This window comes from Caretta caretta, chromosome 11 (genome assembly GCF_965140235.1).
Source record: "Caretta caretta isolate rCarCar2 chromosome 11, rCarCar1.hap1, whole genome shotgun sequence".
Lineage (NCBI taxonomy): Eukaryota > Metazoa > Chordata > Testudines > Cheloniidae > Caretta > Caretta caretta.
This window is the reverse complement of record NC_134216.1, coordinates 69978867-70091613: the sequence shown is the minus strand read 5'-3', so window position 1 is coordinate 70091613 and position 112747 is coordinate 69978867. Positions and strand designations below refer to the sequence as shown.

Here is a 112747-nt window from a genome sequence, read left to right as displayed (position 1 = left end):
CTTTGGATTCTAAAGGGCTAGATCCTTGGTTCCGGTCTCAGGAAGGAGTGTGCAAAGGCATCTCTGCCCAAAGGAGTGATAGCAGCCCTGGGCATGCTCTTTTCGTAGCCATGCCCCCTTCACTGGGCGTGGCTCTGGGACTCCTCCAAAGGTTCTCTAAGATGGCTTGAAGGCTGCTTTGTGCTGCTGGAGCAGAAGAGCTGGGGGGGGGCAGGATTGGGCCCTGAGTCATGACAGTAGAGGTCTAAATCAGGTCTGTAATAGAAAGGCTGCCTTCGGGAATAAAGGGCAAAATCTGCTCCAAACTCCATAGCATTGTTTCGGTGTAAGTGAGAGAGCATTTGGCATATGCTACTAGTAACATTTCTTGGCTAATCCCCCTATGAAGACCTAAAATAGCCCCTAGTGCTGCTTTTTAAAGATGTGATTCACTTTTCATTCCAATTCTAATGGAGGAATCCAACCTGTGGGACATACGCCAGAACTAACCTCCTTCATGCTAGTACCCTGGGCAAAATCTTCAATTTGGACCTCTCTAGGTCCTTGCATCCAGGCTATGTCTAAATCTTGCTGATTCTGTCTGAGTAAGATCTGTAAGATACGGCCTTTCCAACCCACCCACACAGCCACACGCTCTCGCCTGAGCTCCCACCTCCTGGCTCAGTCCCTGCAATGTCCCTTTGCTCTGGGCTTGACACGTGCCTGGTCTTGCCCTGCTCCTGTCCATTCAGACTGCTGCTAAGTTCATTCTCCTAGACCTTCGCTTGGACCATGTCACCATCTTTTTATCCCTCCACCGGCTCCTCCTTCTGTATCACAACAAACATAAGCTGCCTTTTATCTCTTTCAAGGCCCTTCGCTGCCCGGCCCCACCCTACCCCTTCTCTGTCATTCAATAGCAAGGGGCCGACTCCTCCTCCGGTTGCTCCATGGTGCCAGCCTCCATCCCCCACTTGTTAAATTTTCAAACAAGCACCTTCATCCTCTCTCCCATGCTTATGTGTGGGGATGAGCCCCCCATTAACAGCTGCAACAAAGCTCCTTCCCTCAAAACTCCCTTTTCCTGAGGTTAGGCAGCTGGTGTGGTGTGACCCTTGCCGATCAGCTATATTGTCTCATTGTTTCCTTGCTCTCCTCCGCCTGTGTCCATCTGTTATCTCTTATGCTTTGGGGCAGGGACCGTCCTCTTGTTCTGTGTTTGTACAGCACCTAGCACAATGCGGGCCTGGTCCATGACTCGGGCTCCTAGGCACTACTGCATATTCTGCTGCTTATAAAATGGCTTAATTCTCCTGCTGGGGAGAGGATGAGAGAACGAACCCATGGCAGATGTTAGGCTTTTTGATTAAGCATGATTGGAAGATGCTCGGATACTACAGAGAGGAGCCTAGCATAAAAACCTATACTGAACAAATATCTTTAATACAGTTATCCTCAGAACACCCCCACTAAACTCCTATGCTCTAGGTGGGGGGAACAGGATGCCTGGGCCATAGAAGGGGATTAAACGCAGTTCTTCTGAGTACCTGCCTAGCACCCTAACCACTGAGCCATCCTTCCTCTACCTCTCCGAGTAGTTACATTCCTATTGCTCTTCGGGGCTGAGAGGGACCGACACAGTGTTCCACAAAATGAAATGGAAAAGGGCCCTTCCTTGCCTCATGCTCACCCTGCAGGTGGCAAGCAGCTCTCCCTCGTCTGACCCCTGCCCCAGCATCCAAGGCAGCGAGATAACTCAGGTGGCACCTAAAGGCACTGTCCATCCTGAGGCAGACCCTGAAAGTGTGGGTCTCCTAGTCTAGCCACCGTCACCAGCGCATACAGCCCCTGGGCCCTGACCTAGTTTATTCACACAAGAAGCCACAGTGGCAGCCTCTCAGATAAGAGGTTTGAGAACTGAGCACAAGCCTTTGTCCCGTGTCCAATGGCAGCCTCATAAAGTGAATTGTTAACCAGAGCAGGAGCTGAAGGGGACCGGCGCGTCCCTCCCTCTCTATGAAACAAACGGAGGGCCTGATTCAGCTGCCCCACTAAGCGGTCCCTTCCCTTCCCTTGCCTTGCCCTGGTTTCTGTAGCTAGTGGAGTAAGGAACCACTCACTGTAAGAGAGGCAGAGCTGAGCCCAATGGGCTGGATCCCTGCCCCCTGGCTCTCTCACTGCTCTTCTCTTTGAGCCAGGGGCCAGGGAACAGGAAGAGCCCTGGCTTCAACCCCCTTTCTTGCTGGCCTGCTGTATAGGGGGATAGAGCTGCTTTCCCCCGCCCCCAGAGCAAGGAGGTAAGCAGGTGAGCGCTGTGACCCTGCGAAGTCCGCTCACTCCGTTACAATCTAGCCCTCTCTGAACAGCTGTGTGTATCCCCTGTGAGACGCTGATGGGAGGCCTGCATGGTAAATGACAGGCTAGGTACCTGTCTTTGTACTGTGTGTAGCCTTCCAGGATTATACTGGTGTCACAAGGTACTCCTCAGTATGGGCATCTGAATCTGGCTGTGGGCCGGCCACCTACCGTTGGAGCTCCCCGAGTGTGATCTGGTGACATGCCCCAACTGAGATGGGCCTAAGCTGCCCAGTTTGCATCTAGATCTGGACTTTGTCAGAATTCAGAGGTGTTTTCAACCAGGCCGAATCCCAGTCCCTCCAGTGGCTACCTGGAGTGCAGGGACACCAGGAAAGGAGCGTTAACATGCACAATGCTTGCAACGCTCCCTCCACCTTTCAGACACTAACGGGCAGGTGATGCAAACTTCACCTAGCTAATAGTGCTTATTCTGAAGTTTCCCTGCAGATCTTCCATGTGCACAATTCCACTGAACTCATTACACCCCTGGGGCATTTTGTGTGCAGAGGGCCATTAAACAGAACCTTTTCAAGCAAGAAAATGTAAGGCAAGGCAGTTCGCTCTGAGTTCAGTTCAGTCCAGTCCATCCACTGTTCCTTTGGGCAGGAAGGAGATCAGGGTAAGCTGATAGTGTAACTAACACACCCAGATCCAAATGATATATACATCCAATGATCCAAGCCTAGTGAAGCCAATAGAAAGATTGCTGTTAATGCAATGGACTTTGAATGAGACCCAAGTCTTCCCCATTAGCCCCATTCTTAAAAAGGAATAGTCATGTGAACAGGGGCAAGATATCCCTCACCATGCTGCTGGAAAGCAAAGGTTTGTTCATTTTTTTCAGCACACAGATTTTTGTTTACTATCAAGGTGAGGGCTTAACCTAGTGATTAAGTCACTGGGATGGAGCTCCCTTCTCTGCCACTGACTTCCTGTGTGACCTTGGGCAAGTCACTTGAGTTCTCTGTGCCTCTGTTCCTCCATTGTAAAATGGAAATACTTGTCTGCCTAGCCCGCAATCCTGCAGTCAGGTCTGGGTAGGCACACCCCTGCTGCCAGACCACCCCTCTGGGGAAACTGAGGCAGTGAGACTAACTGACTTGCCTGTGGCCACACACAAGTCACCAGACTGGAATTTGGGATTGCCTGACTCCAAATTGTGCTTGCTCCACCAGACTATGTTGCCTCTCAGAGTTCTTGGGAGTGGAATTTGCTCCAAGCCACGTTCCCTTTTCTTGAAAAGCCATTGATCATGTGTATCGTCATCTACAGATGTTGTTTATATTTTCCTAAATCTAATGGCATTATGACCTATGCTAGAAGGGAAGGATCTATGCTCGGGAGAACAAATGGCTTGCTGTACTGTCTGGTAGCAGGCAATGTGAAAACTTCCTCGCCCAGCTTGCTCCGTAGAACCAGTATGATTTGTGATGGTCACTGCCAGTTGTGTGCGGAAGCTGTCTTGCGGAGAGGTGTCCTGAGCATCTCTAGTTGAGACCACCAAACTCATACTGCCTGGTCTGATCACCACTGGATGTCAACCCAGTCTCAAGAAACAAAACCCTGAGTGTGTTAACCTACTTGCATCGTCATGGCCCCAGTTTTAATGATGATTTAGTATGAACTCATGCCACAAAAATAAAATCAATAAGCAAATGGAAATACATAGGATCACCCCCTATGTCACCACATCTAATCCAATATTGATTTCAGCATCTGAAAGTCTCCATTAATTATCATGCACCAGTAGGCAAAATATCACATGCTGCAGACATGACTCTATTCAACGGTTCCCAAACTTTGATCAAATTTAGTTTTAAAAAATGCATCCTTTCTGGAGACAGAACTAACCCATGCTTATTTCTCCTGCAATAAGCCCCAGCATGATGCAGATAACACAACACAGTCACTTTAACTTGATTTTTTTCCTCCAAAGCCTAATGAACTTGGATTTTCTGTGTGTGAGTGATGCTGGGTTTTTGGTTTGGTTTCTCTGATTTGCTTTTTGGCCTGGTTGTTGTTGTTGTTTTGTATGTTCCTTTATATTTTTGTTCTGTTATGCAATCACCTGCTTTCAAGTCACAAGATTTCCAAGACTGAAAACCCTGGGTCTTTTCTCAGCTCGTTAAAAATTGGCAAATATTTCCCATTTCCTTGGGGGGGGTATTTTATTTTCTGCAAAGGCATTCCAAGTTTGCCAATAGGAAGAGTGTCTGTTAGTTGAAGTGCCTGGGCCAAATTCCTCTCTGGTGTAACCCCACCGGCTTCGACAGAGTTACACTGGGGTTGCATTTGGCCCCCTATTTCCTGTCTATTCCCCTGACGCTTTACTGCAATCTCCGAAGAGCAGCTCCTCTGGTTTGCTCGGAGGAAGTTGACTCTGAACCTCTAATCGCCCCCATGTGATCGCTGTGCGCCGATTAGGTGGTTTGTTCTGCCCAGCCCCAGGGCAGAGGATGGGAGCCCAGCACTGGGAGCATGTGACAAAAACATATTTTTACTCCACCCCCTGGACTGGATTGCAGCCGAGCCAGACAGGGAGAGAGGGAGACAGATCAAAGCAACATCGGCTGCCGCCCTTCACAAGGTAAAGTGCAACTTCACCTTCTAATGATCAGTTCTGGGGGCTTTAAACAAGGGATCTGATCGGAAAGGGACTGGGGGTGCCTATTTGCTAATCAGTACGTTTCTTAAACTGAGAGTTTCCCTGCCCTGTTGCAATCACCAGCCCTGCCCTGAGGCTGCACTTGATATGGAAAATGAAGGATGTTGCCAGCAGCCCAGGTAAGAATGATGACTGGACAGAGGAGGGAGAGAAATACCCGTTTTATTTTGAGGGGTGGTGCTCAAAGTAGGTCAGCTTCCAGAAAGAAGGAGAGCTACATTCTGGATTAACCTGTAAAGCAGAGTCTAAACTGTGTCCAGAAGTACAGCCCAGCTATTGCAGCTCTGCCTTGAAAGAATGTCCCTCGAAGTCCTATGCTAGTTTAATCAGCAGGAAAGAACAGTGGAAACTGGTGTATGCTCCCCTGACATTGAACGCCCTTCGAGCCGGCCTCGGAAATTATGTCACTCTTCAATGTTATGGCAGATACCTAGCCTGAGGCTGCAAAATGCCAATGTAAAGTGCGTTCATTAAATTTCACATGCGCTCCATGTCATTTGCATGGTTGGAGGCGCCCTTCTTTAGCTGAACTTTCAGAAGAGCGTGCCTTGGGGAACAGGGCAGTTTTCTCTGACTCTGAATTTCCAGGCTCCCCTGGGTTTAAGACATAGCCTTCCTTACCTATAAATTGAAGAATTGTCCACATACTGGATCGCCTGTTGATTTCAGCTGCAGCTGTGTGGGTAAATCTAGTGCAGCCCCTGAAAATGTAAGGACCATTTGTGTGTGTGTGGTAATTTCATTTGCAATGCAGTATTAGTAATAGATCTTCATGGAAGCCTATAAACCACTCCGAGAATCTAGAATATATCTAGAATCCATGCAAGATGTAATCCTGCCTACTTTTTGCCTCCACACTCCTGTTGACTTTAATAGAGCCACAAGGTGTAAATGGGGTAGAGGATCATGCCCCCCAAGGGGTTAATTTTCAGCATCATGTAAGCAGAATAAATGGGGGCAACTCCCATTATTGTTAACAGAGAGGCTATCTAATCTGCCCCGTGTAGGGCTGACTCCTATACAACCACGGTGGCAGTAGGAAGTAACTTTGTTTTAAGACTCTCAATATCTTAGAAAGAACAGGAGTACTTGTGGCACCGTAGAGACTAACAAATTTATCTGAGCGTAAGCTTTCGTGGGCAACAGCTCACTTCATCGGATGCATGCAGTGGAAAATACAATAGGACGATTTTATATACACAGAGAACATGAAACAATGGGTGTTACCATACAGACTATAACGAGAGTGATCAGTTAAGGTGAGCTAACTGAGGAACAGTAGGGGGGGGAATAAACATGGGAAATAGTTTTACTTTGTGAAATGACACATCCACTCTCAGTCTTTATTCAAGCCTAAGCCCCTCTGCAATGTACATTGGCCAAACCAGACAGTCTCTACGTAAAAGAATAAATGGACACAAATCAGACGCCAAGAATTATAACATTCAAAAACCAGTCGGAGAACACTTCAATCTCTCTGGTCACTCTATTACAGACCTAAAAGTCGCAATATTACAACAAAAAAACTTCAAAAACAGACTTCAGCCAGAGACTGCTGAATTGGAATTAATTTGCAAACTTAGACTTGAATAGAGACTGGGAGTGGATGGGTCATTACACAAAGTAAAACTATTTCCCCATGTTTATTCTCCCCCTCCCCACACTGTTCCTCAGACGTTCTTGTCAACTGCTGGAAATGGCCCACCTTGATTATCACTACAAAAGGTTTTTTTTCTCTCCTGCTGGTAATAGCTCACCTTACCTGATCACTCTCCTTACAGTGTGTATGGTAACACCCATTGTTTCATGTTCTCTGTGTCCTACTGCATTTTTCACTGCATGCATCTAATGAAGTGGGGGGAGGGATAGCTCATTGGTTTGAGCATTGGTCTGCTAAACTGAAGGTTGGGAGCTCAATCCTTGAGGGGGCCTTTTAGAGATATGGGGCAAAAATTGGGGATTGGTCCTGCTTTGAGCAGGAGGTTGGACTAGATGACTTCCTGAGGTCCCTTCCAACCCTGATATTCTAAGTGGGCTGTAGCCCACAAAAGCTTATGCTCAAATAAATTTGTTAGTCTTGAAGGTGCCACAAGCATGCCTGTTCTTTTTGCGGATACAGACTAACACGGCTGCTACTCTGAAACCTGTCAATATCTTAGGTTTTATCATTTCAAACAAAACCTACTCCTGGCCCTCGTGTAGGGGGAGGTTAGTTTCATTTTTGGAGATCAAAAATTGTTGAATTTAATGGATCCTGGCAGGTGCGGGGTGCCCACAATCCTCCTGTCTTCCATGGCAATTGAGGGCACTTACAAGGCACCTCGCACCATGCCAGACTGGGCCCTTCCTTTACTTTCTATCTGTCTTTTGCTACTGAGTCTTTAAATGGAGAACCATTCCCAACATCCAGCTAGGGAACAATGATGTTGCTTCCAAGCACTGATATTTTTATTGACCCTGTGGCTCTTAAATACAGTATGCCACCGAGTGCTAATGCTTTGCAAATATTAACACATTCCTAAAGGGGAGGGCGTGGATGTGGGGGAAGAGGGTGTGTGAGAGAGTAGATGTCATTAAAAATAGTTCTGAGTACGTATTTATGATGTCCACTTGACACCCTGCCAGTGTCCTGTGATTTCCAGAGAACAATTCTTCTACCTCAAAAGTCTTTAAAAGAACAACGAAGGTCTGAAGCCACTTTGCCTGTGCCGTGTCTTCCTCCTTCACTTTCTATCACCCCCTCAGTTATTCCCCCCCCCACCCCCGTTTATAATTTTATAAATTCATGTACGGTTAAGAAGAACTATTACCTGGAAATTATGTTCCGTGAACCTTGTTCATTATATACTTTTTAAAACAACTCTTTACATTATTCTCCCCAAATTATAAAAGGCCCCTCTCCTCGGCAAGGCTTATGAAAACAAAACAATTGTGGCGTTTTCAGGCCTTCCTATTTTAAAGCTGTGCTGAGCCAAAAAGGTACACTTACAGCTCAGATTTCAGACCACCAGCTTCTGGAATAAAATGTCAAAACATGGAGTTATTCCAGAAGAGCTAGTTCACTTTAAATGTATACCCGACCTTAGTCTGGAATAACTTTCATGTATGAACAAGCCCGTGTGTTTGAGTTTTAAACCCTGTATAGCTGATTTTATCATGGAAATGCTAACAGATACTACAGTATATGTTCAGCTATTACCATAGAACAACACTACGATATTCTAGAGTTTTAATGATTCAAAACACTGCACTTTTACAGTAATGCTGCTTACTCTTCTTTCTTTCTTTCTTTTTTTTAAATTAATCATTAGGTACAATAAACATTCGTTTCTTCTCTTAGGGGAGACATGTTGGAAAAGCTTTTGTTTCACTCAAACCAACTTTAATTCACTGATATTAGGCTTTCCTTGATTACACCTGCTTCTTCCAGAAACCGTTGGACTGTCTCCCAAAGAGGTTTCATTTCCAGAATTGCTGACCTCCAACATTGAAGTTAATGGGAGCTCGGCACTTCCGAGAACCAGGCACCTATTATCATTGTGCGAGTCTAATCTTAATGCACGTATTCCAGAAGACTTGAGTACATAACTGTACGTTAGATCAAAGACGAGCATGTGAGTAGCACACAGACAGCTGATGAGTTGAAGTATTTATCTTAACACCTGTGTATTGATTTCCTTAACATAATCGGAGGTTAGAAATTAAGCATTCTTTAGACGCTATATCGCTGCATCTTCCAAAGCCCAAATGTAGGATGTAATGTGTGTCAAAGACAAAAATGAAGGCTATAAAAAAATTGCCATGTGGGATGTTTAACAAGTCTGAGGGATTCCTCCCTTTAGTGTAGACAACTCTTTCTGCAGGCTCAGCTTCATAGGTCTTTATTTCTGATACAAATAATTTTCAGTAATTTAAGCAAGAGGACACCAAAATTGTGTGAAACAGAAGTAAGTTGGGGCCTAACATGAGTGATGCCTCCTGAAAGGAAATACATTTGAGAGATGCACTAACCATGAGAATTTCTGGCCAAAATATCTCATGCATCTAAGATCCAATGCTCATTTCCTTAAAGGGACATTGTCAGGTTAAAAAAAAAATTTAAATTATACCCGTGCTGCTAATAATATTTTAGGATGCAAATTGAGGATAGAATTTAAGAACATGCTTAACTTTAAGCACATGCTTATGTGCTGTTCTGGATAGGAATGCTTTCCTGAATCAGGACCTAAGTTATTAAAGGGAGTGATTTTTTTAAATCAAAATCACTGTCCACTACTTTAAAATATTAGAATTTACTTCTTTCATTTCTCTCAACTGATACAACAGGGGGAAAGTGGTGAGGCAATTTCACACATCCTAGCCCCTATTGTCCATTCCCTTTTGTTGTGGAGCTTAGGGTTGCCAATGCTGCAGGGAAGCGATTGAACACAAACACAAACTGGTTTAATGGAAATGATTTAAAAACCGATACATTAAAAATCACAGGGTTGAAAGGGACCTCAGGAGGTTATCTAGTCCAACCCCCTGCTCAAAGCAGGACCGATCCCCAATTTTTGCCCCAGATCTGGGTTTAGCAGGCCAATGCTCAAACCATGGAGCTATCCCTCTCCCCTGGTATGAAAATCAGTATGAATGGAAATATTTTCTTTTTAAAAAGAAGCTTAATTCATTTGTACCCTTTTGATCAGGGCTATGGTTTTCTATAGCTGAAGATTTTCTTTTCTAGCCGTAAATAGCTTTTCAGTAAACACAGTCACTGTTGGCCTCAACTTGGGCAAACCTCCGTCTATCCAAGATATGTGTATGGGCCCCCGTTATTGTAGCATCTGAGTGCCTTGCTGTCTTTAACATATTCACCCTCACAACACCCCTGTGAGGTCGGAAAGGGTTGTCCCTCCTTTACCGATGGGGAATTAGAGCACAGAGGGTATGTTTACCCAGCCCGCGGTAGTGGCGGGGCTCCCAGCTGGGTCAGCAGACTCAGGCTCACAGGGCTGGCGCTAAACTAGCCGTGTAGACAGCACTTTGAAGCTGTGCTTTGGGCTCTGAAGGCCACTTCCCTCCCCAAGCTTCAGAGACCCCCGAGCTCCAGTCCGAGCTGCAGCATCTGTTTTTAGTGCCTCAGCACGAGCCTGAGTCTGTTGGCCCGGCTGCCTCTGAGAAGGGGGGGCTGACACAACCTGCGCACCCCCGTACTGTCGGTGCTTGAAAGTAAATCCACATATTAAAGCAGGTTAGCCTATTGTTATTTCACATGCCGCCTTCGGGGCCGATCCGAGGCTAGTGTAAATCCCTCACAGTGCCGGGTAGCAAAGACATTGCTCTAGTGAAAATCAAATCCACAAGCTATGATGCACCAGTGGGAGCAGAGACTCCTTGAGCCCCCACTGAGAGTTTTCGTCTCACTCCACCCTGCAGATTCCCCCAGGACACAGTTATGTCGTGGTGGGGGCAGAACTCGTCCCCAGAAGGATTACACGGTCTTGCTTGCAGAGCTAGAAGGCAGCACAACCCGCGGACCAACATTCTGTGACAAGGAATGTGTCCTTTCCTCGAGCTGGTTGAAGTAGCAAGAGGAAAGTAGCAACCAAAATGTATCTTATTAAACTCTGGTGGCTTAATTACAGCTGCCCAGGTCTTCCTCTTAGAATCACAGACTATCAGGGTTGGAAGGGACCTCAGGAGGTCATCTAGTACAACCCCCTGCTCAGAGCAGGACCAATCCCCAATTTTTGCCCCAGATCCCTAAATGGACCCCTCAAGGATTGAACTCACAACCCTGGGTTTAAGTAGGCCAATGCTCAAACCACTGTGCTATCCCCCCCTCCCATGTTTGCTCCACTCTTCAGGGTCTTTGCCCCAAGAATAGATGTTTTCTTGTCTGTGTGCAGGGTACAAGGCTCAGCTATGAGTGGTAAGGCTGCATGCACATGGTCTGGCAACAAACTTCCTCTAATTTCACTAAGTGCCCTCTGATCTTGTGTCATGGGGCATACATCCTGGAGGTGGCTTAATCCCTTCTAACTCCTTCGCTCTGGTCACAGTCTGTATCATAAATGTCTGAAAAGGGGAAAAGCCAACTGAATTCTTGCTTTGTTTCCTTATAGGGATCATGAAGTGTAAAACTGATCCTTCATGACACCCAGACCCAGGTTCTTCACTCTAGTGTCTTCCACAGATGGAATCAGTCTGTTCTCTCCTCTCCCAGCTAGTATGTGAGGCTTCCAAATACAGCATGATCAGCTTTGAGGCCTGAATCTCCTCTCACTTACACCTGATTTACACCAGTTTAACTCCATTGAGTTCAGTGGATTTTCCTGATTTTCACCTGTGCACACTGGAGGAGAATCTGGCCCTTTCCCCTGTTGCATTAGGGGATTTTGGAACATTGTTAGTGTTAAGAGTCAGCTCCTTGGGGAACCATAGCTTCACTCCTAATTCATCAGTTCTGTTTTTATGGTGGTGAACATAAACCTTCTGAATTTGAACCCAGTGTAAACCAATGCAGTGATAACTGCCTGAGTCTGCAGACAACCTGAAACGATTGCTCCAATGTGTGAGCTGCCTCATATATCTCAGCAGAGCATTAAATCTGAGAACTAAACCTGACCATTTAAATGTTAATATAGTTAACTATGACCCTGCTGGGTCACTTCAGCAGAAATATCCAGCTAATGTCCTTCCCCTACAATCCCAAGCTACCTCGCACATCTGCAAGTGCTGGAGGAACCAACTAGGGGCCGTGCTCCTCTTGACCTGATGCTCACAAATAGGGAAGAATTGGTAGGGGAAGTATAAATGGGTGGCAACCTGGGCAGCAGTGACCATGAGATGGTTGAGTTCAGGATCCTGACAAAAGGAAGAAAGGAGAGCAGCAGAATACGGACCCCGGACTACAGAAAAGCAGACTTTGACTCCCTCGGGGAACTGATGGGCAGGATCCCCTGGGAGGCTAATATGAGGGGGAAAGGAGTCCAGGAGAGCTATATTTTAAAGAAGCCTTATTGAGGGCACAGGAACAAACCATCCCGATGTGCAGAAAGAATTACAAATATGGCAGGCGACCAGCTTGGCTTAACAGAGAAATCTTTGGTGAGCTTAAACACAAAAAGGAAGCTTGCAAGAAGTGGAAACTTGGACAGATGACTAGGGAGGAGTATAAAAATATTGCTTAAGCATGCAGGGCTGTAATTAGGAAGGCCAAAGCACAACTGGAGTTGCAGTTAGCAAGGGATGTGAAGGGTAACAAGAAGGTTTTCTACAGGTATGTTAGCAACAAGAAGAAGGTCAGGGAAAGTGTGGGACCCTTACTGAATGGGGGAGGCAACCTAGTGACAGAGGATGTGGAAAAAGCTGATGTACTCAATGCCTTTTTTGCCTCAGTCTTCACAGACAAGGTCAGTTCCCAGACTGCTGCACTGGGCTGCACAGTATGGGGAGGCGGTGAGCAGCCCTCAGAGGTGAAAGAACAGGTTAAGGACTGTTTAGAAAAGCTGGACATGTGCAAGTCCATGGGGCTGGACGCAATGCATCCAAGGGTGCTGAGGGAGTTGGGTGATGTGATTGCAGAGCCATTGGCCGTTATCTTTGAAAACTTGTGGATTGAGGGAGGTCCTGGACAATTGGAAAAAGGAAAATATAGTGCCCATCTTTAAAAAAGGGAAGAAGAATCCAGGGAACTACAGACTGGTCAACCTCACCTCAGTCCCTGGAAAAAATCATGGAGCACTTCCTCAAGGAATCCATTTTGAAGCACTTGGAGGAGAAGAAGGTGATCAGGAACAGTCAACATGGATTCAACAAGGGCAAGTCATGCCTTACCAACCTGCTTGCCTTCTATGATGAGATAACTGGCTCTGTGGATATGGGGAAAGTGATGGACATGATACATCTTGATGTTAGCAAAGCTTTTGATACGGGCTTCCACAGTATTCTTGCCATCAAGTTAAAAAAGTATGGATTGGATGAATGGACTATAAGGTGGATAGAAAGCTGGCTAGATCGTTGGGCTCAATGGGTCGTGATCAACGGCTTGATGTCTAGTTGGCAACCAGTATCAAGCGGAGTGCCCCATGGGTCGGTCCTGGGACCGGTTTTGTTCAACTTCTTCGTTAGTGATCTGGATGATGGGATAGATTGCACCCTCAGCAAGTTCGCAGATGACACTAAGCTGTGGGGAGAGGATAGGGATAGGGTCCAGAGTGACCTATACAAATTGGAGGATTGGGCCAAATGAAATCTGATGAGGTTCAACAAGGACAAGTGCAGAGTCCTGCACTTAGGAAGGAAGAATCCCATGCACCGCTATAGCCTGGGGACCGACAGGCTAAGCAGCAGTTCTGCAGAAAAGGACCTGTGGATTACAGTGGATGAAAAGCTGGATATGAGTCAGCAATGTGCCTTTGTTGCCAAGAAGGCTAATGGCATTTTGGGCTGGATAAGTAGGAGCACTGCCAGCATATCAAGAGACATGATCATTCCCCTCTATTCGGCATTGGTGAGGCCACATCTGGAGTACTGCGTCCAGTTTTGGGCCTCCCACTGCAGAAAGGATGTGGACAAATTGGAGAGAGTCCAGCAGAAGGCAATGAAAATGATTAGGGGGCACATGACTTATGAGGAGAGGCTGAGGGAGCTGGGCTTATTTAGTCTTCAGAAGAGAAGAGTGAGGGGGGGATTTGATAGCAGCCTTCAAGTACCTGAAGGGCGGTTCCAAAGAGGATGGAGCTAGGCTGTTCTCAGTGATGGCAGATGACAGAACAAGGAGTAATGGTCTCAAGTTGTAGTGAGGGAGGTCTAGGTTGGATATTAGGGGAAACTATTTCAGTAGGAGGGTGGTGAAGCATTGGAATGGGTTATCTAGGGAGGTGGTGGAATCTCCATCCTTAGAGGTTTTTAAGGCCCAGCTTGACAGAGGCCTGGCTGGGATGATTTAGTTGGGGTTGGTCTTGCTTTAAGCAGGGGTTTGGACTAGATGACTTCCTGAGGTCTCTTCCAACCTTAATCTTCTATGATTCTTAGTTATTAAAAATCCCAAGGGCTTCCTCCTTAGCTCCTGAAACATCTAGATTCCCCCATGACAATTTCTACAGTGCAGTTATCCTTAGAAAAACCTGCAGCATGTTGAAATCCTGAAAATGTGGGCCCAGCACAAATGGAATTAATAGCAAATGAAATAACACTGGGACTACCATAATGAACATGTTATCAATTGTCACAGCTCATTTAAATGCAAACGAGTTGAATTAAGCTGCCACAAAGTTTCCAGTTTATGATATCACAGAGCCACTGTGGTTGTACCGTAGACTATTTGAGTAGAAGTAGGATTGATGGGATGAAACTAAGACGTTATGGCTGAATATCTGGGAATGCTTCTGCCAGTGAGATGTCTGAGGCTGTGGAATAGTCTCTGAAGGCCAAATGACTCCTTGGCCTAATGGCTGCTTGGCTCTCTGGTGCAATCGATTTGTAAAGCATTGGGAATGTGCAGTAGGAATCACTCCTGCACTGGCAGTAGGGAAAAGGCCTGGGTAATTTACTAATAGGTCCCATCTCTGGCTTCTGTGATTCTATGAAATGCTTTTACTCTAGACTCCACACAATAGCATTTCATGCCCAAGGCTTGTTGGACTAAATTCATCCCTGGTGTAACTCCACTAAGTCAGTATCGTTAAAATCTGTGATGAATTTCCTGTTGATTCTCAGCCATGTCTCCTGGAATGTGGCTGGCATTCATGCATTGTTCCCACAGGCCAATTTAAGCCAAGCCATTCAATTCATTGTGTTCCTATCCATTACTGCTTAGCTGTAATAGGAATATTTAAGTCATTAAACACCTGTGCATGCTGTATGCTTGAACTCATGTCCGATAGGAAAGGAATTGACTTATGTTTGTTTAGCTACTGTTTACTTTGCACGTTTCCATTAATTTTTATTGGTTTACAGTGCAGCTGGCTTCGCTAGGTATAAAACATCTGCACAGAGGCAGGTACAATAGCGTCTTGTTTCTGTATATTTTCATGCATTCGATTTAACCCATTCAAACAGTACCAGAAAACAAAAGCAAGTGTACCTCTTTTCTAAAAAAAAACGAGGAGTCCTTGTGGCACCTTAGAGACTAACAAATTTATTTGGGCATAAGCTTTCGTGGGCTAGAACCCACTTCATTCTAGCCCACGAAAACTTATGCCCAAATAAATTTGTTAGTCTCTGAGGTGCCACAAGGACTCCTCGGGTTTTTTTGCTGATACAGACTAACACGGCTACCACTGAAACCTTTTTACTAATGTAATTCCTGAGACACTACATCAGATTTACACTGTTTATAACAGAGATCAAAATTTAACTCCCCTGAGGCATGGTCAAGCTCGGTTTCTCAAGGAAAAAGTCCTGTCCTCCTGACATAGGGCCAGATTCTACTATCCTTTCTCACACCTTTACTCCAGGGTTGCTCCCACGGATTTCAGTGGGACAGCTACCTCTGGAGTAAGCCACTACTCAACATGAGGAAAGGGATGGGACTCTGCCCCTTGATTCTCAAACTGAAAAACATTGTAAGTGTATTGCTAAGGGTCAGATTGTTCTCCCATTGAGTAGCATCTGACTCCTGTTGAAGCCAGTGGAACTTCATGTGAGTAGAATCTGGTCCTAGTTAAAGACACACCAAAAGCAGAGTAAGAATGTCTGAATCTTGCTCATACTCGTTTAAAAAATGGTATGTGAATAATAAATACATGGCATAGCATCACTGCATCAATCAGCAGCAATGCTCCTGTGATTTTAGCATTATTGTCATATAAGTATTCCTAAAACCGGCGGGCTTGTATTTTGGCATCAGTCAGTTGCTCTGATATCGAGCCGATTAGAACATCACTGAGAGCTCACACGTAGAAGTACAGGGCTGCAAGCTGATCTACCCTCGCTGCGTGTCGTAGTACGGAAGGGAGACAGCAGCCAGGCACAGCTTTGAGTCAGTGCACCAGCCAGCACAGCCATGCCTACACGGAGAGGAAGCTGCACCAGGTAGAGGCCTGTCATGCATAGTTTAGGGGGGAGGGGTAGCTCAGTGGTTTGAGCATTGGCCTGCTAAACCCAGGGTTGTGAGTTCAATCCTTGAGGGGGCCATTTAGGGATCTGAGGCAAAAATTGGGGATTGGCCCTGGTTTGAGCAGGGGGTTGGACTAGATGATCTCCTGAGGTCCCTTCCAACCCTGATATTCTATGTACTTCTCCTATGAAGCAAGGGAGAATCATGACTGAGTCAGGGTTTGGGTCCTAGTCCCCCCTTGGGGCAGTGCCACAATGCACAACTTTTCCTTCAAAGCTAGCGGTAAAGCTACAATGTAGCCCCTTAAAGAGAGTAGCAGGATTTTATAACGGTTGGGATTTAAAGGAGGAGGAGGGAGACTAAGAATAATCTCACTAGTTTCCAATCTAGGCTGTGTCTATCTAGTATGGGATAACATGATTTTGGCAATTAATTGAACTTTAAATATTCACGGTAAATAGGCCCAATGGCCTGTGATGGGATGTTAGATGGGGTGGGATCTGAGTTACTACAGAGAATTCTTTCCTGGGTGTCTGGCTGGTGAATCTTGCCCACATGCTCAGGGTTCAGCTGATCGCCATATTTGGGGTCAGGAAGGAATTTTCCTCAAGGGCAGATTGGAAGAGGTCCTGGAGGTTTTTCGCCTTCTTCTGTAGCATGGGGCACGGCACACTTGCTAGAGGATTCTCTGCTCCTTGAAGTCTTTAAACCACGATTTGAGGACTTCAATAGCTCAGACATAGGTGAGAGGTTTTTCTCAGGAGTGGGTGGGTGAGATTCTGTGGCCTGCGTTGTGCAGGAGGTCAGACTAGATGATCATAATGGTCCCTTCTGACCTAAATATCTATGAATCTATACCCATGATCCATCTTAATGTCCACTGTCAATCATACACACTGCTGTCAAATCTGGAACACACGCCTTTACAAATTACAGCCTACACTGTGAGTGTTAGCGGATTGTCAGTTCCCAGTAGGAACTGCTAAACAAAGCTTCCTTTTCTAATTTCCAGGGGCTGTCAATTTCTAACCCTCATTAATGTCCTGGTGATGTTTGCTCCAGCAATTGATCAAAGACTAATGAGAGCCCTTTTTCCTTAGCCTAAAGTTATAACTGTGATAAGGTTTGCCTTAAACTCTATCCAAAATGAGATTGGACCATTAAATAAAAGTTGCAAATAGCAATATATAAAACCATAGGATGCCTGGTGTATATCCAGTTTGCAGGTAGAGCTGTTTGAACTTGTTTTCTCCCAGTGCCCTGTGTACTGAATGTCATTGCAATGTTCTGAAGGGATGCAAAGTGCAAACGATAGGAGCGCTGTAGAAAACTACAAACGGGTGAAGGGGAAAAATGGGATTATAGACCCGAGAAATCTTGTGACCGTTCCAAAGAGCGAACAAGAGCCAGTGAACTTGCCTTTGACGTGAGTGGAGGCTTCCTCGGGGTTGGCAGGCAGGGCTTTCTGCCTGCCGTGTTTGGATACAGTGTAATCTCTTCACCCTGCAGTGAATTGGATCCTTTGTGTTCGTTTTGCTTGCCTTCTTTCAGCTCAGAGAAGGGCATGAGCTGCAAAACTCAGATCTCAATTTCAGCACCACCAGGACCTCTTGCTTCTCCCTGGCCACTTGCAGGGATTTGCCACGGTTCTGAGTGCATAGGCCATTAGGGAGTCTTGCACTCTGATGGCCTGGTGAGGAAACACAGATTTACAGCACCAGGTTCACAGGCTGGTATAAATCAGCAGAGCTCTGTCCAAATCCATGGAATTGCACTGATTTACACCAGCTGAAGATCTGGCCCATAATATCAAAAAGAGTAGCTGAGGATACACTGAGAGACACCAGATTTTTGAATTAACCTTGGCGACTTGATTTTCAGAAAGTCAAGTCTGGGAAAACGTGCACGATACAGTTGAGCAAATAATTGATTTTTTCAGTTCAAGGACCAAATCAAACCATCTTTTAAAAAAAAATTTGTTCAGTTCGAACCAAAAGTGAATTATTTTGGTTTTTCTCACCAGAACGGAAAAACTGGGGGGGGGGAATTGTTTGTGGTTGAACAAAATGTTTTGTTTGACCCTGTGACAGGGTGTACCAGGGCCTTTGAGGCGCCCTGCTGGAGGCCCTGTGGTCCTACCACACCCCGCCCCAGAAAAGGAGCAGTGAAAGTGAGTCCTCCAGGCCTGCCTAGAAAGGCTGCAGGGAAGCAGCCAATCAGAGCCCATCAGGCTCTATTAAAAGATGCTGCAGGGGCTGAGCAGGTCAGTTGCTGGCTGGGACCAGAAGGGGGAAGAAGGACTGGAAGGCCGTGAAACTCCACAGGTAACGAGATCTGGAAGAGACCCTGCTCGAGCATGGACCAGAGAACCCTGAGGTAAGGGTGAAGAGCAAGGGGGTCTGTGGGAAGTTGCTCAGGGAATAGCAGCAGCAACTATTAAAGGGAGCAGCACGTGGCGGCTATTTGTAGGTTCTGTGGGTTGGGACCCAGAGTAGTGGGTGGGTCCCAGTCCCAACACTGGAAAAGTGGCCAAAGCCCCAAGAAGGGGACAAGTTTAATTTAGAAGCCCAAGCACAGGGCTAGAATTTAAAGGCAAAGAAAGCCCTGGGTCACTGCTCTGTACCCTGGCAGGGACAGACTTAAAGCTAGCCCAGAAAGGACTGAGAACTGAGCCTGGAGACAGGGTTGCAGACATTACCAAGGGCATAGGGAGAGGCCCTGTTGGACCTCTTATCCCGGAAGGGGTTTGTGAGGTCATACACATTGACTGGGTGTGACTTGGCCAGAGGGCTGAGCCACTCAAGACCCACCTGACGAGGGCACCAGCTGACAGGGGACACCCCAAGAAAGAGCAGGTTTGAACCCACCCAAAAGGGGGTGCTCATGAGAGGGAGTGGTCCCTATCACACACCCACAACTATTTTTTCCCTGATTTTTTCATTTTGGGTTATTTTCAAGTATTTCTCTCTTATTTATTGAGAGTTCCGCTAAATTCACTGTTTCAAAATGGAAAAGTTGAAACATTCCATTTGGAACTGGCCAAACCGAATCCTTGCAACTTCTTGAATTTTTTCAGGGTTGTTTTTTTTTAGCCAAAACTATTCACCAAATTTGACCTGAATTTGCCACTTGTGTTCTGAAAAACTTCACCCAGCTGTAGTGCAAAATGCATGTATACTTATTACTAAGCAGGGGTTCAAGGGCGGATGTGGGGGTGGTGGAATACAGCTAAAAGCAAAGAGGGGCTCCCCCTTTTCTGCCTGGCTTGAGTTAGCAGCACTCTCACATACCACCTCATCCTTCATTGCTGTCACGATGAGCGCTCTCATTCCTATTTCATTCCTGTTGAACTATCTCTAAGGCTGCTTAAGTGACTACGCTGAGGATGTGGAGAACTGAAATCTCCACTGCAATGCATGAGCTTTGCTGGGAGTATGAAGGCGAAGGCAGCTTCATTTAAGCAGCCGCAGTGGTATGTGCTACTTTTTCCACTTGCAAGTCAGGTAATTGCCTCGATAGCCAGCCAGTGATGGCCTGACTTGTGTGCACAAGTGTCTGATTTCTGTGCACCGCTGTGGGAATCTTGTGTGTAAAATAAGCATGCAGTTGCACACCTTGCTTTGTGTGCAGCCTTGGGCTCCCATTCTTCTGAAAATCAAGCTGTCAGTTTAGTTCGAGAAGCCTGTTGGTTCCTGGGCTTGATCTACACGGAAAACTTACACCGCCATACCTATGTCTGTCCAGCGTGAAAAAATCCACACCCCTGCCCGACATAGCTATTAGCTGAGATGGCAAAAAAAAAAGCCTTTTTTAAACTGATCTTACAGTAATGCTGTCATTCTGAAGCCTTTGGGGCCAGATCCTCAGCTGGTGTAAACCAGCTTATCCTTCCAGCTTATCCTACATCGATTTACATGAGATGGAGATTAATTCCCTTTGGCTCATCCATGGTCACCAGATAAGTAAAACATCTGCTGACTCAAGTTAATAAGTTTTGTGCATTTTATTCGGACATATGTAAGAGAGGGAATGGGGAAATCAGCTGATGGTCATATTGATTTCATTTTCTTAAAATAGAAGGTTTGTTTGTGGCTTTCATGCTGATGAATGCTCTTGTGTAAAGCTTCAAAATTCCATGAACAAACATTAAAAATATCAACTTCAGCTCGTACGTGCTATTCACTGTCAGGCAATAGCTTTCCCATTGGATTTCCGAGAAAGGTTCATATTTAAAAGTTGCGGCAGCTAACTTACCAGAACTGTATCAAGGAAGATTTTATTTTTTGGCTCCAGAATTCTAGTTCAAATGTCATTTTCATGTGATGCTGCCCTGTCTGACCTCTCTACAGGCACATTGCTGACAAAAATGACATTGCTTATGAAAACCGCAATATTGAGGCCCCGCTAATAAGAAGTGTAGGACCAGTGCAGACTGTTAGACCAACTCTGCTGTTGTCTCAGTTCAGCAGACCACCTGAGCGTGTAGGTTTTTTCCATTGAGCATCGATTTTTCCAATCAACATCGATTCTAGTGAGTCTACTCCAGTTCTTAAAGTTAAGCCTTGTGCTTACGTTCTTGGCTGAACTGGGGTCCCTTTGAAGTCAATGAGAGTTTTACTGATTTCAGTGGAATGAAAATTGGGCAAATGCTGAATGCTTAGTGTTTGGCTCTTGGGCTTAGTGGTAGCTTCCTTCATAAGCAATCCCATTGATTTCCATGGTAGAAGGCGCCACTCGGTAAGAGGAGGTGGCAGAATCTGACCCTATGATATTGAGACATGTTCACAGTCATTTTCAGACGAGGCTCCACGTTGTAAAATAAGGAGTGATCCTCTTCCTGCTGAAGTTAGAAGGGAGCATTGCCATTTACTTGAATAGCAACAAAAGTAAGACCAGGATGTCAAACTTTTCATCACTGTTGGGCAAGCAGTTGGTCATAGATGCCAATTTCAAGCAAAAACATTGCATTCTACTTGATCTCTTGCCCAGTGGGACCAAAAGTTGTGACTGTCTTGTCAACAAAATATTTCCTTCCTTGTTTGAGCAGCGTATGTGCTGTTGTGTTTGTGAAGGGCCTGGAAACTTCAAACAGGCATGTAGATACTCAGTACAGTATGAATAGTTAGAATGTTTTTGGTTTTTTGTCTTCTCATTAATGAATTCAGAACAGAACAGGAGCAAACCAATGTTTGAGAGGTCCTGGGATAATTGCAACAAAAGCCCTTAGACAGGATCTTGATGTGATGCTAATTGTCATCTGTTGACCTGCCGTTTGGATTTATTGGTGCAAAGCCACTCTCAAATCTGCTTACATAATTTGCTGATAAACTCATTGCTCACTTCTGCCAGTTAACTAATTGTTCTTATTGGGCTCCCAATGCAGCTGGACAAGCTAGAAATAGATTCATGGCTTCAAAGGAAAGGCATGTGCTCACCTCAGATATTGACTTCTCCTGAAAACACCGTTTCCACACAAAATTCATTTGAATTTGGATTCAGCTCACCTAAAGTCCTTTTCAGGCCCAAATCCAGTGATGGTTGTTCTATCTGTTGCTCAAAGTGAATTGCTAGACTGAATTACTCTTCCTCTTGCCTGCCAGCTAACTAGCTGTGACAAGGAATTTCCAGCCTGGACTGTAGGAGACTATCTGAAATGGAGGTGGCATGGGTAGAACTCATTTTGGGTGGATGGTCTATGTTGAGAGCATGGTCTCAACAGATAATTCTGCCAGGATTAGAAGTTCTTCGTACCTCTTTAGTGTGTCTTCCTCTTGCCTTAAATACCCAGGGGGAGGGAAGCATATTAAGTAATGTTTTCTCCTACAAAGGAAGAAAATAGATTCCTTTGAATACCCAGAGTATTCAAGGACAGTGCCCCCCACTTGGTAACAGAGAAATGTTTTATTAAGTGAATGAGAAGCAAGGGTGATAATTAGGCCTGTTGTGGCAATCAGATTATTTTAGGTGTTATCCTGCACCCGGTGGCTTGTACTGTGTATTAGGGCTCTTGTTAATAACAAGAGATTTAAACCTTCTGCCTTCAGGAATCACATGCATGCTCTGAAACCAGACTTGTCTTTTAAGTTATGGTGGTGACATTAGTGAATTCATGGTGACAACATTAATGTTACGATGACACTGTTCAATAAGTTGCAACCAAAATATGCTTGGTTTATGTACAAAGCTGGGACCAAATCAGATGAGAAAGAAACAAGCCAATGAACCAGAAGAGGGGAAAAGGTGTTCTGTGACAATTGGCTGCTTACATAAGGCCAAAGCTGGCACCCTCTGTCAAAGGGGCAGCAACACCCTTGTCCACAGATGTTCAGGTCAGGCTAAAGACCGGGGAGCTGCAGTTGACATCAGTTTGACAGGGAAAACCTCTCCCAGTAGGGAGACATCAGCAGGCAGGGACCACATCCAGGACCACATGGCCTGAGGACTGGTTGGCTTGATACCCATTAGCCCTGCAGCTTAGTGTAGAAAATAAGGAAAAGGAGAGACAAGAAGTTGACAAAAGCCACCCTGCTCCCTTTGGAGTCCATGGGGATGACATTTTTTTTCATCCTATAGCTGCCATGGCAAGCAGAGAAGATTCTAGAAGTCCTGTCACCCAAACCCTAAACATCAGGCCTTGACTTGTTTGGGAAATGTTTAAGATGTGTATAGTTCAGGTACACTTTGTAAACAGCCTGTATAAGAAGCATTATTAATGTTAATAAGCATTTTACTCTCCAAATGAAGGCCTCAATTGTATCAGGCTCTCTCAGTATGACTCTGGGCAAAGGGATAGAGCCTTCCCCTAATTCCAAGGAAGCTGTCCATAGGCTTTAGACCACTACAGTGTTACTCTTTGAAGGCAGGCTATGTCAGCAAGTGATTTGCATTGCCACAACCGCCCACCCATTGTACACAATGTCACCGCACATTCCAACCATTGGAATGAACCAACTCATACAGATATTGACAGAGGTGGAGTAAGTTCCTTCCCTCTGTCAATATGAAATACCTCCCAGGAGATGCATGAGCATGTGCCTTGTCTGACAAAGAACATGACAATGTCTCTTTGAATCTAGACTGGCTCTTATATAACCTTACTGATCTATTTCCTCCTGTTCCCATTGTTTAGATCCCCTGACACAACTGCTTGCTAGGATGGGAAGGAAACTGGATCTTTCCAAGCTAACAGATGAAGAGGCCAAGCACGTCTGGGAGGTGGTTCAACGGGACTTTGATCTGCGGAAGAAAGAGGAAGAGAGATTGGAGTGAGTACATTCTTTATGCACACTTCAAGGCTTTGATGACTTACAAAAGGAAATAGCAGGCTCAGATCCCTGAGGTCTCTTTTAACATGAGAACAGACAAAGCCAACAGTTTGAAAGTCTGGGCAAGAAAAAACAGTTTGGGCTTGACCCTGCTGCCAGCAAAGCCAACAGGAGAAAGGAGCAGCCCATTGTATTAACCTAGTGGTCCACTGCATTTGGTTACCGTCTGAAGGGGAGGCTCCAGATACTCAGCGGTGCAAATCAATATAGCTCCATCAGGATCAATCACTGATTTTAAATTAGCGGAGCTACACCAATTTTTGCCAGTAAGTATCGGACCAGAAGTTCAGTACCCTCCCCCCAGGAATGTCATGGGCCAAAGTCTGATTTCAAAGATTCCCAGCTTTCAGTGTATGGACCAAAGTCCGGAATTTGGCTCCATTGCTTTTACTTTTATTGGCAAAAAGAAAAGGAGGACTTGTGGCACCTTAGAGACTAACAAATTTATTAGAGCAGGCTTTTATAAACTAACAGCAGAGTAAATTCAAATACCTGCGTGGTTCTCATGAGTGGGCAGTTTGCAAAAGAGCTGGCTAAAAATAGGTCCACATTTATAACGTTTTCATCTCTTCTTCATTTAAAATTGGATGAAATTTCTAATCCGAGAGGTTTTGCCCAGCTGTGTTCTATAGTATGTATTGTACATCTCAATGCTGCAAAATATATGGTGGGAAAGTTCACTGTACTTGCTGTGACCAGCAGAAATGTCCAGTTCTGTTTTGAAAGAGGAGTGACTAAAAACTTAGTTTTATGTGAACTCGTTATTTCATCTTCTGTGTGACGCTGCACTTCTGCTGACCTTGTTGGCACTGAACTGGTGAGCCTGCAGAGGAGATTGAAATTGACAAATCACTATCCTCTGACCTGCTCTGGGGGTAGGAAACTGATTGATTTCAGGCCTTTGGCTCAAAAGAATGGAATAACGGTGACCGTCTCCTGCCTATGCGCATACTGCATGCGTGAGCCACCCTGGTTTGTTTGTGGTAGGTGTCCCCAGCGAAAAAACCTGGGGCCAAATTCAGTTTGCATAATTAGATACAACTGTGATGGCTTTGAAAAGGGGTTGCATTGACTTATACCAGGGCTGAATTTGGTCGTTTGTGGCAACCTGCTGGGGTTTGTAGTTTCCCTTTGACAAAGGGGACATTTTAAAATGGAAAAAATAATAATCATTAACAGTAATGGGAATCTTCAGAACCAGCATCAGAGCATCTTACCCATGGCCACTGAAGGGTCCCCGCTACCAGCAGCCTCCTCTGGACAGTGTCTAGAAAAATGGGTGCTAAGGAATTTCTCAGAATGGACTTCAGAGCACCTGAGCTCTTGCAGATCAGGAAGTAAAGTCCAGTGTTTAAGGCACTAGCCTAGGACTTTAGAGACCTGGGTTCAGTTCCCTGTGCTGGCACGGACCTCTTGTGTGACCACGGGCAAGTCTCTGTCTCAACATGCCTTTCTTTCCCATCTGAACAGTGGGGATAATTGCACTGCCCTGTGTCTCAGGAGTGTTGTGAGGGTAAATACATTAAAGATTGTGATGCACCAAGAGCAGACCCCCTTCTAACCCAATGCACCAACGGGAGTAAATGGTGAATGGGCAGCACCAATGCGCCCCACACACATCTGGAATGAGCTCAGATTCACAAAACACGTGGCGTTTGAATAGGGAAATGCCGTGTGTGTGGGAGGCAGAGTTTGTTACTCTGATTTTTTTCCTACAAGATCCTCTATGCGTTACGTGGTCCCAAAGGCTGTGCTATGTTAATCATGCAGCTTGGCGAGCAACGACAAGGGCGTTAAAGTAACACAGTTACCTGGAAAGAGACAGGAAAGACTAATTCTGTCCTGGAGAGGGAATTGTTTATACTGTACGCTGAGGTAAGAGAGCAAAGCAGCTCCACCGTGAATCATAAATGTGGGTGACTTCCTGGAGATTCTGTTTGCATTGACTCCTTTATAGTGTCTATAACCATAAAACATGTTCCCGTGCCCATGGTGAGCTGACTTCCCAGCAGTTCAGGAGGGCCAAGGAGGAGTGAATTTATAGTGCTCATGGCAACCAGAAACAACTAACGCCTGCTAGACTCTGACATACCTTAAAGTTTCCCTGCGGCTCTGCCAACAGGCCTCCCTCCGGACTGACAAACTCCCTGTTGTGTCTCCTGAGCAGAAATGGCCAATTACACTGTTGGACAAACTTTTTATCCTGCTATGCCAGGCCCTTTAAATAGGCCCTTTAAATGTTTAGAGTCGGTGAGTTTGATTCAGTGTGGCAGGGAGCAGTGTTTTTTCTTTCTGGTCACTGGTCCTGAAAACCATTTTTGTACCAATTCATCAGCTAAACAAAAGTCTCTCCCATGTGATTTCAAAAGAAGCTACCTTGCCAAATGCTAAGGCTAGAAAGGAATGTTTTAGATCATTTGATGGCTGGGAGCACAAGCTTGCAGAGCCTAGAAACCAGTTGGTTTCTATCGCTAACATTTTTTTATCAGTGCCCCCTTTTTTACCCTGTTCCACAATGTAAGACATAAAAGAGTCCGCCAATGCAATGAACCCTTCATGCTGCCTGGTCACCAGGGGGATGAGATCAGGAGGTTGAGTGTGTTTTGAGGGCTGGCGGACAGGGACAAGGCACCTGCCAGGGCTACAAATTAATACTTTATACTCTAGCACACAGCTTGTTTCTGGTTTAAGGTTGGGCCTTAAAATGAAGTTCTTGCCATTACCATCTTTCTTTTCTTCATGTTGATTCCATCATGACCTTGGGAAGTGCTCACACAAACAAGCTTATTTGTCCTCCATAGTCAGCATTGAGTGGCTGGAGATTTGTCTGTGTGGTCCCTACAAAAACGTCCAGCCTGCCTGTGGTTGTTCATAGTCATGGACCAGGACTCCACTGATGTGGAAGGTACCAGGCAAACCTGCAGAATGGGCATTTGATGGGTGTATAAACACTATCCTGCCACAGCCACTAAGGGGTTAAAAGACGCAGTAGCGATCTCCTCCATGGTGGCTGATTGGCACTAGCTGAGGACCAGGAGGGGGTGGCCAGGGAGTCTGAGGGGGACTTTGCATCAGACACAAGGGGGCAGGAAGCAGCTGGAACCCCCAGAGACAAAGCTCTGAAATGAGTCACTCTGCGAAAGCAGCTGGAGGCCCCTGAAGGTAGGAGGTGGCCCAGGGAAGCGGCAGTGAGTCTGAGGGAGCAGACCTTAGCTGCTCTGTATGGGGTCCCTGGGCTGGAACCCAGAGCAGAGGGAGGCTCTGGGTTCCCTGCCTGCCACCAGCAGAAGGGCAGGAAAAGCCCTGTGGATGCAAGGGGAGAAGGACCACTGAGTGGATCCAGGGTGGGCTGCAGACCTGCCAGAAGGTCTTAGACTGTTTTGTTTGTTGAACTCTTCTACCCCCGAAGAGGTGGGGACTGTAAGTGACCTAGTTGGAGGGCTGAGTCGTGAGAAGGGGCGAGTCACTCCCACTTGGAGGGCCTGTCAGTGGAGGAGACCCCAGAATCAAGAGGCTGCTGCACCTTGCCTGGCCATGAGGGGATGTACCAGCCACTGCATGACCCTTCCACAGGGAGAAAGCCCTCCAGATCTGCTTAGCTGGCCCTGGAGCCTGGCTGGCTTGCATAGGTCCTTGGCACTCCAAGCTGAACTGTGGGGATCACAAGGGCTAGATTGTGCCTTGAGGCATAGCCCTGATTGGAGTGGGGCATATAAGATGCATCACCCTAGGTCTAGCACCACAAGGCACTGCACCTCCGAGACACCCCTCTGAGGCCCAATCCCTACTTCTCCCTTGCTGGGGCTGCAGGGTTGTAATCTGCTGTTGGCCTGTACCAGCGGCAGATAAGGACAGCAGTGCACTAGCCTGGCTGTGCTGGCTGGTGCATGGGAGCCAGGGCTTTGTTCATCCCTGCCCATCCACCTGCTTTGGTGGCTGAGCTATTCTGGCTGGAGCATGGGCTGGGGAACATCCAAAGATCCTCCCATATCCCACCCCCCTGCTTAGGTGGGTAAGTGAACAAATGTGCAGGGGCCCGCTTTACCTCTGAGCACCCAGACCCAAGGTCCATGCACCCCGTTCTGGTGTACAATGGTAATTCTCATTCCTCTGTGCAGACATGTAGCCCATGTGACGGTCTAGCCCCTGGCAATTTACAATTCTTCACCACTGAGGTAGAACATCTGTCTGAATGGCAGAGGCATTCGTGTGTATGGACAAGGAGCAGGGAGACTGCTCGCTCCGGCCACACGCAGAGGGGCAGCTAGAATGGTGCGGTGTCTAAAATGTTCGGTCAGGCTCCATTGAACAAGCTGCCTGCCACAAAGGTTTCACAAACCAGTGGGAGAACACTTCAATCTCTCTGGTCACGCGATTGCAGACATGAAAGTTGCGATATTACAACAGAAAAATTTCAAAACCAGGCTCCAGCAAGAGACTGCTGAATTGGAATTCATTTGCAAATTGGATACAATTAACTTAGGCTTGAATAGAGACTGGGAGTGGCTAAGTCATTATGCAAGGTAACCTATTTCCCCTTGTTTTTTCCTACCACCCCCCACCCCACTGTTCCTCAGAGGTTCTTGTTAAACCCTGAATTTGTGCTGGAAATGGCCCACCTTGATTATCATACACATTGTAAGGAGAGTGATCACTTTAGATAAGCTATTACCAGCAGGAGAGTGGGGTGGGGGGAGAGAAAACCTTTTGAAGTGATAAACACCCATTTTTTCATGGTCTGTGTGTATAAAAACATCCTCACTGCATTTTCCACTGTATGCATCCGATGAAGTGAGCTGTGTAGCTCACGAAAGCTCATGCTCAAATAAATTGGTTAGTCTATAAGGTGCCACAAGTACTCCTTTTCTTTTTACATGAATTCTGTATCCATTTTTACTAGGGTTCATAACGGGGGCTGGTCTAAGCCACAGATCTGACAGGCTGTAGAAATGGGCAGAGCCAAGAGGGGGTTGACTTTCTGATATTTTTCAGAACCTCCTCGCTCAGGTTTGGGTTTTGCAAAGTGAAATCCCAACCTGAGGCGTGTTTTGGATCCAAATTAGAGCATAAGAAAAGGAGTCTGTTTTGTCCGACATGCAGGTGCCTTGGATAAACAGTCCTGGGGCGTTTTGCCCCTTTCCAATACAGAGCTCTAGTTAAGTCAACACAGCCACACGGGCATCAGTGTGATCGGAATCCGTTCCTAGGAGTGCAGTCAAGTGTAAGGTGAATTACGTGAAGAGCTGCACAGAAGAAGCCATTGGCAGCGCACAGCAAGCCCATCAACTGTGCTACGTACTCCTGAGCGCAAACATCTGTTAGCTATTTACATATACACACAGCACGGTCAGAACAAGCCGAGCTCAAATAACTACCCCTCGCCCATGTTGGAAGCACTTGGCTGCCTTACGGTGGACTTGATGCATGCCCATCTCATGGCACGTTGCTCACCCTGGTCTGTAGGAGTGCGCCCATGCAACTTGATGCAGCACCACGTACAGAAATCGGGGAAGTGGTGTGACGGGCATTATTGCCTGAGCAAGTTCACTGTTTTCTCTCGCCATCCGTGCTGCCTTCACCACGGACCTGTCTGTGATAGCTCACTGCTCAAGTTGCAGTGGGGGAGGTTTAGGTTGGCTATTAGGAAAAACTTTTTCACTTGGAGGGTGGTGAATACATTACCTAGGGAGGTGGTGGAATCTCCTTCCTTAGATATTTTTAAGGTCAGGCTTGACAAAGCCCTGGCTGGGATGATTTAGTTGGGGATGGATCCTGCTTTGAGCAGGGGGTTGGACTAGATGACCTCCTGAGGTCCCTTCCAACCCTGATATTCTATGATAGCTTTACCCCTAACTCGAGAGACAGTAGCGTCTTCTCCATGAACCTCCCACCCCTCTCTCTGCTAGCCTGCCCCCAATGGGATGGCTACGGATATCCTTGCAGGATGGACAGCCTCCTCCGTCAGTGACCATAGTGCTCCTCTGCCGATCTGTCAGGATCACCATGGGGTCCAAGACTGGGAAACAGCACGATGTGCCCGACCACCACAGGGAGCGTGCACAAAGGATTCAAGGAACCGCCCCAGAACCGCTGCACCATCCCCTGTGTCTCACTATTCTTTTTATGCCCTACAGAGAGGAATCCTTGGCAGAGTGCAAGGTGGTCCCTTTTAATAGTCCATATTCTTCTTCATAAAAGTGTTCATTTTTAGCACCATATCTTGGCTGTAGAGCAGCAGCAGAGTATTAGAGTAGCACCTAATTGGCTCCAAGCAAGATCAGGGCTCTGTTGTGGTAGGTGCTGTACAAAACACATGGCAAGTGACTGTCCCTGCCCTGAAGAGCTTACAATCTAAATAGATGGCCAAAGGGTGGGAAAAAGGGAGTGTCGTCGTTCCCATTTTACAGAAGGGGAGAGTGAGGCATGGAGAAATCAAATGACTTTTCCAAGGTCACTAAAGGTATATCTAAACCTGCAATTAAAAAACCTGCAACACCGAGTCTCAGAGCTGGAGGTCAGCTGACTTAGGTTCACAGGGCTAAAACTTGCAGTGGAGATGTTTGGGTTTAGGCCAGAACCCGGGCCTACCCCTCTTTGTGGGATCTCAGAGCCCAGGCTCCAGCTTGAGCCAGAACCCCGACAGTGCAATTTTTATCCCCACAGCCCAAGCCCCACATACCCGAGTCAGCTGACCCGAGCCAGCCAGGGCTGTGCTATGGGTCTTTAATCACAATGTAGACATACCCACAGACTGCCTGTGGGTGAGTTAGGAATTGAACCCAGGTCTTCTGAGTGTTCGTTCAAGGCCTTAACTTTTAGAGCTGGGTGAATTTTTTCAATCAAAACTTGAGGCAAAAAATGCAGATTTGGTAATCCCAAACCACTTTGCCAATGTGAGTCCATTTGCCAAATAGTTTCAGTCAAAAAAAAATTCCAAAATATTTTGTTTGAACACTTTCAAAATGAAACGTTTTGATTTTTTTTATTGAAAATGAGTTTGTGTGATGAAATTTCCTTTTATTTTTAGAAAATTAAAGAATGTTAAATTTCAGAGTAGCAGTCGGGTTAGTCTGTATCTGCAAAAAGAAAAGGAGGACTTGTGGCACCTTAGAGACTAACACATTTATTTGAGCATCGGCTTTCGTGAGCCACAGCTCACTTCATCGGATGCATGCAGCTCACGAAAGCTGATGCTCAAATAAATGTGTTGGTCTCAAAGGTGCCCCAAGTCCACCTGTTCTTTTTGAAGAATGTTAAGAGCTCAAAATCTAAAGGTTTAATTGAACCCGACATTTTTTCAATTTGCTAAAATTTTTTTAAAACAAATGTTGTTTTCCCCTGATTTTTTTTTGTAATTCACCATGCACCAAACTCCATTACTCACAGTGCACAGCAAAATCCAATCTCCCTCACTACCGTTCTCCTGAATGAGCAGTTTTTCTCAGCTAAAGTCTTCTGTGTGCGCTTGTTACTGGATCAGAATCTCGCCTCACCATTGCTGCCAATCCAGGTAACTCTCAAGATTGCAAAGGAAATGCTTCAGACCTACAAGGCAGAGCAGAATCCAGACCCTTGATTGTGTTTAGATTTTCAAACTGAATATGAATGTTGTCCTCTCAGTCTTATGTTACCTTGAGTTGGTTGCTCAGTTCATTCATACCAGTTACAGTTTAATTCAACATCGGGTCATTGTACAAGGAGAAAGCCATATGACTTCAGACCTCGATCATTAGCGACAGCAAGGGACAGATTCTGATCTCCGTAACCACCCAGGTAAATTCAGAGCACCTCCATTGAAGTGAATGGAATTGTCCTGGATTTGTGCCAGGGTTAATGGGGTTGCAATCAGGCCCATAGAATCTATCCTGCATTGTCATCTGAGCCCCTCCGGACGCACAGCCTGGGAAGATGGGGGCAAAGGTGTTTTTAGGAACATCTGGTGACAGCAGGGAATGGTTTGCTCTTTGGCTACTGTTCTCCTTTATGCCCAGGCTGGAACAGACTCAAGGCAACCATTTGCAATCCAGAAAAGCTCGATCTCACCCCGCTCTCCCTGAAGCCATCCCCTCAGTATTCTTCTATACCGGGGAGTGGTATGCCAGCCCTATGCCACCCAGCAAACCCTCCCTCTGCAACAGGTATTCCACCACAGGCCTATCCGGCTGTTTTCTGGAATGCCACTGAGGACTTGGGCCTCAATCTGCTCGAGGCTTTTCCCGGTAATTCCATAACAGCCCATGCCAGCCACACCTTCACTTACTCATTCTGCAGAGAATTTAGTAACAAAACAGCTGGCTGCGATCCTGACTATTGAAAAGAATAAACAAAGGCCACGTGGTTCTTATGGGTTTTAAATTGGTTCAGCTGAGACCTGTTATCTCCTTGGCAGGGGAAGGGAGGAGCTGGCAGGCTTTGAAAACAGGAAAAACTGGTCTAGTGAAAGTTTCAGGTCCCTCTGATCCTCGAGTACTGTACACAGTGGGAAAGTTCATTGGGCACAACACAGAGCAATTATTAGTTAACATTTCTATTGGAGTATTACTCAAAGGCCACACTCTGGTTGGACTCCCCTTGTGCAAGGTGCTGGACAAACATAAAAAAGGACAATCCCTACTCCGAAGAGCAACTCTCAGAATGCAGGAGGTGGGCTGCCCGGGTGGCACGGTGTGTTGCCTCGTAGCCAGAGACTTCTGTTCTGCTTCACCTGATGAGTTCTTTCATTCCCTAACCCAAACTGCCAACCGGAGCGCACACATACCTGCAGCTCTTCAGCTCGGATGAAGAATGAGGGTCTGTCTTGGGCACCGATTTCCCTGCCAAAAACCGCCTTTGGAAAGGGCTAAAAACCAGCCCCCTTTCCGAAAGCAGTTTTTAGAAAGTTGTTTGTAAAGCCAGAGCCCTTGATCTGTGTCATAACCACAGGTAAATTTGCTGCTTAACAGAGACACCGATGAGAGAGATTTGGTTTACTAAATATAAAGGGTTTGGGCCTGAGTCGACTCTCACGTTGATTTTTACTCCTGTATGTGCCAGCTAGCGTCAAACAGCATAGCTCCACCAAAGTCGGTGTGTAACTGAGAGCAGGATTTGGTCCACTGACAGCAACTTCTGTATGAAAGTGCTTTGCTCCTGGAAGCAGCGAATGCCAGGGCTTTCCCGAATGAGCAAGCGACGCTGGGGATTCAATTACGTAGACAAAAGGTGGCTGCTGGGGTACTTTTGTAAGTCATCCTCAGTGATGAACAACTTATTGCTACTGTGAACATCACAGGGCCAGAAGCACCAGTGGAATTGCATGGAGCAGGCTCACATTGGGCTAGATTCACAGCTGATCTAAACCGGCACAGCTCCATTCAAGTAAATGGAGCTGTGCTGATTTACACTAAGTCAGAATCTGGCCCCAGGTGACACTTATTACCCCATCCTCCTGGAAAATCTTATGCACAGGCTACCGATGGGCTCTAAGGAGAATTCCCACAGATCCTGCCCTGCGTGCTTCCTCAGGCGCAACCCTGGGCTCTTCCCATCCGTTCCACTACCACCCAATATTGAAAAATGTTCATGAAGTCGAATGGTTTCTTCTTTTCTTCCGAACTGGCTTTGTTGACCTGGCATTTTAATCTTTCTGTTAGTGGGTCGTACTGACATCCATTTATTAACCCCTTGATAAAAGCATTACAATGGTGTACAGCTAGGGTGGCTACCCTGGACGCAACTAAATCTTGTGAGAACAGCTGAGCTACTGAGGTTTCTAGTCCATGTGGAACGGCCGTGTTAACTGTGTTCAGGAAGTGGCAGCTTTCCAGCCCTGCCTAGATGGAAAACAAGCCTTCAAGGACCCTTCCTACAAGTCAAACATGACACTTCTTAATCATAACCCAAAAGGCAAACAAGCTGTGGTATGTACTAGCTAACGCACTGCACTGCAAACAAATAGAAATCCTTCAGGTATTGCCACAGATTTGCCATTAGGACACTGTTCTTGCTCAGCTGATTTGGAATGTGCCTTTACCAACCCTGGCTGCTGCTTGAAACGCAGGCTACGTGGAGCGCTTCCTGCATTGAGGATTGCCAGTTGTCCAGACTGGGTAGCATATCCTAAAAGCAAATGAAATGCTTGCCTCACAATAGACACTTAACAAAGTTCCAGCCCAGATTGCTTTCAAAGCGCACACTGAATTAGACAGCCGTTCATGGGATTGTCATGAGCGTCTCACATGGTTGCTTTCTTCGTAACTGACACGTGGTGTTCTGAGACCTTTCTACAGTTTTTAAACTGTAGATGTTTCATGGACTTTAGTACTGCAGGACTGTGGAATGGGTCCAAAAACTGTAAGAACTGATAGTGAAATCTCGGTTCCCTACCATGTTAATTGTAAATAGAGCACTTTTCAGTGAAGACATATGTATTCAAACAGCTCCTCTTCTTCTAGGTAACAACAGGTATATACTGAAGATAGCCAAAACCCCAATTCACAGCCAAACTCCTATGAATATAACCTACCCGTGAAGCTCCTAAGGGGAGTGGGGAGAATTGAAAAGCAGAAATAAATTATGATTATTTTATTATTTATTATTGTGTGTATTATCTGTATAATCATCATGCCTAGATTCCCTGTTCATGAACTAGGACCCCATTGTGCTAAATGCTCTATAGATAGTCAGCAAAAAGTCCCCAGAGACTTACAATCTAAGTATAAGACAAGAGACAACAGATAGTACAGACAGATCTGGAAGTAACAAGTAAACAATGTGGCAATAGTGATCAGCATGTTTAGGCCGTGGTTTAGAGTTATTGGGCCAGACCCTCTGCTAGTGTAAGCGTCATTGAAGTTCTAAGCATCTGGTCCTACGGCTTTTAATTCCACAGTGGAACCTAAGCCCAATGGGTCTGTTTTGTGGTTTTGGATTCAGCCAAAATCTTGTGAGAACAGCTGATCTACTGAGGTTTCTACTGTTTACAACCAAAATCTTCCAGGGCTACCTGGCAGGATTTCATAGAATCAGAGAATATCAGGGTTGGAAGGGACCTCAGGAGGTCATCTAGTCCAACCCCCTGCTCAAAGCAGGACGAATCCCCAACTAAATCATCCCAGCCAGGGCTTTGTCAAGCCTGATCTTTAAAAACTCTAAGGAAGGAGATTCCACCACCTCCCTAGGTAACGCATTCCAGTGTTTCACCACCCTCCGAGTGAAAAAGTTTTCCTAACATCCAACCTAAACCTCCCCCACTGCAACTTGAGACCATTATTCCTTGTTCTGTCATCTGCTACCACTGAGAACAGTCTAGACCAGTGCTTCTCAAGCTATCTGATCTGAGGGACCGGCAATTTTTTTTCCAATGTGCGCGCACATGGGCAGCCGATGGCTCGCGGACCGGCACTGGTCTGCGGACCACCACTTTCAGTAGCACTGGTCTAGATCCATGCTTTTTGGAACCCCCTTTCAGGTAGTGGAAAGCAGCTATCAAATCCCCTCTCATTCTTCTCTTCTGCAGACTAAACAATCCCAGTTCCCTCAGCCTCTCCTCATAAGTTGTGTTCCACTCCCCTAATCATTTTTGTTGCCCTCTGCCAGATGCTTTCCAATTTGTCCACATCCTTCTTGTAGTGTGGGGCCCAAAACTGGACACAGTACTCCAGATGAGGCCTCACCAATGTCGAATAGAGGGGAACGATCACGTCCCTTGATCTGCTGGCAAAGAGTGTAATGCATTCTGTCACTGTGCTAAAAGTGGCCCATTTATACTCTCAGTTAAATACCAAACATGCCCAACAACCCTTGTCAGCAATGGATTTCAGCAAACCTGACCCATATAGCCCATTTGGCCTTGCACCCAGGCCCGAGCCTAAATCTAATCTGGATCCAGAGCCAAACACTGTCTCTTTGGCCCAGCTCTGCTGGTTTCTAATACTTGTTTCATTAGTGATAACAGAGCAGAGTTCCAACAAGCCATGGGGCTTGGAAAACACTAGAGTGATTTCTAAATGTCATGGAGCTTGTCATGTGGAAGGATGCAGAGCTAAATGAAATTATACTTGGACAAAGTCACACAGGATAAACAAATCCATTAATGGGCCAAATTCCATGCTCAGATACACTGATGGAAATCCAGAGGGTCGCCATTGCTTTCAGTGGTGTACAGTAGAGAGGTATAGCCTAGTGGTTAGAGGACTCCACTGGGATTCTGGAGACCTGGGTTCTTTCTATTGCTGGCTCTTCCACTGGCCTGCTGGCTGACTTGGGGTAAGTCACCTCTCTCCCTGTGCCTCAGTTTCCCCATCTGTAAAATGAGGATAACAATTCTGACCCCTTTGTAAAGCACGTTGAGTTGTAGAGACGAAAAGAGCTGTGTGATAGCAGGGGACGATCACTCCAGATTTACAGCAACGTAATTCAGAGCCGAACTGGGGTTGGTGTGCTTAATGATTACTGTTGAGTCAGCTGGTCTCCCAGCTGAGAGTCCTCAGGGCTGCTTCCAGATTCAACCCATGTAGTGTAGCCATGTCTGTTCCTCGTTTCCTGATGTCAGTGTCTGGCTTTTATAGGGAACTGAAATGCAAGATTGAAAAAGAGAGCACCAAAAGGGAGCTCTTGTCCAATCAATCCCACCTCAACGAGACCCACTGTGTCCACTGCCTACGGCCCTTCAAGTTCCTGGTGAACAGCAAGCGCCGGTGCTTGGACTGCCATTTCTACACCTGCAAGAACTGCAGCCGCTACAACAAAAAGGAGCAAGCCTGGATCTGTGACCCTTGCCGCTTATCCAGGTAGAAGGGCAGGGATCAGCAGCCCCGCAGACGAAGGGGTTTCACAGTGCAATGGAGCTGGAGATGAGAGGCAGTGTGGCCTAGTGGGCGGGCCCTAAGCAAGACACGCGGGAGAGCTAGGTTCTGTTTTCAACTTTGCCACAAGCCTATTGCTGGCCTGGGGCAAGTTGCTTCATCTCTCTGTGCCTCAGTTTCCCCATCTGTACAATGGGGATCATAATACTGCCCTCCTTTGTGAAGTGTTTTGAAATCTACATGTGAATGATGCTCCATAAGAGCTAGGCACTATTATTATGAGTAACCCCAAAGATTAGGCAAAGTAAAGCCATGGTCAAGGATCACAAAGGGTCTCACATGCAAGTTCCCTCTCCAAAGAGTTTTGATGTTGTAGTTGCTGGGCAGTTCCTGTTATTTTCAGGTCATTTTCCTGAACTTTCCAGGGCCCCCTCTACACCTTCTGGGTGCCTAGTAGCAGAGAGCACAGCCTCTCTCCTTGGGTGTGATCAGTGACCCGCTGCAGCTCTCAGCACCTTTCCTCCTGTGGGGGAGAGAACAGAGCAGCCCTGGGCCGTGTTCTCATCTAAATACGGGCACGGGAACTGTCACTGCTGTATTGGCAAAGAAAAGAGGAGTGAGGATTCATTGGAGAGCTCGGTTAGGCCCTAAAGGAGCTGGCTGGAGTTGGACTGTAAATAGGGCCTTTCTGCCCCCAGGAGGAGATGGTGCTATGTCCCTGTCTTTTCCCCTCCCCGTCTTCTGGAGCAATAGGCCCCTCTTCTCCCAGGGTGCAGGGAGGGAATGAACCTTGCACTCCCCAGGCGTAGGGACTCGGATGGTGACGTCCTTGCCTGAGATGCACTATACAAGGAGGCTCCTGGTAGTCTCAGCACTCAATCTGAAACCGAAGGCGCTGGTGTCTCAGAGCAGCTGAGTGGAAGGGATTATCACCCCGGGCGTGGACCCTCTGAAGCAGTCTGTGCTCTGGGATTTGTGTGGGTGTGTGACCGAGCATAGAGTGGGCCCCTTCATGATCTTGTCTTCTGGAACAGGCTGTCAGATCCTTCCGCTGCACACAACCGGAGTTTCCATTGATAACGAGTCATAGAGAGGTTAGACCATTAGTGTTGGGGGAGCAAATAGTGACCAAAAGCCAAAACAACTCCGGACACCCGCCATATTTGTACTGCAGGCAGGGAGCATTTTTATTAAGGTTGAAACTCCAGGCAACATACCACCGCCCTGAAAACACGGCAACTTAACCAATGTGAATATCCCTTTTTGCAGTTACACTTCTATGTTGTGGATGCCCCAGAGAGATGGGGAGTAAAGAGACATCGGAGGCTCCAGGTCCACTATTGTTTACTGGCTCTAAGTGGAAAGGAGGATACATATGTGTGTGCAGGGTAGTACAGTAGGGAAATAAACCCAACATCTTGCCTTTCTCTGTGTCTTCCACTGGGGCCCAATCCAACACTCAGTAAACTAAGGTCAGCGAGAGTCCTTGCATTGACTAGGATGGATCGGATCAGACATTGGCCAATGAAAGCACGACCGCTCTGGCTCATGTCTGTTAGTTACCGCCTCTCTCTCTCTTTCTCTTTGGGCAGGATTGTGAAGATTGGCTCCCTGGATTGGTATTATGAACACGTGAGATCCCGTTTCAAGCGGTTTGGAAGTGCTAAAGTGATGCGGTCTCTCTACGGCAGGCTACAGCATGGGCAGCAAATGAACCCAACGTTGCTAGGTATGGCGAAGGGCTGCACTCCTTTTGATCTGTCTCACATGCGTATTTAACTAATGGTTGTGCAAGTGTAACCCACATGCCTCCTGGGTGCGGTGTTATGTCCCATCTAGTGACACTGAGACCACTTAGAGAGAGAGATTAATGAGTCTGCTCTACAGCCTCGGTTGAGAGCTACGTAGAGCTTAGCGCATGCAGTAGAGGCTCATGCATTTAGCTCTAGAGGTCCCAGGTTCAATCCCCCACGCTGATGAGCGGCGTCTGTTGGTGTTACGTGACTCTTTGAAGATATACAACACAGATACATAAAAACGGCCATACGGGTCAGACCAATGATCCATCTAGCCCAATATCCTGTCTTCCAACACTGGCCAGTGCCAGATGCTTTAGAGGAAATGCACAGAACAGGGCAATTACTGAACATCATCTAGTCCCAGCATCTGGCAGTCAGAGGCTTACATACTAGTACTTATAATAATATAATACCAATTAATGCTAAGTTATTGGTATTTTTTGCTGTTAGTAAATGAGACAAAGATTCAGTTAATTAGGATTCACTTAATTAGCTGCTCTGCCACAGATTTCCTGAGTAACCTCTGGCAAGTCTTTTAATCTTTCTGGGCTTCAGTTCACCAGCTACAAAATTTGGATTGTCTCAAACAGAGACTCAAACTGACTAGGTAAAATGTATCCCTGGTGTAACTCCATTGATACCAGGGATGAATCTGGATGTGTGTGTGTGTATATATATGTGTGTGTCTGCTGTGCATCTATATATAAAAAATATACAAATATGGTGCTTTTATATCAGTATTCTCACTGTTGTTTAAAATATCTCTAAGCCTATAAGTGAGGGCCAGATTCCAGCCCAGGCTAAGGCCTCTTTGCGCTGCACACAGGGACACTAAAGCTGCCCTAAAAGGGTAGGTGAGGATTTTCCTAGGTAGGAACAGCTGCCAGAGCTGTCTCCTCCATAGGCAACGAGTTATATGGGCCCATGGTGCCCGTGCTCCACCAATATTCAGGAACATGGACCCAGCTCCACCAATGTTTGGGCTTATATTTTCAGAGCCGTCCCGTCCATAAGACGGACCGGGGCAACCATTCTCGGCCCATGCTTTGGGGGCCCCTGCACTTCAGAGGGACGCGGGGTCCAGGGAGCCCTGGGGGATTAGCAGGGGGCCTGGCACCGGCAGCAGCGAGAGACCCGGCCCCAGCCTGCCCCACTGTGCTATGCCCCCCCTCTTCCTGCCCCTTCTCTGCCCCGCCCCCCCTCCATTCTTTCCCCCAAGCTCCCACCCAGCCTCTTCCTGCCCCTGCTCCACCCCCATTCCACCCCTTCCCGCAAGCCACCGCCACAACACGCCTCTTTCTGGCTTCCTCCCCCGAGCGACACCTGGCACTGGTGGGATGGAGTGGAGAGAAGCGGGGTGGGCTGGGTCACTTGCTGCTAAGCCCCCAGGCTGCCCTGGACCCTGTATCCCCCTGAAGCATGGAACCCCTCAAAGCGTGGGGCCCGGGGCGGTTGCCCCAGGCCGTCCTATGGATGGATGGCTCTGCTTGGACCCATTCTGGGCACCACCAAAAATTATACAAACCTGGTGCCCATGGTCTCCTCTGAACCCGAGACAGAGATGTGTTGGGTGCAGGGCTGGAGTGCACTGTGATCTGTTGAGCCCGGTCAGCGTAATGACCCTGAGGGTCTTATTTCAAGCCAATGGAAGCTAAAACAGCCCTCAGTTAATTCAGACGCGCTCTAGTTTGGCCCGCAACCGGCTGAAGGGACGGGGTTTGAATTCACCTTCCCCGTCCCCCCAGTCTCCTCTGTGCCATGCTCTGCTCCAGAGCAGCAGAAAAGTTAGTCCTAAGCCAACATTTATGCTTCCTAACATAAAGAAACCCAAGGAGCGCGGCTGCTTTTAAATAATTGACTTCATCCGAGCCAGGGCAGTTTACACAAGGCGGGTTTCTCGTCTGATCGTTTTCTGCACGCTGATAAATGTTTGTATACTGACGTGCCAGTAGGTGGCAGCGTGGGACAGTTTTAAAGATTGACAACACTGTTGCTAAAGCCTTTGGAACAGGTCTTCGGTATTCTAGAGAGTGGCCTGATGGCATATAAACGTTTTCAGTGTGGCAGTCCAGGGATTGGATTTATCAACAAGGCTACCATCAGCATCATATACTTAACTATAGAACTCTGTAACAATTAGCTGCTGCCAACATGATACAGTTTTACTGCTATTTCTGAATGCACACCTTTGAGAACTGGTTCTGTTGTCTATGGTGAGATCGGGGTGGGGGGATTCTTTTCCCACTGTGAGGTCCCAGCAAATAGGATGCACTGATGCCATGGGTGTACATTGATTAAGCCTGAATATCCTTATTCTTTTCCGAAGTCCACTAGTTCATGGAAATACAATTAGAAGCCCAGGGTGTAGATAGTATTTAGTATGAAATTAAAATGATTGCTGGATCTAATGAGCACCGTTCTCAGCAGTACACCGAAAGAGTAAAGAGTATTGAGGTGTTTAGCTTAAAACAAAACAAAGGGAATACTGAAATGAGAATGAAGGATCGTAATTTGCTTAGTCTTTTTTCATCACAGAAGGGCTAGTAATTTTTTATCAATTAAAGTACTGGTAAAATTGGCAGGCTCCTTTCACGGAGTTAATCTTCTTATAATAACTAGCATTTACTATGGGCAACATGATAGAGTAATGCTAGGCCTTTATGATTTGTGCAGCACCCTGTCATCTACCAGACACACTGCTGAGTCCTAGATTCTGCAGGGAATTTACGTTAAGTACGTGTGTTTAGCCCATTGAAACTTAACGTTTGGCATTTGCTTAATTACATTGGGGAATCAGGGTCTTAACGGGTTGTTAATGTCGTCCTAACAGTGCCCATGCCGTGCTTGGCCATGCAGTCCGATACAACCCACCCCAATATATTTATCCGCCCTCCTTTCCATCCCTGCATGATCCCTTGAAAAACATGGGGAAACGGATGAGCCTTGCAGCATGTCATGAGCTTCAGAAGCCCTCCAACCCTTCAGTGGGGAAGTGAATTGGACAGCTGAGTACTGTGCCCTAAGAGCTCTGCTGCCCCCAGCTAGCTGTGGATGGCCTGGTTAGCTCTCACGCCTTGGCTCCTGGCAGGTGCACACACATCACTCAGGCTTTCAGGCAAGGCCCAAACCATTCAGAGCCTTGCTGGCCCCCAGCGCCTGCAGCCTCACCGTGAAATCACGTTGCAGGCAGCACTGATCAGGGCACAGGTGTCGTAGGCTCGCTGCGTGGAGTGTCGCTTCACAAACAAGCCGCCACTTTCTGCCCCAGCTGCGGTTTCTCAGTGGTGTTAAGGCAGAGCCTCGGGTAGAGCATGTTACTGCAACCCGGCCTGGAGATGTCAAGGGCAGCGATAACTGGGGCATGGGCAGCGGCCGAAAGAAAAGGACACAATGGTATGTAGCACTGTTAGCAACCACTGCTAATGGGCCAGCTGGCCAGCAGCACCCCCTAGCTGTGAGCCTAGTAATAAGTGGCAGGCATACCCCGCAGTCAAGCAATATAGCCTTGGTCACTTCCATCTTTTACTTCCCATTGTTTTAAGCATTCTTGTTCTTTTCCTGGCTGAGTCTCTGCTACCTGTCCCTCATGCGTGCCCCACTGTGTGTTAGGTGCTGGCTAAGTCACCCTGAACCAGCTGGCTTAGGTGGGTATCATGCATATTATATTCCATGCCTACTTGCTATGGCTGCTCCATAGACATGCTGGACAGGAAGGGGTGATGGAACGGAGCCTGGTGCAAACTTGGCATGAGCAGAAGAGAAGTGATCCAACTATGCCCTCTCTGAGCTCTTGGAAGGAAGTGGCAGAGCCACTCAAGTGATCCCAGATGTGCCCCAGGAGTATCTGCATATATAGTGCCCATTCATGCCTGCTGTCCTGGGTCCTGACCCAAATCCCACTGACGTCAGTGACAGTCTCCATGGATTCCACTGGGAGGTGACTCAGTCCTGTGGTGATGCTGAATGAATCCCAGTGGAACAGGACCTTTGCCATACGTTATCCTAAGGCCTGACACTGGGAAGTGCCCATCACCCACAACTCCCTAGTCAGGCTATTAAATAAGGTAACAAAACCAACTGTGTGTTTGTTGCAGGAAAGCACTGTGCAGATGTTGGTGCCAAATACATAAAGTGTGAAGTAGCTGCATTAAGCCTTTTAATGACTCTGGAGCATGGGGCAAAATTTCACTGATGTTGAGTCTGGTTCTGACTCCAAACTCATGGTCCAGTTTTTTAAATTTGCTTTTCTGGTTATGCCTTGAGAATGCTGGAGAACAGACTCGAGCTCCTGCTAAGCTTGGCTCTGGAAGTTGCTTTGTGTAACATACCTGTAGAAAGTGTTTATTTTTCTTCGTACTTAGGTCTTCATGACCGAGTTTACAGCTTGCCAGACATCAACAGTAAGTCAGCTTTTTTAATGCCGTTTAAAAGGAAATCGTAGCAGTGGGCTGCTCTGACCACTCAGTGTGGTACTAGTGGAGGTTCCCAAATCTTCTGCTTTCTTGGTTCGTGTGAGCCCAGCCTGTTGTTGTACACTTCAGAATAGTGTGTATCAGGAGGGGCGATGGTAAATTGGAACCTCCATAATGTTGATCCTTTTTCACTCTAACAATTGATGCTTGTTCTGAGACTTCTGTTTTTCCGATTTAAGCTCTGATTCAGCAGTGCTCTTAATCACATGCCTATCTTTAAGCACATGAGTACCTTGCTGGGCCTTGATAATGTCATAACTGGGGGTTCTTGCCAGTGATAATCAAAATTTCCCCAATTCCTATAAATGGGCGTTTTGTCCATCTCGGGTTTGGCTAAAGGGCTCTCTGGGAATAAGAACAGGAGGACTTGTGGCACCTTAGAGACTAACAAATTTATTTGAGCATAAGTTTTCATGAGCTACAGCTCACTTCATCGGATGCATGTAGTGGAAAATACAGTGGGAGATTTATATACACAGAGAACATGAAACAATGGGTGTTACCATACACACTGTAACAAGAGTGATCAGGTATGGTAACACCCATTGTTTTATGTTCTCTGTGTATATAAAATCTCCCCACTGTATTTTCCACTGCTTGCATCCGATGAAGTGAGCTGTAGCTCACGAAAACTTATGCTCAAGTAAATTTGTTAGTCTCTAAGGTGCCACAAGTCCTCCTTTTTCTTTTTGCGGATACAGACTAACACAGCTGCTTCTCTGGGAATGTTACTGTTTGGGGTTGTGGATTATCTGTGCTTTTCAAAGCAGTATTGACTCCCATTGAGAGCAATGGAGCTACTCCTTACAGTAGTATCAGGTCTGGAAATCAAGGGTTGTGATCCATTAATATAGACGGGTTAGCACAGAAGGGTGAAGAGATCTGGATTTTCTCTTGATTGTCCCTGCTTTATATAAGGGGGCAGGTGAGGATCAGGAGCAAAATTATATTGGGCTGGAGTTAGAGGTAAGAATAAGCAAATCTAAACTGAACTTTAGAATCACTGGCTTAGACTCACTGAGGTTCTCCGAGACTCAGACTCACACCAATCTCCTGTCATGTAATTTAACCATCACCTCTTAATTAGGCCTAGTGAGTCCATGTTGGTGAATCTTTTACATCAAAGAGCTGGAAGATGGGTCTGCAGCAGGAAGAGCAACTAGTGAGAGGATATAAGATGATACAAGTTTTATAAGAAGATACAGGTTGTGAACCATGGCCACATACACCACTGTCATCAAGACACATCGCATCTGGAACCGTCAGCTCCAGGAATGCTGACCTATATCTCTTGAGCTAAAGGAGACTTCCCTGTGCTGTAGTAGGGTGACATAGCGTATATTCCTTGGATCAGCCACTAGGGTGAGACATGATCACACACTAAGGCAGTGTGTTAAGAAAGCATGGGCCCATGAGCACCTCTTGACGCCAATGACTCCAATAGGAGCAGGAGCTGCCCCCGAGAGGCGTTATAAGAGGAACACCAGTATAGGCCCGTCGGGTTGCCATCTCTGAAACACATTGGCTTCCCCACCCAACACCACCACCAACAAAAAGGGTCCCAATGCCAACCCTGGCTAACGGTTACTGAAATGTGCTAGAGAACCATTGTACACGCCCGCACACCAGAACACTAAGTTTATTTTTATGTTTAACTGTCCCAAGTAGAAAAAAAAAAAAATCTTTTCATCAGCAGCTGCAGCAGTAAGAAAACCAGCAAGGCTGGTTAAAAACCAGCCACATGGCAACCCAAGGGTAGCCAACAGACAATGTTCCTTCAGCCGCGCGATGGCTGGAATGCTTCAGCCTGCTGCTCTGAAATCTCGTCCCTGAGTGGTGCTGGGGCTACCAAGCCCTTGATGCACAATGTTTGCTTGTGCTCCTTCCCAGGTGAGTGCCAGCTGCATGCCGGCAGTGGGGTGGGCAACGACAGCGATGATGAAGATGACCTCATGGATGGCGCCGAAGCTGAGCACTATACGAGGGTGAGCATTTACCTCTGTGGACATGCCAGGCCTTGTTCTACGTGCTTCGGTGTGCACTGTGCTCTTCCCCGCTCTGGGCTTTCTTAGCTGCGGGGGGCTTTCTCTGCAGGGGTTTCTGTTGCTTTGGTTTTCTGACACAAACCTATCTTCCCATGTCGCCAATGTAAATGCTGTAAAGAAAGTGCTGGACACCCGCCCTCAGGAAATTAGGCCCCTTTGTGGTGTCAAACTCCCAGAAATTGATGCTCCCAAAATCACTAGCCCATTTTGACCAGGTTTCCTTTCTCCTGATTAATATGAGCATCCTGGTTCTCTCAGAGTGACACACTGTGACAGGTTGGGGGTCCCGTCCAGTGCAGGGTGAGTGCACCCTATATCTCAAGCCGCCATTTGCTTCTAGGCAGTGAGGCCTAACTGTTTAAGTCTACCAACTGGCTCTTTGCTATAAGGCTGTAAGGCCTAGCAGCCAGAGTCAATGACAATACCCTGACTCCCAGGGCAGTTAGATTTAGTGGCCGGAGTCAACAGGGTTGGGCCGCCTCCCAGAGGGGCGGCAGCCAGGGTAGGGAGACCCAGGCCCTCCCTGCTCCACCGGGTCTCAACCCAGGGCCCTGGTAATGTGCAAGTGAGCTCGCCACGTAGAGGGGATTCACCAGAACCACGCTGACTGCTGCAGGGACAATGGCTAGTCTCTCCCGGGGCTACTTCCTATCGTGACTTCTGTAGTCCTGATGTAGACATCTTCAGGGTCTCTGGGCTCCTCTGGATGCACCAATCCCAGGGGCTCTGACCTCCAAGTGGCGTCGTCAGGTACCTGGCTGTCTGCCTGAGTCTCGGTGTCTCTGGCTCCCTTAGTCTGGGGCTTCCACCGCTCCCGGGCTGGAGGCTGCAGCATATGTCCATCTTCTCTGGTGACTAGACCAGACTGACGGCGGCTGCTCCCTCTTATACGGTTGCTACACTGTGAGCATGCCCAGTTTGGACATGGGGGCATGGCTTCCTCAGCCCACACTGAGGAGTTAACCCTTCCCCGTCCAGTGCGGGGTGAGTGCACCCGTCACACACACCAACCACCTTTTTCTAAATAGGAAGGAACAGTGTGGCCTAGAGGGCAGAGCACTAGACTGAGACCTGGGTTCTAGTCCTGGGCCTGCTGGGTGACCTGTTGCAGTCACTTTGGCCCTCTGTGCCTCATTTTCTCTCTTTGTAAAATGGGGATAATAATATTGACCCTCCTTTATACAGCACTTTTAAGATGAAAAGCCGTAAGTGCGAGCTAGGTATTGTTAAATAGATTCTAAACGTCACATTTCATTTTCTATAGGTCAGCCCCTTAGCCAGCTTTATTACCACATCCATTTGTTAAATCATTGGCATTATCTGGGGAGGTAATTGTTTCTTTCAGTTGGCCTCCTGGAAATGCAGTCACTTCATTTCAATCTAACCGGTTAAAGATACAAACTATCCTTCCCCAGAACTATGCCTGCACTACGGCCCTTACAGTGGCATGGCCGTACCCGCTGCAGCTGGGCCACTGTAAGGTCTCCTATGTAGCCGTTCTATGCCTGTGGGAGAGAGCTCTTTCATCAGCATAATTAACACCCCCCCTCCACGAGCGGAGGTAGCTGTGTCAGCAGCAGAGCATTTCCCTCCAACACAGCGCTGTTCATACCGGCGCTTCTGTCGGTGAAACTTCTGTCAGTCGGGGGGGAGGTTTCACACCCCGATGGACAGAAGTTTTACTGACAAAAACACTAGTGTAGACATAGTCTTAGTTTGGTGAAGGATCTCCTTTGGGGGCATAAGCATCACACAATGAAGTGTAAAATTCCACACAGGCCAAATAAATTAGATCTAATTGCAAGGGGCATTTTAAGGAGCGGAGAGGGCAGTGCCTCCTTGCTGTGGCTATCTCTGAAGGATCCCCTGGCTGAAAAGGGGGACGCATGTTTGAGGATTCCATAGCAGCTGTTGGAATTCTCTGTGAAATCTGAGCCAATCTCACTTCCCCATAAGTCCTCAATGAACCTCCAGTTGAGTTTCTTCTCAACAGCCCAGAATACTATGGTCTTGACCGAAAGATCATAGAATCATAGAATATCAGGGTTGGAAGGGACCTCAGGAGGTCATCTAGTCCAACCCCCTGCTCAAAGCAGGACCAATCCCCAATTAAATCATCCCAGCCAGGGCTTTGTCAAGCCTGACCTTAAAAACTTCTAAGGAAGGAGATTCTATCACCTCCCTAGGTAACGCATTCCAGCGTTTCACCACCCTCCTAAATCATTGAATTCTTAGGGAGTCTTTCCATTCACTTCAAAGCACACTGGAACAGACCTTGCTCATCGGATCCACACCAATATTGGATATCATTCCCATTCTCATTTACACATCTACTCTTTAAATAGGAAGAAATGTGATCCACATTCTGCCCTCAACCACCCAGACAGCTCCACTGACATGTCAGCAGGGTTGCATGGCAGAAAGAGAGAGCAACATTCGATCCATAAATACAATTAGGCAAACCAGTAATGTCAGATCTGTAGCCAGTAGAGAAGAAAAGACACAACCAGTAACATAGGCAGAGATAGATCGTTATGGGCTGAAAGTCATCAGACCCCTTTTTAAAGACTAGTTGTGTTTACACTGAATTTTTCTTTCTTCCACTTTCTATGCTTTCTAAGATGCGCAAGACAAAGCGTCTGCTGTCTGTTCATCCCTTTGATTTTGAACTGGACTCAGAATATTCTGCTCAATCACGTCGTCAATCTTTGCAGCTTTCTCAGACTCCGGTCAACCAGGATGGCCACCAGGTATGGGGAGGTGGTTGAGGACTGCTGTTCTCTCGTTCCTTGCTCCCTTCCTTTCTTGTCTTCCACTGTCCAGCTGCTTGGAGTTTCCAAAGGTATGATGTTGATTAGCTTTTCCCCCTTGCTTTTTTTTCTGCCACATAGACCTTACTCCTGATGGCCATGAATCAGAATGCGGATAGTGAATTGGAGTGAGGACTGGTGAGCTAGGATGGCAGGAGATTTGGAAAAGATTGTGTCCTCGGGTCTCATTTTCTTCTGGGTTTAATTACTTGTTTTTAAATTGGCCCCTGCAGGAATCGGATAAGTCTCTGTTTCTTTGCAATCCCACATGAACATAGGCTCCGTTCATTTCTAGCCTCAATGGAAAGGGATAAAGTTGGCTTCTTGTGGTTCCAGCTAGCTGCTCTTGCTAGAGATGGCGAGCAAGGCAGGCTGGGAATTGTAGTCCTTGTATCCACAATTGTAGTACTGGGTTCTGTCAAAGTCTGCTGAGGAAAGGAGTAGGAAATATGAAGACTCTTTTCTCCCTGTTCTGTGGGAAACCTGAAGGGAGCGGAGGTGCTTCTCTAAGTAGGACGGGCATATAACCAACACACATCTGTTTTCTCTGTAATTTTGTTCCTGTGTTTACACTGAGGCAGGCCCCTCTGGGGAGGAGCTGAGGCCATCTAAAAAGACTGATCCATAAAGTCTTGACAAGCAAAGCTGTTCTTATTGTTTGCAAAACTCCTGGGGCCTGGCTCTCCTAATTGGCTTGGCCTGTCACAGCAAGCCACATGGAGATTGACCTTCTGAAAAAGAGAGGGAATTGTATGGGTAGCGGAAGATTTCCCAAAGCTGAAAAACAACAATTTTGCATAATTATTGCATAACAGTTGTGCAGAAGAGTACAAAACCAGCTTCATAATACATCGATACTTCTTCCGGTCATCAGTGGCTGTTACCAGCCATTGCAAACTGAGAGATGTTAGTACAGTAGAACCTCAGAGTTAGGAACACCAGAGTTACAAACAGACCGGGCAACCACACCCCTCATTTGGAACGGGAAGTATGCATTCAGGCAGCGGCAGAGACTAAAACAAACAAAAAACAAATACAGTGCAATACTGCCTTAAACATAAACTACTACAAAAATAAAGGGTAAGCAGAATTTTTTTTCTGTATAGAAAAGTTTCAAAGCTGTACTAAGTCGATGTTCAGTTGTAAACTTTTGAAAGAACAACCTTAACGTTTTGCTCCGAGTTACGAACAACCTCTGTTCGTGAGGCGTCCCTAATTCTGAGGTCCTACTGTACCTAGATTGAACAACACACCCAATGACTGTGAAAGTCACACCTCGACGTAGCATGTACAACATAAGAGATTCTTCTTCCTTCCCCAGACCTGAAGAAGAGCTCTGCATAGCTCTAAAGGTTTATCTCCACCAACAGAAGTTGGTCCAATAAAAGACATTATCTCACCCACCTTGTCCTGTCATAAAAGATCCATGTATTCTACTTGATGCACAAAAAAGCAGCGTCTCTTGCTTGATGTCCAAAAGGCAGACAGAGTTTTTCTGAAATGTTCCGAACTGACTTGCACACAGGCTAGTGGTGTGCAAACCTCAAAAGTAAAGAGTAGTGGTTCAATTTGTACAAGAGCCCAGATGTTTGGGTGCTGATCTCAGCCTTAATTCACACCGTGCAGACTTCATGGAGTTGCAGGACTGGATAATCCATTCTTGCTTCTGGTTAAGTCAGAAATACTGAGTTGCCTTTTTTTTCTTTTTCCTGCTACCTCATCGCTTAAAACCCGTCTCCTGGGTAGAACCAGAAAGTGCTGAGAAATGTAACAATAACTTTTTAGTTGAAAAGTCAACCAAACCTGGGAGTTTTCAAACTCCAAAATAAGTTTGATACAGCTTTTGGGGCAAACCGTGTAGGTTGGTTCTAGCCTGTCTTTGTGAAGGAGTGTGCTTGTAGCCTATGAGAAAATGACTCTCTTTAAGAACCATCTGAATATAACCAGGGTTTTGGGAGCCACATTATTGTTTATTCAGTAAAAGGACTTGACATTTTAAAAACATAGACACATGGGCTGAGATTTTCAAGGCTGCTTAGGGGATTGTGATGCCCAATTCCAATTAAAACTAATGGCAGTGGGGTGTACTAATTCCTTAGGCAAGCATTTCAAATCCCATCCACTTTTAGGTCTTGGTTCAGGAATTGGAACTAGAAAGTTGATCCACTAATTCACTGGTGGGGAAAAATAACCTGAAAATATTTTGCTTGAAAGTGGGTTATGGGGAAAGGGACACACTGCTTATTTATAGGTACTGACCCATGTCCTCTCTTCTCAGTCATTCCCGGATTTCCCTGATGCTGGCGAGGACACCTCCCAGAAGGAGACAATGGTTGCTGAAGCAGACCTGGCTGCAGTGTTCCACCAGATCCTTCAGGAGCAGGGACAACATATGACCCCTCCAGAGCAGGAGTTTAGCACCGAGGTCCGGCTGACAGTGAACTCACGAAGGAAGAGCCTGGAAAGGAATCCCAAACCTGGTAGGCTACACTGACCAGTGTCCTGTCCCATTTGAGGAAAAGCAGCTGGGCCAGCAGTTCTAACAGAATGGAAATGTTAATGGTTCCAGACTCTTAAAAAATAACTAAACTACTAAAACACACAGGGCCTGACTTTCAGGTGCATAACCGTCCATCTGATTTGCACATGCAAATCCGCTTATGTAGCTAGCTGGTCATTTGGGCATAAGCAACCGATCATCCTGGCTCCAAAGCAAGGAATGCCACCTTCCGAATCACCAGCCTCACTCCCTGCGGCGCTCTGGGCTGTGCGAGGAGGTCTCTCAGGTCTACCTTGCTTAGCGTGTCAGATGAAATTGAAAGCCAAAGTAGCCTTGCTTCAGGCCTGAGTGCAGCCACATTTTAACTTGCTCAGCCAGATTCCCATCTGGTGTAAATCATCCTACTTCTAATGAAGTCAGTGGAGCACTGCTGATCTACACCAGATGAGGATTTGGCCACCGTGGCAGAGCAGTGGCTCAGTTGCGTATGGCATGATGACAGCTTATATCCTCATTTTCAAGTTGTGCATCAAATGTACTCATTTAAAGTGTACTGTCATGCTTAAATCTGTTTGGGGAGATTTCTCTAGCTCCGGAGCCTGGTGCAATCAAACCCTCTCCTGAGAGGATCAGGAGTTTATGGATACTATAAGTACTCTAGCGAATGAGATTAAAGAAAACAAATTCTTCTTTCACTAATGTGCTTTCTCCTACCAGGGTAACAAAGCAAAATGTGCATGGTGCATAGCTTAAACATGGGCTGTCCTAAAATATAATCTCCCGTGTATTTTTAATGTATTGGCTGGATTTATTTACACCCAGGTGACTGTGACCACTGAGATTAGCCGAACTAGAGGTAAATAAAATGGAGGTACTATATAGAATAAAAATAACACTCTGGAACTGACTTAAAAAGCATTTAGACTCTTTACTGTCTGGTAGGTGAAGTCCTTGATCCACCCACAGCTGTGGTTATTCACACTTCCCTGCACTGCCCCGACATCTTGTTCTGGAGAGTTCGCCTGTGGGGAATCATTCCAGTCCTTGGTCTTGGTACTGAGCCTGCCAGCAACGGTGTCAGTTGGGCAAGTGGGTCTTGGGATGTGGACCTGTCTCCACCAGGAACCAGGCTGAGACCACCAATGAATGTCACATACATGAGGGAATTAGCTGCTAGATCGAGCTCAGTCAGCAGCTACCTGGGCTGGATTTGAACCCGTGAATATAGCAGTGAAAAGTTCCCTAGACCATTGTCAATCCGCTAAGTAGTCCAGCTGCCTCACTGAAGTCCTGTAAGATGCTTTTCACTGTGAGATAATACTTTCCCCCATAAAGCACCTTTTGGGTGAGGGTCTCTTAATTAAGTCTTGCAAAAACCCTAAGTGGGACGATTCCTAGTTTAACTGACTGGAAAGCAGAGGCACAGAGCGGTACTGTACATACACATAGCAAGAGACGGTTCCTGTGTGCTCTGATCGTTAGACCACGCTCCATCCAATGTAGCATAGAAACTGTAATGTCAATCCTGTTTGTTCTGAGCACTCGAATTATTTTAAACTGGGTTTCGAGCCCCACTGATATATCTGCTCTCTTAAATGTTACCTCTGGATAACAACCCCCCCTGTAGCCCCGATGAAACAGTTGTTTTTCAATGCCTACATGATGCAGTTCACTGAAAGTAAGGGATTTCTGACACACGCCTTGAATGAGCTCAGAGGCTTTATATCGAAGCGTTTCGTAGCTTTCTCTTTGCTGGCGTGAAAAGCCCTCTACTTTGTTACCTGAAAGCTTGGCGTGGTGAGTATAGGACACTATGGGTATTCTCGCAGAGGATGCATTCGCTTTTGCTTTGAATAAGCTATTGCTGTTAGAGTATCCACTGCTACAGTTTGGAAAGGGAAGAACTTGTCAGCTCTTCTAACGAGGCATCACAGTGTGATTTATTTAGCAGGCTTGTGAGCGTCTGGTCTGAGGAACTGATACAAAGTCCACTGAAGTCACTGGGTGTTCTGTAAAGCTATTTAGTGCTTTTTCCTAATATTGTTGCTGTTTCCTTTTTCACCTCGCCTCACCCATCCTTCCGCGGGCTTTTCCTGAAACCTAAGATGATAATCCCTGCCCTGGGCCTCCAGTGAGTCGAACCCGTTCTGTCCCCAAAGGCAGCCCATGGAACAAGCAGCACCGACCCCAGTACTCGGCGGATAGGGACACCTCCGATGAGGACGTAAAGGGAGCCCAGAAGATACCTGTCTGCCAGCCCCATCACATGAAACGCCGAAACAGAGCCTCCTCCCAGGAGAATATAAACCACTCCGGAAATCAGGTAACAAAGGGATTTTAAACCATTCCCAGTAACTTGTATGATCTGTTCCGTGGCTGAGACTCTGCTTAACCTAAGTCACCTTTGAAAGAGAATGGTTCAGGCAGATGGGTCTCATAAATGGTGGCTCTGGTACAGTGAAATAATAATCTTCTCCAGAGCTGGACTAGCTGCTCTGATGGATGGTGAGAGGGCAGAGAGAGCACACTGTATGCAATCAAGAAAGCAACTGCAACTGCCTGTAAAACCAAGGGATCAGTCCAGCAGCACAGGGGCACTCCAGCCACACCCACTGATCCCACTCACAAGCCCTATGCTAGGGGCCAAGAACGGTGTGGCCTGGAGTAGATATACCAGAGAGTCCACCACTGCAGAGAGAATCCCCAGGAGACTGGCTAAGTTAGTTTTGCAGCCCCTTTGCATTGCCAGAGTAGTGAAAGGAGCTGTAACTTTGGCTATGACTACACTACCACGGTAAATCGACCTATGCTACACAACTCCAGCTACGTGAATAACGTAGCTGGAGTCAACGTACCTAAGGTCTAGTTATCATGGGTCTACACTGCGGCGGGGGGGGTCGATGGGAAAAAATCTCCCCGTCGACTTACCTTACTCTTCTCATCAGGGGTCGACTGGAGAGTAATCTGCAGTTGATTTGACGGGTCTTTACTAGACCCGCTATATCAACTGCCAGTGGATCGATCTCAGAGCGTCAATCTCGGCTCTAGTATAGACCTGCCCAGAGTCTAGGATCTGTCTCTTAAGATATTTTCCCGGTACCATTTTATGGCTGGCTGGCACCTAACTATTCATATCCCATGCCACATTGTGGGCCACGTTCTGCTCTCAGATCCAGAAGGGAAGCGGGTTGATTCCATTGCGGGTTGCACCAGTGTAACCAGGTGTGGTTCCGGAAGTGCCCATTTAAAGCCTATCAATGCTCCCGAGTTATGTGCCTGGGCGGAGAGAGACCAGGCCCTTCTATCTCTGTCCCCTTCTTTACACGGAACATTGCTGGGCCTATCGTCGTTTCCCCACTCCATCCTATTCGCCGCAACGTTTTTTTAGTTCAGCAAGAAGAGGAAATGGAGTTCTACTTCACGCTCCATTTAGCTGTAATAAAAAGCCCAGCCTGTTCCATTTAGTCTATGAGCTGCCTGTAGTTTCCTATGCACCTGAAAAAGGCTTTACTCACACGAATGGATCAGTGCTTTCGGAGCCAATGAAGCCTTGGAGTGGAATAGCTGCTCACCTTCGTGATCCTCTTCTTCTTTTGTCTCTCTTGGAGTGTTCCAAAGGCAGTTGGAAACAGTCACTCTGACTCATCTCATACCTTTGATCAGTGATCCCAAGGGGAAAAGCTGCAAATGTTGCTTATTTTAGGGTGGGGGGAAGGGAGTTAGATTTCTTCCCCCTGTATTGAAGGTTTTAAACAGATTACAAAACAGCAGGTTGAGTCAGCAGAAAACCTTGCTCATCCAATAAACAAAAGCATACGGTGGTATTTGAACAAGCAAACATGCAGTTAACATACAGGCCAATTTCCAAGCTACATTTACAAGAAGTGGATGTGTCTGGGTTCTTTGCACATCCTAAATATCAGTTGCATTCAGTGGGTGTCTAGGGGTGGGCAACAAATGTGCACTCTGACCCGAGGAGCATGAAAGCTGAGGCTTACATGTTGAAAGCTAGTTTTAAACAAGACTGTGCTTTCCCTGCTCTTCCTAAATTCCTTCAATGCATATTGTAAGTAGTGACTGTCCTTCATTTTACATTAAATGATAAAACATGAACTGGATATATGTATGCACATGCAATGAACACAGTACGTTACCGTGGGCAAATAGGGCCAAATTCCGCTTTCGTATACAGCCACGCTGGCTTATTGACTTCAAAACAATACTCGGATCAGTGTGACAGTTTATTGAAAAAGGACAGATTTAAACCTAAAAGAGAAAAACCACACACTTACTGCAAAATAGCTTTTCTGGAAATGACTAGAAAATGTAAATTATAATAATCCCTAGCTCTTCTCTAGCACTTTTCATCAGCAGAGCTCAAAACAACTTTGGAAAAAGAGGGCAGGATCCTGATCCTCATTTTATATATGGGAAGCTGAGGCACAAAGGGACTTGCCCAAAGGGTCACTCAGCAGGCCAGTGGCAAAACTGGGAATAGCACCCAGGTGTCCTGAGTTCCAGCCACGTGATTTATTTACTAGGCCACACTGCTTCCCCGTAACAAAGCAGATCCTGGGGTCCAACACACAGCATCAGTTTTTAGGTACAGCTGGCCAAGAATCTTTGACAAAACTTGCAATTTTGGCACATGTCTTCATAAAAATGACTACAAATTTCAATGGGAAAAAAGATCTAATAATTTCAGCAACCATTTTCAAATTACATCCTGTTTTTCAACCAGCTCTACTCTTAGGGAAAAAATTACCTGCTTGAATACACCTTTCTGTTTTTTAGAGGAAGAATTGTTCAACCAAATATTATTTCAGGCCAAAAAGCCTCTGAGGGAAAAAGGGGAACAACTACTTTTCATACTGGAGAACAAATGGGCTGGCCTGAAAAAGTGGTAAGATGGTATCACAAAGCTCACCTGGGATCACCACTGATAAAGCTCTCTAGAGCAGCCTTTAAGCCAGAGGAGTCAAACTCGTCTGCCTATAGCAGTCAGGAGATCTAGCAATGTCATGCCCATCAATAAGAGGTGCACAGCTAAGTCTTGCAACATTGTCCTAGCGTTTATCCATAATGCCCTAGTCTAACTGCTCTGATGATAACATAGAGTGGCCAACTTTCTAATGTCCGAAAACTGGATGCCCCTGCCTCACCTCTTGCCTCTGAGGCCCTGCCTCCGGCCCCACCTCTTCCCCCAAGGCCCCGCCTCTCCCGCTCACTCCTCTCCCCCTGTCGCTTGCTGCTCTCCCCCTCAACTCCAGCGTGAGCAGCCCCAAGGGACTTGCAAACCCCAGCTCCCGGGCGGGCTGGGAGTGCAGGTCAGAAGAGCACTGTGGCCACGCAGGTGCAGCCAGGCAGCCCTGCTGGGGAGCTAGGATGTAGCCCCCCACCTGCCCCCCTTTGCACTGCCTGCCCTCAGGGCCGTCCTTACCCATACACAAAGTACGCAGCTGCGTAAGGCACCAGGAAATTTGGGGCATGCTGCTCCAGCCCCTGCCCCGCCTCTTCCCCATGAGCCCCACCCCTGCTCTGCCCCAGCCCCGCCTCCACTCCCCTGAGAAGTGCAGCAGGGCCGGCCCCAGCCTCGCCAACGGTGAGTGCAGGGGGGTGGTTCCCTCCTGCCCCCCAAGCCAGCCCTGCCCCCCAAGCCAGCCCCGCCCCCCACGGAGGCTGGAGCCCCAGACACGCACCCCATGGGGGGGCTGCATAGGGCCCCAGAATAGCTAGGGACAGCCCTGCCTGCCCTGCCCAGCAGCCCCCTTCCTCGCCCGCTCGCACCCTCCCTGCCCTGGAGCTGCCTGAGAGCTCGGCCAGGGGAAGCGCCGGCTGCCAGGGCAGCTCGAGTTCCTTCCCTCCCAGGGAACGTTCTATGCCTGCTGAGAGCCCTTACCCCACTCGCTGTGGGTCCCCCACTGTCTTCTGCCCCAGCCCCGCAAGCCAGGCTCTGCAAAGGGGCCACCTGCGGCCCGAGCTGATGCGCGCATGCTGCCGAGGGAGCCGCCACTTCAGGGCCGGGCAACAGGCTGCCACTTCCCCCCCTGCCTGCCGTAACCAGCCTTTTAGTGTCCGGTCAGTACTGACCGGACTCTGCCAGGTTCCCTTTTCGACCGGGCTTTCCGGTCAAAAACCGGACACCTGGCAACCCTGAGCCCACAGTAGTGATGACTCCTTTTGCAGATAATTAGGTTGATCCTACTTAGTCCTACCACAAGTGCAGGGGACTGGACTAGATGACCTCTCGAGGTCCCTTCCGGTCCTATGATTCTATGAAACACCATCATAAAGTATTGCCAACCCCAAGTGTTCAAAAAATCATAGATTCATTGAGTGTAAGGCCAGAAGGAACCATCTCACTTCCTTTATAGCACAGGCCCAATAATTTAATCCGTTAGTTACCCCTGTATTGAGCCTAATAACTTGTGTCTGACTAAAGCATTGCTTCTAGAACAGCATCCAGTCTTAATCTGAGATCTTCAAGAGATAGAGAGTCCACAATTTTCTTTGGGTAGTTCGTTCCAGGGGTCAATCATCCTCACTGGTAAAATTAACCAAAACAAAACTGTGCCTTATTGTAATCATGAGTCAGGACCCCAAAATCATGACAATGGCTTAAAAATCATGAGATTCTTAATAAAAGTTGGGGTGGAGGATTCCTGCTATTCCTCTGGTTTTTCGAGTCTTTGAGGGCAGGAACTCTTTTCTTCAGGCTTTTTCTGCATCCCTGAGGACTAGAAACTTTTTTTTTTAATTAAAATAGAGATTCTCACATAATCACCTGAATCCAGGAGCTGGGGCTTTAAGGAAAAACATTAGCAATCATGAGACCTGTGAAAAGATTATGAGAGTTGGCAACACTGGAATCATGGATAAGCATAGTTGGTCTCTGTTTAGGGCCCAGTCCTTGCCGCATTGAAAATGGTGCTAAAACTCCCACTGGCTTCAGGAAGAATAGAAACCACTATTGTAATTTATTTTTATAACAGAATATTTACCACTTCCCCACTGTTTCCCTCCAAAAATTCTCCTAGTCCCATGTGTTTCAATGGAGTTAAGTGCTCCTGGTTTTCTCCTCAGATGTCTTTCTTCATATCTTTCGAATGTTCACACAACTTAGGGATGGTCCAAACCCCCAGGAAGTCAGTGGGTATTGAATCAGGCCCAAAGTGAACAGAATGCATAATGGATGAACCAGTCTTCTGGGATACTTGTATGTAGAATACCCTTGTCGCCTGTTCCCAATACAGGGAAGAGAGGTGATACCATGTGCAAATGCCAACCAAAAGCAAAGCAAACAAGAAACATAGGGGTCCCTGAATTAACCAAACCCCCAAATTCTGGAAGGTTTCAGATGTCTCCTGACTCTTCATAGGATAATTGAGGTTTTGGCAGCAGATCCTCAGCTGGTGTAAATTGTCCTTGCTCCGTTGAAGTCACCAACTGAGGAGCTGTCCTCTACTGTTTGTTTGTGGTTTTAAAAAAAACTTTAGTGCTGAGAGGTTGTCTGCCAGCCCTCATCATGCAGCCAATACAGCAACATTATAGCTCCTAATGGAGATTTATGGAGGACGCGCCAGCCTGAGTCTAACTGGTGTTGCATATACTAGGTTCTAATAAATTGGGCAAAGCCTAAGGACTAATCTGATTGTACCTTGAACTTGCCTGACTGAGTCTTTGCAGTTTTACAGCATGGCTCTGGGTAACCATATTACTGCTGAAATAGCTCAGTAGACCCCCGATAGCGCTTGGGGCTGAATTGTGCTCTCAGTTATACTCCTGTAACCTCAGTGTCCTACGTGGGGCGGGGTGGCTGTAACTGAGGGCACAGTCTGGGCCCTTGGGAGGGTTTGGTTCTCAGGGGGAGAGTGCATCAGCGCAGACCTAGAGGCTGACCCAGTCTCACTTCACGTTGTGGCTAGCTTGTATTAAAACTTTTAGAGCTTGGACAAACAGCCTCTGGTATCCCCAAGGAGCCCTTTCAATAGCATTATCGATTTATATAGGGGTTCTTTGTGATCTGACCTTTCTAACCCAATGTATTGCCTCATCAAGGCAACACTCCCACTTGGACTGTTAAAACAAGGGCGTGTGGCTTTGCCCTCTCTTCTGGATTCCCTTCTCGAAGCAGATGGTCAAGCTGTAGCCTTATGTAGAGTAATGAGTTACTTTAATTACCCACCCCAAGGTGAGGACTTACACCTACTTTAACCTGTGAGAGTTCAGCCCCCAGATCAACTACAGTACAGAGGTTATCAATGGATGGGGAACCAATGACGCGTAACGGAGATTAACCGGTACTCTTTCTTTAATAATTGCCTTTCTTAACCAAGAAAACAACATACACATGCTGGAGTCTGGTAAAGGAGAGCGAGTACAATACAGAACGTCTAGCATTTTCCCGACACACACCATCCTTTGCGGAAAAAACGAGATTTAGTCATCATCCTCAGCATCATCCTCACCACCACCATCATCTGCATCACCAGTGGTCACCATCCTGGTATCTCCCAAGGCAGGCAGGCAAGCCAGGATACAGTTTTTACAATGTGTTACACCGATGCCCATTGACGGTAGCATGTATTTATGAGGGTTTTAACCACGTTTCCTTATTTGAACTTCCCCACCCCAGTACTTTTGGGGTGCCCCTTTTCCAAAAGGCTAGCTTGTTCGTTCCCCTTGATGTCACTTTATCACAATAGTCACAGGCAAGTTACCTTAAGGAGGTTTTTAACATTTCATCCCAACTACTAAGGGTCGTCTTGTGGTGTCTACTGAGCTCTCATAGACATTATTATCCAAACTCAGCAGTTATTTTCAAAACATCAGCATATCACAAACATTGATACAAGCTTAGCAGGTTTACTATTAATTTACTTATGCTAACTTATCTTTATAATATAGCAAATTTCTCCTAAGGCCTAATTTGGCTAAGTTAAATATTTTAGCCTGTAGGTTTCTTGCATTTCAGCTTTAAACCTTAAGCTATCTTTTACCTATCAAGTACGTCTCTTATATCCATCTCTTTTAATGGATTAATTTATTAGTGACACAGCTGCAAGTCTCAGCCTGCTTATTGGCCGTGGTGTGATGTAAGCGCTGGTCACATCAGATCCAACAGGGTTTACTGAGACTTCACTTTAGAAATTATTGGATTACTGCCTCTATGTGGATTTAGTGCTACTAAAGGTGCTTTCTGTTAAGGATGGTAATTACAGTAGTCTGCTCTGAAGTACCCATTTTTTTACATTCATCTACTGAGCTTACGTTATTCTTTTAAACAAACACAGCCACTCCAAGTTCTTGTGAGGATCTAATTAATCATCTATTAACAAATACAAAAGTGGCATGAAAAGAAAGAAGGAAGTGTTAAAAACACACACACATTTCTCTTGTTTCATGTACTGGCCATTCATCTTTTAATGGGATGCATCTGATGAGAACAGGCTATGACGTGGAGAAGATTGTCATTTCCATTTAGAACAAGTTTTCATCTTTTTTTTTCTACCTAAAAAAAGGCTTTTAGAAGGAAATTATTTACCGAAAGCATTGGTTTCCTTTGAAATGTTCCAATTTTTATTTATTTATTTATTTTTATTAAATGAACATTTTCATTTTGGCCTTTGAACATCAAAAAAGTATTTGTCTTTGATTTTCAGTTTTTGAGTTTTCTGTCTTCTTTTCTCCACTCCCCCCCCCCCCCTTTTCTTCACCGGACAGAGCAGCCAAAAATAAATAAATAAAACTGAAAAACGTTCGGGTTTTGAAAACCAAAAATGAACATTTTCATTTAATTGAAAAATCAGAAAATTTCAAAGGGAACACTTCTGTGTGTGGTTTTCCATTCAAAAAGTGTCATGGTGAATACTTACCTTCTTTCCTTGGTGTATTAGAGAGAGGCTGATGGGGTGCTAGCTGGCTGAAAGATTTATCAATGGGACATGGAACCTGGCCCAGACTTGAATCAGACCCAGTCTGTTAATGAACATAAAATGATTTTCTTTCTGAGACCATTCACTTCCCAAGGGGCAATAATAATGGTTTGATGCTCTCAGTCAATGGCAGGCTGGTGTCCACATCATAAAAACAGAAGGTCAGCTAAAAAAATGCACCGTGCAGCAGGAAATCCAGTTGGTGGGGTAACACCTCTACTGCAACAGGGCTCAGGGAAAAGGGTTCAGGAAACACCAGCAACACAATGGAGCATCCAATGTCCTGACTGACCAACAGGCAAACCCTGCATCAGGCAAGCTGCCCTCCCTCCCTATCCTCTCTCTCTCTGATATTGGCATTTCCAGTCTAAGTTTGCCATGAAAATTCAGGTGAAACAAATCCAAGGGCATCTGAAAGGCATATAATTTTTCCTACCTCATTCTACACCAAGCCCCTTGACTTGTATTCTTGAGTAGATAGAGCTATGCAAATAACTGGTGTTTTGGTTCACTGGCAATTTTCTGGAAACTGAGGGGGAGACAATGGTTTTAGGCCAACCCAAAAACAACTTTTTTTAAAAAAGTTGATCAAAATGAGAAGTTGAAAGAAAAATTAATTTCAGATTGAACAAAATGTTGAGTTCAACCTACAATGAAAAGTTGGGGTTTGATTTGAAGTGGGGTGTTGTTTTTTTAACAGTTTAAATCATTTAGATAAAATGGAAATTTGAAAAAGGAAGTCATTTCAAACTAAAAAATCAAACCAAGCATGTCAAAACAAAACATTTCAGGGTTTGCTAAAAAAAATTTTCTATTTGACTGAAAGGATATGATGAAATTGACATGAATTTGTGAAATGTTTCAGTCAACCCGAATCTGCATTTTTCTTCCCAAAAAAAAGTTTTGGCTGAAAAATTTGGCCATCTCTACTCGGGATTCCCTTAGGCCCTTTTGAAAACCACACCCATTGTCTTTCTATTAGTGATCTGTTCTGTATTTCATGCTTAGCCAGGGGCACTGGTGGTGGGCTCTGTTCTATACCACATTCTCCATTCTGTTGATTAGATCTGCCCTGGACTGTATTCTCGCCCTGGTGGTGGGGTCTGTTCTATACTGTATCCCTTTGTCTCCTCTCCCATAGATATTTGAACTCAACAAACGCATGTCAGCTATTGAACGCATGCTGAACCGTCTGGAGGAAAGAATCCTGGTGCACTCAGAAGAGGTAACAGTGCCAAGTTGGGGGGCTATGCACAACAGGCGAAAGTATTTCCTTTCGCAGTCCCCCCAAACTCCTTTGAAGCAGCTTGCGTTGCATCGTCAGGAGACGTGGCTCCCACTTACACAGGCAGTAGACAAGAAATCTGCTGTACAACACAGCACCTGGGGAGGAGAGGTGCTTCTGGAGACAGAAGGTATATGTAGGAGGTGGATAGTGCCGCTGGCTGCATCAGTGAGTATGTCTGCACTGCAGTCAGGAGGCCTTACACTGTTTACCGCCCGGGTACGTACGCAGGGTTCCAGGCAGGCTTGTAGGGAGGCAGCTGCTCCACCACGCCATGCTCCCATTCTAGCTTGATTAAAGCTAACTGCTGTACTGCTATCACATCTCCCGATTGCAGTGTGGACACACCCAGTAAGTCAGGGTGCCCTGCATGCCACAGAAGTGGTGGCCAAAAGGACAGGGATGAAGTCGTTTGTTTAAATACTGGGATGTTGATTGCACCAATAGACAGACTAACATATAACCCAACTCCCCAAGGTGCTTAGTTCTGTCCCTCCCCAAACGTACACCAGCACCTACCACAAGCTTTAGTCTCTCTGGAGCTTCCTGAAAGAGGAACAGAACTTTCTGCCCAGGAGGATACAGCATTGGTTGGTGAGTGTGCATCTTTCCATTGATAGAAAGGTCCTCGAGCTCCATGAAGGCTAATATGATTTTCAAATGGCAGATGATTCTTCTTTTTAACCATTTATTTTAACCTTTTAGACCCTTGTCATTTTTCAGGTTGTAAGTCTCATCAGAAAACTGAATGTAATGATAACCATTCATTTTCCAAACATGCCACTGGTATTCCGACAGGTCCTCAAATTAGCTCCACTTCGGTCCTTTCTCTGCACAAACAAGTCTGTTTGTTTTATTTATACTGGTCTAAGCAATGTTCCTGTATGTGTGTAAATGCTTCCAGAATGGATGAGAATGCTGGGGTTACGACACAGGAATCCATGGCTACGTTAAATGTAATAATCGGTGTGTTGTGAGTAGCAGATTCTAACTGAGAAGGACATTTGTCTTTTCCATGTGATTGCCCTTGTTTCAATGGCCATCAAGGAAGAAGATCAATTTAATTTTAAATTCTGTTGTGACATTGAATCAGCTGGTGCATCGGTAGGTCACTTAGTGCCAATTTGAGTTTCCAATTTTAGGATATTTAGGCACTTTGCTTCCTTTACGTGCGATCATGCAGTTAATTTATATGACATTTGATAGCTCAGTAGAAGGGACAAAAGCAATTATGAAGATTCATGCAGGTCTGGCTTGAATGGGGGGGTAATTTCTCCCTGGTTAAAATGAAAGATGGGTTCAAAGTGAAAAGTTTGGCGCTTGCTCCAGATCCAAACGTCATCAAAATTTGGGGGTGTTAGAATCCAAGATTTAAATGCGGTGCCTCTCTAGATCAAAGAAATTTACTTACCATTTTTCAGCTAGCTCTGCTGTGTTGGCCTTTTGATTTTTGTTTTTCCTTGGTGGAAAATTTTGATTTTTTTCAGCACAAATTTGAATACCAACATATTTTGGTCAAAAACTAAAATATTTTGATTTGGTTGGGAATGCTGCCAGAGTGCCTCACAGGAGTTGTAGTTTGTATTCCTCATGCTCCTATTCTCCTCAATAGGCCAGGCTCCCCGGCCAGACTACATCTCCCATGATGCACCACACTCTTCCCTCTTGTAGATGGGAAGCTGTGCATCATGGGAGCCTATAGCCATGCTGCATCTAGTGACAGCATTGTATTTCAGCATTTGTGTTTCAGCCAAAATATTGGTTTGGCTTTTTTTACAAAAAAAATCAAAATCTTCTGCAGGAAGCAGAGACTTTTTTGCAAAGAAAATGTTGTTTAGTCAAAAACTCAATTTTCTGTCAAAAGTTTTGATGGAAAATTTTCAACCAGCCCTATTTATTCGGAGGTCCGTTCTTTAGGACAGGCTGCTCTAAGTTACTAGTCTGGTGCCTATCTAGCTCAGGATCTGATAGCACTGTGTGCTTCTTAGCCTGGATTCACAGATGGAGCTAACTTATTGTGGGATACAACCTGCCACTTGTGTGCTCCAGCTTGTATTTGTTATGTGAGGGATGGCCCTAAACTGCCTGAAGATAGTTGGCCCCTAAGTCATCCATATTGCACGTAAAATCTGACATGGAGTCATACCACACATAGAATCTCATGGAGGTCTGTGAGCTGGAAGACTCCAGGGTCTGGTTGTTTGAGAAGATGAGTAATAGATGCTAAGTGGTGATTACGTAACCCACCATCACGCAGTGTGGCTCTCTCTCCCATGCTAGTGGTTGGATCTCATCGATATTTATGACTCTGCACAGCAATCTCAGGTAGAGGCTTATTGCTTTTGATCCAGAGGTCCTGGGTTTGAATTCTGCTGCCAACAATCCACCCAAGAGCATTGCATTACATTTGACCAAATAAATGACCGAATAAACCCTCTCTTTTATCCTTTTGCTAGCAGAGGCATGTCACAGGAAGCCTTAAAATACCAACAAATTTCAAATTGCATGAACACCAACAGAATGAGAATTGCTTGCTTTTCTACCTCTAGTCTCCGGCCCCTGAGTCCCACACCGATCCTGATGTGGAAGAGGAGGAATTGAAGAGGAAGCTGGAAGAGTTAGCCAGCAACATCAGTGACAAAGGAGTTTCTTCTGAGGAAGAGGAGGAAAAGAAGAAGGATGAACCAAAACCAGAAATGAGCTCCTCCAGCAGTGACCCGCCCAGTGATGCTCAGAAGGTAGCATGCATCCTACCCTCTAAAACTCAGTACCATTCTCATGCCATTCTCCATGTTTCCATTTATGTTCCTAAGCTTCCCTCTGCTCTTAACGTCTTATAACTGCACCACAGTCAAGTACCTATTGACTTTTCCTATACCCCATCTTGGACACTCAGTGCTGGCACCTAAGATCTTTGCCTTTTCCCCCTGGCTGGATGCTTACATTGGAGACTAGAGCTGTTGTTCTCAATCTGTACCATGCTGGGACACACACACATCCAGCTTCCCTCCCATTTAGCAATAAGGGAAGTGCAAGGTGGCCCCAGCCCGTCCATGAGCCCCAAGTTGAGAACCCATGACTTAGGGTGGTTCATAAACCAATCCACATCATAACTGAAGCCGGGAAACTACCTGCGTTTTTCCCATCCCTAAATCTAATCGGCCACCAATGAGGGTGCATACTTTCTACTCAACAGAGACATGCATCTGGGCTTCTGAGAACAGCAAACGCTTTGCTAAAGTGCTAGTGGAGAGGGTACAAAGCCCTCCCCACTTCTTTGGAAGGTGGGGCATGGGGGGGAATGTGGTGAAGTATAATGGTGAAATCCTGCCCCCTGCCTTTGATGCAGAAGATGGGTGAAAATATGGAAGATTTGGAATATATGGAAAACATGGAAGATTTGCTCACTGTTTTGTATGTGTGTGCAGTGGGGAACCTCAGTTCATTGGATGCCTCTCCCCATGATGTTCTGCAGCATCAGGGATAGTGAATTGGGAAGCAGGGAGCTGCTCTCCGCAGCAGCAGCCACTCATGCAAACCCAGAGGGGCTTCCCTGTGTAAGATAATCCCAGCAGTATGAGCTCCTGCTCTGCCCTGTCAAGCGGGGCTGGGCATCAGTGAGGTGATGTTGCTGTAAGGGCTGGAGAGCGGGGTCTGTTATGAGGTCTGGCTCAATAATAGCTGTCAGGCGCTCTGTAAGGGCACAGTGCTAAATCAGGGAAGTGGCGGAGATGGGACTTGAACTCAGGAGTGCCTGTCAGCTGGGCCTGTGCTAACCCACTGGGCTCAGAGTAAGACTGCACAGCCCCCCCAAAAAAAACCCATGGCAGCGAGTCTCAGAGCCTGGGTCAACTGACTCGGTCTTGTGCTGTGGGGCTAAAAAGAGCAGTGTAGGCATCCCGCTCGGGCTGGAGCCCGGGCGCTGAAAACTGGCGATGGGAGAGGGTCTCGGAGCCCAGACTCCAGCTTGCACAGGAATGTGTTCGCTGCTCTGGTTAGCCCCATAGTGCGTGTCCAAATCAGTTGACCCAGGCTCTGAGACTCACTGCTGTGGGACGTTTTTTTGAAGTGTAGATGTCTCCTGAGCAGCCTCCAGGACATAGACCCACTTCTCCCATCCCCTCCTCCTGTAGCAGCCCTTCCCTGAGTCCCAAGCAGATTTTGCCATCAGACTGCAAATGCGGGCAGGGCGACCCAGACGTTTGGCATCTCTTGCTGTGTTGTGTCCTGTGCTGCCAGTGAAAGAACAGGAGCCCCAGGCATGGATAGTGCTGTCTCAGTGGGGACACTCAGTGTTACTCGGAGCAAATCCAGGCCCCTCCATGGTGGCGCGGACCCTCCTAAAGCAGAGGTTCCTCTTGGCAATCGGGCTGGATGCGGGGATCCTGTGTGTGACAGCCCTGCTCCATATCTGCTTCCTGAAGAGCAGGTGAAGGGCTGGTGGCTGGGCAGGGCCTGAGGACCTGCTGCTGAGTAGATCCTCCAGTCCCCAGGGAGGCCTGCCTAGACTAGTCTAGCTATTAGCCCCCATAGGGAAGTATCAGCGTCCAGCCCACCCTACGCTGGGCTCAGACCCCCGTGTTGGACCGGCAGAGTATATGGTCCAGGGGTACATCAGTGATGAAAAGCCTCCGACTGGTTTTGCAATAAACCCTTCCTTGTCCTTTGCGGTGTATTGAACTTTCATGGACTGGAATCACTTTTTCACACCTAGAAAGTAGCTGTTCCATTCAGCACCGGAGCCAGGGCAGTGCAGAGACGCTCACTGACTTAACCCACCAGAGACAGAGGTCTCCAGGCCTGCTCTGCAGGAGGAGGGTCATTCACTTGGTGTTCTTATTAAGCTGAAAAGCCCTGGCAGACAGAGCCGTTCTGCGCTGTTAACACACTAGAAGCTCTCCTCTCCGTCCCTTCACAGGTCTTTTTTTATCCCTAAATTGTATGACTCAGTCCGTCTGTATTGACAGCTTTGGTGATGAGGCGTTGATGAAAACCCATAAAGGATGGGAAGTGAGTCAAATATTAATTAAAGGAAGAAAGAGCTTGTGCCTTGTGTATTCTGCAGGCCTCGCACAAGTTGTTCTTTCCTTCGGAGGTGTTCCATTAGAACAAAGCAGAGAGGTCAGCATTCCTTTGGGTTTTAATGGCTCCTTTGTCCGGGTCTCTGTGTTGTTGTTGTTGTGCACTTTGACACGTCTCCTTTTAATGAGCAGCTTCACTATCAAAGGAGTGAGGCTGGGCCATGTTGCACGTAACTGCTTGTGCAAAGCAGCTTTCATCTGCATGATTAGAGAGTCTTTTATTTGTCCAGGAGGCCTTTTTCTCTTTGTTCATCTGAATCCGGAAAGAAGATGCTTGGCTGCAGAGATGTAAATGACTCAGAGCAGTGGCGAGCGGCCGTACAGGGCACCTGGGTTGCGTTTGTGTGTGTGCGTGCTGGGAGAAGATCTCTCTCCCAGCCCAGGGCTGAAGTTAAATTCTAGGGACAGTCGGCATTCCACATACACTCCTTGGGGTGCAGCTTGCTGTTCTCTTCACAATTCCCCAGCAATATGCTGTACCCTCGCAGAACGGCTCTTTGCCAGAAAACTACTTAACAGAGTCCCAGATTCTCTCTTCAGGGATCAGGTTGCTCCTCCCAGATTCTCATGGTGCATCTGCACTGGCCTGGGTCCATTTGCATAAATAAGAGCAACTTTGGGTCTGCTCTAACTTTATGTCAACTGGCTACGATCTCATAAAACCAAACACCAGTCATGAATTGGCAAACACAGGCGCATCCCAAACACCCCAAAATCTAGATGGGTCTAAGTCACGGTTTTGATTCAATCCATGCTAAAGACAATGTGGCCACTTGCAAAATTCTGATCAAGGTTTGCATTTCAAATACCCCCAAAGATTGGATTTGGGTTTTTTATTCAACTCCACGTCTGCTCAGGAAAAGCCTTATAAACGGAAGGAAATGTCATAAAAACAGTCTCCTTTTTCTGTGAACAGCAACTTGGAAAAGACAGATTTCTGTTTCCACCCATGGGTACACCACAAAATACCAAATGGACAGAGTTAGCCACCTCCTTGCTAAATGCTATGCCAGGAAACATGCTTGTCTATGGTGTGACCCTGTAAACACACTTGTTTGTCTCTGCCCATGGTGTTCATATTGTGTCTGTCACCATGGTATCTAGGAAGTTATCAGTAGGGAGTAGGATGGCATCTTTCTTTTTACTGTTTTTAAGTGTATCAAAATACAGGGCTGACAAGCTTAATGCAGAAACAGGTAGACACGGTACAAACTTTATCATACAGCTCTGACAATACTCCTCAGATGGGTTGCTCCTAGGTTTTGAGGAAATAATATGCCTTTTCCTATCCCTACAGAATCTGGGCAGTATTGATATCCAGGATCAGACCCATTGTATCATGAAGCCATGTGTTGCAATTAGACACTAAGCATTCTCTCTGTGCAGCGTTAGAACTGACCAGTTAGTAAGATCAGCACTACCCTAGGACACAGCCAGGACCACGCAGGGAAAGAGGCAGAAAAAGGAACATTTTCTGCAGCTTGTCAGGGCTGCCCACCAAGAGCAGCTGTGGCCTGATAAATCAGTGGTGTGTAGCATCAAGGAACGCAGCTGGGCTAGAGGAGGGGAAGGGAGCATTCAGCCCCGGGAATCCATCCCGGAAATAACAGCCACCCGCTTCCCTGGGCTGCCTGTTGAGAAGCAGATGTCTCAAATGGAAAGTAGAGGCAAGATAAGTAAACAGCCTGATGCAAGTGTCAGCTCCCTGGGGTGGCTGGGAAGGGACTGCAGCCGCTGCACGTTTGCACAAATTTCATGGGTTATGCAAGTAATGAAGACTTTTCTTCTTAGGCCACACAAGGAAGAGACTCAAAGCATTGGGACTTGCCTCTAGAGCTGCTCCACAGCCATCTCTGTTACGAATTATTTGTATTCCAGTAGCGCCCAGAGGCCCTGCCTGAGATCGGGGCCCCATTGTGCTAGGTGCTGGACTTGTACATAGTGAGAGAAAATCCCAGCCCCAAAGAATGTACAGTCTGAATAGATCAGCCAGCAGGGCAGGATTACCCCCATTTTACAGATGAGAAAACTGAAGCAGAGAGAGTGATGAGCAGGATTTTCAAAAGCACTTCAGATTGGCCTAACTCTGCTCCCTTCAAATCCCACCCTAAACACTTCACCCAGGGAGTCTCTGGCAGAGTTCGCCATTGAACCCAGATCTCCTGGGTCCCAGCCCACTGCCTTATCCAAATGCCCATCCTTCCTCTTTGCTGTTGTCTGGTTTAGTTACAGGCCTGCCCGCAAATACACAAGGCCCAGCGGTTAATCCAACCCTGTGCCTTCCAAACCAGTGCCGGACAGCTGGCAGTGCCAATTAAGCTATTTGGAATGAAGTGCCTCCCACGACCCACACCTGTGTTTGCCAGCCTTCGAGGCACTGCACCTGCTGTTTCCTGTTTCCCTTGCTCCCAGAGCTATGTTAGCACCAGGGCCCCACTGGCACCTGAGTGGATGAGGACTTCCCCGTTTAATGCCCCTAACTCAGCTGCTGCTTTTACCACCGTTGACCTCTCGGGAAAGTGTTTGTAGACTCGGTGGCTGGGCTAGGCCGGCACCAGGGGCATGAGCAGCTCCCAGCGGCTGTGTCTGCATTTCCAACATGAGGCAGTGGCGTGAGGAAGGGAAAACAGAAGGGGAAGGGCTGTGGCTGTGATTGAAAAGCTGGTTCAACAGCTTCCCTTTGGTTCAACAGCCACCAAAGCCCTGAACCGAATTCTGCTTGGTTGCATGTGTATAACTGAGCTGAATGGCAACTGCAATGGTCGGGGGGATTGCGGTCATATTGTGTACCACAGCCAGCAAACAAATAGCATTACTATTGGCTGTATGCGGCGCCTAGAAATCCCAGCTCAGGTTGAAGTCCCTTTGTGCTAGGTGCTGTACAAATACCCTGCAAGGGCACGAGCCGCCCTCTTGCAGCGTTCTCCTGCAGCCTGTAGTTATGTGCAGGCTGCCGGCTAATGGGAGCGCGTCACCGGCGTTCTGAGACGGTTCCTTTGTCACAGCTGTACTCCACGAAGTCTGATCCGAGATCAAAGCGCTCCTTAAGAGCCACTTCCATCTCCAGCTGAGAGCCCTCAAAGAACAACGGGAGCCCTTTAATTACAGCTCCTCATCCTCTGCCCCCCCTCATTTAGGCTGTTGTGTGTGCGCGTACGTTACTTTTTTCTCTGGCTGTGTGGGGCGTTCACAGAGGTCGTCGGGTCCGGTTTTGTGTGACATCACGGCCACAGTGCTGAGAGCCAGGCAAGAGTCCTTGAATGAGAGGGCCAGGGTGAGGATGCTTCTCCCCTCCCTGGAGGGTGGAAAGACAGGAAGGAGGTGGACGAAGCCTGTCAAAAACCTGAAGAAATCGTAAGGCTCCCTGCTGTTCATAGGCAAGGCTCACGCTGAGTGTGCGGGGCACAGCAAAATGCCCAGGGAGGCTACAGCCCCTTGCTCTGGAGGCGTAAGAATTAAAACAAAGATTTTAAACTGAGAGTCGTGACCTTGAGAATCAGATGTCAGGGGAATCGCTCCCCTGCCCACCTCCTGGCTGTACCCAGGCATTGCACAATATGAGAGGGGGGGGTGCACCCCTCTAGCCTGGTATGAGAAAGGCAGAGGACCACTACTATAGGCTACAGGGAGTGTTGACTGAGTTCAGTGTGATGAGCTCTCAACTCTTAGTCGTCTCCAAGCAAGGTGTTTCTGATACTCCCTCCCCCTGACACTTTCCATTCCTCCCTGGTACAACTAGATCTTTCTGTGACATCCCCAGGATACAATCCAGGCTAATGAGTAGCTTTGTCATGCCTGCCCTCTAACCTGGGGTGCCCTTTACACCGCTTCGCTGCTGTAGCCTCTATCTGGACTGCTCACAAACAGCCTCCAGCATGCAAGTCACTCCCAGCAATAAGAAGAAAGAACAGGAGTACTTGTGGCATCTTAGAGACTAACAAATTTATTAAAGCACAAGCTTTTGCAGGCTACAGCCCACTTCATCGGATGCATAGAATGGAACATGTAGTAAGATAGATAGATAGATATAGATATACATACAGATAAGTTGGAAGTTGCCATACAAACTGTGAGAGGCTAATTAGTTAAGATGAGCTATTATCAGCAGGAGAAAACAACTTTTGTAGTGATAATCAAGATGGCCCATTTAGACAGTTGACAAGAAGGTGTGAGGATACTTAACTTAGGGAAATAGATTCAATAAGTTTAATGACCCAGCCACTCGCAGTCTCTATTCAACCCAAGTTAACATAGTTTCCCAGCTATGTCTGTGTGTGCACTACGGCCAGTCAGTCACACTCTGGCTCTGGGTTATTCTGCAGGGTGACCCCAGCACACTCCAAGTCTTAGATTTCCCCCCAGAACAGTATGTCCTGTACTGCCCAGCCCTCTCCTGGGCAATACAAATTCATATAAAGTCCATTATTGCTTTAATAGAAATAATACTTCCCCAATGGAGTTTTCCAGACAGTTCCGTTCAAACACACTGGATTTGATAAAACAATAAGAAAAAGTTTATTAACTACAAAGACAGAGCTGTTAAGTGAGTACAAGTCATGAGACATAACAGTCAGAAATGGTTACACAAAAAATAAAGGTTAAACACAACTGGTGCCTAACTTAACAAACTATGTTAAATTCAAAGCAAGGTTTTCTCACAACATGCCTTCAGCTTTACTGACCAAACTTCTTAGGTCAGGACCTCTTCTCCAATTCCATGCTGATTCCTTTTCCCTTCTGGTGCAGTGAATCGACGGAGAGAGATGAGAGGGTGCCTCAGGGGTGTTTTTCCTTCCTTTTCAAAGTGTCAGTCCCCCTCTTGGAAAACATTTCCCGATGAGATTCAGGAGACAGGGTCTGTAGGGAAGGATGTTCCCTGCTGCTTTTTCCTCACCTGTTGGAGCGTCTTTTGTTTCCCTTCCTGCTTGCTGACTCTGTTTACTGCTTAAATGCAAATGAAGCAGAGAACATATTCCTTTGATTGAGACAGATCTGATTGCCAGCCTCAGTTTGGAAGATGTGTTAAGAATACCATACAGTGGAATCTTCTAACGTCACATACAGTGTTGTTGCATGTATTTTATTAGGACAATATTGACTAGCAAATTATGAGTTTTCAAATGGTATCTCACAAGGCGTACTTTGTACAAAGATTGATACACTGGTGTGTAGGGTGTGGACACGGGTACATTTTGTCATACTGGCCCACTGTCTCCAACCAATATTGTAGCCCCTTGTGAATGTTTTACTAAGTTGCCCATTCTCACGCTGAGAGGAGGGGAGCTCTGGGAGAGGTGGGAGGAGGGTTTCCTTCAGGAGAATGGCAGGTTGATGAGGAGTGAGTGGTGATTGCACAGGAGACGGGGGCCATTGAGAAAGGGCAGAGAGGTAAGGGAAAGGCAGAGTATGTTCTCCACTTTAATATGTTATAACTAGACAGTGACATGTTTAAAAGGTCTTAAAGCATGTGCAGCGTTAGCTCCTCTGGGCGTCAGCCGTGCTGTGTGGCTTCCTGAGCTAACCTCAGGAGGATGACCCAGTGTAGCAGGTTCCTGGGCTGCTCCTACACTCCCCCTCCATCCAGTGCCGGGGGAAAGAGCACATTGACCCTGGCAATCCCCAGCTGTCAGAACAGCCCGTAAGCCATCTTTGCTCCACCACCCCAAAGCTGCCCCAAGCACTTCTCAGCTGCAGCTGAGGATCTGGCCCACAGTTTTAGATGGGGAGAAGTCTCCCTGTCATGGCCCTCAACCATCTACTACTTCATATCCCACCCAGGTGTAACTCTCTCTCTCTCACACACACACACTCTCTCTCTCTCTCTCTCTCTCTCCCTCTGGGTGTGCTCAAGTCCTCAGGAGGGGAGCCCAGCTTTGATCTGTTGGCAAAGTCTCCTATCCTGTGGCCGTTTTACACCATATCAGTTGAAATATTAGTCACTCGATCAATCCTGTGGTAGTGGGAAAGTTTGGATTAAAATGTCATTCATTCACCCCTTACCAACCACCCAAACTTTACTTTGCCCCCTGCCCCGTTCTGGGATGGAAGTGTGCTGTTGGGTGGATATTGCTGACATTATACTTGTAAGGGCCTGATCCAAAGCCCTTTGGAGTCAACTTGAGTCTTTCCATTAACTACACTGGGGTTTGGATCAATGAGTCATAAAGCTTGAAGAGGGCTCATGGAGTATGTTATGTTCAAGTGCTATACAATTTCTCCTAGTGCGGTGTGTCCGTGGAGTGGGAGAATGTCTCTATGAATAGGAATGGAGTGATCGGTCTGTTGCTAATATGGTAGTGTAGGTTTATGCAAGCGTGGGTAGAGCTGGTAAGTTTGTATTTTCACTATTGCGTAGCATCTCCCACGCAGTGTTTTGTAGTAAGTAATGCTGTATAGTATTGTTATCGTGTATTGGAAAGGGAGTAGAACTTTTAAACTTCCAAGTCATTTCTTTTGACCTTGGTAGATAGTTTTGTAAGTTTTAGTGGGCAAAATGAGGTCTGGGTTGGTGGATTTTGCTTTTGAGCTTGGGAATAGTTTTTATACTGTGTATCCATCATTCTTCAGAGGGTTTAGTCATAAAAATACAGCTACAAAAGGCAAAACTTTCTCAGAAATACCGCGGTGCTGCTGGTTTCCGAATGAAATGCTACATCCCAGTGACAGTGGGACCCTTCACATCAGCTTCCGTCTTTGAATTCCTCCCCACAAAGAGAGAATCCAGTCATGAACTTTAGGTGCTTTCTAAAACCACTGGGGGGCTCGTACTCAGCTCAGCGAGGTTGTTCACGAGCAACAGGAATGGGGTGGGAGTTAGATCACACAGGTGGGAGTTGCCCATTCGAGAGTAATATTGCCACTCTGGGCAAGTCATTTCCCCTCTCCTATCTCCATCACCTGGATATTACGAGCATTAATTAGCGTTTGTAAAGTAACTTCTCTGAGTGTTTTTTAATTGTCCATCAACAGATTGTGATTGTCAGTGACACACGGAAATGATTGAACAAATAGCTGGAGTGGATAATTGCAGTTAGTTAGAAATATACAACACTCTGATTTTTCAGGTTTCATTGGACACATCAGGCATATGGCATCTTTCTATTCCCTGGTTGGATTCTTAGTACTTGAATTTATTTTACCACGCCCCACAATTGTACCAGGTGCCTCCCAGTGCAAGGCCTCCTGCCTTGGAGAGTTATTCTCTAACTTCACACATTACACAGTACAGGGACAGCAAGCCAGGGATCTGTGGGTGGGGGAGGAGAGGCTATTTGCAGTAATAAGATAATGGGATCATTCAGCAAAGCATGTAAGCAGTATGCTGGCACTCTTACTATAATAGGGCTATTTTGCATATTAGTTATTAATGTCTTGTACAATCAGACGTCTAGGTTGACTCGGTCCTTGTGGGTATCAAGATAGTAGTGGTACTTCTGTTTAACATAACACTTAGAATCAAGTGTTCGATGCGTGTATTCATCCGTACGAAAGTACCATGTTCTTATGTTTTTACGTTCTCATGATGTTAGGCCCTGTATATTATTTATTAGGTGGTTTACAATGGTGCCTAGGAACCCCAGGCATGAACCAGACCTGGTTACAGTTTTGTCATGGAAATCGTGAATTTGAATGAAATCATTGACATCTTGGAAACAGCTACAAAAACACATTTGATTAGGCTCCCAAACCAAGTGGCATTGCAACCCAGCGCATGGGGTCACAGCACCACTCAGGTTTGGCCCAGCAGCACCTCCATAAATGGAGACCGAGGAGCAGCTGCGCCAAACCTAAGTGGCGTTGGGACCCTGTGTGCTAGGTTGGAACACCCAGAGCAGGAAGCAGGGTCCAGCCCTGCAGGACGGGAACCGCCCTCTGGGGTAAGTGTCGAGTAGGCTTGCTCTCCAACCCCTCCCCCCCCATGGGCCTTATCTTCCAAAAAAACCACTATACTCTTGTGTATGTTGACCTAGAGAAAAACACATTATTCTGTAACTTTCCGTGATTGTTTCCAGCACCTCTGCTGTGAAATTTACCAACAGTTTTCCATGCCAAAATCATAGCCTTAAGCAGGACCCCACTGTGCTGGGCACTGTCCTGTATTTATTAGGTGTATTACAGTAGTGCCGACCAGCCCTAATCAGGATACCATTGTGCCAGGCACTGTACAAACACAGACCAAAAGGACAGTGTCTGCCCCAAGGAGCTTAGACAAAAGAAAAAAGAAAAAAAAGGCTCTGAATACAACTATTTTGTAAGCTGGTTGTACTGGATCTATAACAATATCAAAAGCTACAACAATGAAATGATGTACATTTTAATGAAAATCTCTCTCAAAATCAAGTAAACCAATTTTCTTTTTAGAATTTGATGGGAGTCATCAAGAATAAGCGTTATTCGTGGTAATAAACGAAAATGTAGTCGTAATCAAATGGTGTATTAGGATGAGTAATAATGTTTCTTTAACCCTTTTATCTAGAAAGAAATGTTTACACATATCTTCAAATAGACCCCAGTCAGCACATGAATGCAACACCTTGTTGGCAGGCACATGGAGGAATCCCTACCCAGAAATGTATTTTCATTTCATTCATAAGGATGCTATAGATAGGGACTGGTGAGTTAATTACACCTCTAGCTCCCAAAGTGTAGCATCTCTATACCGCACATTGCTCTTCGGCAGACCCAGACACAGCTACAGAAGACAGGAGGCGTTCACAGCCTGGCAGTGTTGTTCCCTCTCTCCTCTCCTTGCAAGCATGCTACGGCAGGACACAGCAGCCTGCGGTTGTTTGAAAGTGCCTACCTCCTAGTCTCAATGCACGACGTGAAGATCCTTGTTCGGGCGCTGACAGCTCGTGGCGTTTTGTCCTGGTATTTCAGAAGGAGCTTTTACCGCTTCGCCATAGCGATAATTGCTTTTGAAAAATAGCAAAGGGGAGGAAATGGCCCAGTCACTGAGAGGAAGGAAGCCCCGCAGGAGTCCGAAGGTACAGACTGTTCAGCAAAAGAGAAGTTTGTAGTTATACAGCGCTGACCTCGCCAGTCATGGAGACCATCTGGGGCTGAGTCCATGGTAACCTGAGGACTGTCTAACTAGCAAAAGAGAGCAGCCAGTGTCGCCGCAGCGGGGGTTAGAATGGGAAGACAGCAGAACAGACGATGCCTGACTGCGAGGTGAGTCACACGATGGCTTTTTTTCAGGTCTGCACGACTGCTGGAAAGACATCTGGGCTGGACCAAACCCCGAGGGACCTAGAGGAACGTGCACGGCACAGCGGGACCACAGACTCCGAGCTGTCAGAGCTGGAGGACAAAGTGGCATCAGCGGCCATGCAGATGCAGCGTGCCGAGAGCGAGGTAATAGCTCAGTTATGCAAAGTGGGTGATCCAGCACGGTCAGGCTAGCTCTTGCATTGTCATTTATTTGTATGATTGTAGTGCCTCGGGGCTGGAGTCATAGACCAGACCCCCAGCCGTGCTAGGCACTGTACAAACACAGCGCTGGGCCAACCACTGAATGCTTCATCATTTACTCAGTAAGAAAATAAACTCTGAATGAGCATTTCCTTTACACTGCCGTATTTACAGTGGTGTTCACAGCCGTACGCACGGTGTGTAACACTGGCAACAGGGAAGTTGCGGGCAATTTGCTGAGGGCCCCCAAACCAAGTGGAATCGCAACCTGCAGGTGGGGGATACAGTGCCATTCAGGTTTGGCCTGTCTGGAGGGGCAGGCGGGCCAAAGCTGACTGGCGCCACGACCCCCATTCTCTAGGTCACCACTCCAATCAAATTTGGCCCATCCACCCTTCTGTCTCTGTCAAGGTTCCTTCCCCACTCTGAACTCTAGGGTACAGCTTTGAAAGTATCTTGTCTCCTCATTGGTCATTTTGGTCAGGTGCCAGGGAGGTTATCTTTAGCTTCTTAACCCTTTACAGGTGAAAGGGTTTTTTCCTCTGGCCAGGAGGGATTTAAAGGTGATTAGCCTTCCCTTTATATTTATGACAGTCTCCATCTATAGAGGAGTGGTCGGGCCAAACCTGAATAGCGCTGCAATGCCATGCACTAGGTTGCAACACCCAGAGCGGAGAGCTGCACTCAGTCCCCGGGGGACAGGAGCCACTGCTCCGGGAGGAGTGCAGGGCGGGCTCACTCTCCAACCCAGCGGGGGCTGAGCGTGGCATGGACCTGGCGGGCAGGGCACTGGAGCCAGTGGCTGCAGCAGAGGTAGCTCCAGAGGGATTGGTGGTGATTGGGATCTGCCCAGCTCCCGCGGTCATTTCTGGGGGCACACCTGTGGGAAGTTATGTGCATTTTGTCTCTTAGGTTTCCGATATAGAGTCTCGAATTGCAGCTCTGAGTGCTGCTGGGCTGACAGTGAAACCAGTGGAAAAGCCAAAGAAGAAATACAGCACACAGGTGAGTGTGTCTGCCTGCAGAGGACGTACCCAGCATTCAGACGTTAACGCCAGAAGGGACGGTTATGACCATCTGGTCTGACCGCCTACATAACCCAGCACTAAAAGCCTCCCCTGCCAGTTCCTGCATCAGGTCCTTAACCCATGTGCTGTTCTACATACAGTATAAACAAAACAGCTCTGTGATAACAGTCCCTAGCTCTTTTACAGCACTTGCCATCAGTATCTCTCAAAGTGCTTTGCAAAGGAGGGCAGTAGCATTATTCCCCCCCTTACACATGGGGAAACTGAGGCACAGAGAGGGGAAGTGACTTGCCCAAGGTCACCCAGCAGGCCAGTGGCAGGGCAGGGAATAGAAGCCAGGTTTCCTGATTCCCACTCCAGTGGTCTAGACACTGCACATATATTTACATAATTCTGGGCTTCTGTGCTATCCCCTATGCCCCTTGCCCTATGTTCATAAGGAACTCGTTTACTGCACGCTGTCTCCTTCTTTATAAGAAAGAAATCCCAACTATCTGTCACAGGAAATCTTAAGTTTTCCCCAGTCATTTTAGAAAGAAAAGGAGTACTTGTGGCACCTTAGAGACTAACCAATTTATTTGAGCATAAGCTTTCGTGAGCTACAGCTCACTTCTTCGGATGCATACTGTGGAAACTGCAGAAGACATTATATACACAGAGACCATGAAACAATACCTCCTCCCACCCCACTCTCCTGCTGGTAATAGCTTATCTAAAGTGATCACTCTCCTTACAATGTGTATGATAATCAAGGTGGGCCATTTCCAGCACAAATCCAGGTTTTCTCACCCTCCGCCCCCCCACACACAAACTCACTCTCCTGCTGGTAATAGCCCATCCAAAGTTACCACTCTCTTTACAATGTGTATGATAATCAAGGTGGGCCATTTCCAGCACAAATCCAGGTTTTCTCACCCTCCCCCCTTTTTTCCAAAAACCACACACACAAACTCACTCTCCTGCTGGTAATAGCTTATCCAAAGTGACCACTCTCCTTACAACGTGTATGAAAATCAAGGTGGGCCATTTCCAGCACAAATCCATGCACATTGTAGGGAGAGTGGTCACTTTGGATGAACTATTAACAGCAGGTTTCAGAGGAACAGCCGTGTTAGTCTGTATTCGCAAAAAGAAAAGGAGTACTTGTGGCACCTTAGAGACTAACCAATTTATTTGAGCATGAGCTTTTTGAGCTACAGCTCACTTCATCAGATGTATACCGTGGAAACTGCAGCAGACTTTATATACACACAGAGAATATGAAACAATACCTCCTCCCACCCCACTGTCCTGCTGGTAATAGCTTATCTAAAGTGATCAACAGGTGGGCCATTTCCAGCACAAATCCAGGTTTTCTCACCCTCCACCCCCCCACACAAATTCACTCTCCTGCTGGTGCTAGCCCATCCAAAGTGACAACTCTTTACATAATCAAGTCGGGCTATTTCCTGCATAGATCCAGGTTTTCTCACATCCCCCCCACCCCCATACACACACAAACTCACTCTCCTGCTGGTAATAGCTCATCCAAACTGACCACTCTCCAAGTTTAAATCCAAGTTAAACCAGAACATCTGGGGGGGGGGGGGGGGGGGGGTAGGAAAAAACAAGAGGAAACAGGCTACCTTGCATAATGACTTAGCCACTCCCAGTCTCTATTTAAGCCTAAATTAATAGTATCCAATTTGCAAATGAATTCCAATTCAGCAGTTTCTCGCTGGAGTCTGGATTTGAAGTTTTTTTGTTGTAAGATAGCGACCTTCATGTCTGTGATTGCGTGACCAGAGAGATTGAAGTGTTCTCCGACTGGTTTATGAATGTTATAATTCTTGACATCTGATTTGTGTCCATTTATTCTTTTACGTAGAGACTGTCCAGTTTGACCAATGTACATGGCAGAGGGGCATTGCTGGCACATGATGGCATATATCACATTGGTGGATGTGCAGGTGAACGAGTCTCTGATAGTGTGGCTGATGTTATTAGGCCCTGTGATGGTGTCCCCTAAATAGATATGTGGGCACAATTGGCAACGGGCTTTGTTGCAAGGATAAGTTCCTGGGTTAGTGGTTCTGAGAATTATAACATTCATAAACCAGTCGGAGAACACTTCAATCTCTCTGTGTGGGAGGGTGGAGGGTGAGAAAACCTGGATTTGTGCTGGAAATGGCCCACCTGTTGATCACTTTAGATAAGCTATTACCAGCAGGACAGTGGGGTGGGAGGAGGTATTGTTTCATATTCTCTGTGTGTATATAAAGTCTGCTGCAGTTTCCACGGTATACATCTGATGAAGTGAGCTGTAGCTCACGAAAGCTCATGCTCAAATAAATTGGTTAGTCTCTAAGGTGCCACAAGTACTCCTTTTCTTTTTATTAACAGCAGGAGAGTGAGTTTGTGTGTGTGTGTTTTTTGGGGGGGGAGGGGTGAGAAAACCTGGATTTGTGCTGGAAATGGCCCACCTTGATTTTCATACACATTGTAAGGAGAGCGGTCACTTTGGATAAGCTATTACCAGCAGGAGAGTGAGTTTGTGTGTGTGGTTTTTGGAAAAAAGGGGGTGGGGTGAGAAAACCTGGATCTGTGCTGGAAATGGCCCACCTTGATTATCATACACATTGTAAAGAGAGTGGTCACTTTGGATGGGCTATTACCAGCAGGAGAGTGAGTTTGTGTGTGGGGGGGGCAGAGGGTGAGAAAACCTGGATTTGTGCTGGAAATGGCCCAACTTGATTATCATACACATTGTAAGGAGAGTGATCACTTTAGATAAGCTATTACCAGCAGGAGAGTGGGGTGGGAGGAGGTATTGTTTCATGGTCTCTGTGTATATAATGTCTTCTGCAGTTTCCACAGTATGCATCCGATGAAGTGAGCTGTAGGTCACGAAAACTCATGCTCAAATAAATCGGTTAGTCGCTAAGGTGCCACAAGTCCTCCTTTTCTTTTTGCGAATACAGACTAACACAGCTGTTAGTCTGAAACCAGTCATTTTAGAGATCCTCATCTGCAGCAACCGCTGGCACGTCAGCATACCACCCCTTAAAATTGGGACACGAGAACTTTCCCACCTTCTTAGGATCAGTCGGCCAAGGGCAGCTGAGATCCATATTGTAAAAGGAGATTTTATCTCCTGGCTGTTATTGGAATTGTGGTGGTGCTTAGAGGTCCCAGGACACCACTGGGCTAGGCACTGTACACATACACACAGTACGAGACCAGCTCTGCCCCTAAAACCACACTGTGACACTCCCCCAGAGTAGCCAGGGTTGGGAGGTACCACGTGCCCTTAGTGGGAAGCAGTCTTGTCTACCCCTTCTGTAGATCAGCTCCCTGAAACCACCAACCTCTAGCAACACAAGCGCTGCCTGCCAGGCCTCTGCAGGCCTCGCTGTCTCTGTGCAGGTGAGCAATGGGCACACACCCCTCTGCAGTGCCCCACCTCTGCTCCACTGAATTCTCACAACACTCCCAAAGGAACAGCACATACCCGTGCAGGATGGAACTCAGCATCACCACAGCTGTTAACCCTCTCCTTCTCTCTCTCTCAATAGTGAAAGCAAGGATATGTTTATTATCAAAGAACAGAGATTCAAGCGAGAGTGGGAAAGGATATTGGAAACAAGTGGTTACATATAAAACAAAATCATAACGTGCTTTCTGGAGCCAAAAAGTAACTGACGAGGTATTCCCCTACCTCCTCCAAGAAAGCATACTTACCCCAAGTACTTTCCCTAGTGTTTTCAGCTGGTTTGGTTGAGATCCCTTCTCATAGGATCAATCCTGCTGATAGGTTGTCCTCACAAACTGAAGGAATGCACAGTATTTCATATGTCCCTCAGATGTGGTTTCAGAAGTTAAGTGTATTGCCCCTCAACAGACAAACTTTTGCTGTTTTCCTCTTCCTGCAAATTTCCTCTCTATGAAGATTCCACAATCCTTCATTAGCATTCAGCTCAGGCTTGTAAATGGAGGCCCAGTGTGAACCAAGCAAGACTTAATTTACATGTAAACAGACCAATACATGATTCTTGTCTGAGAGAAAACCTGCTTTTCACCTTTGCTGGTGGCCAGTCCCTAGACCTTAAGAACATAATTTTCAGTGTAAGTACGTAACTCCTTCCTCAACACACGCACACACATTTCACAATGACATTGATGACCAGTGTGACACCGGCTTTCTGTAGACACCTCACGTGACACTCTTTGATGAACCAGAATGTAAATGTCAGACCCCAGAGCTTCCTGTAACCCTTATGCACTCTGCCAGTTGGCATCAAGAGCTCGTGGGACACACTTATTACAATCTAAATAGACAAGACAGTCAGACATTGGGAGGGGAAACAAAGAGGTGACGTGATTTGCCCAAAGTTACCTCACAGGTTAGTAGCAGGGCTGGGACAAGAACCCAGGACTCCTGAGCTCTAACCCAGTGCCCTACCCACAGGATCAGCTATTTGCTCAATGTCACTCTTTAAGCAGTCAGTTAATGTAACTCCTAGGTCCCTCGATATCACCATGGAGGATGAGCTGCCATGGAGAACCAGTGCTGCAAATGTCCCAGCTGCTATGGTCAGCCCAATGGACAGCTGTGCCTCTCCTTGTCTTTTGGCACTGAAGAAATCATAGAAATCTTTTACATTTCTTCTGTTCCAAGCTGTTTATGCTCCAGCCTCCCAGGAATGCAGGTAGCAGTCAAGGGGATCAAAGTACGGACTCTTCAGAGATGGCATCACCAAATGACTTCAAAGTGAGTACACAGATGTCTCCTGGCTGTCAAGGAGGTGATTAAAACAAACCAGAGAAAGCTTGGGTAGTCTGCTCAGGAATGGTCTGGAAAGCCTTTCTCCTCTAGGCCACCTGTCTGAACATAAGCTGAGTCTGGAGTGATTGTGGCCACTACCCTTTGAAGACACATCAAGTAGCCTGTGTGAAATGGGCTTGGGGGACTCAGCCAATTCCTAACGGACATGTGTCCGCGTCACAGATTCATCACCATCAATAATTGGCAGCTGCTGTTGGCAGACCCGGCAGAAAGGCCAGTAATCGGCATGGAAACTACACTGTCCTCTCATACATAAAGGGCCCTACAGGAGGGTGGCTTGCCTTGGGCTGGAGAGCCTGGGGCCAAGCCAACCCCGATACCAGGATTAGCCTTGCCTGAAGGGAACCAGGGAATTTCCTGCAGAAGATGGCTGCAGTGAAGAGGGTGGTGAAGCACTGGAATGCGTTACCTAGGGAGGTGGTGGAATCTCCTTCCTTTGAGGTTTTTAAGGTCAGGCTTGACAAAGCCCTGGCTGGGATGATTTAGTTGGGGATGGGTCCTGCTTCGAGCAGGGGGTTGGACTAGATGACCTCCTGAGGTCCCTTCCACCCCTGATATTCTATGATTCTATGAGGCAGAAGCTCTGGGGGCTGTAGTAAGACTGCAGACCCTGAGACCAGGGGAATGGCTGCAGCTAGGAAGGGCTGGGCGTAGCTTGCTAAGGCAGGAAGGGCTCTGACCAGACCAGGGCATTTGGGCTATACCCCGCTGAAGGGTGTTTAGTTCTAAGCTTTGAGTTAATAAATCAGACCCCAAGAAGGGCTGGGAAAACCCTGCATGGAGTTTATTTGGGGAGCCAAGAAGGGAAACAGAGAGGAGGGACTGCATGCAGGACCGTTCTGGGGCTACCGGGGGGGGTTGTGAGGTAGCCACTGGGCCACAGACCCAAATTATCCCTGGTCGGCAAAACATGTGCTTACGTGCATGACTGAATAGGAGTCAACTTAAGCAGACGTGTAAATGCTTTGTTGGTTCGGGGCCAAAGCAATTACTCCGGCTCAGGGCTGAGACCTAACGGCAGAGCCGCTTAGGGAAGTTTGCACTGGTGCTAGCTGTTCGGTAGCTGACTATAGGGCCACAAATCTGGAATCTGTTACGAATGCTGCATTAGTTTCATTCTGAAAGTGCAATAATATCTCTTAACCCTCTGGAGAATGCAGACTTCTGTATGGTGCACAGCCTCCTAGCCATTCACCTTAAGGCTAACAAGGTGCCATCTAAGGTACAGTGTCCTAGCACTAGAATTAGTTCCAGGAGGGCTGTCAGGATTTCTCTTGTCAAATGGAGTTTTGCTTTGGGGAAGAATTAAACAATGATCTTTGCTTTGCTTTTTCCCCTTGTGCATCCCGTCCCCATGTATCCTGGGTACAGTCAGCTAGTAAACACAGCGTTCCCACCGGTACACGCTCAGCTGACTGATTCTGACCGGGATGGACATGTGAAGGCGTGCTGGAGATTGGTATCTTTCCTGAACACAGAAGGAAAGCCTAGCTTTAAGGCTATCCACGGGCCCCCTCCTACAGTGCTTCGAGAGAAAGGACACAGTCCCAGGGATTAACCGCAGCTCTGCTCCTTTCTCTTCTAGCTAATGTCTATGCCACAGGCGTTACGGAGAAAATTCAACAGTTCCCTTGAAATTGCCGGTAAGACTTGTGCTCTCTGCTTGTGTCTGAGGAAAGGGTGGGGGGTCATGTCATACCTTGTGGGGACTCATGCTCCACATTGGGGGGGATGTACGTCACGTCTGTCCGGCCTCCAGCCATGTTTTTCAGCCAGAGAGCTGGTATGGCAAGGGCAGGGGAGTGGGGTTTTAGAAATTGGCCTGCGGGATCTGGGAAGGAAGTAGAGTCCAGTGGCCAGATTGAGGCAAAAGGCTAAAAAATCTTCCTGGCCCCCTCCCAGCAGAGAACGGGATTCTGTACTCTCCACTCCCCTAAGGAAATACAGATCGTCAGCATTCCCCCACCTCCTCATGTCTATGGTATTTGCCACTCCCCTTGTGGGTTTTTCCTCTATGTGAGTGTCTTTACAGTCCCCGGACTGTCACCATTCTGACCTCTTCCACGGGGGCAGGAGCCATTGCCTCGCCCAGCCTAGGGCCATCTATACTACCGCAGCTAGAGGTGTCTGAAAGAAGACGAAGACCAGAAATCCAGCAGCCGTGGCTGTGCGATGGGAAGGTCTCTGGATATGTTATGCCCTGGAGGCTGGCGGCAAGAGCCATTAGGAAATGATTTTTCCACTTCTCTCTTATCTTGAATCATAAGCTTGCAGGAGGGATTGAAGAAAGAGCTGTTCTCCTTCTAGATAAGTGCTGAGTAGGAGAAGGAGTGGCGAGGAAAGGGAAAAGCAATCATTTAATACCGAGAATGAATTTATCATTCTCATCCCCCCCGCATTAAAAGTGAATTGCAAGGCACGTTTCCTGATCTGAGTCTCACAGGGAGCAAAGTCCCTTCTCTTTGTTGGTGAAGAGGAGTCATCGGCTCTTCCCCTGAAAGGGCAGCTAGATAACCGGGGTGCTGCACTCCTGGCATGCAGATAGAGCGATGGGGCAATCAGCTGACGTCAGGACAGGAGTCTAATCCCCCAGGCGCCCCCACAGGGAAGCAGAATGACTCTGTATCTCCTTGTCACTCTCCCCACAGGTCAATGACGTGCAAGGTTGTGCAGGGAAGGACGCAGATAGGGGAAATTGGAACGAGGCGAGAGTGAATGGGAGATTATGTAGAGGTTCAAAAAGCTGCCTCATTAAGCCTGCTGTTTCTGGGTTTGTAGGGGTGTCGGGAGTTCAGAGGGGGACTTGCTCGTGCCAAGGAAGTTTCCATAACACAGTGTACCATGCAGTCCTCAATGCAGCGGGCTAACGAATGGGAGTTTACACTTTGCTCCCGTATGCCACAGTGAAGCCCAGTTGGCCACTCTGTGCCTCACTGAGGAACGAACCCCTGTAGCTGGGGTTTCGGATGCAGCCATACACCAGAAAAATGGGCCACGCTCAGCCCTGCTGTAACTGTGCCCCACTCTTTGGAAATCAGCAAAGTGGCATATGCTGACCCCAAGGGGGATTTGGGCCCATTGTGTCCCTTCACCAAGGAACTGAAGGAATTAACCTGCTATTGGGAGCCTCAGTACCCAATGTGGGGCCAGATCCTGGCCCATGCTAAGGCTTCCGTGGTGCAGAAAGTCGCTGAAGGTGACTGAACTGTGCAGCAGAGGATTCCTCCCAGCTCCTCCAGTGTAGGCAGGCATAACAGGGCTGGGTTGAGTGCACCGTCATCTCCAGGCAGCGTAACAGCAGAGACGGGCTGAGCTGTTCCCAGAACTGGGCCGGGGGGGGACAACAACAAAAAGCTCTTGTAAGGCTCCCTTTGTTCCCCCCTCCCCGTGACGCGTTTTGCACAGCTCCAGCACTCCCGAGGACTTTCCTGTCACTAGAGGTGTTTGCAAGGTCTGCCAAGAGCAAAGCCACGTGAGAACCAGAGAGCCCACCAGCTGAGTGCAGGAAGGGAGAAATGGAGAGGATACCCCCGCTTTGTCTGATGCTTTGAGCATAGGAACCCGAGTCTGTGTTTCAGTGGTACTGCGGTTTTCATGCAGAATGTTGTGTTTGTCTTTCTCGGGCGCTAAGGACCTCCAGCAAACAGATTTTAAAAGAAAACCCCTTGATCGCTTAAACGTGAGTGGGCCGTCAGGATCAGAACAGTGGTTCCTGAATGGCTGCGTTTCCTCAGGGATATCCCTTTTGAATCCTGACTTAGTTTAACGGAAACAAGTCTGAATCCCTGGCCCCACTCCAGCACCAGTCGAGCTGCGGAAGAACGGGCTGCATTCCATTCCACTCCTACATCATCAGCTACTTCCTAGGTCCAGCACCTTTCTAGTTAATGAGGAGGCATGAGGCCGAGGGGACTTGGCTCCATAGTGAGCCAGCAGGTTGAGCTGGCAGTGCAGACCTTGCCTGATCTTGTGAACCGACTAGATTTGCTGTGGGATCGTTGCAGGAGAGCAAACGCAGCCCTGCTTTCAAAGAGCAGCCCTTTCTCTGACCAGCGCGATCCTGGAAATACCTGGTGGAAGCAGAACCCAGCTGTAGTGTGTACGTGAGCCTTTGTTCTTTTGAGCAGAGGGCCCCTGGAAGCACCGTGCCAAAAGATGCACCCCAGGGGGTGGATGGGCAAAGCTGGTTCTAAGTCCCTTGTCTGCCCCTCATCTGCAGGGGGCCTGCTCTAAGCTCCAGCAGCCTCCAAAGGGCTGCCTATGAGCTGTTTACAGCCCAGAATGGCCATAGCAGCTAACCTACGCCCCTTCCAGCCCAATACCTCTCCTCCAGCCTCAGCAAGCACCTATGCAGGGCCTACTGAGGGAGGAACCACATAGAATATCAGGGTTGGAAGGGACTTCAGGAGGTCATCTAGTCCAACCCCCTGCTCAAAGCAGGACCAATCCCCAATTTTTGCCTCAGATCCCTAAATGGCCCCCTCAAGGGTTGAACTCACAACCCTGGGTTTAGCAGACCAATGCTTAAACCATTGAGCTATCCCTCCCCCCTACAGCAGCCCGGTGCTGTTCCTCTGCCAGGGGAATCCTCCTTCCCCATCTGCGGTGCTCTTACGGCCAGTATGTGCACCTCACGCTGGGGCTGGTGGAGAGTGGCTCCCAGCCCTGCCCCAGCACAACCCCACTTGCCAGACCAGCCGTGCCAGCTGAGGATCCCTATGCTAGGAGAATCCCCCGCTGCTGCCTTACAGCAGTCCCTTCTGTGCTGCAGGGGGCATGGGAGGGACAGAGGATCTGGCCCCTTATGTTTCTAATGCACCCGCTGTGGTGCTTAGGCACTCTCATGTCTACTCTGAACAGCAGTAATGAAGGTGCCTGGAATATTTGAGCACAGGTCAAGAGTTGCTGTAAGACAGCCTCACCTGCACCCTGGACACCCTGAGTTGCCTCTTGTCTATGCTGGCCAAGAACCTGTTCTGAGAAATTATCAAGCCACGTCCAGGATAGCTGGACACTCTACTGTAATAGGTTCTGTGAAGCTGCAGCTCAGATAGTCTCCAAGGTGGAGTCATACTGTTTTTCTGAATGGGAAGAGGGGGAATGTACAAATATAACTCAGGAGTCACTGATAGAATAATGAGTGCACTGAGGTGAGCTGCTGCCTGAATAACCAGCCGGCTGTTGGTTGAATGGTCCAGGCACATTCATGAAATGTATATCCTGAATTATGAATGGAAATAACAACAGTAGCTCAGTGAGTAATTGACCCCTCTGACTGATGTGGAATATGACCTGGCTCATGGTCTGTTTGCCTCCAATATGAAGGGTTTAATTCTCTTCTGGTTTACAGTAGTGTAAATTGGGAGTAACTCACTGTTTACACACCAGTGTAAAACTGCTGTAGGTCAGAGGAGACTCAGGCCCAGAGCAGTGTAAGGAAGCTATTTCAAAAGATCCAGGTGCATTTCCTAGTCACCCACGCGTGATCTAGATCAACACCACCAATGTAAGCTATTTTATCTTTTATTTTTGTAAAGATGGCAACGAATCCTTTGATCGGAACTCCATTTACCGAGGCTCTTTGACACAAAGGAACCCCAATGGGAAGAACAGGAAAGCAGATCGCATCTTCGCGGTAACCTTCCAGACTCTCACTTATTGACCCAACACATGATTCGAGGGGTTTCAATCTGCAGTGTCAGGAAGCCGATTAGGGCGGCCATTCTCTGGTCTGGCTCAGCTCAGGGTAGCACCCGAGTGGTGGGAGAGGGATGTGCAAAGCCATCATTCCTGCAGCTGGGGGTCCTGTCCTGTCCTGTCCTGCTCCTTAGTGCCAGATGCCCGCCCCCTTGCACTGGGGGTTGAAAGGATCGGAGGGTTGCTTAGAGTTCTTGCTGATCGGCCATATAGGGTGTGGGCATTTCGCTACATCAACAAATTAGCACAGAAGTCTTAGCAAACCCTGTATTACTGAGTATTTCACCCCTCTGATGTCGGTCAAGATGTGCATGGTGCCTCCATGGGGGTCCACTGCTGAAACCTATGAGACACCAATGGTGCCCAGAGACCAGCAACCATTCCTCTGTGGTGTGGTTCAGCCTGCCCGCCCTCAGCCAGTGTGCAGTCACTGGAGCCCAGTAGGCAAGAAATCGAGCTGTTGAGTGCAGAGCTGATCCCAAGGCATGTGACTAGGTCTGCAGCACACACGAGACTATGACATGGGCATGATGAAAGGAGGCAGTTGGATCTTCCAGGGGTACGTCTCCCCCGGGAGCCATACTGGTGGCTTCATCTCCTGCTCTGGAAGGGGCAGAGAGGGCAGCCCACAGTGAGCGGAGATTGCAGGACAAGGGAAACTGGAAGCAAACAGCGAATGAGATTCGTGAGATTCATGAGTTTGATCCTGTAGCCTCCCAGTTTTCAGTTCAGTGTCTTGGTGCCTTGCAGAAGCCTGTGATGACGCATCGACCCTGAAGAAGATGGAGCTTCCCGACACTGCAATTTTACTAACAATGCCTGGCCTCCGCTCAGAGCTTCACCTTTATTTCCATCAACACATTCTCTTTCTTCTGCCTGCCTCCTCTCGCCCCGAAGGGCTGGATAGAGAGGAGGAGGCAGTCCTGTGGGTCAGGGAAATCCTGCCGAGTCGTGCTTACGGAGCTCCGGCTCCACCTCGCTACTCAAGCAACCACGTCCCAGTAAGAAACTTGCTGCCTGGTCCTGACAGGATTTCCAGCCCCCAGTGTCTGGCAAAGCAGCCCCAACTGTCACACCACACACCCACTACGTCTCTTCCGCAAGTCTCCGATGTTGTGAAACAAGGACGTCTGTCTGCATTTGAAAGCAGCGTTGTCAAGGCTGGTAGCTGTGAGGGTTAACTCAGTGGGCCAGCTACATGCTGGGTGTAGTTCTGGTGGCTTCAGTGGAGTGAGTTTCCACTCTGACATTCGCTTTCCTCTTGGGTTGGTGCAGAGAAGTCAGTGACTGGACCCATCAGTATTCAAGAGTTTGCAGTGGATTTAAGGTGCCCACTCCCCATTGCCTCGAATGGGGGTCACGTGGCTAAAACCCAGCCCAACACTTTGAAAATGGTCACTCCGCAGTTGTCCAAGTTCTGTCCACTCCCCCCTCTACCCCCCATGGGCAGGAGCGACGGAAGCTGCCTAAGAGAGGCTTGGAGGCCACCTCAGTATTTTAATATAAAAACATTTAGTTTAAGAATGATCCATGTGAATCCTTGTGTGAGTAACAGATCATTGCATTAGGCTTTGGTCATGAGCAGAGGCACGAACCTCTGCAGATACATCCTGCAGCCACCTAACATAGTAATTGCAAATAGCAGTGGGCAGGACCCAGAGTTACCACGTCACAAGAGATTCTGTGCTTTTTGGCATTTTTCCCTTTCTGAAATAGAACGCAAACAAAATATTTTAACATCTCCAGCGGAACCAAATTCCAAAAAAGGTTTGGGGTCAATCAAAACCTTTCATTTCAATAACACGGAAACATTAAATTCCCATTTCGACTGCAAAACTTCCAAATGTTTCGATATAAAAAATATTTTTTTGAAAAAATCATCTTGAACTGAAAAATCAAAATGTTCTAGTCCCAATATGTCAAAATTGGATGTTTCAACATTATTAAAATGCTTCTTGGGATGTGGAGAAAATTCATCAAAATCAACTTGTTTTTCAAGACATTCTGGTGGTTTGACAAAAATTGCATTTTGGGGGTAAAAAAAACCACGTTTTGATGAAAAATTCCCAACTAGCTGTAGTTGTGACTGACTAATGGTATTTGTATCCTCAACTTACAGTTCTTATACCCTGGGGCATGACAGCTGAAATGAACCAATGTGACTTCTCCGCAGCTGCTTATCACTTTTAGTATAATTCATGTGGAAGCTACTTACAGTCTCAGATTCCCTTTAGAAATCATTTCCATTCTCACTAGTATAGTCCAAGTTGAGATCTTGAGTTCTCTTTCAGTTGGCATAAGGCTAGGCCGTTCCAAGAAATAAGTATAGCCCACTGTAAATAATTACCGCTATGTTAGAAACCAAAATCCAGCCACGACCATGTCATCAGAGCACCCTGCAAAAAAATTAAATGACCAGTTGTATATATCTCACCACTGAGCTGACATCAAGCATAACCTAGTGACCCAGATCCTCATTGGTGTAAGGCAACTCAATTGAAGTCAATAGAATGATGCAGATTTATACCAGCTGAGCACCTGGCCTGGTGTTTTTTAAAGCCACAGTCCAGTACCACCTTGACTATAAACACATCCTCTGCCTTTAGTTCAGTACCAGTCTATCGGAATCTCATGACAAACTTTGGCAAGTAAAATAAGGCATTATTCAGACCGTAGCTTTCAGGCCATTTTTATTTATCTGCTTTCATCCTCCTCTGTCTCTATAATCTGTACATATGCTAAATCTTACAATAAAGCCGATTTTGTGTTAGGAGATCCTAGCACCCCATTTTGCGTCTGCTTTCCTCCCTCTTGATCTTGGCAGAATTGTCTGTCTCGCCGTTGACTTTCCCCACTTAACCAGTCAGTGCAACTGCATCATATTTGCAAAATGCAATTGTTAAATTACAGGAAATGAAGCTGTGGCATTGAAAGAGAGGATTGGGGAGGTGGGGGGGGAGAATACTTTCATTAACCTGACATTGATCACAAGCCTGTGTTTTCACGCTCATTCAGGAGCTATAGAGGAGACTTGTCAAACAATAATGCTGTACATTCCCTGTTGACTGTGTTTTGTTACCTGGGTCCTATGCTGTGGTGTTTTAAGCACAGGAATTACCATAACATCAATGGATAAACAAATGGGATCAATGCATAAAAGGAAATAGGAACAGGAGAAATTCTTTATGACAATCCTTCCCCTGCCACAACAAAAAAGGGTTTTATCTATTGGCGCATTAAGTTCTTTACTTATTTGAATGGCTATACCTCTGCAAAGATCAAACAAATCACATTCAGATGCTATGATCTAATTAGGGCTTATGCAGTTTGAAAGCAGGCAGGTTTCATCATGAATCCCATCAGCTGAACTGGTGAACTGTTCAAAACGGCAAGCTGTAAAGTTGAAAAACATTAAAGGATTCCTGGATACACAAACCAGGAGGGCTGTGGTTTATTTTTTCTTTAACAATTGCCTTACAAATTGCAGGATACAACAGTTGATTTATATAGCTTAACTACAGTTATACAGTAATTTCCATGAGAAATATCCTCGCCTCTCAACACTACAGTGCGCTTTCAATTCTGGAACAGGACAAGCACTTTCATAAAGTAACATTTCCACTTCAAGGCTCTGTTGGCTGAAATATCCCACCCGCTATGCCACTGTAGCCAAGACCTTTAGAAACCAGCTTTTTGAGCCAAGCAAAGCATATACTGAGGGTTTGCCCTGATTCTAGTCTTCAGTGTAGCTGGTCTAATACAGTCCCGTTGCAGACAAGGTAAATGGTGTCTTGAACTGGTGTAGCGTATCTCTGCATGAAAGCAGGATAAGCTACACTGGTGACAATTAGCAGCATTACCTTGTTTACTCTGGGGTTTTGCAATGGTGCCTGGAAACAAGACAGATCTTTCAGTGTGGAGCCGTGGTTCTCAACCCACGACCCAATCAGCACACAGCTGCGGCCCATGTGACATCCTCAGACAGGTGGTATACAGGGTGAATTTGGCCCACACAACACAGAGACCTGCATATGCAGCTCACAAGGATAAATAGGTTGAAAACCACTGGTGTAGAGGGAGCCATAGAGAGAATGCAATCAAGCTGCACTGGGGATTCAGGATCCAGATGCCTAGCGACTTTAATAGCTCTTATGCATGGATGTCAGCCATGCCTGTATTGACAGGTACCATACCAGAATATCCATGGTTATTTTGAAATAAAAGGAACTGTTCCTTGGAAATTGATACTCTCACCACTGGAGCTTATTCAGTTGCACTTAGCGTTGTGCAAATAACTGACTTTTTGGTTCACTAGCAGTTTTGCAAAAAAAAAAATCAAACCAAAAAGTATAAATAAATAAATAAATAAATTGGGGTCAAGTGGAAAGTTCTGTGCATCCCAAAATAAAGGGTTTTGTTTCAATATTGCACTTTATCGAAAAATCTCATTTTGAAAAAGGTGAAATGAAATGGTTTTGATTGTTGCGGAATTTTATTTTTTCCCTTGGCTAAATCAATGCAACTTCACAAACTGTTTTGTTTAACCCGCAGCTGCCGTTTTTGCTGAAAAAGAAAATGTTCAGATGAAGAATGTCACCCAATTCTACTTGCCCGATAGTGCTCTTCATCACAAACACAGTCTATTTGCCGGGTCATAACCCCACCACAAGAAATTGAGGAATAAGGCCTGCAGCATTGCCAACCTGAAACATTCAAAAATCCTGAGTCAGATCCTCGAAAAACCACAAGATTCTTTAAAAATCAACTTGGGGTTTGGGACGGGGGTGGGTTGCCTTCCCCTTTCTGACCCTTTAGGACTACACTTCCATTTCCAAGGTTTTCCCCACAACCACAAGGGTGACAAACAATAAGTAAAAACTGAGATTCTCATGCAGTCACTGTATTCCAGCAGCTGAGGCTTTAAGAGCAAAGCCAAATACTGCGATTCTAACGACAAAATCATGAGAGTTGGCAACGCTGGACCTGAGATCATTATTGCAGAAGGCAGGACTGGCCTCATTAGAAGGAGCAATTTTAACTACTTGGAAGTACTTTGACACTAAGTAGAACCTGCTGTTTACGTTTATAACACGTCTCCGTTTCTTATTAATTGCCCAAATGTCTTCTCATTGTCTCTCTTGCTGAGGACAGATTTCCAAAGGAGGTCAATATCCCAACCATTTAATTTTGTCCCTCCGCTTCATATACTAACAGGCCTCCTTCTCTAGCATTTTTCCCTCTTGTTGGATAGAGAATTTCACTTACTCAGCCAGTAGGTCTAACAGACCTTGATTAAGGCAAACCATGCAGTAAGCAGCGATCAATTACTCACAAGTGGGCAGCTCATCAAGATGATTTCATCACACATGCCTCCAGTACCGGACAATACCGCTTCAGCTTCCATTTGTTTCACAAATTTATTCATACCTTTTTGTTATCTTTTCTTATACATTTCTCATTTCTCATGTTAACTCCCCTCCCAGGTTTGGGGTTAGTTCAAATCAGTGTCTTCTAGCTTTGTAATTACTTTATCTTTTATTGGCTTCACAAACATGATTGCTCTGTAGCACTAAGCATGACTACCCTGCAATTCCTTACACATGCATTGTTCTACTTAAGCTTAAGCTGTTAAATATTATCAGAACAGATTCTTAAAAGTCCCAGCAGGCTCTGTATCAGGGCTAAATGAGCTTTCGCTCCCAACACCCCTCCCCTCCCAAATCTATATTTATATTTGTAGCAGCTGTTCTTATTTCATTTTACTCTTTTGGCTTTTGTTAACCCATGCTGCTTTGGGGGCAGGGGGAATATGGTGTTCGCTGTGATGGGGTCTACAAGCCCCTCACTGATCCAGTATTGGAAGAGGGGTGACCTGCCCCGCAACAGGTGCAGAGCCTGCTCCCAGTAGAGGAAGAATTTAAAAGAACACTGATAGCCCAGGGGAAGGGGGAATGAGCTGCATGTGGCACCAGGCAACAAGGCTGGTGCTGAGAGCTTTGCCAGGAGTGGCAACAGCTTTGTGAGGGTTTCTCCAGCAGCAGGGACTTGGATTCCTCCCCACCCCTGCCCCTTTGGGAGATGAAAGCCTTAGAGAGATGGACTGACTGAACTGGACACAGAGACAGAGGGAAGTCTGCTAAGCCAGCGACGGTGCCCCAAACTGAGGAGCTCCAGATGGGTAGGAAGTGACATAATTTGGGGCTGGTCAGTAACTGGACACTTTAAGAGGCCCTCAGGGCGCTGGGCTGAGATCCAATGGAGTGCGTGGGCCTAGGGCTCCCCATTTTCCCCTCCTGGCACACACACACACAGTCTTTTGTTGTGCCAAGCTCTGGGGGAGCAACTGGAGCAGGATGCGGTGATGAGTCTGCAGCCGGGGCCCCCTCTGCGATGACTAGACCAACAGAAACCATAAGGCCACGAGCTGACAGTGAGGCATAATTGCACAAGGGGTCAAAGCCATGCTTTCTGGGAGAAGCAGACAGAGCCGCTTCAAGACGGCAATTGTAAGGAACCAAGTCATCCCAGGAGCAGCAAGTGCATCTGAATGCATCAGTGTCTTGGAGCTGCCACCTTATTTTAAATGCCAAGCTCATTTCTGCTGTTCTTTCCAAACACCTCGTTTGTTACTACTCCCGGCTTTGAGCCATCTCCGTCAATCCCCTGGAAGGCGGTGCAACATGACAGGCTATTGGGCTGCATTTTCTCCACCAATTCAGATTCCATTCCCCCCTTCTACTGGCCAGCACTAAGACAGAATGAAGGTTCAGTCCTGACCTCAAATTCCTCACACATTGCCCAGCTCACCAGCCCCATAACACAGCATTTCTTGCAAGCGTCCTATGGTTGGTTTGGGTTTTTTAATCTCTGCTGGCATTTTTTAAGCCTTGAAAGTTTGTATTATAGTATGAGTAGCTACTTCAGAGCTAACTGCAATCCAGTCACAGTGAAAATGGAGAGTCAGGTGTGAGATTGCTCCCAAATTTCTTCTTTGTCCAGTTTAATCTTTTTAATTAGAAATTACATAATAGCAGCCAGTACTAGCTGCGAGGTAGAAGAGTTTGCATTTGATAGGACCGCAGAATCCTCCCCTTCCCAGCATGCTTTGCTAAAAGAAGAGTCACAGGCAGACCTCTTTTCCATCACTGTTTCAAAGAAGCAAGGCTGCTAGTCGGTACCAGAGTCCCGAGTCCATCCTCCTGGGCTAATTTCCTCAGCTTTTTCCCTGCAACCAGACTGCCCCAGCATGGTAACACTGGAGACAGAGGGGAGCCCCTGACCCACCCATCTTTCAGGGCTTTAGCCTCCACGCCCAAACAGGGGAAATAAGTCCAGGCTGTTAAAAAGCACTGTCTCGTCTTCCACAAGGCTCTTCCCTAATTCCCAGGGACGCTCACTTTGCCACAGCACCTGGTGACATCAAAGCTTGCCACATCCAGCCACTGTGAGGATTTGACGCAAGCTGATCCAGTGACCATGGCACTATGTCAGAAACCTAGATGAGCTGAAGTGAGCTTGTGAACCCCTAGTCTAAGTGTGCACCAAACCAGACAGAGAGGGTGAGCCGACGCTGTGCCAAGGAAACATTCAGCACCCCAGATCAGTCTGTATCCCCTAGCGTCAGAACCCCACTCAGCATTTTGTCAGAGTTTGTTTCTTGGTCACGTTTCTTCTTTTGAAAAGGCTTTAAGCATTCAGGCCCCGAGCCTGTTAGGTGCAGGCACTTGGGACCATACCCTCAAAGGTCACAAAGTGGCTAACTCCCTTTGAAGTCAATACCTTTGTGGAGCTGGGCCTTGGCAGATCTCAGAACCAAACCCCAAACGCCACCTGAGTTTCTGTACCTCTGAAAGCTCTGGTTGCTGCAAATCCAAACACATTCGAAAGCCATACTTTTTTGAGACGTTTCCAATACCGATGGACTCCAATGTGACTATAGCTCTGGGTGGAAGAGGAGAAGTTTATTCTATCTGTCTGATACTGTTGGAAAATCTCCCAGATGGGCTGAGGACTCAAATACTGAGTTTTGCAGCTGTTTCTCTTGAGTTCTAATCGATCTAAATCAGGTGTTCAATTTCAAGTCCCTTGGAAGCCCTGAGACAGCCGTAATCAGAGTGCTGGGAACTCTGCGTTACAATGACATTATATAGCACTAAGGAATACAAACACACCCAGGTTTAACATTTGTAGAATAATTGATTGTTAGCACAGAGGGTTGGCCAACCAACTTTTTCACATGCTTATTCTGTTGTCTATAATATTTACACTTGTAAGAGACTGGGTGAGAGTAGGGAATTACCCCTCTAACTACTGGGGGGGGGCAGTTTTTTCTTATGCATAAGCCATGTGGTAGTATTAAGCCATTGCCAAAGATTCCATCGGGCTTTTAGGTTACCCAGACCAATTTGGACCAAGTCTACATTGGCATGTACTTGTTTTTGTATCAGGCTGTCCTGTAGCTGGGACAGAGAGCTTCATTTATTTTTAATTACCTGCAGGTCTGAAGTATTCTTTTTATTTTATTTTTTTTAAACACACAACAGTGCTAGCAACAAGACAAGACAAGCTGTAGCTCATGAAAGCTTCTGCTCAAATAAATTTGTTAGTCTCTAAGGTGCCACAAGTACTCCTTTTCTTTTTACAATTTCTATTGTGACCGTAGATTCATGGTATTGGGTTGCTCTTCAGATGGCATCAGCTTTTCCTGATTTTCTGAAAGACAAAAGAACATGTCTTTATGCCTTTTTGGGGTGGCAGATTATTGCTTAAAATATTTCTTTTACAAATACCCTTGCTGATTGCAGGCAAAACAGAGGAATTTCCCCCACATTTTGCTGTTTTTGTTCTATAGGCAGGCCAGGTTTCAATGGCTTCTATCTTTTAAGGGTTATGGGGAAATTATCCCACTGTTTAGTCATTAAATCCATTAGGTGGGGTACTTCAGTTTTCCTTCTTATACAGCAGACCAAGTTTATAACGTTTTTCCTGCTGTGTTAAGCTTTAAAGTTTATTTGCAGGTAATAGCTGAGAAGCATCATTACCATATGACCTTAAATGATTTTTCCAAAAATCATACCCACTATACATTGTTACAGGGGTACTTATTATCATTACATTTATTAAAATTATCTTGTTATCCCATGCCTTTTATTTAGACAAATTTGTTTGCTGACCAGGTGTGTCCTTTATCTGCAGCTCCTTTGTGCCACTAGTTCTTTCCTTCCTTTATCATTTAGGTCATTTGCATTTTCACAGACGCTTCCTGCTTTTGGATTTAAAGCCATCAGCAGCTCAGAGACTCCATCTTAAAAGGGACACAATCAACTTTCACCAGAGTTTTGATCACTTTTTTAACTTCTGCTTCCAAAACACACAGCAATCTGAAAAAGAAAACCCAACCTATTGTGGCTCCCTTTGGAGCCCTAATAGCATTTTAATTAAGTAGCATGGCATGTTTGCATTTCTTTTGCCCCTTCTACAATATGCCCTGCACATGTTCTGGGGCAAATGCACATTCCTTCCATAGTTTAACTTCTATAACATTATCCATATCCAGTTTTACATAAGGTGTCTTTTTTTGCTTACAGATTTTTCCATGTACCTTTATCAAAGTGACAGTCTGATTACTCAGAGCCATTTTAAGACTCAGTGTTTCTAACATTGCTTCTTTTTGTTTTGTGCACCTCACCCCTGCTGTTGCTTCAGAGGGGCACCATCTTTTTAAATTTCCTATTTTTTTTCCTACAGCTCTCATCTGCTATTTTGTTACAAAAACGAACAAACAAGCAAACAAAAAGAATCCAGAATTTTTTTTTCTATTCTCCTGATTTTGACTGCCCTGCTGCAGCCACAACTTAAAAACATTTTAAATTTTGTAAAGCATTGAGTTACCTTTTAAGGGTTAAATGCCAAATCCCAAACCCAAACAACACTAATTACCTGTGTCTAGCAAAAAGGTCTGTCAGTTTTGCAACTTAATTAAAGAGTCAAATGGATTTTAGTGTCATTATTTAAAACAAAAACAAAACCAATTGGTCCTTAGAACTTTACATATTTACACACAGATAGATACATACACATTTTCTTTTCCTTAACATCCCTTCCACACTGCTCTGTTTTTACATCTTACATTCTCTTTATACATTTGAGGCAGTTAAGTTCCAGTAGAACCCCCTTATGTTCTTTTAGCTAATTTGACTAAATTGTCCAGTCAAATGATTTTAATCAGATAGTTTATTTTTGCCTGGCTAATTTACAGACATTCCTTTGCAAAAGGGCCCATTTTCCCTTCAGAATGGCTGCAAAGAAACCAAGAATTATTTGCCTCTAACACTTTTTCTTTTTAACATTTTCTCAAAGTTTAGCTGCTTAATTCCCTTCAGCCTCTGCAGAGTTAACTTTTTCACTCTCTTTTCTCTTTGTAATTTTGCCTAGGGGTGCCGTACATAGGACCTTCTCCCCCTTCACCTGCTGAAATGGCTGCTACCTGTTTAGAGGCAAAGCCCAATTTTGTCTCAGACTCTTAATTAGTGACACACAACGACTATGATTTGCAGGTGCTCTGCCCTGCTTCAAGGTTAATTTCTTTACCATACCTTGGAGCACATGATTCTCTCTTTCAATTTTCTCAGAGGCTTTGGCTTGGTCTGCCAGGAACCTTTCTCTCTTTTTGCATTCCTGGAGTGCCTCTTTCACTATTTTCCGCTGGCTTTGGGTATTTGTAGCCAGCACCTTCCAATTGTCTGCTCCCTTTTCCATTTGTGCCTTTTCCTCTTTACATGAGGACAAGCGGAGGTAAGAATCCTTACATGCCTCCCACAACAACCAAATTGCGGCTGCATCTCTTTTGGCAGCACTAGAAGGTTTGGATATGAGGACATACTGACCCAAACTATCCTCTAGGTCTGAAATAGTGCAGACAGCAGCTAGGGCTTGTTTAGTCCAAGGACTGTGCCCACATTTTTGAAGGATTTGTTTAAAAGGTGTAATTTCTTTAACAAAATGTGAGGTTGGAGTTCCTTCTGACTCCATTCCTCCCTCTGGTACTGGCTTACCCTGTTTTCTTTTAAACATCTTAACACAGGTATTTCAATCTCTTTGTCACTCCTGGTATTACTCAGTGAGTGACACAGCCTAGATTCTGAAATAGTAGCTTATCAAATTTCCTCGTCACACCTGGCCCAGGTCAGCGAGTGACACAGCCTAGATTCTCTGATCCTGCTGCTTCTTGTTCCAGCGAGCAGCACTGCCTGGCCCTTAGGCCTTCTTGTTCCCCTGATACTTCAGTGAACAATAGGACTTGGATTCTGTAATCATAGCTTAATTTATACACTTTCCCCTGCTACCTTCCCGGAGGCCAGCAGGTCTGGTTAACCTGTTTTTCCCTGCTGCCTTCTTGGAGGCCAGCAGGTCTGGTTAACCTAATAGAAATGCCTAGCTCAATAGAGCTGGCGGTGTGCACACCAATATTTACAATAACTGAGGGTTTTTACCAATATTCCCCCTTTTGCAATTCTCCACCAAAATGGTATACCAATAAAATAAAAACCAGCAGGATCTTATTAAAGGAGAAAAGGCAAAATACCACGTTTATTATGAATACAGAAAGAATCATAGTAAGCAGTTAGTTATAGCTATAACATTCCATTCAATTTCATATTTATTCACACATTCATTCATACACACACACACAGGTTCTGCAAGGTTGTTATCATAGTTACCAGCCTTAGAGTTGTTCATTCCAAGCCACTGGCCAGGTGGCCTGGACATGAGGAGGGAGCAGGGCCTTGTCAGATGCTCATCTGATGCTCCTGGAAGTTGGTTTGCAGAATCAGACCCCCAAAGTTTTCACTTTCTAGAGTCCATTTTTATAGGAATTTCTTCCTATGCCAGTCTATGGGAATTGCTTCATCATGCTGTTGCTGAATCAATCAGCAGATGGCACATTCCTGACGGCTCCGAGCTGCCAGATGTTATCTTGTTCTTTGGTTCTCCCATCCTTGAGGCTGTTGGGTGGATTCCAGTCTGCCCTCCGGGGGTCCTCTGGTTATTTCCACTTGACGCCAGCCGATGGACACTGGCCGATGGCCACTGGATTCTTAGGCTGGCACCTCCCTGATCATTCAGTTGTTATCCACACCAAGCATCCATCCACATACATCCTCTATCTCTATTTTAATCACAATAGTTAACAAAGCAAGATGAATACAACAAAAGGGCGGGGAGTCTCTGGGTGCTGTTTCTGTTGTTACAGAGTATTGCTTTGAGTCTCTCTCTGTGTGAGTAGTTGTTGTTACAAAGAATTGCTTTGAGAACAGACTCTGTCTTAGAATATACTAACACAATTAGCAGCTTGCAAGTTTCACACAGAGAGGGACAGAAACAGTACCAAAAACCAAGAGACCTCTTAATTAGTAATACCTTGGAATTTAAACTATGGAGAATCAAACTCATTTGTGATTTTAATACAGAACTTCTTTAATATGATCCAACAGTCCAACTCCTTACACAGGAAATAATGGAATATATGGAGGAAAGATTAGCGTATTTCCAGGCTATCTGATTTGTCCAAATGAAGAAAATATTCAAACCCCAAGATAAAATAAGCACCCTCATAAGTCATGAAAATCCCTTTCTTGATTTGATAAAAATTAACATAATGGGTTATGGGGAGGGGAGCTGACGTGAAAATGCCCTGGCTTTGTCCAGGGCTGGATTCCTCTGTGACATCAGCACTAAGGCAAGGCATAAAACAGGCAAACAGGGGCTCTTTGGCTCACAGAGTCCAATCACTGGAGGAAGGAAGCAGCATCACACTCCAGAACTCCGACTTGACACACAGTAAGTACTTTAGCAGGTCTGTGTGCCATCCACACACACACAGCTGAGGCAAAGGCATCCTGGTGAAAGCAGAGAGAGAGCAAAATAAGCCAGAGGTAAACTGGAAGGGGTTTGAACTGCACCTTTATTGAATCCACTGGTTTTTCCATCCATTTATTGTTTGCTTGTGTGATGTGTTGTCTTGGGGATGCTGCTAGGTGTTTTCATGCAGTGACCTTTGTGTGCTGTGGAAATGTGCTTGTTAGCATGTTTGACGTTTTTAGTGTGTGTGTTTCTGCACATGAATGTTTGTGTACTATGCATCCATGTGAGCAGTGCTTAAACTTTCAGCAAACAGTATTTCGCATAAAGTACTCTTTGCTGAAAGTACATAAAGCGTGCAATGAAAGGCAAGTGTCCATACACAGTCCGAGCCTTTGAGCTTCTATCCAAATGGCTCCTAATTCTGTTTTCCCATTACTGACCTGTGACCACTACTACAATGTTGCTTTGCATGGCAAAACAGGTATTTTATGTCGATTCAGTTTAGCGCTTTAGAATTTTCGAAAGGCCTGCAAAGTAAAACTGACTTTGTATGAGTCTGCAGCTGACGCTAAGAACTTCTTAAACAATACCTCTTGTCCCTTGTAGGTTGTATATGCTCAGTTGGCTCCTGAATTCCAGGTGGCAGAAGAAAAACACACTGGACGTGTTCAGCGTCTAGCCTGTGCATTTATACTCCAATATTAACCTCATTGTTTAAGACCCGTGAAACATCTTGTGAAACCCGTAAAACCCAATGGGGGGGAAAAAAGGGGAAGCTAGAAAAGAGTAAAATGTGTTCGGTTCGGATCTTGTGATCACCCGCAAGGTTGATGATTGTGCACGATGTTACGCACCCGCAGCTGCATGCACTCAGTTTTAAAAACTGTGCCCTGTGTGTCTTAAGTCACACCTGCTTCCTTCACTGACCCAGTTTTTGCATGAAGTTCCCACTGCAGATTGAGCCAGCTCTGGAAGAGCAAGGTGGATTCTCTTCTGTCTGTTGCATCAGTGGCAGAATTGCCAAACTCTGGACGCCCTGATGGCAGAATATTTATTGCTGATGTAAGAAGCCCTTTGATTTTCAGAGCCTGGCTTGGATTTTCAGGTCTAGCACTTTGCAGGGGGAGGTTGCTGTTTGACTTAACTGAGCACTCTGCTCAAGCTATAACAGCCACAGGTGGCATCACTGTTACTGAGAGGTCAAATATATGACTCTTGAGCATCCCAGGAGAGGCAGAAACTAGAAATGGGCTGGGCTGGAATGCTGTTCTTCCACTGATACTCAGTTACCACCTAAACAGCGGCACGTTAACTGGTGTCCCTGGGCCACGTCCTGCAGCCGTGGGGTGTGGACTGCCCAAAAGTCTGTCTTTGTACGAAATGGGGCAATGGACAAATGCAGCAGAACCTGCAGCCAGGTCCAACTCTCATTCATATTGCATCAGCTCCAGCAGCAGTCTTTTAAATGGCCAGACCCCACGTGACTGGTGAGGGCGATGCAGTGAGAGCATGCCAGTTGCCCAGAGAAGCACTGGTGAGGAGTTTTGACTCCCATGCCTGGTATGTTCGGCTGCCTGGATGCCATCGCTTTAAACGAGAACGTAAGAAGCACGGTATAAATTGTGCCATAAGGGATGCGAAGAAGCCTCAGTGCTCAGAGTCCATCTTTCCCAAAGTGCCAGAATGCATCTGTTCTATGTAGCACAGAATTCCACATTTTAAAATTGAATGCACACAGCTGCGGGTACATAACTTCATGCACAATTATCACCGCATGCAGGAGAGAAACCATGAGAGCTAAAAAGGAGGCGATAAATGGTAATACAGCCCAGCGGGAAAGAACAGGTGTGGATGGACAGAAGGGTCTACAGAGATTAGCACATTTCCTTCCATTGGATATTTGCTGCTAACAGGTTCAAACTAAGCAGCCTGCTAGTAGCACTATAACTGCAATCAGCTGGCCTTTCTGTTAAGAAATTTCCAAACAGATTCACTTCGTTTCTACCGGGAATCTCAGGGTGATTCCTGGCAAGGGGAAGGGCTGTGTGTCTTGGTCAGAGTAAATCACACTAAGAAATTGAAACCACACACCAGCTCCATGGTGGGAGGCATAGGAGTAAACGTAAATCCAGTCTAGGCCTCGGCATCCACTGATGGCTCTGCCAGTTACAGGTGTGAGAGTCAGGGCTCTGTCACGGGACTGATCCTGCTCTCCCAAAGAGGTGTTCCTGCAGCTCACAGGAATTAATGGTTCGTGATTCAGAGAAATAAGGAGGTGGCAGTTAAGGGCTAGTCTAAACTAGAAAATTCGACCAACCCAGCTCATGTTGCTCAGGGGTGTGAAAAATTCACACCCTTCCATGGTGTAGTTAAGCTGACCTAAGGTCCCGTGGAGACAGTGCTAGGTTGCTGGAACCATCAACCTAGCTACCACCTCTCAGGGAGGTGGATTAACTACACCAATGGGAGAACCGCTCCTGTCAGCACAGGTACCGTCTACACCAAAGCACTACAGCGGTGCAACAACTGTGCTGCTGTAGCATTTCAAGCATAGACAAGTCCTAAGGCACCAGACTGGTGCTACAGGGGATACATGTGTTAGGATCTAGACATTCAGACCTGTCGGTAAAGGCCTAGACCCTAAGAATTTAGCTGTATTCTTATCACTTAGCTAGTTCTAGAGGTACAAAAGAGAGAATCAATATCACTGTCTGACTGTATAAGGCCTTTTCTCACTGTGACAGTCTGAGGCCCTGTTCTTAGGCCAAGGCCTTTGGCTAAGCAGCAGAGGCAGCCATAAGCTGGGAAGCGAACGGTCACATCCTCACATTCCAAACTAGTCACATGGAAATAAGGTGCTGTTGGGCTGTTAGGATTACAATCCTGTCCTGATAGTGCCCATTGCCTCCAGAGAAAGGGAAGTGCCTAGAAAATGTAAAAGGAAACTTAGTTTGATAGCATCCTGTCTGGCAAGAACTCACTTATCAATAGCTGGGATGTGAAATCCTCATTTCTGTATTTGTTCTGTCATTGTAGTCCCCATTTCCCTATTGTTTGTCTGTATAATCTCTGTCTGGTTCTGTGATTGTTCCTGTCTGCTGTATAATTAGTTTTGCTGCGTGTAAACTAATTAAGGTGGTGGGATATAATTGGTTAAATAATCACGTTACAATATGTTAGGATTGGTTAGTTAAATTTCAGTAAAATAATTGGTTACGGTATAGCTAAGCAGAACTCGAGTTTTACTATATAGTCTGCAGTCAATCAGGAAGTAAGGGGGTGGGGAATGGGAACAGGGAATGGGGGTGGAGAAATTGGAATCCTGTTTTGCTAAGAGGGGGAATGGGAACAGGGACACAGGTAAGGCTCTGTGGTGTCAGAGCTGTGAAGGGGAACACTAAGGAAGGAAACTGGAATCATGCTTGCTGGAAGTTCTCCCCAATAAACATCGAATTGTTTGCACCTTTGGACTTTGGGTATTGTTGCTCTCTGTTCATGCGAGAAGGACCAGGGAAGTAAGCGGGTGAAGGAATAAGCACCCCTAACAACACGATCATAGACAGTCATAGACCTGGGCTTGTGGACTTGGTGTGACCAAGCCCGCACTTGAGTGTCTACACTGCGTTGTAAATCTAAGCTTAGAGTTGCAGGACCTGGGTCTTACAACCATGCTAACATGTCCAGAGTGCATTACACAGACCTTGTTTCTGATTCAGGTTTGTGGCTTGAGCTGCATTCACACTGCAAAGTGACCGGGCTTGGACCTGGGTCTCAGCAGGTCACAGGCTCTGACCTCCCTCTAGCAGGATCCTAAGACCCAGTGCTTGCTGACCCAAGTCAGACTGATTTGTATGCAGATGGAAGGGGGTTTGGGCTCAAACCAGAGTCAGTGCCCGGGCTTGATGTGCAATGTAGCCACGCCCTGTAAATCCATAGGACAACACATGTACCTTCTCTGCAGACAGACACTGTGGCCAGTTTCCCCTGTAAGCTCCATCTGCTTTGTATCACTGAAGCATCTGTAAGTCTGTTTCGCTGGCCATTTAAACAGGCTTTCGGCTGCTTTGCAGCACAAAACAACAGGAATGTACTGGCGATTCTGGCCTCCCATACCAAAAGGTACTGAAAGGGTTAATACTTCTAGCCCTTTACTAAGGCACCTGAAACCATTCTTAGGGTGCCCACTAAGGGCCTGAACCAAAGTCTGCTGACATCAATGGAAAGACTCCCACTGGGCTTTGGGCTAGGCCCTGTGTCAGATGTAGGGGTGCAGGAAGAGTCAGTCTGACAGTTGTCTTTGGTGTTGCTGGGAACTGCATGGCTCCTTCCCCATGCACAGCTTTCAACAGGTAGCCGTCCTCACAGAACACCTTAATGGTATCCATTTACATGGATTTAATAGCATAGTTCAGAACAAAAGGGCATGGCTACACTTGCAGATGTAGAGAGCTTTGTGCTCTCCGAAGGCTGGTTTAACTCAGTAGGGAAAGCGCTGCAGTCTGTCCACACTGACAGGAACAAGCACACTGGCGTGGCCACATTAGCAGCTCTTGCAATGGCCACAGAGAGCAGTGCATTGTGGTCGCTATCCCAGCATGCAAGTGACTGCACTGTGCTTTTCAAATGGAGGGGTGGGGGGGTGTGACAGGGAGTGTGTTGTGTGAATGTGGGGGGAGAGAGAGTGGGTTTGGGGGGGCTGAGAACATGTCAGCATGCTGTCTTGTAAGTTCAGACAGCAGCAGACCCCCCTGCCTCTCTCTCACACACACAGCATTCCACACTAATGGTTGCTTTGTCTCGGAGCAGATAAGCAGCCGGCTGTCAGAAACGGAGCTTTGAAAGGGCGTATCCGCATTCCTACAGCGAGTTCAAAAAAATGACAAGAGTGGCCACTTGACTTAAGGGGATTATGGGACATTTCCAGAGGCTGATCAGAGTGCAGTAGTGCAACACCTCGTTCACACTGACGCCCGGGTGTTTCAGCCAAGGCGCAAAAAGCGTTAATCGTCTCACAGAGGTGGAGTACCAGAAGCGCCCTAGCTGCGGAGTCAGAGCGCTCTACGTGCCTTGCCAGTGTGGACGGGTAGTGAGCTAGGGCATCCGGGGCTCCTTTAATGCGCTCTAACTCACAAGTGTAGCCAAGCCCATAGTTTGCCGGTATACAGCACCTCCCATCGTCCAAGGATCTCAACGTGCTTAACAAACATTCATTAAGACTCAGAACATGACATCATGAAGTATTGTTATGCCTATTTTACAGACAGGAAAGTAAGGACTAAAGAGAGTAAGGGACTGGCAAGGGTCAGTGATAGAACCAAAAACAGAAATTGACCCGTTCTGTGCCCTAGCCCAATGGTCTCACCACTACGCCACCCAGCTTCAAGTTCTGCTTGCCTTATTCATGCCAGTGTGCTCATTGGGCCATATCTTGGATCCGCTACTTTTTTCCCTATATTTTTCTAACCATTGCTTCATTAAATGACAACCTGCCTTCCCGCCCCCAGAGCCCGAGTTTCCTTTTTATTAACATCAATAAGAAATGGCTTCCAAAATGCCCTCTCTAACGTGATAGGGAAAGAATTAACAAGGTATTAGGACTTTCCACTGAGACTGTAGGTTACAATGAACACTTAAACTTGCATTGACTCCTCATGCAGCCAGATTACTTGGTCATTTATTTCCTAGGATGAAGACATATGTCTATTTCTGAACCACTTCAGTGTTTTAAGCAGGTCAGTAACTTGGATAGAAAATAACAGTGAACAGAAGTAATAGACCAGGAAGCGTTTCAAAGCAATTCTTTTCTTACATTGTCTTATTGTCATTCACCAAGGACTGTACAAAAAGAAATAGCAATCAGAGCTAGTCGGAATTGTTTTTTACTCAGTGGTTTTCATCAGAACATGCTGATTTGTGAAAAACCAAAATTTATCGTGCGAAAGAGTCAGTTTTGATTAATTTCTTGACTTGACATTTATTTGAAAATGTTCAAAATGTTTCATTTTAACATTTTTTAAAATGAAAAGTTCTGATTCCTAAACAACTTTTCATTTCAAAATTTCAGCTAGTGATCGTTACAAAAATTAAGGGTCAAAACTGAACTAAAACATTCTGAAATGATCAAAGTGAAACATTCTGATTGGCCCAAACTGGTTTTTGGGTTTTTTTGTTTTTTTCAAATTTTCAGTTCAGGAAATTTTTGAGATTTTGGACTTCTCATCCTGAGTCAGGATGGGAAAATTTAAAAAAATCTTGAAATATTTTTATGGAATGGGGAAACCATTTTGTTCCCACTTCCAATAACCACGACCAGAGGGGCAGGAGTTCGTCCTTTGCTCCTAGAGAGGAGGGCAGACACATAAACAGAGGAGGGGGTGGGGAAGATGGCAGGAGTATTTTATTTATAGGCAAAGCACTTTGTTGGTGCTTCATAAATATTACAGGAATTGGGTGGATGAGCCTGTGGGGCCTGCAATGTGCACGAGGTCAGACTAGATGATCGTGATGGCCCCTTCTGGCCTTAAAGTCTGAGTCACACATTGGGAATTGACAGTGAGCTTAGGACTGTATACTGGCTGCGGTTGTTCCCTGACTTCAAGCTTTTCCAGGTAGCACAGCAGGAGATGGACAGAGAGGGAGAGTTGTGCCTTGATCCTTAAGATCTTGAGATGACTCTAGCTGTGCTCAGGGGAGGTGTCTTGGATTCTTTATGTGCCCATGGCACTCAATCAAATCACAGCCCCTTTGTGGCAAACACCCAGTAAAAGACAGACCATGCCCAGAGGAGCTCGGTCTGAGGTCCTGACCCTGGCCACGCAATGCCGTGGTGAACTCGCCGCAGCTCCTCAGGGATGCAGGGTTCTGGTCACACACAGCCGCTCGTAGGGTAAGGGCCCAACTTACAACAAGACACGCCCAGACAAAGTCAAAAACAATTGAGCAAGCCTAGAAAACAATGTGAGGGAATGAGGGAATGGAACAACAGATAAGGTGACCGAAGGGTGCACAACTGATGAATATGCACCGTGGATGGGTCTGAGTCTTCTTATAAGTTCAAATAAATTATGAGATGCAAACAAATGCACATAATACTCAGTGCGATCCCCACTGTCCATTACTGAGCTATTAGCAGTTGTCACTTCCCAGGGGGCTTCGTGACACACAAGTAGGCCTTGAGGAGAAGGAGGCCTGGGGTGGCGGTTCTGAGGGCTAGGGCATTCACTCCCACAAATGCCTCTGATGGAGGGAGCAAATGCCATGGCTCTCCCCAGTGGCTGCACTGCCAGCCCTTCCAAAACCAGCAGCTACTCTGCGGCTTTACGGACGGATGGGCAACAGAAACTTATTAGCCCTGGCTGTGTTACATCTCTGCCGTGAGCAATGCAAATGGATGGGACGATGCTGGCCTGCCCACTGCTCCCCTTTACCCCGCACTGCCTGCCTCCACCCCAGCCAGCTCCTTGGACCCATGTCACAGATGCAGGTACCAGCTCAAGACATCAGTGCATGTGGCTCTCTGGTGGTACAGCCTGCCGCCCTTTCACTGTCCTTATCTGCCCTATAGTGTTGCTACCGTGCAAGCGCCCCCTTCTGGCCAGGCATGCCGCTGCAGTGTCTTACCTCTAGCAGCCCCCCTCTTATGGGCCCCTTACAGCCTCCAGAGAGTCTTGTACCCAAAGCTGTCAGTTCTCAGCCCTCTGGCTCCCTTGCTTGCCCTTCTGCTCCTTCTCCTTCCTCCCTCTCAACCAGCCACACACCTGCCGCGTCCTGCTGCCTCTTATATTAAATCACCTGCATCCACTCAGGTGAGGCTCCTCTTGTACTCAGGGCTGGCTCAGCCCCAGACTCTAGAACCCAGGCCTGTTACATGCCCGCAGAGGAGGTGCTCGTGTGTACACCGGTGTGTAGTTTCATAGGTCTCGTGTTTAGTTACAGCTCCAAAAAGGCAACTATTCACTCACTGCTTACAGTGTTGCCAACTCTCAAGATTTTTTTATCGTGGGACTTGCAAGATTTCACGTTTTTCTTAAAGCCCCAGTGTTTGAATCCAGAGATCGCAGGAGAGTCTTGGCTTTCATCAAAAATAGTTATTCGCCCTACTGGCTGAAGGGGAAAAGCTTGAAAATATAACCCAAGTTCACGGTAACAGCTCAGAAACCAGACCGGCAAATAAAAAGAAACATAAATATAAATTATATATAGCTTATGATCATGATCTCATGATTTAGGGGGACCTGATTCATGACTTTTGAATGACTAAAGTGTGGCTGGCAATGCTGATCATGCAGCTATTCCCACTGGTGCTGGTCAAAACACTTTCAGGGGAACCTTTTTCCAGTTGGAAAATGCTGTTTTGTCAAAGTCCAGCTGTTTTGTGGGAATGTCTCAATTCTGACAACATTTTCGATGCATAAAAAATCAAAATGAACCATTTTGACTTTCTTGTTTCGTTTCGATAATGTTGAAGTGTTTCGTTTTTTATCTCATCATTTTGATTCATTTAGTTTTGGCTTTTACATTAAACTATTAATTTTAATGTATTTAATATTGATGATTTAATAGTGTATATTGTTTTGACATTAACTAAACAAAACATTTTGATGATTCCAAATTTTAAAAAATCTTGGAACTTTTTATTTTGCGGGAAATTTCAGCTTTTCAGTTCGATTTGGAACAAAAACCCATTTCAAAACGTTGGCATTTCCATGGAACAGACCCTCCAGTGTACCTCCGCGGACACACTGTGTGTGTGTGGGTGGGGGGGAACCTGGATTTGTGCTGGAAATGGCCCAACTTGATTATCATACACATTGTAAGGAGAGTGATCACTTTAGATAAGCTATTACCAGCAGGAGAGTGGGGTGGGGGGAAAGAAAACCTTTTATAGTGGTAAACACCCATTTTTTCATGCTTTGTGTGTATAAAAAGATCTTGTGTACTTTCCACAGTATGCAGCCGATGAAGTGAGCTGTAGCTCACGAAAGCTTATGCTCAAATAAATTGGTTAGTCTCTAAGGTGCCACAAGTACTCCTTTTCTTTCCAGGAACAGCTGTAATTCCTGTTATAGTCCTGACATCAGTGGGTGTCTCTCAGGCGAGTGGATTCATTCGCTCACACCACCCCCAGCCCCACCCAAGAGGACCGTCTGATTAACTCTCCGGGTCTCTGTTTCTGCAGGCTGGGCTCACACCTTGCTAAATTCCGGCACCAGCCACAATCCTTGGGGGAGCTGAAGGGAATGAAACTGCTGGCTGCCTGCTTCATGTACCTGCTGCTCACCTGTCTGACCCTGCCCAAAGTCGAATGCCGACTCCATGAGCGATCCATGGAAATCAGGAGTAAGTCTCTGGAACTGCAGCAGCCAGGCCAGCTCCGCAGCTGGTGCAGACTGGCGCAGAGCCGCCCCAAATGGCCATGCTGCCCATTATCATTGCCCTCTCCCCGATAATTGGATCCCTGTACCTCCCCGGGCACACTGACCACAGCTGGGTGTGGTCCTTGTATGGAAGAAGCAGGGTCCCCTTGCACACATGCACCCGCCCATGTAAGGACCTGTCCCAACCAGACCCCAAACAGATGAAGTTGTTCAAATGCAACAAAAGTTTTTGAAAAGGTTACGGCTGTAATAATTGCTAGCCACTGTGTGCTCAGTTCTGTGTAGTCGCGCCCTCTGCCTGTGAACGTGCAACATTACAGGTTACGACCAGGCTACAAGGCTGCAGCGTGAGATGGCTGAGCTTTCTGTCCTTTTATTATCCAGGCTTTGTTCTTGTCCCTCCAAAATGCCCATAGCTTCCCCCTGCTGCCTCTCTGCATTTTCCCTCTCATCTTCTGCAACCCAATCCATTCTCCCCCACCCAGCCACTCCGCTCTGGCTCAGTCCAGGAGCTGGACTTCAAAACGGTCCTTTTAGATTTATTAGCAGTGGACTTTAGACACTCTAAAACAAATCTTTACAGCTTTTAACCCCCTTCCTCCCGGGCTGTTCTCCCCAGCAAGGCCTACAAAATGAAACAGCCGGCGTTTCCTGGCCCAGCCGCGTTGCAGGTTCAATGAGCCAGGAAAGTGCTAAAGGAACTTTCCAGACAGCTGAACTTAAAAACTTGCAGCTTTTAATCAGCCTGTCCAGAAAATCTCTTCCTATCACGTGCGTTACGGCAGCACTGCTGAGGCACCCAACTAAGCACCAGGCCCACCCCTGGCAATAACAGACAGCCCTTCCCTAATGAGTTTGCAATATAAACAGACAAGACACAGGGGCGGTGACTTTCTCAAGGTCACAGGCAGGATTAGAACCCAGCTCTCCTGACTCCCCAGCCAACCTGAATTAGCTTGATCCAATGGAATTGCCTGGTGCTCTTGTGGTGGGACACACCATGCTGTCGGCACTCTCAGGATGACTGGGGCCCACGTGCTCAAGTGAGTCATTGCAGAGCAAGAGAACAAAGCACATGGGCCAGATTCTCAGCGGCTATGAATCAGCGGTGCCTCATTGATTTCAAAGGATCTGCTCCAAGCCGAGAAGGTGACCCTTGGTTCCTGTCACCCCAGCAAGGCCCTGTTTGTGCTGCGTGGCTCAGGGTGCCTGCTGTTGGTTTTTAGCAGGGGCCGTGAAAGGGGCTGGATGGCAGCCCCTGGAGAATCGAGTCCTGTGCTTCTCCACAGGCCAGGCACAATGGGAACCAGACAGGGGAAGAGGGTTGCTGTGTGGGGAGGAGGCAATTCAGCCCCACTGCCCTTGACTGGTTGCACTCCTGGGCCTGTCCCAAGGAAGGCATTAACTGTGGTGCTTTGGGGATGTGACCGCTGCTATCCGCTAGGGAGCTGACGCTGCATCAACTCCCATTACCGTCCATAGGTGCTCAACACCCGCAGGATCAGGCCCATGGGCCTGACCTGTGACATCACACTCATTTCCTACATGCCACCAGACGGCATCACGTTCCCGGTGACAGGACTCGGCCCAAGACTCAGGGGTGGCCAGAAATGCCACATCTGCAGAAACACCACCGCGCACCACTGGGGCCGTCTTCACCGCAGCGTTAACTCACGCTACTCACGCTCAGCTGACTCCGCGAGCGAGAGAGCCGAGCTCGAGTGAGTGCGGCCCCTCTGCCAAATAACAGGCTAGCTGCTGTGTCCACGCTGGTGCTGCATTCATGCACGGGGGGCACCCAGACCTCAGGGGTGCATCGCTCGAGCCTCTCTAGGAGTCTTTCACAGTGAATTGCAGGGTAACGTGTCAGGCCTTTCTGGGCACCCGGGACTCGAGTGACACCGTGGCCACACTGCACAGGGGGTGTGTTAGCAGCCGCTGGGTTGTGCTAACTCGAGCTGCAGCCCGGACCCCCTGCCAGACCAGCCAACCAGCCAACATGAATGAAAAGCACCGCGGTGCTCAAGGGACAGGCTTGTGTGTGTCTGGGGAGGAGCTGGGCTGAGGCAACACGTGTGTTATAACGCCAGTTAACTCTGCAGTGAGGCAAGCCCATGAGCGTGGGGCACTGGCCACACCTGAGCGGTGGGCACGAGCTCACACTGTTTCCTCAGCACTGGCCATCTCCCAAACATGCAGGTCTACCTGTAAACCTGGGGGATTGGTGGTTCAAAAGTTGAGCCAGGTTCACCACCACACACTGACCTGGGCAGGGTTTCAACTGGAGACACCAAGCTGAAAGGCTACATGGCCCATTCCCAGTGCCCTGAGTCACCCAGTCCCTCCTCCGCAAAGCTACCCCCTTCCCTCCTTCATTATTGTGCAAAAGACATTGTCATTTTAAAATAAGCAAAGGCCACACCGCCTGCTCACTACAGGCAATGACAAGGTAGGTACAACCCACTGGCAAGTGTATGTTACAGGTCTGGGCCTGAGCCACAGAAGATATGAGGGACTGTTCATTGGCCTGCTAAACCCAGGGTTGTGAGTTCAATCCTTGAGGGGTCCATTTAGGGATCTGGGGCAAAAAATTGGGGATTGGTCCTGCTTTGAGCAGGGGGGTTGAACTAGATGACCTCCTGAGGTCCCTTCCAACCCTGATGTTCTATGATTCTATCACAGCCCATAGCTATGGAGCTTTAACTCCAGCTAGACCAGCCCATGCTTTTAGCTCTGGAAGTCCCTGCTTCACAATCCCAAGAAGGTGGCTGTGACACATGCTCAGGAGAAATATTCCTCGGCCTCATGTTCTAAATACTTCCTGGCCTTTGCCTTCTAGACCCTGATATCGACCCTTCCTGGTACACGGGGCGTGGGATCAGACCCGTGGGACGGTTTGGCCGGAGGAGAGCAGTCGTGGAGAGCTCCCGGAAGTCGGGCTATGGACACAGGCAAGCTTGCTTCCCTCTAGAAGAAAGCAGTGAATCCATTCAAGATGAATGAAATGGCTAAGACAAAGAATGAATTTGAGTGATGATAAGAAAAGACCCTTCTCCTCTCTTCCTTCCACATCCCAGCCTCTCTTCTAGGCAAATGAAAATGTTTGGTCTCATTTCAATGTATCTTTGTGGCTATAAAGTAAAGAAACCAAAGAGCAGTTGATAACTCCAGAATTTTTGCAGACAATTTCCCTCTTGTCTGTTTTTTCTTTTTCTCTCCCCTGTTCCCCATTTGTCCCCCATTTCTGGCTTTTGCTCTCAGTCTAAGATGATTTACACCAGAAAATTGCTGGGGGAAAGAAATACAAATTCCCATGTTAATTCTCTTCCTAGAGCATGGGCTCTTTTATACAAACCAAAATAATAAAAAAAAAAATCAAGAAACCGAGCCCTGCACGTCTGATGTGACTTTAAATGAATCAGACTTGTCGCAGCTCTCTTGGGCAGTAGGGTCTTT

General features: G+C 46.7%; 2 protein-coding genes across 10 annotated transcripts; both read left to right on the top strand.

Moving 5' to 3' along the window:
• Positions 1–4664: 4664 nt before the first annotated feature.
• On the top strand, positions 4665–92504 carry MLPH (melanophilin). 8 transcript variants are annotated; one of them, XM_048869902.2, is made up of 18 exons: positions 4665–4924; positions 8433–8616; positions 23179–23314; positions 35923–36144; positions 37752–37888; positions 42320–42358; positions 44321–44415; positions 47097–47225; positions 49564–49765; positions 51891–52108; positions 60862–60945; positions 63555–63743; positions 75288–75443; positions 76413–76505; positions 81186–81278; positions 82939–82996; positions 86891–86988; positions 87801–89838. In XM_048869902.2, the coding sequence occupies exons 3-18, from the start codon at positions 23205–23207 to the stop codon at positions 87825–87827; spliced, it is 1950 nt and encodes a 649-aa protein (XP_048725859.1). In that variant the 5' UTR covers positions 4665–4924; positions 8433–8616; positions 23179–23204; the 3' UTR covers positions 87828–89838. The 8 variants fall into 8 exon arrangements, with proteins under 8 accessions (XP_048725859.1, XP_048725860.1, XP_048725863.1 ...); XM_048869901.2 differs by lacking the exon at positions 8433–8616 and having other exon boundaries at positions 4666–4924; XM_048869905.2 differs by lacking the exon at positions 8433–8616 and having other exon boundaries at positions 4667–4924; positions 51945–52108.
• A 7314-nt stretch (positions 92505–99818) lies between these two features.
• Positions 99819–112477, top strand: PRLH (prolactin releasing hormone). 2 transcript variants are annotated; one of them, XM_048869565.2, is made up of 3 exons: positions 99819–99890; positions 109093–109253; positions 112131–112477. In XM_048869565.2, exons 2-3 carry the CDS (start codon positions 109154–109156, stop codon positions 112292–112294), a joined length of 264 nt encoding a protein of 87 aa, XP_048725522.1. In that variant the 5' UTR covers positions 99819–99890; positions 109093–109153; the 3' UTR covers positions 112295–112477. The 2 variants fall into 2 exon arrangements, with proteins under 2 accessions (XP_048725522.1, XP_048725523.1); XM_048869566.2 differs by lacking the exon at positions 99819–99890 and adding an exon at positions 99905–99985.
• Positions 112478–112747: the final 270 nt, after the last annotated feature.

Bases quoted from the DNA above. Each gene is read 5' to 3' on its own strand.
- PRLH (XM_048869565.2), top strand. From the start codon at position 109,154: ATGAAACTGCTGGCTGCCTGCTTCATGTACCTGCTGCTCACCTGTCTG. The intron at 109,254-112,130 runs GTAAGTCTCTGG...TTTGCCTTCTAG, and splicing joins GCGATCCATGGAAATCAGGA to ACCCTGATATCGACCCTTCC.
- MLPH (XM_048869902.2), top strand. From the start codon at position 23,205: ATGGGAAGGAAACTGGATCTTTCCAAGCTAACAGATGAAGAGGCCAAG. The intron at 60,946-63,554 runs GTAACAGTGCCA...TTCTACCTCTAG, and splicing joins TCCTGGTGCACTCAGAAGAG to TCTCCGGCCCCTGAGTCCCA. The intron at 76,506-81,185 runs GTGAGTGTGTCT...TTCTGTTCCAAG, and splicing joins AGAAGAAATACAGCACACAG to CTGTTTATGCTCCAGCCTCC.